This window comes from Bubalus bubalis, chromosome 3, assembly GCF_019923935.1.
Source record: "Bubalus bubalis isolate 160015118507 breed Murrah chromosome 3, NDDB_SH_1, whole genome shotgun sequence".
NCBI lineage: Eukaryota > Metazoa > Chordata > Mammalia > Artiodactyla > Bovidae > Bubalus > Bubalus bubalis.
The window spans coordinates 12,816,691-12,935,818 of record NC_059159.1 but is presented as its reverse complement, the minus strand read 5'-3'; the positions used below and the strand labels follow the sequence as shown (position 1 = coordinate 12,935,818).

General features: G+C 51.6%; 5 protein-coding genes and 1 long non-coding RNA gene across 17 annotated transcripts in view; 4 read left to right on the top strand and 2 right to left on the bottom strand.

Moving 5' to 3' along the window:
- Positions 1-8,754: 8,754 nt before the first annotated feature.
- Positions 8,755-21,996, top strand: LOC123332563. Of its 3 annotated transcripts, none has more exons than XR_006549382.2 (3): positions 8,755-9,543; positions 19,096-19,349; positions 21,340-21,996. It is a non-coding gene; the product is annotated as an uncharacterized LOC123332563 (long non-coding RNA). The 3 variants fall into 3 exon arrangements; XR_006549380.2 differs by lacking the exon at positions 8,755-9,543 and adding an exon at positions 15,914-16,328; XR_006549381.2 differs by lacking the exon at positions 8,755-9,543 and adding an exon at positions 16,417-16,477.
- On the bottom strand, positions 9,964-13,461 carry LOC102413670 (testis-expressed protein 19.2-like). Of its 2 annotated transcripts, none has more exons than XM_044938738.2 (2): positions 13,339-13,461; positions 9,964-11,602 (listed from the first exon to the last, which is right to left on the bottom strand). In XM_044938738.2, the coding sequence occupies exon 2, from the start codon at positions 11,327-11,329 to the stop codon at positions 10,274-10,276; it is 1,056 nt and encodes a 351-aa protein (XP_044794673.2). In that variant the 5' UTR covers positions 11,330-11,602; positions 13,339-13,461; the 3' UTR covers positions 9,964-10,273. The 2 variants fall into 2 exon arrangements, with proteins under 2 accessions (XP_044794673.2, XP_044794672.2); XM_044938737.2 differs by lacking the exon at positions 13,339-13,461 and adding an exon at positions 13,151-13,250.
- Positions 21,997-31,497: 9,501 nt separating the features above from the next.
- On the top strand, positions 31,498-34,018 carry LOC102413975 (testis-expressed protein 19.2). 3 transcript variants are annotated; one of them, XM_044938736.2, is made up of 3 exons: positions 31,517-31,854; positions 32,123-32,403; positions 32,498-34,018. In XM_044938736.2, the coding sequence occupies exon 3, from the start codon at positions 32,522-32,524 to the stop codon at positions 33,434-33,436; it is 915 nt and encodes a 304-aa protein (XP_044794671.2). In that variant the 5' UTR covers positions 31,517-31,854; positions 32,123-32,403; positions 32,498-32,521; the 3' UTR covers positions 33,437-34,018. The 3 variants fall into 3 exon arrangements, with proteins under 3 accessions (XP_044794670.2, XP_044794671.2, XP_006053448.3); XM_044938735.2 differs by having other exon boundaries at positions 31,498-31,629; positions 32,123-34,018; XM_006053386.4 differs by having other exon boundaries at positions 31,518-31,854; positions 32,123-34,018.
- Positions 34,019-37,500: 3,482 nt separating this feature from the next.
- Positions 37,501-95,025, top strand: LOC102411696 (secreted and transmembrane protein 1A-like). 3 transcript variants are annotated; one of them, XR_006640776.1, is made up of 7 exons: positions 37,501-37,614; positions 87,404-87,566; positions 92,299-92,451; positions 92,666-92,980; positions 93,547-93,579; positions 93,931-93,994; positions 94,714-95,025. XR_006640776.1 is itself a non-coding variant. In XM_045164773.1 (7 exons), the coding sequence occupies exons 3-6, from the start codon at positions 92,364-92,366 to the stop codon at positions 93,953-93,955; spliced, it is 558 nt and encodes a 185-aa protein (XP_045020708.1). In that variant the 5' UTR covers positions 37,502-37,614; positions 87,404-87,566; positions 92,299-92,363; the 3' UTR covers positions 93,956-93,994; positions 94,714-95,025. The 3 variants fall into 3 exon arrangements, 2 of the variants coding, with proteins under 2 accessions (XP_045020708.1, XP_025135547.3); XM_045164773.1 differs by having other exon boundaries at positions 37,502-37,614; positions 93,834-93,994; XM_025279762.3 differs by lacking the exons at positions 37,501-37,614; positions 87,404-87,566; positions 94,714-95,025 and having other exon boundaries at positions 91,452-92,451; positions 93,547-93,976.
- On the top strand, positions 50,525-62,679 carry LOC112583640 (secreted and transmembrane protein 1A-like). Its single transcript, XM_025279782.3, has 6 exons — positions 50,525-50,710; positions 59,317-59,469; positions 59,688-60,002; positions 60,588-60,620; positions 60,874-61,034; positions 61,756-62,679. Exons 2-5 carry the CDS (start codon positions 59,382-59,384, stop codon positions 60,999-61,001), a joined length of 564 nt encoding a protein of 187 aa, XP_025135567.3. The 5' UTR covers positions 50,525-50,710; positions 59,317-59,381; the 3' UTR covers positions 61,002-61,034; positions 61,756-62,679.
- Positions 95,026-116,823: 21,798 nt separating the features above from the next.
- LOC102412023 (secreted and transmembrane protein 1A-like) overlaps positions 116,824-119,128 on the bottom strand; it is an 8,715-nt gene continuing 6,410 nt past the window's right edge. For 3 of the 5 annotated variants that reach the window (XM_025279775.3, XM_045164772.1, XM_025279777.3), the window contains 4 exons: positions 118,881-119,128; positions 118,263-118,295; positions 117,845-118,099; positions 116,824-117,126 (listed from right to left, as the gene is read on the bottom strand). The exon at positions 118,881-119,128 is cut by the window's right edge and continues 67 nt beyond it. In XM_025279775.3, the coding sequence (XP_025135560.2) occupies positions 117,116-117,126; positions 117,845-118,099; positions 118,263-118,295; positions 118,881-119,128 (547 nt within the window). In that variant the 3' untranslated portion in view covers positions 116,824-117,115. The remainder of the gene's footprint in view (positions 117,127-117,844; positions 118,100-118,262; positions 118,296-118,880) is intronic. The other 2 variants (XM_044938727.2, XM_025279776.3) reach the window with 2 other exon arrangements.

Sequence of the window (119,128 nt, the reverse complement as noted above, 5' to 3'; positions counted from 1 at the left end):
TGAAAATTAAGAACTTCACTGAGAGAGTAAAAGATGTAAACCATGGACTGGGAAAAGATTATCAGAAGACACATATCAGACAACGAACTAGTAATCAAAATATATGAAAGAACTACAGATCAATAAAGAGCAATGACTCAACTGAAAGAAAAAAAAAAAAGACAAAATTTGAACAGGAAATTCGTAAAACTGCTGGGAGGACATGAAGGAAATGAACTCCTGAACTGCTAGTGGAGGACAAGAACCATGCAACTGCCTGTGGTGAACAATCTGGCACCCTTAGTAAAGTTGGACACACGTCTGTCCTCTCATCCAGCAATTCTACTCTTAGGTTTATGCCAAGAAAAATCAGTGCAAATGACTGCAAAAAGCAAGAGTGAGAACGTTCATAGCAGTCAGAAGCTGGAAACCACCCAAAGGTCCGTGAATAGTAGTGTGGATAAAGAAACTGACACCCCTCCCCAATAAAAATGCTCCAAGGCGATGAAGAAAATGAAATTATTGAACAGTCAGCAACTTGATGAAATTCAAATATGCTCTGTTGAGTGGGGGGGATGAAACAGAAACCACACACAAAGAGTACACACTGTGTAATTCCCTTTACCTGAATGAAGCTGGGGAAAAGGCAAAATCTCTACGAGTGGTTGAAGAGGGTGTCAACTGGTAGGGGGCACCAGAGAGCACTCAGGGGAATGGACTTGTGCTATGTCCTCATGTGGCACTGGTTACACAGGTGTTCTGGTGGCTCAGATGGTAAAGAATCCGCCTGCAATGCAGGAGACCTGGGTTTGATCCCTGGGTTGGGAAGATCCCCTGAAGGAGGGCATGGCAACTCACTCCAGTATTCTCCCCGTGGACAGAGGAGTCTGGCGGGCTATGCATTCCATGGGGTCCCAAAGAGTCAGACACGACTTAGCGACTACGGACATGTAAAAACTCCTGGAGTTGCACACTCATGACCCGTGCTTACTGTGTGAAAATTACCCTCATGAGAAAAAAAAGACCTAAAACCTGAATACTTGAATGAGAGGAGAGGCCCCTTTATGGCCCAGTCTCCCCACATCCAGGGATAATGTGGCCGGATAAAACTGGTTCCCGGTTTTTTCCCTCTACAGGTACAGCGTTCGCACTAACATGGATAAACTTGGGGCGTCCAACTGAGCCCTCGGTGCAGAAGGGCAAGCTGGGTGTAGAGACGCTGTCCTAGGCCCCCTGCCCATGGGACAAGTCTCATGGCTCAGCCTCGGGTCTGGCGAGGGGAGTTGGGGTCCTTCCTACCGGCCCGAGGCGCCCTCCGCGGCCGCAGCCCCCAGTGGGTTCTGGTTCCAGAGCCCTCCCGCAGGGGCTGCCGCGAATTTGGCGGAGGACCTCCCGGGAGGGACGCGAAACAGCCGCCGAGCCCACCGCGCACACCTCACCCTCTCCACCCTCCGAAGCGCCGCGCATCTCCCAGGGTCCGCTGGGAGGGCTTCGTGGCCGAGCGATCCTGCCGGGAATTGTGCGGGCCAGCGGGGAGGGCACCCCGCCCCCGGGAGGGTCCCGGCCCCTTCTTCCGCCCCGCACCCTCGCAGTGCCTGCGCCCACCTCCGTCACCAGGCCGTCAGGTGTGGGCTCCGAGCCCCCTGGGGTCGTGCTCTGGACGGGCGCTTGCTTAGTCGCTAAGCGTCTCCAAACACTCGGCGCGGCACGGGAACCTTTCCGAGGGCTCTGCCCGGTAGGGGCGCGCAGAGGACGTGGGGGCTCCCAGGGGCGCGTGGTGGAGGGGAGCCCACCCGCCGGTCTCGCCCGGAGAGCCGCGCTCCGCGCCCAGGCCCTTGTCGCCGGCGCCACCTGCCCGGCTGCCAGCTGGGAATGCGCGGCGGCCCTGCGCCCGGCCCGGATATTAATAACCCGGGGGAGGGGGGCGGCTGGAGAGGGGGCGAGGATGCGCTGCGGTGGGGGGAGCCATGGAGGCCCGGGGAGGGGAGGGCAGCAGGGGCGGGAGCAGGGGGGTGGCAAAGCGAGAGGGCAGATCACGGCGCAGCTGGGACTCCAGACGCATCCGTGGGGTGAAGCTCAGTCCAGCCTGGCTGGCCCCACCGCGGAGCGTCTCTGCTTCCCTTCGCCCTCTGCACTCCACCACCCCTCGGTTTCCCAGGCACTGAGCCTCGGACTCGGATTCAGATTGTCAGTCAAGCCCTGGACCCTCCTCTGCACCTGGGGCGGGGGGATGCAGTGGGTGGAGGGTGGTTCTGAGAGACCCATGCGAGGCCAGGACCCAGTGTCATTAAAGACATTCATAATGTGCACTGGTCACTATTTCCAAAGCCTTTTTATCAACACAAACCTTTTATTGTCCCCATTAGACAACTCCACATCCTATTCCCCCAGCCCCTGACAACCACTTTTCTCCTTTGGTCTCCATGGATTCCATTACTCTAAGGACCCCCTGTGAGTGGGACCATACATTCGTCCCTTAGTGTCTGGCTTCTTTCACTTATTATGATGTCTTCGAGCTTCCTTCATGTTGTAGCAAGGGTCAGAGTTTCCATCCTTTTCAAGACTGACGAGTCTTCTGTGAAGACTTAAGAGTGAAGTATTCAGAAGACTGAAGACTATCTTCTGATTGAAGGTAAACCACTTTGTTTTTCCCTTCATCCCTGACGGTTGATTTTGGTGATGGTGACTAGTGCTGCTATGAATATTTTGATTTATAATTTTCTGTTCCTTTCATGCATCATGGTCCTTCCTTTATTTCTTTGAAAAATCCTAACTGTCCTTAGTTGTCAGATTTTTTCCAGATGACTCCATTTTCAGGGGCCCTGGGGCCCTCCAAGCACTGCTCTCCACTCCTCATTGACCCTGAGCCTGGAGGCCCCTGGCATTGGGGGTGTGCGTGAGTCACCCCACTGCTTCTCTTGGACAGGTAGACTCATAGGCAGGTCTTCCTCTCATCCTCCTGTCCTGTGGGCAGGTGATTCAGGCTGGTCGGCCTCATGGTGTTCAGGCTCATCTGCTGCCTTTGGTCCAAACACCCTGTGACCAAGGGCATGCCCAGGTCACAGAGAGAAGCTTCCAGGAACACCGCCAGGGTTAGCTGCTGGGGTCACTGAGCAGCCTGGCTTGACATAGGCCCTCAGGGCTGCAGCCTGGGAAATATGGATGATCAAGGACAGCATCTGTTTAGGTGTTGGTCAGCTCCCTGCCCATCTCAGAGCAGCCTTGGTCCCATCTCCTGATCACGACGTCCTGCAGAGCCACAGGCCACACAGCCCATGGCCTCCTCTCTGGGAAGGACAGACACCCATCCAGCGTGCATGTTACACAGACCCCATGGAGGGTAGGGGAGGGGCTGGGCTGTCCTGAGTGTGAGTGACAGGAGCCAATGGAAGGAGAGGGAAATATTGTGAGACCTGAAGGTGCTGGTGGCTGATATGTCCTCTCAAGGGACATCATCAGGGAGATTATCTGAAACTTTTCCTCTATTGCACTGTCCTTAGCCTGGACCTGAGAGGACCCTAATGGCTCCAGTGGTCAGGGCTTGGGGCTTGAGGAAAGAGGGCCAGGATCCTTCAGGGAGCTGGTGCTGCTGTCCTCGGGTTAGTGGACCACATCCCTAAGATCTACTGTGTTCTTTGCAAACTAAACTCTGCCTGTCTCTGATTCACTTTATGGACCATTAAATCATAATCATAAAGCTCCCACTTTCCACAAATGTGACTTTAAACTTTGGTCTGCATGTAATGGGGCTTCCCTGGTGGCTCAGATGGTAAGAAATCTTCCTGCAATGCAGGAGACCCAGGTTTGATCCCTGGGTCGGGAAGATGTCCTGGAGAAGGGAATGGCTACCCACTCCAGTATTCTTGCCTGGCGAATTCCCTGGACAGAGGAACCTGGCAAGTTACAGTCTATGGGGTCACAAAGAGTCGCATGACTAAGCCTGTCTCTGATTCATTTTATGGACCATTAAATCATAAATCATAATCACAAAGCTCCCACTTTCCACAAATGTGACTTTAAAGCTTTGCTCTTCATATAATGGGTTCATTATATTTTGAAATGATCATTTTTCTGCAAGAACTCTTTTCCAGCTGGATTACTAAATTAGGTGGAAAATGAGATGCCATAGGCTGAATCTGGCTTCATGGGGTCTCTTCACAGGTGTCCACCCAGCCTGACCACAGACTTTTCAGAGGCACATCTTGTCACTTCCTGTCCCCCCAGTCCCTAAAAAAAATGCCTTGGAAAGAGAAAGGGAAGGGAGTAGGACTGGGGGTAGAGGGAAAACAGGCCTCAATGCACCTGTAAGAGTCTAGGCCAGCCCCTTGCAGGAGAGCAAAGAGTGGAAGGAGTCCAGAGTTGGGCTGAAATGGCCCACATAGCCTCACCTGTCACTGACAGAGACTGTCTGGGGCCCAGCCGGGGGGCCCCGGGGAGCCCCAGAAGGAGGTCCCAGAAGGAGGTCCCAGAAGGGACCCACCTGCTTGGCTGCCCCTCCCCCAGCCCAGGGCCCTTCTGCAGTCAGTAGCTAACTGTTTTCCAGGAGATTCTTCCCCTGATGCCGCTGCTATTGTTGTTACTTGATTTCAATTTCAGAAACAATTTCCCCAATCCTTGTCTCAAATACTCAAGATCTGAGACCCAGCTGGAGGGATGAGGATTGCAATCAAACCAATTAAAACCTGTCCAGGTCTCCAGCTGGAGGCGGGCCCCTATAGACTAGCAGACAGCCTCCAGCATCCTAGCAATCCAGGTGACTGAACTCATGAGAGTTCAGAGAGGTCCCAACTATAAATATTCGGGTTCGGGAAAGCTGGATGCGGGGAGAGGGAAGAGAAATGTCAAGTACACACAACACTGTCTCTCTCACTGTTGACACTGGGGCCCCTACGGGAGCCCTGTGGCCCTTTTGTCTAGAGGAGAGGTGCTGCAGGTCCAGCGCTGCTGCCTCCCAGGTCCCAGGGGGCCATTCAGGCCTGGTAGCATGTGGAAAAGGGCCCCAATTCAGAATCCATGAAACTGTGCATTCTGAGTGAAAAGCCTGGATGCAGAGGCCCTGAGAGCCCTTCTGGGGATGGCAAAATGGAAGTTGGTGCAGGAGATGGATAGAAACCCCAGGGCCTCCAGTTCTGTCGTGAAAGCAGGACAGCCAAGGCCATGTCCTCACATTCTCCGTGGGCTCTAACTCCTGATTCTGTCCAGGTAGCAGAATACAGAGGCACCGCTCCCCTCAGCATGGCCATCACGCTCCTTCCTACCTCCTTGGGAAACCAGAAGCTCAGGGCCCCACCTCTGTGAGGCCCTTCAGCCCCACCCCTGAAAACAGCAGTGGGGAGGAGGGCCTGGGCCTCCAAACTAATGGAGGCACCTCTGCTGCAGGCAGAATCCAAGATAGGGGGTCCCTGTTCCTACAGGTCTCTCCCGGAGTATTTAAGTGCACGCTCAGATAGACTTTAGGTTTAAAAATCTGCAGGACCATCATCACCATCAACTTTACCACCACCTCCATCACCACCATCAGCAGCAGCAGCAGCACTATCCGCAGTGGCAGTATTTCAACCTTCACTCAGTACATGACACGCACCTGGGTGCCTCCGTCTAGCTCAAGTGATGGTATTTTTCCATAGTTGCTTCCAATGGTTGTTTAAGGAAATAATGCATCCCCAACCCTCCAAGTTCCCATTCTCCTCTCTCCCTAGAGGCACTGCTGTCCTGACTTTGTCCTGGTGACTCCCAGTCTTTGTTTTTGATCATGTCTTTTCCATGTGCAATTCATAATGTGCTTTAACATTTTTGTAAATGGAACATACTGTACCTATCTTTTTGCACTTTTATTTTTTCTCTTAACCTGATCCATACGAGCTCACTCACCCTCTGAAAGGCTCTGTGGTGCTCCACGCCACACACCCCAACTAATCTAGCCTTTCCTAGGGCCAGATGTTGAGCAGAGTCAGGCAGAGAGCCTTGGACCAGATACGGAGATGGCCAAGGACGTTGGGACTCCAGCTGCCTTGGTGTGGATCTGGGCACCTTCCCTGGGCAGCTGCATGGCCTCAGGGGAACTACCATCTCTCTGTGCCTCAGTTTCCTCATCTGTAAAATGCGACTAAAAGTAGACCTTATCTCATCTGAGTATTGAGAGATTTAAAGGAGTTTATGCTTATAAGTGCTGGTGGCTGTCAGTAACCACTGGTGGTCAAGACAATGATGGTGATGAAGATGAAGGTGACACCACGGTCCCTGCCTTTAAGAAATGTTCGGTCTAGTGAGGAGAAGAGCCACGATCACCTTTCAAGTGGCTGCCCAAGACAGAAGGGCAGCTGCATCTGGGCTGTGTTTGGCTCCTGGCTGAGTGAGGGGAAGAGACAGACATCCCCTCTAACCACAGAGGGGGCTGGTCCAGGAGGGGGTCCTGGAGGAGGGGGCTCTGTGCTGTGGGACTGCTAGGACATGGCAGGAGGAAGTGATTCTCCTAAATCATAGGGGTCCATGTGGTATGACCTGCCAGGCACAAAGCTGAAGCCCCCAGAAGACAGAGATTAAAGCTGGAACAGGCCACCGTCTCAGCTCAAGCCAAGGAGTGGTCAACCGTCCCCTGGTGCAGTGAGGTCCTGGGTGCCTGGACATCTGCCCTGTGCTACCGTGGCCTGTGCAGGTCAGGGTGTGGCCCATCAGCAGCCACAGCACAAGGCCCAGAGGCCCCGAGGCCTGGGTCTTCAGAGGGTCAGACTGCAGGGGAGGGGGTGCGTGCCTCCTTCACAGCATGCTAGGGCCCCCACAGGAACATCTGGACCCCGTGCCACCTCCTCAGGTGCTAGAAGTAGCCCAGCTCTCAGCTGGTGGGGGTGCCTGAGGTTGGGGTAGGGAAGTCTCAGTCCCTAGTTGTCTTCCCTGCCTAACACAGAAACTTCTAAAGAAGCCCCAGAAACATTAGCAGATTTCTGCCTGTGGGTTGGGGCAGGGACCCCTTTCCTGAAAGCACACACTTCACCCATGTTGCCCCCAACACAGAAATCGTTGCCGTGGCAGGACAATTTGTGGAGACACTTCATCCTTCCTGCAGTGTTTCCACCAAGGGCCCAGGGTCTGGGCACTGGAGAGCATGGACCACCCCAGAAACAGAGGCTCCTGCAACACAAAGATGCCCCAGGCCCCAGGGGCAGGGGTTGGCTTGGACCGGAGCAGGTCCCTCAGAGGCGGGAGGAGCCCCAGGCCTGGTTGTGGTCAGCAACATGGACACACATCTTGATCGTGTCCATCAAGCTCCTTCCCTGTGCAGAATAGAAGGAGATCTGGCCAGTTCTGTCCTCCTGCTTCCCTCAGAAATACCAGAAGCTCTGGGGTCATAGGTCCCCACCCCCACCTCACCTGCTGGGCAGCTGCTATCAGGGTGGTTTGGAAAAACCATGGCGTACGTTGTCCAACCCTCTCTGCGGCCCTTCCCAGGGCCGGGAATGCTGCCAGCGCTGCAGTAGATGTTTCTGGAAGGGGCCTGCACCACAGACGGTGGGATGCCATGCACCCTGTGCCATCTCCCTTCCCTTTGGACCCAGCCTCTCTGTCCTGTGCTCTTTCCAGTGCTCTCGGCCTAGTTCCTCACAGAGACACACACCAGGTCTGACCTTCTGGGGCCGGCACACCATCGACTGATAAAATACAGAATCCAGTTAAATTTGAATTGCTGATCAATGACAAATTACTTTTAATGCTATTTGGGACACCTGACAGGAATATCCCTCCACAGGCACCCAGGCTGTGAATGTAATAAGCGTAATTATTTGTGCTGCTGCTCTGGATTTGAGAGAAAATCACCGTGTAATTGTATACAGTGAGAAGGCCAGAGTTTCCACTAAAGGACAAAGCTGACTGTAGCTGTTTTAATGGAAAGAGTGGATTAATTCACATTGGAGCAGCATGGCAGGGCTGGTGGGGGCGGGGGGCAGTGGGGGGGTGGGATTGTTGGCACTGTTCTTCACAGGTTCTCTGAAAATAGAACGGACAATTACCCCTACTCTGGGCCAATGTTCTACATGTTTACATTTGATTTTTTTTAATTGCAGTGAAATTCACATAACGTAGTTAACTATCCAGTGGCTTGTAGTACATTCACAATATTGTGCGACTATCACCTCCATCTAGTTCCAGAATATTTTCATCAACTCAGAAGGAGATCCTATATCCACTAAGCAATTATTTCCTCTTCCCCTTTTCCCTCAGTCTCTGGCAACCATTCATTGCTATTGTTTCTATGGATTTGCCTATTCTGAATATTTCACAGAAATGAAATTATAGAAGGCAAACTCTTTTGTGACAACTCCATTCGCTTATCACAGTTTCATGTTGCAGCATCAGAACTTCACTCCTTTTCGTTTTTGCTTTAGTCACTTCAGTCCTGTCCTACTCTTTTGCAACCCTGTGGACTGTAGCCCGCCAGGTTCTTCTGTCCATGGGACTTCCCAGGCAAGAATACTGGAGTGGGTAGCCATTTCCTTCTCTAGGGGATCTTCCCAACCCAGGGATCGAAACTGTGTCTCCTGCATTAGCAGGTGGATTCTTTCCCACTGAGCCAACAGGGAAGCCTCATTCTCTTTATGGCTTAATAGTAACACCCCACTGTATGGCTAGATCACAGTTTGTTTATCCATTTGTCAGTTGATGAACTTTGGGTTGTTTCCACCTTTTGTGAATAATGCTGCTAGAAGCATGTGGGTATATGTTTTTAAATTATTTGGGTACATACCTAGGAGCAGAATTGTTGGGTCATATGGAAATTATGTTTAATTTTTTTAGGATACACTTGATCTTATTTCATCTTCACCATTACCTTGTGAATTGATGTTTTTCCCATTTTCAGATGAGAAGAGCTGAGGAACTAGCTGTAGCCTCTTGGCAAAGAGCTGGGGCTCTTGCTTGGGCACTATTTCAGGGCTGCCTCCTCCTGACCTCAGCATCACCGCAGTACTGCAAAGCAGCTGGGTCATTTAAGAAAAATAGCCTGCCTCAAACAAGGGTTTGCTGGATCCATGAATAAATGGACTGTTTAACCTGGAGGGACAGAGAAAGGAGAGGATGAAGGCAAGACCACGCTCTTTACTTGGAAGAAGAGCCAGATGTACGTTCAAATACAGACTCCAAGTCGATAAATGCCTACAGAGTTATGAGATCGTGTTGAAATGAAGTGTTTTGAGTGGCTGCTGTATCAATGCCTTCCCTCCATCTAATTAGCATCAGATGTCTTCAAGACCTGCCTGGAGATTCACATCTGAAAGGTATGAGAGAAAAAGACTGTTCCCAGATGTCAATGAAAGAACCTTACTGCTATGTTAATACCTAACATAGCAGCAACTCCCCAACTCCCACCCCTAGAGTAGACCCTTAGACTGCATCTTTCACTGAAAGAGACACAGCTCATCTTTGAATCACTGGAGGCTCTGCCAACCAGACTCCAAGCAGGGGACTGTGGAACCCTCTAGATTGGTTGTTTATAAGGAAGAGAAGTTGCCAGTTAAGAGCTTCTTCCTGGCCCACAGCACTCTGCTGACAAGACCTCCAAAGCTTCCTTCTGTAAGTCTGTGCAAAGCATGGAGAGGCTGATGCACACGGTCCCCCATTTCCCTCTCCTGTGTCGTGAACATTATTAGCAATTTTTGTGCATGGTTCTACCTCTAGTTTTTGTTTGTTTGTTTGTTTTTAAATATCAGGGGCACAAATTTAGAGTGACTAAAATCTGCATTTGATGACACAGTCTCATTGTTCAAAGTATGGCTCTTTGTTATTTTAAGCATGTGTGTATGTATTAGTTGTTTATAAATAATGTGATAAACACCTGTAAGCACTATGAGCCAAAAAACTGACCAGAATCCCCATCTGGCCTGTGCTGCTCCCCTCTCTGTCCCCTGCTCCCAGGGGACTTAAATCTGTAAAGGTGACTTGACCGGAACACTGAGACAATAAAGACTAGCTGAGGATGAGTTAAGACAGGGCTTTGATGCACAACTCTTAATACTTTATTAAATTAAAAAAAAAAACAAGAACTAAACTGTCAAACTGCATTAAAAGGCCAACATTTAAAACCGGGCCTTCTCTCGCTACAGAGCAGAATGTCCAGTGCTGCTGACAGGGTCCTGTGGAGACCCAGAGACCATCTGGTGACCCTGTCACCCAAGACTGAGAGTATGTATCCCACCCATGGCATTTCTCTACCAGTCGAGGGCTTCTGTGGAGTGGTCAGTCCTTTTAGCCTCTGATGTTCTGGGGAAGCCAGGACAATGGTGACCATGTGGACCTCAGTCCCTCAGTTCTGGGACCCTGGGTCGAGGGGCTGGAAATGTGGCAGCTCTCCCAGGGCCACGGCTCCCACAGCAGCCAGGTTCTCTCCAGGCTCTCTGGGCCCACTGGTGCCGGCATCCCCTCCTTGGGTGGAGGACTGTGGCCTAGAGGCTGAGTCCCCCTCCTCAGGCTTCCTCTTGGCCCAGGGTGAATAAGAAAGGATGGTGAATCCCCTCTTAAGCAGGGCTGAATCTGCAGGCGCCAGCTCTTCAATCTGCTCTGGAGGGGAGGATTCCAGAATGCTTAGCTTCCAGTGGTGCAGTTCCTGCTTCTGGGGTGCATCTTGGAGTTTCACCACCCACATCTCATCAGGCTCCAACAGCAGTTTCCAACACTGGCCTGGGGTCATTCGGACCCCTCTTGGCTTCATCTTCTGGAGGTAGACAGCATCATAGCAGCCCACTAGGGAGAGGATCTGCAGGTCCAACAAATAGGCTTCAGCCTCAAGAGGGTCCATGTCCTGTGTGGTGCCCAGCTCCAATACCATGGGCTCTCCTGGAGGCAAGTCCACTTTGAAAATCCCCTCCCATGGAACGGGGGGGCTTGGCCAGTGGGAACAGGTAGGGATTTCCCCAAATCTCCAGGGAAGGCCTTGGGTCCAGTCAGCATCTTCAGCGTCCAGGCCCAGAGGTGCCGCATCCTGAGCCTGCAGCTCAGTGGGCACAAAGTGATCATCTAGGTCCATGTCTTCTGACTCCACAGGGCCTGACGCCAGGGTGTCCAATCCCCAGCCCACAGACTCGCCCTGTGCAGGCTCCCATAGGCCCTGCGCCCAGTTTGGCCCCATCACTGGGGATGACCCTTGCTCAGACCCTGTCTCTGAGTTATCCATAAGCTCAGGGTCCCAATCTCCATCTTCCAAGTCTTCTGACTCTAGCTGCTGCTTAAGGAACAGAAAGGCAGCCTTGTAACAAGCAAAGCAGATCCTTAGCTGTCTGCCATGTTGAAGCTGATACCTCCAGGATGCATGGAGATAGGACATGCCCTCTGCCCCATACCGCTTGCTGACTGGAGGGCACATGGCCAAGCTGCCTGACTCTTGAGACACAGGCAGCAGAAGAAGGACTAGCTGTGATTTTAGACTGTCTGGTCCACAGAAGGGGGCTCAGTGAAGAGCAAGGGTCAGGGAGGAGGGGCAAGAGAACAGAGAGGAGAAAGATGAGGATCACCAGGAGAAGAATTTCAGGTGGTGGTGGATGAACTGTGTCCCGATCCAACAGGGACCTGTAGAGGTTGGGAGGGAAGAAACTCTGGAATTAACTTCTGCTGATGCCAGGGCTTGGTCCTCTGGGATCTGCAAAGAAAAGCAGTGAGGTTAGGGCGCCCCCAGCAGGTAGGTGGGAGCAAGTCACACAGGGAGGAGAACCTGACCACATCTGACAAAACCTGAGGGAACCTCTCAGGACCTGACAGAACCAGAAAGAATCACTCAGAATCCGAGGTCCTGTCAGAATCTGACCAAATCTGACAGAACCCGAGAGAATCAGTCAGAACCTGACCAAATCTGACCGAATCTGACAAAACCTGAGAGAACATGTCAGAACCTCAGAGAATCTGTCAGAACCAAAGGAAACCTGTCAGGACATGACAGAAATAGAATTGATCAGACCCTGAGAGAATCTGTCAAAATCTGTCAGAAACTGAGGGAAACTGTAAGCCCCTGAACAAATCTGACAGAATGTGACAGAACCTGACCAAATCTGACAAACCTGTTGGAACCTGTGAGAATCTGTGAAAACCTGAGGGAAACTGTCAGATTCTGATCAACTCTGACAAAACCTGATTGAAACTGACAGAATCTGAGAGAATTGGTCAGAACCTGAGGGAATCTATTAGAACCTAAGGAAATCTGTCATAACCCAACAGAGAGAATTGGCCCGAACCTGAGGGATCCTGTCAGACCTGACCAAATCTGACTGAATCTGACAGAACCTGAGGGAACCTGACAGAACCAGAGAATCAGTCAGAACCTGAGGGTCCTGTCAGATCTTACCAAATCTGATAGAACCTGCCAGAGACTGACAAAACCTGAAAGTGTTGGAACCTGAGAGAAAGTCAGAACCTGAGGGAGCTGGTCAGAACATGACCAAATCTGATAATACCTGTTAGAACATGTGAGAATCTGTGAGCACCTGAGGGAATCTGTCAGAACCTGAACAAATCTGACAAAACCTGACTGAACCTGAGAGAATCAGTCAGAACCTGAGGGATCCTGTCAGACCTGACCAAATCTGTCCAATTTGACAGAACCTGACTAAATCTGACAGAACCTGATGGAACCTGTCAGAACCTGACAGAACCAGAGAATTGGTCAGAACCTGAGGGTCCTGTCAGATCTTACCAAATCTGATAGAACCTGCCAGAGACTGACAAAACCTGAAGGAAAGTGTTGGAACCTGAGAGAATGTCAGAACCTGAGGGAGCTGGTCATAACATGACCAAATCTGATAATACCTGTTAGAACATGTGAGAATCTATGAGCATCTGAGGGAATCTGTCAGGACCTGAACGAATCTGACAAAACCTGACTGAACCTGACAATCTGAGAGAATCAGTCAGAACCTGAGGGATCCTGTCAGACCTGACCAACTCTGTCCAATCTGACAGAACCTGACTAAATCTGACAGAACCTGATGGAACCTGTCAGAACCTGACAGAACCAGAGAATCGGTCAGAACCTGAGGGTCCTGTCAGATCTCACCAAATCCAATAGAACCTGCCAGAGAATTAGAAAACCTGAGGGAAACTAACAGGACCTGATAGAGCCCGAAAAAACCTGAAGGGACGACCTATTGGAACCTGAGAGAATATCAGAAGCCGAGGGAGCTGGTCAGAACCTGACCAAATCTAACAGAACCTGACAGAACTTGTTAGAACCTCTTGGAATCTGATAGAGCTGTCAGAACCTGAGGGAACCTGACAGAATGTGTCAGAACCTGATGGAAACTGACAGAACCTGAGGTATCTGTCAGAACCTGAACCTTATAAAACCTGAAGGAGCCTGACTGAACCACCCCCACCTGAGCTAACCTGTCTGGCCTGAGGCTACGCTGGATCACATTGGCACTGCAGGCTCCAAGCCCCACACTGTTAGTCTGTAGGCCCCACTCTTTCACTTCAAGGAGTTCTCACCCAGCTTGGTACCGCCCTCCTGTGGGTACACGTGGGGAAAGCAGGGAAGGGATCCTGCCTGAGCATATAAAGAGCCATTTCCCATGGTGCTCTGGGCTCAATATTTCCCATGAGCCTCAGCCCACCAGGAAATGAAACTGCTGAGTCATTCTCACTTCCCTCATCCCAGGAGAGCCTGTGTAGCCCCCAGAGAGGGCAGTCTTGTTCCTCTAACCCTGTCACCAGGGTGATTGTTCCTGTGATATTTGCTCCTCTGAGGGCTAAGACTGTTCCCATTGTTCTCTTCATTCTGCAGGTTTCTGAAATTGTGTGGGTGATCCTCTCTCTTATGGTTATTGTCCCTTTGTGGGTCCCTTGGGTGACCTACTTGATCACAGAGCCTGTCTTTCTGTGGTTAAAATGGATTCTTTCTTGTATCTCTTGATGAAAGTTTCTTTATGAATTCCAGAAACTGTAAATTGTTATTTACAATTTAGGCATATTTCTGGCCCTCTGACTTTTCACTTTTAAAATAAAGGCTCTTTACCTATAAATAATAAATAATTGCTGGAGAGGGTGTGGAGAAAAGAAAAACACCCTACTTTGTTGGTGGGAATGTAAACTGGTACTGCAAGTATAGAGAACGGTATGAAGTTTTCTCAAAAAAGCTAAAAATAGAGTTGTCACATGATCCAGCAATCCCACTCCTGGACATGTATCCAGAGAAGACTGTAATTTGAAAAGAAACATGCACCCCAATGTTCATAGAAGCACTATTCACAATAGCTAAGACATGGAAACGACATATATGCCCATTGATAGGCAAATGGATAAAGATGTATCCCAAGTGGCACTAATGGTAAAGAATCTGCCGGGCAATGCGGGAGGTACAAGACATCCAGTTTCAATCCCTGGGTAGGGAAGATCCTCTGGAGTAGGAAATGGCAACCCACTCCAGGATCTTTGCCTGGAGAATCCTATGGATGGATGAGCCTTGCAGGCTACAGTCCATGGGGCCGCAAAGAGTCAAACATGATTGAAGCAACTTAGCATATATGTATAATAATCCATATATATATATGATGGATTATTATTTGGTCATAGAAAAAGAATGAAACGTTGCCATTTACAGCAACATAGATGGACCTAAAGCTTATCATACTAAGGGAAGTCAGAAAGAGAAAGACAAATACCATATGATCTTATATGTGGACTCTAAAATACAACACAATCAGAAACACTCTCACAGACATAGGAAACAGACTTGTGGTTGCCAAGAGGGATGGGGGATGTAGGAGAGAAGGATTGGGTGTTTGGGATTAACAGATGCAAACTATTCTATAGAGAATGGGTAAACAAGGTCCTACGGTATAGCACAGAAAGTGAAAGTGAGCCTCTCAGTCCTGTCCGACTGTGCAACCCTGTGGACTGTAGTCTGCCAGGCTCCTCTGTCCATCGGATTTCCCAGGTAAGAATACTGGAATGGGTTGCCATTTCCTTCTCCAAGGGATCTTCCTGATGCAGAGATCAAATAGTGGTCTCCTGCATTGCAGGCGGATTCTTTACCATCTGAACCACCAGGGAAGCCCACTGTGTAGCACAGAGAACTATATTCAATATCCAGTGATAAGCCATAATGGAAAAGAATATGAAAAGGAGTGTATATATATGTGTGTGTGTGCTTAGTCACTCAGTTGTGTCTGACTGTTTGTGACCCCCACGGACTGTAGCCCATCAGTCCCCCTCTGTCCATGAGGATTCGCCAGGCAAGAATACTGGCATGGGTTGCCATGCCCTCCTCCAGGGGATCTTCCAACCCAGGGATTGAACCCAGGTCTCCCATATTGTGAGCAAATTCTTTGCCATCTGAGTCACCAGGGAAGCCCAAGAATACTGGAGTGGGTAGCCTATCCCTTCTCCAGGGGATCTTCCTGACCCAAGAATCAAACTGGGGTCTCCTGCATTGCAGACAGACTTTTTACCATCTGAGCCACCAGGGAAGCCTATATATATATAGGCTTATATATATATATATATATATATACAGGCTTATATGTATATATAAAGGTTATATATATATATATGCCTATATATATATATATATATATATATATAAAACTGAATCACTTTCCTGTACAGCAGAGATTAACACAACACTGTAAATCAACTAATACTTCAATCAAATTTTAAAATAAAATAAAGACTCTTTAAATGAACACTTTAAATATTAGGCACTGTTTTTAGACCAGTTTTGTCTTCATAGCAAAACTGAGGAGAAGTTACAGAGAATTCTTTTACTGCCCCTGCCCCACACAGCACAGCCTCACTGTCAGACTCTGCACCACTTGGTACATTTGTAATCATCAAGGAACCTATAGTGATATACACTGTTATCACTCAATGTAAACAGTTCGCATTAGGGTTTACTTTCAGGGCTGTTCCATCTATGGATTCAGACAAAAGTTTAATGACATACATATGTGGTAGTTTTACTGTCCCTGTTCTCCCCGTTTAACTCTACCTATCCCCACCCCTGGCAACCACTGATATTTTTTTGTCTCCATAGTTTTGCCTTTTCCTGAATGCCGGATAGTTGGAATCAAACAATATGTAGCCTTTTCAGATTGACTTCCTTCACTTTGTAATATGCCGTTAAGTTTCCTCCATGTCTTTTTATGGCTTGATAACACTTCTTTTCAGCGCTGCATATTCCATTGATTGGATGGACTGTAGTTTATCTATTCACTTACTGAAGGACTTCTTGCCTGCTTCCAAGTTTTGGCAATTATGAACGAAGCTGCTATAAACATCATGTGAAAAAAAAATCACATGCAAGTTTTTGTGCAACAAAAGTTTTGAACTCATTAGGCAAATACAAAGGAGTGGGATTTCTGGATCACTTGATAAAGGTATGTTTAATTTTGTAGGAAATCCCCAGTATTCCAAAGTGGCTGCACTATTCTGCATTCCCACCAGCAGTGATTGAGAGTTCCTGTTGCTCTACATCCTGGCCAGCATTTGGTGTTGTCTGTATTCTGGATTTTGGCCATTCTGATAGGTATATAATGGTATCTTATATTGTTTTAATTTGCAATTCCATAATGACATATAATGTGGAGCATCTTTTCATGTGCTATCTGCCATCTATATACCTTCTTCAGTGAGGTTTCTGTTTAGGTTGTTTGCCTAGTTTTAAATCGGGTTGTTTATTTTCTTATTGGTAAGTTTTAAGAGTTCTTTGTATATTTTGGATAACAGTTCTTTATCAGATGTGTCTTTTGCAAGGGCTTCCCATGTGACACTATGGTAAAGAATCTGCCTGCCAATGCAGGAGATGTAAGACATGTGGGTTCTATCCTTGGGTGGGGAAGATCCCCTGGAGGAGGGCATGGCAACCCACTCCAGTATTCATTCCTGGAAAATCCCATGGACAGAGGAGCCTGGCAGGCTATAATCCATAGGGTCAAAAAGAGTTGGACACAACTGAAGCAATTTAGCACACATGCACATCTTTTGCAAATATTTTTTCCCAGTCTGTGGTTTATCTTCTCATTCTCATGACTGTCTTTTGCAGAGCAGAAGTTTTTATTTTTAGTTAAATCCAGCTGATGAATGATCTCTTTGATAAATTGAGACTTTGGTGCTACATCTAAAAAGTCATTGCCATATTCAAAGTCATTTAAATTTTATCCTATTATCTACTAGGAGTTTCACAGTTTGCACTTTATATTTAGGTCTATGATCTACTTTGTGTTAGTTTTTTTGTGTGAGATCTGTGAATAGATTCATATTCTTGTCTGTGGATGTCCACTATTTCCAGCACCATTTGTAAAACAGACTGTCTTTTCTCTAATGTATTGCCTTTGCCTCTTTGTCAAAGATCAGTGGACTATATTTTTGTAGGTAACAGACACTTTAAAACACAGACTTGTTTAGAGTCTGATAATCAATGTTAAATGTTTCTTTTGAAATTTTTTTGGCTTTTAAAAGTATATCCCACAATTCCAAGGCCATGATGTTACTTTCCTTCATCTAATTCTTATTCTGGAATACTTTTGTTAGTTTGCAGCTAGGGTTGCCATAAGAAAATACCAGACTGAGTAGCTTAAACAGCAAAAACGTTTCTCACAGTTCTGGAGACTGTAAATCCTAGATCAGGGTGCAGGATGGTTGGGTTCTGGTGAGAGCCCTCTTCCTGACTATGCAGATTGCTACCTTCTTGCTGTGTCATCACACAACAGAAAGAGGGAGATCTAGCTGTCTTTCCTTATAAGGCCACTATCCTATCTGATTAGGGCCCCACTCTTACGACTTTATTTTTTTGGGCTCCAAAATCACTGCAGATGGTGATTGCAGCCGTGAAATTAAAAGACACTTACTCCTTGGAAGGAAAGTTATGACCAACCTAGATAGCATATCGGAGAAGGCAATGGCACCCCACTCCAGTACTCTTGACTGGAAAATTCCATGGATGGAGGAGCCTGGTAGGCTGCAGTCCATGGGGTCTCTAAGAGTCAGATACGACTGAGCGACTTCACTTTCACTTTTCACTTTCATGCATTGGAGAAGGAAATGGTGACCCACTCCAGTGTTCTTGCCTGGGGAATCCCAGGGACGGGGGAGCCTGGTGGGCTGCCGTCTATGGGGTCGCACAGAATCGGACACGACTGAAGTGACTTAGTAGTAGTAGTAGTAGATAGCATATTCAAAAGCAGAGACATTACTTTGCCAACGAAGTCCATCTAGTCAAGGCTATGGTTTTTCCAGTGGTCATGTATGGATGTGAGAGTTGGACTGTGAAGAAAGCTGAGCGCTGAAGAATTGATGCTTTTGAACTGTGGTGTTGGAGAAGACTCTTGAGAGTCCCTTGGACTGCAAAGAGATCCAACCAGTCCATTCTAAAGGAGATCAGTCCTGGGTGTACTTTGGAAGGACTGATGCTAAAGCTGAAACTCCAGTACTTTGACCACCTCATGTGAAGCGCTGACTCATTGGAAAAGACTCTGATGCTGAGAGGGATTGGGGGCAGGAGGAGAAGGGGACGACAGAGGATGAGATGGCTGGATGGCATCACCGACTTGATGGACATGAGTTTGAGTGAACTCTGGGAGTTGGTGATGGACAGGGAGACCTGGCGTGCTGCAATTCATGGGGTCGCAAAGAGTCAGACATGACTGAGCGACTGAACTGAACTGAACTTATGACTTTATTTAACCCTAATTATCTCCTGCTTCCCAGGTGGCTTAGTGGTAAAGAATCCACCTGCCAATGCAGGAGACCTGGGATCAATCCCTGGGTCAGGAAGATGCCCTGGAAAAGGAAATGACAACCCACTCCAGTGTTCTGGCCTGGAAAATCCCATGGATAGAGGAACCTGGCGGGCTACAGTCCATGGGGTTGCAAAGAGTCAGACACGATTTTGCAACTGAACCACTACCACCAATTATCTGCTAAAGATCTTATTCCAAATGCAGTCATAGTGAGGATTAGGGCTTCAACGTATGAATTTTGAAGGGACCAATTCAGTCTACAGTGCTTCTTTTTCTTTTGTATACAAAATGCAATTTAAATGGAAGTTGCTTTTCTTAACAATGTTAAGAATGTAGATAGACAACTTTTTACAATGATTTGCCAATTTAACTGTGTAAATCAACCCTTCTTTCCAAACTTCAACAGATATATTCAAGCACACCAGCAATGTCTCCCCCGAGATGTTTTGGAGCATCCCAGGATGAAGGAATCTGTAGTTGGCAGCTGGGCCTGGATTGGGCAGTGCCTGCAGGAAGGAGAAAAGATCACCTCTAGAATCAGGCAACTTAAAGGTTCTTCAACTCCCAGTGGCTCCCAGATTTTGCTCCAGGTTAAAATTTTCTTGGGAGCTTTGAAGAGTCCCAGTGGCCACATCATAGCATGTGGCAGACACACCTGAGGTATGTCACACTCTCAGTTACAGTCAGTTACACCCTCCCTGAGATAGTGGTGGAGCTTGTGATTTGCTTCCAACCAAGAGCAGTGGTAAAGGTGGTGGATGTCTCTGCCTCGATGAGGTTACATTATGGGGCAAAATGTCCCTCCTGCAATGATGAGGTTATATTATGGGACAAAGTGTCCCTCCTGCAATGATATTACTCTAAGATTAAGTAAGACTCTTACCCAGCTCTTGCTGTCTCCTGGAGGCCTTGAAGAGGGAGAAGAGCCGTGCTGTCTGTGAACTGTGGGTTGCCTCTGGGACCAGCTGACAGCCAGGAAAGCCGAAGCCATCAGCCCTAAAACCACAAGGAAGTGAATCCTGCCAGCAGAGAACACAGCACAGCCAACACCTTGGTTGAGACTTTGGGCAGGGGGCCAGCCAGAGCATGTCCCAACTCCTAACCCATGGAAACTTAGAAAATAAATGTCTGCTATTTGGTAAACCACTAAGTTTATTTTCTATAAAGCAAAAGAAAATTTGCATTCACCCTTTACCAGTGACATCAGAATTCTTACATGGGACATAGGCATTGATGTCTTTTCAATCTCTGCAGGTGCTTCCAAAATACTGTGCTGTTAAAGAACCAGTACCCAGACCACTGGATAATGTTAGAACTTTCCCCATACATTGGGTCCTTTGATCCCTCCTCTCTTGCTAGTAAACCAGGTCTGAGTTCAATCGATACCCAACCCAGTCTCCACAGGACCCACAGTAGCCGTGGCCCATAGATGACCAATGGCCCCCTCATGACTCAGATAACCCACTGTGACCTGCCACAAACTAAGTAATTGGGCGTCTCTTGAGTTCCTGACTCACATGGCCTTCATGCAGCCAGAGTCATGGTCGAGAAGCCAGCAGGGCCCAAAACCTGGCACCCAGACCCCGCCCACAGCTCAAAGGAGTTCTCGTAATGGAGAAGGGTGAGAGAGAAGATGAGGGTAAGCAGGGCTGACAGGGCAGAAGGGCACCAAGATGACTACCCTGGTCCAGCTCAGAGCCCCACGGTGCGGGGATCTGAGCGCAAACACTGGCGGAGACCCTCGGAAGGAAGAAGACCAAAGCCCCACCATGTGCTGCTGGATCACTCGCACCTTCGTGCTGCAGCAGAAGTTACTGGTTTCGCCCATTCAGCCTTCCACAGTTCCTGAGGCTCAGAACATTCCAGAGATGTCTGTGGGGTGGACACATTCCTACTCCTTCTCTGGCTTGGTGACCTCCATCCTCAGGATACCCAGTTGTCACACTGTTCCTGACCCGCTGTATTCCCGGGCATGGCCCCTGTCTCCCCAGACCGGTTCAGAGCCAGTGTGGGCCAGTGCCTTTCCCAGACAAAGCCTCCGCCAGCGTGTCCGGGAATCTGATCTCAAGATGGCCAGTCACACCCAGAGAAACCACCCAACCCGCGAAGCCGTCAAATGCCTATGGGCTTGGATCTGTGGGCAAGTGACCCAGCTGGAATTAAGCCCTGACAAGAAAGAAAAGTGTGTTTAGACAATCAAATGACTCACCAAATAGAACCTTCTTGAAAAGTATTGTAATAATCAAGCCGAGGAAGGGATCACTGCCTATTCCAGTGAAGTCCAAGTACTTGAATCTTAAACATTTACATCGTTGCTCTTGTATTATAAAGCAGAGTCCAGCCCTCACCTCCCGTCTCCATATTTGCAGCATATTTGTTAGTCTCTCAGTTATGTCTGACTCTTTGCAACCCCATGAACTGTAGCCTGTCAGACTCCTCTGCCCATGGAATTCTCCAGGCAAGAATACTGGAGTGGGTTGCCATTTGCTTCTCTAGGGAATCTTCCCAACCCAGGGATGAAACCTTGGCCTCCTGCATTCCAGGCAGATTCTTTACCATCTGAGCCACCAGGGAAGCCCAACCAGGGATCATTTGCTCCAAGCATTTCACTAGATTTTTATTGGCTTTCCCCTCTCATTCCTCCTCCCAGGTAATAAAGAAGATGAACGGTTTAATACTTTCTTGCATGAGTTCACTACAGAGAGTTCTTTAGAGGGATGCTGCCTGTTGATGAAAAGGAAGATCTCTGCTTCCACAGGGAGCAGGCACCCAGCGAGGCGCAGAGGATGTGAGACACCGTCATTGGTGTGGAGAATATATGTGCTTTGTAAAGTTTGCCTGACAGTTGATTTTCTTTCTTTCTTTCTTTTTTTTAACTGATTTTACTGATAAAATTAGAGTTGTATTTCTAAAAGGAACAGGAAGCCACAAAGACAAGGACACATAACAAATCTCTGACCAACTTATGCCAGTAAGGCTCAAAGTCAGCCATAAAAATGAATAAGGTTCATGAGCTTACTGAAAAGTAATGTACAGAGCCACTGGTTTCTGTCTCTGCACCCCTTGGAGTAAAATGGGGGTCACACACTAGTGGGGGCCTCCATGATCATGCTCCAATTTCCCTTAGAGGCACATGTTTCTATAGGAACATTAAATTGTGAATGCCGTGATAAATCTGAAGAAATATTAAGAGTCTTGGATTTTCATTTTCATATTTTATGCACCTAGGCATAAGAGTCATTTTCACTTGTTTCCCTCTTACCATTAGAAGTTAATGTTATTAAAGAGTTCAGTTGCGTCTGTTCCCCTTCTGCCCTGACTGGTCTTTGTTGGCCGGTTTCACCTGCAGTCATGGCCCCATTATCCTTTCTGCCTCTAGCTGCTTCCAGTTAGAGGTTTGACCTCAAAGGACACCTTCCCCTCAAGCAGGCCTTGTGCCTTTTCCAGTCTCCGGGCAGCACAAGCTTCAGGGACTTCCTGGGGGATAATATGATGCAGATTGTGCCTCTTTATGCATTTCCCCTCTTCCCGTGCTACACACTGCAGGGACACGCCCCGTGCGTGGTCACACTCTCAACATCGATCTGGACTTTTACCATCTGAAATTAAGGTGTTTCTCTGCTGAGGAGACAATTGTCAGCCTCTCCCCACCAAAGAGCTTCACAGGTCCGCAAGATCCCCTGCAGGAGGGAATGGCAACCCACTCCAGTATTCTTGCCTGGGGAATCCCATGGACAGCGGAGCCTGGTGGGCTGCAGTCCACGGGGTCGCAAAGAGTCGGGCATGACTGAAGAAACTTAGCACACACGCATACCTCATTAAAATGGAGCATGCAGAGCAAGAAATAGCCCTTTTGTTTTCATTAAAAAAATTTTTTTAATTGGAATATAGTTACTTTATAATGTTGTGTTAGTTTCTGCAGTACAATGAAGTGAATCAGTTATATGCATACATACTTCCCCTCCCTTCTGGACTCCCCTCCCCCTCTCCCTAGCCCTCCCATCTAGGTCACCACAGAGCACTGAGCTGAGCTTCTGTGCTTTAATAGGAGGTTCCCCTAGCAGTCTATTCTATACATGGTAGTGTATAGATGTCAACCCTAATCTCCCAGTTCATCCCACCCCTCCCTCCCCTCCCTGTGTCCACATGTCCACTCTCTATGTGTGTGTCTGTATTCCTCCCTTGGAAATAGGTTCATCAGTAGCAAATCAAAACTGCAATGAGGTATCATCTCACACTGGTCAGAATGGCCATCATCAAAAAATCTACAAATAATAAATGCTGGAGGGGGTGTGGAGAAAAGGGAACCCTCTTGCACTGTTGGTGGAAATGTAAACTGATAAGTCACTGTGGAGAATCGTATGGATGTTCCTTTAAAAACTAAACTTGGAACTACCCATATGACCTGTCCTTTTTTTTTAACCCTTGAGTTCCCCAGCCCAGGACAGGCCCTCAGCATGTACTGTCCCAAGGGTGGGCAGGTGGGCTGTCAGTCCCAGCAGGAGGGGTCCCAATGGGCTCTAGAATCCAGTCGCACTATGTCACTGCAGCTGGACCTTCATGTGTGGTGAGACATGCCCAGCCCTCCATACACACCTGCCAGACTCAGATATGGGGCTGGAAAAAAGTGCAAGTGTTGGTCCTTTAGTCGTGTCCAACTCTTTGTGACCCCGTGGACTGTAGCCCACCAGGTTCTGTCCATGAAATTTTCCAGGCAAGAATTCTGGAGTGGGTAGCTGTTCCCTTCTCCAGGGTATCTTCCCCACCGAGGGATCAAACCTGAGTCTCCTACACTGCAGGGAGATTCTTTACCATCTGAGCCACCAGGGTTTACCAGAATGAGGTAAATGATTTTGTTGTGTGATGCTAATAGGTCATGTCTTATAGCAGGAACTTGGGCTGCAGAGTTTCCAGGAAAGGGGTGCCTTAGACACAGTGGGGCCACCACGGGAGTTGATGTTACGATCCCAAGATCCCAACTAGGAAGAGGATGTGTGCAGGAGGGGAATGAGCGTTGGAGACTTGAGGCTCAACTTGCGCCTCTGGCCAGGCAGAGGCAGGGAATCTGTTTAATTCCCACAGCAAATGCACCTTTTGGGTCTTGTGGCCCCAGCTGACTATAATTGAATGAATTACTTCTCTTCTCAAGGGTTGTTGGGATGCCCTCTAGAAACATGGATGGTTTGTGCAGAGATGTCATTTTGGGAACTTCTGGGCAGTAGAACCCTCTTCATATCTGATACTGAAGGGAGATTTTTATGATCGTTTCAGATTTTTCTATCTTCAGGGCAAACTCCGAGAGATAGTGAAAGACAGGGAAGCCTGGCGTGATACAGTCCATGGGGTCTCAAAGAGTAAGACATGACTTAGTGACTGAACAACAAGATTGTTCTGTTGAGTGTGGGGCATGAGAAGGGCCAAAGCAAAAGGGAAAGGAGGTGTGTGCTCTGAGAGCCTAGGTTTCTCAGCCCCTTGGGAAGACGCTTGCGACAAGTGTCCCAGAACTTGGAGCAGAGGGTGGCCTTGAGCCCCCACTTCTGACACATGTGAGTGTCCAGTTTGGTCCTGTGGAATAAGTCAGCTCCTGAAAGTCAGGGCACTTCCCATGCGTCCTGAGAGATAAGATCTTTCCAGAGTTTCAGAGCTGGACAGGAATCAGTGAGAGCATAGGATGGGTCAGCAGGTGGCTGGACAATGTCCCCGAAGATGTCCACTAATCCCGGGACCTATGACTATGTCACTACACACAGTGGAGGCTTTGCAGGTTTGATTAAGTTAGGAGCCTTGAGATGGTATGGGGGGATAACCTGGGACCAATGGCATCACCAGCATCCTTACAAGATGGGGGACAGAAGGCAGAGTGAGAGAGTGAAGGTGAGAGGACAGAAGCAGAGATCACAGGAGACAATGCTATACTGCTGAGCTGGAGACAGAGGAAGGGGCTGCAAGCCAAGGGATGTGGCTCCTCTGGAAGCTGGAACAGGGAGGGAGGAGTTCTCCCTAGGAGCCTCCAGAAAGAGCCAGCCCTGGGTCCATTGCAGATGCCAGACCTACAGACTCAAGAGAAGAAATTGTGTGGCTTCCAGCTGCTGAGTGGTGATGATTTGGTAGCCGCTGCAAACTCACGGGATGAACGTGTTTCTCCCTTGATGGTTCTGAGGGGCTCTGGAGTAGGGGACCTTGAGACGCCCCATTTTCAAATCTCTCCTGGAAGTGGAGACAGCTGTTTCAAGGACAGTGTCAAGGAGATACGTGCCTCCCAGCAGTGCGTGACCAGGGCTGGGCTGGGCTGATGATCACTGCTTGTGGGAACATGGGGAGGACGTGATGATCACTTGCTGGGGGGATGTTCACCCTGAATCTGGCTCTTCTTATGGTGACCACAACTACTGGAGCCTCCGATGCCTGGAGGCTGCCGTGTCAGCAGCATAGCTGATGGATGTGTGGACGGCCGCACAGAGTCTGCATGGATATGGTGGCTGTGGCTACTGTGGAACTTCAGACACAAGAGTTGACATGAAAGAACCTAAGGATGGTTCCAGAGGCTCTAGAGTCATCCCTCCAAGGGCTCTGGGCACTGGAAGGCCCCAGGGAAGGGGAACCCACCCGTGTCATGGCCCTTTGGGGACAGTGCTCACCCTACTGTCTTGCCCATTCACCGAGTGCCAATCCCTCAATGGAGTCTGGAAGTGTGAGGGTTCACAGTCCACGGCAGCCTGACAGTCAGGCACTGGAGGGTGCCTGGGAGAGGCAGGCAGTGAAAAGAGCCATGCTCAGGACTCCAACCAGAAGGGGCTGGTCTAGACCTTACCACCGCCCTTGAAGCACTTCCAAGGGCTTTCAGTGGCTTCCAGAGCTACAGTCATAGCACATACTTATTCTAGAAAATTAGGTGAATATGGAAATCAATGAAGAAAATTCAATAACTAACTCACAATACCACACCCAGAGGTAATCACGCTGATATTGGTGTTTCCATTCTTTACGTGCTCAAGGGATTAGATCTGATAGACAGAGTGCCTGAAGAACTATGGCTGGAGGTCTGTGACATTGTACAGGAGGCAGGGATCAAGACCACCCCCAAAGAAAAGAAATGCAAAAAGGCAAAATGGTTGTCTGAGGAGGCCTTACAAATAGCTGTGAACAGAAGAGAAGTGAAAGGCAAAGGAGAAAAGGAAAGATATACCCATTTGAATGCGTATATCTTCATGACCCAGATAATCACGATGGTGTGATCACTCACCTAGAGCCAGACATCCTGGAATGTGAAGTCAAGTGGGCCTTAGGAAGCATCACTATGAACAAAGCTAGTGGAGGTGACAGAATTCCAGTTGAGCTATTTCAAATCCTAAAAGATGATGCTGTGAAAGTGCTGCAATCAATATGCCAGAAAATTTGGAAAACTCAGCAGTGGCCACAGGACTGGAAAAGGTCAGTTTTCATTCCAATCCCAAAGAAAGGCAATGCCAAAGAATGCTCAAACTACCACACAATTGCACTCATCTCACATGCTAGTAAAGTAATGCTCAAAATCCTCCAAGCCAGGCCTCAACAGTATGTAAACGTGAACTTCCAGATGTTCAAGTAGGATTTAGAAAAGGCAGAGGAACCAGAGATCAAATTGCAACATCTGTTGGATCATCAAAAAAACAAGAGAGTTCCAGAAAAACATCTGTTCTGCTTTATTGACTATGCCAAAGCCTTTGACTGTGTGGACCACAATAAACTGTGGAAAATTCTGAAAAAGATGGGAATATCAGACCATCTGACCTGCCTCTTGAGAAATCTGTATGCAGATCAGGAAGCAGTTAGAACTGGACATGGAACAACAGACTGGTTCCAAATCAGGAAAGGAGTACATCAAGGCTGTATATTGTTACCTTGCTTATTTAACTTGTATGCAGAGTACTTCATGAGAAACACTGGGCTGGAGGAAGCACAACTGGAATCAAGATTGCCAGGAGAAATATCAGTAACCTCAGATATGCAGATGACACCACCCTTATGGCAGAAAGGGAAGAACTAAAGAGCCTCTTGATGAAAGTGAAAAAGGAGAGTGAAAAAGTTGGCTTAAAGCTCAACATTCAGAAAGCTAAGATCATGGCATCTGGTCCCAGCACTTCATGGCAAATAGATGAGGAAAAAGAGGAAACAGTGAGAGACTTTATTTCTTGGAGCTCCAAAATCACTGCAGATGGTGAATGCAGCCATGAAATTAAAAGACGTTTACTCCTTGGAAGAAAAGTTATGACCAACCTAGACGGCATATTAAAAAGCAGAGACATTACTTTGTGTAGTCAAGGCTATGGTTTTTCCAGTAGTCATGTATGGATATGAGAGTTGGACTATAAAGAAAGCTGAGTGCTGAAGAATTGATGCTTTTGAACTGTGGTGTTGGAGAAGACTCTTGAGAGTCCCTTGGACTGCAAGGAGATCCAACCAGTCCATCCTAAAGGAAATCAGTCCTGAATATTCATTGGAAGGACTGATGCTGAAGCTGAACTCCAATACTTTGGCCACCTGATGCAAAGAACTGACTCATTTGAAAAGACCCTGATGCTAAGAAAGATTGAAGGCAGGAGGAGAAGGGAACGACAGAGGATGAGATGGTTAGATGGCATCACCGACTCAATGGACATGAGTCTGAGTAAACTCTGGGAGTTGGAGATGGACAGGGAGGCCTGGTGTGCTGCAATCCATGGGTTCTCAGAGAGTCGGACACGACTGAGTGACTGAACTGAACATGCTTAAAGACATGTGATACCCAACACGGGTGTACACGGCACAGACTCTCCCAGACTTGTGACACTTACCTGTGTAAATAGGCAAGAATCTACTTGCACACATCACATCTGACACTTGCACAGGTAGCCACAGATTTTTTTCTTTTAAAAAATCAAAGCAATACTATGTACATAACTTATAACCTATCTTTTCTTTTCACTGAACAGATGCTGATCACTTCACAGCATATCTTCTTTGAAACTTGTTGTCTGTGGCTGTTCATGTTCCATGGTGTGGCCATATCACAAGCATTCCTACTGATGGATACTGATCTTGTTTCCCGGTTATCACTCCTCACATCGTTCCAAAATGGACATCCAGTTTTGCAGTCTTAAACTTATTCCTGTAAACATCAGTATCTTTGCTGACATCTTGTGGAGAGTTGTAGTCTTTCTGTAGTGCCGGATCATTTCCTTCTGTCTCTCTGATGTTCATAATTGTCTTCACCCTCAGCCACTGCCTTTGGTTTCTGAAGAGACCTGAGAGGAGAATCCCTGGGTTTGAGGCTCCCCAGGGTGTCCTAAATTCTAGATCATTCCTCCCGTGGACTCTCTCGAGCATTCTGAAGGGTGTGCAGATGTTGGGAAGCTTGTGCCCATGTCTCCATGACACTGAGAATGAGTTGCCCTCCCTCCCAGCTTGGGAACTGCTTTGGAAGCCATGCCAGCCCCCAGTGTGTGAAGCTGCTGCAGAGCCTTGTTCCTGTTGTCCTGGCACCGTGCTGACCCTTTGTTGGGCATCCTGCGGGGGTGAGCACCCAGCACGGGCCAGGGCTTGTTAGTGCCTGTTGAATAGATGTGCAAATAGATCAGTGAAAAACCAATGACCGGATTCACAGGAAGAGAGATGACTGTCCTCTAATCCTCTATTCTGATCTTGAGTTGCTGGGAGGGGAAGGGGAATGGGAAGATGGAGGGGGCTGCCCCCACTGGGTGTCTAAGTGCCTTTGCTCTCCCCTATGTGACATACACACACAGCCAGGAAGCCAGGTGGGTAGCCATCCCCGCTCAGACCCAGGGTCCAGGAGCCAAGGCTGCCACCTTGAATGCTGGAGTCCATGAGAACTCGTGGTTGAGGGTAGAGCCCTCCATTGTGAGCCCCAGCATCAGATGGCAGAAGGGGCCTGGGTGCTCGAGAGGAAGTTCCAACAGGCCAGGGTTCAGATGCCCGCCCTTGGCCTCCTTGCTGTGGGGGCATAGCCCCCCAGGCTTCAGCACTGTCCATCTGCTGGAAAGGGCAGCTGGGATCAGGTAAGGGGTTGGGGGCACAGACTCTGCCATAAAGATGTCCCAGGTGGAGTTGAAGCCTGACAACCACGGGCATTGAGAAGAGGACAGGAGAATGATTCCCCTGGTGATTGAGTTTTGTGTTCTGAGTTTCTTCTCTATGTCAGAGACCTGAGTCAAAGTTAGTCATCTACTCTGGGTGGCTGCTGCTGCTGCTGCATCGCTTCAGTCGTGTCCGACTCTGTGCGACCCCATAGACGGCAGCCCACCAGGCTCCCCTGTCCCTGGGATTCTCCAAGCAAGAACACTGGAGTGGGTTGCCATTGCCTTCTCCGCTGGGTTGCTGACAAGGAGGAAAAGATAAAGGTGTGTAGAGAGCACAGACTAGTGCTGGGGAGGTGATGGCTCAGTGGGCTCAGCAGACAAGTGAAAACTCACACTGAGGGTCGTTGCTATTCATTAGTGTCCCAGGCTTAGAGGGGGTGTCCTTATAGGTCACAGAATGTTCCTAGCTTCCAAGTCCGCAGCTCTTCCAAACCACCTGAAGCAGCCACCTATCCCTCATGGTCCCTGCCCAGCCGATAAGAGTCAGGGGCCCCAGACCTCCAGCCTCCAGCCACAGTTCACAGCATGGAGCTTTCCTTCCTTAAGTACATGGGAGGCAAAGCGAGAGTCTGCACATGTACACATGTGTATGTGTACATGTAGGTGATGTGTATATGTATAAAGATATAAATATCTGATAGTATACATATGTATAGAAAATAATGTGTCATATATAATATATGCAGTATGTATGTATTTATAAAATAATGTAATCAAGTGGATGACATCCATTACCTTGCCACTTCCTTGGTTAGAAGTAACTCACATTTTCCCCTCCAATCAGGAGGAACTCATGACTGCCCTAGGGGGTCACCTCAGGGTGTCTGCCACATGCTATGATGTGGGATTTTTCAAGGTCCCAAGACAATTTTAACATGCAGCAAAATTGGGAAACAACTGATCCAAGGAATTTGATTGTCATCTAATTCCAGAGGTGGGTGGGTCTTCTGGCAGACCCAGATGTTTTGACCAGGAGCCTAGATGAAAACTTGTTCACTTGGGGACACCCATCAGTGTCCCTGGGGAGATGATGCAGATGCAGCTGGATGTACCAGTTGGAAGTTTGGAAGGAAGGGCTAGATGGTGTGATTAATTTAGCAAATTATTTTAAAAGCCATTCTCAGATTTCCCCCATTATTCAAGCAAAGCCTACCTATGAAACCTTTCATAAGCTGAAACATACTGGGACTTCAGAAATGGATATCAACCCGTAGGACTTTGTGGCTCAGCTGGTAAAGAATCTGGCTGCAATGTGGGAGACCTGGGTTTGATCCCTGGGTTGGGAAGATCCCCTGGAGAAAGGAAAGGCTACCCACTCCAGTATTCTAGCCTGGAGAATTTCATGGACTGTATAGTCCATGGGGTTGCAAAGAGTTGGACACATGACTGAGCGATTTTCACTTTCACTTTTCATAAAAAAGAAGTCGAATCAAGAGAACTTTTGCAAATCGGGGGATACCTGTATGTATTCTCTTGTATTATAATTTTTTTTTTTTTTTTACAAAAACAACTTACTTACATTTAAATTAAGTTAAAAATTAAGAAACAAATGAAATTTAAAAATGTGAAAGCCTTAATATGAAGATACAAGAAACCAACATTGTGGTCTTGGAGAACTGAAGATGTTCTTTGCAAAGACCAAGAAAATATTTTCTTGAAAACAGATGAACACATTTCACCATAACTAAAGACTGAACAAAATGAAACAGTGAACCACAAAAGTGTAAAATGTATTTTCAAAAGAAGTGTTTGTTTAAAGAACACTTTATTTTAAAAGTGTTTAAGCTCTGAGAAGAGCTAAAGAGACAGAAATGTGCTGTCGATTGAATGCAACCTAAAGGTTGAAAGTTATGTTTTATTCAGCAGAAATTTTTAGGACTTAAGCCCAGGTGGTAGCATCTGAAACAAGCGTGAGAGAACTGTTTGTTCCAAGGAGGCAGAGGTGGGGGAGCAGGTTTTGTAGAAGTTTTGCAACAAAGGACAGGTAGCCTGGATATCAAAAGTTTTTTTTGTAAATTAAAGAAAACCAGATAACCCAAATTAAGGAATTTAGCCTGTTTCTGTATATGGGAAGATGCAAACGTCCCTGAAATCACTCCTTTGATATGCACCTCAGCTCTGTGGGGCCAGTTTTCTCTGTTTTCACACCCTGAGCTTTCTTTCCTCACAGCTCCCTGGCAGGGAGCTGGCTACAGTCTAAATGGTAGCTATTCTTCTCCTTCCTGAGTCCCCTCAGGCTTCACTGGCTCATATCGGAGGGCTGCAACCCACTGAAGACTCTGACATCCTTGCTTATTGATATGCCAGAAAGTATTCCATTTCTCAGTGCTCAAAGCGTAAATAATTGGCAATCAGTTTCTGATATTCATTAAAAAAAAAAAAATTTAACCAAGAGATAAACAAAGGAGGAATCCATTTTGACCACCGAAGGACAGGGCCCTTGACCAAGCAGGTCACCCAGGATCCAGGATGGGGCAATGACCATAAGGGAGACGCTCACCCGCACAATTTCAGAAACCTGTGGATTGCAAGAGTGATGGGGAGAGTCTTCTCACCCCTCTAGGAGAGAGTATCACAGACACAATCACCTTGGGGACAGAGTTAGGGGAATAAGACTGCCCTCCCTGGAGGCTGCGCAGACTCTTCTGGGATGGGGGTGGGGAGGGAGGATGACTCAGCAGTTTCATTTCCTGGTGGGCTGAGGCTCATGGGAAATAGGCAAATGAGCCCAGAGCACCATGGGGAATGGCCGTTTAAATGCTCAGGCTGGCTCTGATCCCTCCTTTCCCCTCAGGGTTACCCTCAGGAGGGAGGCACCAGGGAGGGTGAGAGCCCTTTGGAGTAAGAAGTGTGTCTGGGGCCTATAGGCTGGCAGAGTGTGGGGCTTGGAGGCTGAAAAGCCCCAGGTTCCAGTGTGGCCTCAGGCCAGACGGGCCAGCTCAGGTGCAGGTGGTTCTGTTATGCTCCATCTGGTTCAGTCAGGTTAACCATTTGGTTAGATTCTGATAAGTTCCCTCAGGTTCTGACAGATTCTCTCAGGTTGTCTCAGGGTAAGTCAGGTTCTGTCAGGGTTCCTTAGTTTCCCCCAGGTGAGGCTGATGGGGTGTCAGGATCCCTCAGATGGGGTGGGGATGGGGAGTTTGAGGGGTGAGAGGAGGCTGTGTGGTCCACAGGCCCCAGGTCAGCTAAACTGAGCAGAGACAGGGTAAAAGGGCTGGGTCTGAGCCCAAGGCCCCCCTGTGCCCTGCTCCTCCTGCAGGGCACCTGCTCCCACCTGCCTGCCCTAACCTCCCCTGACCTCACTTCTTTTCTTTGCAGCTCCCAGAGAACAGAACGCTTGCATCAGCTGAAGTTAATTCCAGAGTTTCTTCCCTTCCAACCTCTATTTTGACTCAGTTCATCCACCGCCACCCCAAATTCTTCTCCTGGTGATCCTCATCTTTCTCCTCCCTGTTCTCTTGCCCCTCCTCCCAGCCCCTTGCACCTTACTGGGCCCCCACCTGTGGGCCAGACCCCCTAAGATCACAGCCAACCCGGCTCCTGCTGTCTCTCTCTCAGGAGGCAGGCAGCTTGGCCATGTGCCCTCCAGTCAGCAAGCGGTATGTGGCGGAGGGCCTGTCCTACCTCTACGTGTCCTGGGTGTATCAGCTTCAACATGGCAGCCAGCTAAGGCTCTGCTTCGCTTGCTTCAAGGTTGCCTTTCTGGACTTTAAACGGATGCTGGAGTCAGAAGACTGGGAAGATGAAGATTGGGACTCTGAGCTGATGGACGATTCCGAGGCGTGGTCTGAGCAGGGGTCATCCCCGGGGATGGGGCCAAGCTGGGGGCAGGGCCAAGGGCAGCCTGCACAGGGCGGGGCTGTGGGCTGGGGGTCAGGCACCCTGGCATCAGGCCCTGTGGAGTCAGAAGATGTGGGCTTGCACAATCATACTGTGCCCACTGAGCTGCAGCCTCAGGATGCGGCACCTCTGGGCCTGGGTGCTGAAGATGCTGACTGGACCCAGGGCCTTCCCTGGAGACTTGAGGGACTCCCTACCTGCTCCCACTGGCCAAGCCCCCTTCCTCCATGGCGGGGGTTTTTCAAAGTGGACCTGCCCCTGGGGGAGCCCATGGTACTGGAGCTGGGCACCACCCAGAACATGGACCCTGCTGAGACTAAGGCCTGGTTACTGGACCTGCAGGTCCTCTCCCTGGTGGGCTGCTGTGATGTCATCTACCTCCAGAAGATGAAGCCAAGAAGGGCCTGGAGGACCCCAGGCCAGTGTTGGAAACTGCTGCTGGAACCTGATGAGTGGTGGGTGGTGAGACTCCAAGATGCACCCCAGATGCAAGACCTGTACCACTGGAAGCTAAGCATTCTGGAATCCTCTTCTCTGGAGCAGAATGTAGATCTGGTGCCTGCGGACTTGGTCCTGCTTAAGAGGGGACTCACCATCCTCTCTTTTTCACCCTGGGCCAAGAGGGAGGTAGCGGAGGGGGACTCAGCCTCTGGGCCACAGTCCTCCACCCAAGGAGGGGATGCTGGCACCAGTGGGCCCAGAGAGCCTGGGGAGAACCTGGCTGCTGTGGGAGCCTCGGCCCTGGGAGAGCTGCCACATTTCCAGCCCCTCAACCCAGGGTCCCAGAACTGAGGGACTGAGGTCCATGTGGTCACCATTGTTCTGGCTTCCCTAGGACACCAGAGGCTGGGAAGGAACTGACCTCTCCACAACAGCCAGGGTAGCCATTAACAATGAATGAGGTCTTGGGCCTGGAGAGGAACAATGGTGAGTGGCCCAGAGACTGAGAAATGGGGCCCACTGCAGCATCAGGAGAAAGGGACACAAATACCTATAACTGGGAGGGAAGTTCTCTGTCAGATGTCATGGAGTTAGGAATCTGAGCTATTCGGGATGTGCTGGGTGAATGGATGCTGTGCGATGTGTGAAGAAGGGAACAGGGAATCGATTTGGGTAACAGCCCTACCCTGGGGAGGGATGTCTGAAGTGTAACTCACTCCCGGGAACACGGTGGTGGAGTCGGAACCACAGGGATATGTGCTTGTCTTTACTCAATGGGCTCTGGGCTCCACAGGACCCGGTTATCAGCATTGAGGACTCTGCAGTGTGAGAGACCTTGTTACAAAGATTGTCTATTTTATGTGGTTTGGCTACTTAGTTTCTGTCTCTTTGTGTGTCATTTTAAACTAAATAAAGTCATAGAGTTTGCAACAAGGTGCTGTTCAGAGCTCTTCCGCAGAAAATCTTTGTTGGTTCTCCTTGTCCTGTCCCTCTCAGGGACAAATCAATCCTAGTAACCCCTACTTCATGAGTCACAGTTGTCCAGGATGGCTAAGAATCTTTAGCTTCTAGATTAGTGATGGTTACGAAACCTAGGATGACCCTGTGTGGGAAAGATGGAAGCAAAGGTGCATGTGTGTGCTCAGTCCTATCCAACTCTGCGACCTTATGGACTGTAACCTGCCAGGCTCTTCTGTCCATGGGATTCTCCAGACAAGAATACTGAAGGGGGTAGCCATTCCCTTTTCCAATTTCCAGGGGAACTTCCCGACCCAGGGATCGAATCCAGGTCTCCTGCATTGAGGGTGGATTCTTTACCATCTGACACACCAGGAAAGCCACAGAGTGTCCCTTGAAAATGCCTTTGCATCTGGCTGATCCTCCTCCAGTGTTTGGGGTTCCCAGCCACATCCCATGGCCTCACAGACCAACTGGGCTTACTGTATTTAATTCCATGGAATGTAGCAATATTGTTTACTTTCTTTCATAAAGTTTATGTGGGCAGCTAGCAGCTGAAACCAGATATATCAAAATGTCCATCTCCCCATCATGGCTGGAAGCCACCTATTCTTGAAAAGGGTTCAGGTTTCAGACCACCTGCCCTCCCAGTTCATGCTGAGTGTGCCCATCTCCCCATGTAGGAAGAGAGAGGCTGTGGGGTCACACCCCTTGTCTCATGGGTGCCTCAGGCAGGCAGGGTCACTGCAGGCTGGGTGGGGGGTGGCAAGTGAGGGGGCGGAAGGGACTGGGCGCCTGTGAGCACTGTCACTGAGAGTTGTTTGCCATCGATGGCTCCCTGCTCCCACCACTGGCAGAAAGCTCAGTCTTGTCACTTCCAGCAAGAGTCAGGCCGTGACCTCTGCCAGCAGCCCAGTGTGCCCCTGGGCGTGGCCCTGTAGGTGCTCCCCGCCCTGCTGCCTAGAGACATGTGGAAGTCGGGGTGCCTGTGGAGTTGGGGCCACAGGCTCCCCTGCTGGAAGGTTCCCAGGGAGGGAAGGCAGCAGCATGCCTCTGCTCAGATTCCCACTGACTCGCACCCGCTGCCTCCCCAGTGCCCAGGCGGGGCAGGCACACCTTCCCCCCTGGCTTTCAGGTCTCCGTGTGTCCCCCTGCCACCACCTGCAGGAAGGGATGCTGCCCTGTGAGCCAGGCTGGGGTTCCCCTGGTTCCCGTGAGGCACAGAGAGGGCCTGAGCCCTGTGACCTGGGCCCAGCTCCCTGCCCCTGCCTACCAGGCCACCGAGGGGACTTAGGATTCATGCTTCTGGGGTGCATGGGTTAAGGAAAGTCTCTGATCCTAAAGGCCTGAGTGATGCTGATCTGGCAAAACCTCCCACTCTGGCCCCACCTGAGAAACAGAGAGGTGGCCCTGTGGATATGGAATCCATCAGCCATAGACCTTCGCTTAAATACACCAAACACCAAAGACGTAAACCTGGGGTGCTTCTGGTAGACTTTCTTTTTTTCTCTCACCACCCTGTAAAAAGAGCATCTCCTTCAAAACACGCATTCCAGGAAGGTAATAGAAAATGCTGAGGATTAAACATTCTGGGCAAACCATAGCAATGAGGCCTCAGTGACTGGCGGCCTGCCCTTGTCACTCGCTGTCATCTGAGTGAATGTCTGAGGCGCTTGATGAATAACACGTGTTTTCAGTTAAAAACCATTTCTAAGGTTTATTTCAGTTTATTTGTTTTGAAGTCAGAGAAAACCCAAACTTGTACGGAGAATAAGCTGGGAGGTTCAGACATTCGACACAGGCACAGGTCACGCTCACTCAGCTTCCGCTCCGTGAGGGTCCTGCCCGTAGGCTGTAGACGGGCCTGCACTGGAGAAACCGCAGGACGTATGTGGGCAGCTCTCGTCACCGCCACGGACCCCGCTGCTGGACAGGGTGCGGGATGCCATGAGGGGACATCCTGAAGGGAATCATGAGGGGACCCAAAGAGGAGACACTACGAAGGGATAATCATGAGAGGATGCCACAAGGAGACACCATGAGGGAAACATCATGAGGGGATGTCATGAGAGGACACCATGAGGGCAGCCGTGAAGGGAACATCATGAGGAGCTGCCATGGGGAAACCGTTGGGTACACTATGAGGGGAACAGGATCAGGGACACCACGAGGGGATAGTAAGGAGGAGACCCCGCGAGGAAAGAAACATCATCCAGGGAAGCCAGGAGGGAACAACCTGAGAAGCCATGAGAATATCAAGGGGAACAGCCATGTGGGGAACTTGAGGGGAACCATGAGAGGATTCTCTGAGGGGATATCAGGAGAGTGTGCCATGAGGGGACATTGACAGGTACACAAACTGTCCCACAGAGGCAGGACAGCCACGCCTCCTACTTTACCTAATGGCTCAGCTCCCAGCTCCATGTGGGAAGAACATGCCCACCACTGGCTGAATGAGGACCTTGCCTGGAAGCAGCAGCATAGATATGACAAGGACCCTTCACAGGTGCCCCGTTCCTGCTGTGCATTGCACTTTTGTTTAAGGACAAAACCAGCATGTAAACACAAGACTGAATCACACCCATAAATATTTGGGTGGTGAAAGGATTACGGAAACTGAGGGCTTCCAGGAACCCTTGGCCTGCCCCACTGGCCTGTGGCAGGCCCCTCAAGTTCCTGGGGATCCCAACGACACGGAGGAGCAGCCCTGGGGCGGCAGCATCCGCTCCCAGGCCTGGGACTCTGCTGCTGACTTAGTGTTTGCCAATGGCATCCCCTGCTGGTGACTTCAGGCTGCATGAATGGGTGTGTCCCCACCCCAAACCACAGCCTCCAGAAAGTAGCCCCAGCCCAATGCCGGCCTTGCTCTCATCAGAACCAAAATTAAGAGCCTGTCCTTGAAAACGTCTGAGAACTCCCGACTCTGATCTGTCTGGCCTCTGTTTTCTGATCTGTGGAATCAGGATGCTGCATCCTCAGGGTCCTTTGTTCTCTCCCAGCAGAGCCCTGTCTGGTGGGTTGGGAACATGTGGAAGCCATCCCCAGGCCAGCTCTGCTGCATCACCAGCCCACAGAGCTGCTGTGAGTGTGCAGGTGTGTCATGTCTGTGAGTGCGGGTGTGCAGTGTCTAAGTGTGCATGCATGTGCCCCTAGTGTTAGGTGTGTTCCCAGGGCCCTTGGAGCAGGTACCATGGTTCTAGATCCCTCGTGCCTCGGCCAGGTCTAGTGACTGCAAGTCAATAGAAGATCTGATTAATAACCGCAGGACCTTGAGATGCAGAGGGCTGGACCCCAAATGCAGGAACCACACACTTAGAGAACTGAGAACCAGATGTTGGCCAAGGCCACTTTTGGGAAGGATTTTCTGCCTATCTGCATTTTCCAAGGCTTCTAAAATGAACATGAACTTCTGTGGAAATAAGAAAACACACAAATGTAACATTCTCACCCAGTCTGTAGCCTATGTCCACAGTCTGGGTGAAGCAGAGACACGAAAAAGCATCAAGAAGGGCAAAGGGGCGACCCATCCAGCCTTCCCCTGCAGATGGAAACCCCAGGCCATGCAGAAGCCTGTGAGTGGGGTGTGGGTGTGTCGGTGCTACGTCACTGTGCTGGGTTTGACAGCAAACGGGCGGGGGGCAGTGTTAGGGAAATGACAACGGAGGAAGGCTTGTTCAGGTTTCAGAGGCTGGAGAGAAGGCCTCTGACTGACTTCTGATCTTTCCTGGACTATGTGCCTGCTGGCAAACACACAAATTGTTACCAGCAAGTAAAGGGGCACTTTGGATAAGAAAGGGAATGGGGCTTGGATTTTCTTGAGCCCCTGGAATTCTGCCCAACTCCCTGGGGTCTGGAAAATCTCCTGACTCACAAGGTGAAACAAACAACAACATAAAAGGTGAAGGAAAACCAGAGCTGCATTGTTGCACACCCACGGATGATGGTATCAGCTGCACCCTGGGATTCCAAGCGGGAGCCTCCAAAACTGCAATTTGAAGTCTCACCTGCGTGATGCGGACCTTTTCACATATGGGACTCCATATGCTGTTACCAAGGGACCTTCCAGCTCTGTTTAAGTCTGGATGTGGGTCAGCCCCATGTGGTGATGTATGTGCTGTTTCTTTTCTCTATTGTTTCTATTTCTCTTCTTTTAATGCCTGTATATTGAAATTAAGCCAAATAATCTTCTATTAAATATTGAAATTGTTTATTGTGTGAGAAGTGGTTTCTTTTGTTAATGAATCCTTCGAACCAAAAACAAAAGTAAAACTTTCAGCAAAATGTTGAGGAGGGGGGGTGGCTCCGAGGTCACCCAGCCAGATGTGATGCGGCACCATCCTTGAGGACTGTTTTACCTCTTTCTTTGACAACTGAGATTCTCTGCAATCTCAACAGACTGTCCTGGCAGCATTGGTGCCCATGAACACTTCCTGCGATGCCGGGAAAAGTGATACTGCGGCTGGGGATGGTTTCCAAATTGGGTCCTGGAGCTCATCTTTGTACTAAGACTCCAGGAACAGTCATGCTTGTCTGGGGTTCATCCCTTGCCAGGCCTCATAGGACATGTGTGTGCTTACCACAGGGCATCCAACCCCGAGACACTGCGAGGCCAGTGCCGAGAAACTTTAGAACAGCCGAGTTCATGCCAGACTAGTGGGCTCAGGGCCCCCACAGCTGGGTGTGGCCCCTCAGCTGGACTCCAGCCTGGGTCAGGCCCCCTGAGAACTGGAGAAACAGAAGGTTCCGTGTCAGAGTCCAAGGCCCTGAATCCTCAGCCAAAGGTCACTCTCATGTGGAGAAACCTCTGCAGCCTGTTCAGGGTCTGGTGTTGACTGGTTCACACCCTGGGCATCTTGCCCTGAAAATGACACTCTCTGCCCTAACTTTTCGGTCACCACCAGATACCTCCACGACTGAGCATCGTTTCTGCTTTGGCCCAGTCTCTTCATTCTTTCTGGAGCTGTTAGTAATTGCCCTCCGCTCGTCCTGCTCTTGCCCAGTATCATATTGGACACCTTCTGATCTTGGGCTGGGGTTGGGTGGGGCGCTCTTCTGGTATCATATCTTTTTGCCTTTGCATACTGTTCATGGGGTTCTCATGGCAAGAATACTGGGAGGCGTTTCCACTTCTTCCTCCAGTGGACCAATTTTGTGAGAACCCTTCACTATGTCCTGTCTCTCTTGGGTGGCCCCATGTGACATGACTCACAGCTTCACTGAGTTACACAAGCCCCTTCACCACGACAGGGCTGGGATCCATGAAGGGGCTAAGAAGGTGTATGTGCCATAATCATGATGCTGGAGATTCTTAAAGGTGCTTTCTCAGACACCTCAGTAGAGGCAGTGGCTGGTGTGTGCTCTTTTGGTGGACTTTGCTTCTTGGGATTTGGTGGCAATTCCTTTTCATTCTTTCCTGATTATGCAGAAAGAGAAATTGTAGGAGCAAGTCCTCGGAACACTCCAGCTTCTAGAAGCACAGTCTTCAGTACCCCGGCTCGTCTTTGCCACAGTAGAAGGAGGTCACCATAGCAGTGACTTGGGAGTGGGCTGGGTAATTGGCCTGGTGGGTGGAGGTAACACCCTAAAACACAATCTCTTTACACCAAAGCCTTTGGAACAGGCTGAGTAATGGGGCAGAGTGACACGCTTCCCTGTGGAAGGATAGGGCCTGCCTGGGTGGGAGGAAACGTGCCTTGTGCCAGCCACCCCATGCACGGCCCTTGGTTAAAGCTGCACATTCTGCTCCTTTTTGGAAAGCAAGACTGTGGATGTTGGACTCTCAGGACATTTGGGCTAAAATGTACTCACATACTCAGACCCAGACGACACAGGAATTCTCTGTCAATTTAAATGCCATTCTCTCAAGAATCGAAGTTTAAAAGTCATATATATCAATGGCTTGGGGAAAACAGGATATGTGAGTCTTAGAAGATGTTTCCCCTTTAGCAAAAGTCTTATAATTAGGAAAAGCGCTAAGAAAGAAGCTATTAAACCATGTACGTGGTCTCCGATCTAAGCTGCAGGCAAATGAGACAAGGAGGCACATTGCCCAGGTGTTAGGAAACCCAAACCGAGAGGGCCAGGAATGCGGTGCAGGAGGTAATAGAATCACTCACTAATTAAAACCATTGCTGCCCCCCGCCCCCCAGGCTTGGCTTCCAAGCCACTGCAGGAGGAAACGGGAGAGACAGGGTGGAAATGGCAAAAAGGGGCCCGGCAAGCTGCTGCTACCCTGATTCTGGTCACTTGTGTTTGAAGGAGGAGGAGGAACTTGCTGCTTTTGCAATAGATTGCCAAGCTCCACATTTTTTCCGTGTGATCTTGACACTCCAGTGTATCGTGATCCCAGTGTATCATGGTGGATCACGATGGTTTTTTTTAGACCCTCATTCTAAGGCCTCCCTATTTCTGGAAACCCTTCCACACCTGTGCCGTTGGTGCCCTCTGCAGGGTGGCTCAGCGTCTTACAGGTTCATCATGCCCTCGCCCCGGGGGACAGATGTGCTTTCCAGGTTCCCCTAAAGAAACTGGTCAAAGGAATGTCTCAAAATAAAACCTGGCAGGGAAAGTGCATCAGATGTTGGGTGGGTGAGTTGGAGGAGGAGAGAGAGATGAAGAAAGGTTGTGGGGTGATGGCCAGGGCAGGACGGTGGCAGCAGCCAACCCGACTAATCGCAGGAGACCTCACGGAGAGACCTCAGCCCTGACGACCCCTTTTCCCTGGCCAGCAGGTGGGGGCCCGTTCCTCCAGCTCTGGTTTCCTTTTCTGTGTCCTGAGGCTCCAGTATCTTCCATCCCTCCAACCACTGGGACTCAGAACTGAAATAGAAACCCAAATCCCACTTTTCCACCATGAGGACAGGTTAACCTGAAGCCCCTCAAAGGAAACACGAATCAGAAAGTCAGAAGACTTTAGCTGTAATGAAAGAGAAACGTGAGTCCTCTGGGCGTCTCTGGCCTTGATTCCCCAGTGCTGTGCTGTGATCTGCCCTGACTGTGTGTCCTGCAGGGTGATAGAGAGAGCTCTGGCCACTGATCAGCCCTTGAAGCTGGGGCCCCTCTCCTCTTGGCTCCAGCCACAGAGGAAGGTTTTGCCCCTGGGAGCGCTGGTCATAGACCTACCTGTGGAGTGGGGTTGGACCCACCTGAAACAAATCTGTGGCCACCAGGTTTGTGAGGAGTGGGCCAGCATGGGGCATGGCTCCTGTATACCTCCCCCCGTGTGGTCCAGGAGCAGCAGCAGCTGGTGGGCAGCACACAGCATCGCTGCTGTCCAGACCTGAAGAACAAAGCCACGTGTGACCAGGTGCTCCAGGGATGCACAGACAGGAGACAGGGTGATCACAGCAGGCACGGTCCTGAGATCTGATGTGGTCTCCTGTGTGCTTATGAGCGGTGGGCTGCCCTCTCCTCTTCAGCAGTGCTTAATTCTAAAATTATATTCTAAAATTCTCCTGACAGTTTTAACTCCAAACCTGTCTTGGAGGTTTATTCATTGTCTGACTCCAGGACAGCAGGAATCGCTCCCAGCCCTGTGGCTCCATGGCAGGCACCATGTGAGCATACAGGAGCCCGTGTGTGTGAGAGAGCCCGGCTGTGGGTCAAGTCGAGCCCGAGGGCAGTGGCCACCGTCATGGGGCAGGTGGGCTAACGGAAGTGCACGGTGAGCCCAGCAGGACAGCACCGGGTGCTTTGGGGCAACCTCCAGCCACACTGAGCTCCAAGGTCAAGTCGCTCTGCAGAGTCTCAATGCTGTCTAAGTAAAGATTGAACATAAGACAAAAAAGAAAAAGATACATGCAAGTTGTGTCAAAGTCTGTTTTGAGAAAAAGGTGTAGATCTGGGTTGGAAGAGACACGGGGCAAAAGTGACCCGGGAGCTCCCTATCCTCCGTGAACTGCCCTGCAACATGACAGCGACACGTGCAGCCAGGGCAGGCCCACGTGCGCTGCTGACGACGACCGTGTCACCAGCCGGGGGGCCTCTGGCTGCCTGGACCCCTGAATGACCGTGTGGTACCGGCTCCCTGCACAGGCTCCCAGGGTATAGGTGGAGGCCCCTGTATCCACAGATCCCCCACTGCAGACCATCACCAGGAGGCCACTCTTCCAACAGAGGGCATGGGCAGCTGAGGGGAGACCAGGTCAGGTGCATATGTGCACAGGGGATCACCCACACACAAGTCTCCCTCACTGTGAGCAGACCCTCAGACCAGGCCCCCCAGGCATGCTGACTCAGACCTGCCAACAAGGCGCCAAGTTCAGAATCGTATTCCACTTCACCTCCGCCCAACAGCAGCTACCTAGAAGGCCTGTCCATTTAGAGCCAGACATGAAACAACGGACTGGTTCCTTATTGGGAAAGGAGTACTTCAAGGCTGTATATTGTCACCCTGCTTATTTAACTAATATGCAGAGTACATTGTGCAAAATGCTGGGCTGGTTGAAGCACAAACCAGAATCAAGATTGCTAGGATTAACATCAGAGAAGGCAATGGCACCCCACTCTAGTACTCTTGCCTGGAAAATCCCATGGACGGAAGAGCCTGGTAGGCTGCAGTCCATGGGGTTGCTAAGAGTCGAATACGACTGAGCGACTTCACTTTCACTTTTCACTTTCATGCATTGGAGAAGGAAATGGCAACCCACTCCAGTGTTCTTGCCTGGAGAATCCCAGGGGCGGGGGAGCCTGGTGGGCTGCTGTCTATGGGGTCACACAGAGTCAGACATGACTGAAGTGACTTAGCAGCAGCAGCAGGATTAACATCAATAATCTCAGCTATGCAGATGACACCACCCTTATGGCAGAAAGCGAATGGGAACTAAAGAGCCTCTTGATGAAAATGAAAGAAGAGAGTGAAAAAGCTGGCTTAAACACGATATTCAAAAGACTAAGGTCATGGCATCTGGTCCCATCAGTCCAGTTCAGTTCAGTTGCTCAGTCATGTCTAGCTCTTTGCGACCCCACGGACAGCAGCATTCCAGGACTTCCTGTCATTCACCAACTCCCAGAGTTAACTCAAACTCATGTCATTTGAGTCGGTGATGCCATCCAACCATCTCATTCTCTGTCATCCCCTTCTCCTCCCATCTTCAATTTTTCCCAGGTTCAGGGTCTTTCAAATGAGTCAGCTCTTCACATCAGGTGGCCAAAGTATTGGACTTTCAGCTTCAACATTAGTCCTTCCAATGAATATTCAGGACTGATTTCCTTTAGGATGGTCTGGTTGGATCTCCTTGCAGTCCAAGGGACTCTCAAGAGTCTTCTTCAACACCAGAGTTCAAAAGCATTAATTCCTTGGTGCTCCGCTTTCTTTATGATCCAACTCTCCCATCTATACATGACTACTGGAAAAACCATAACCTTCACTACATGGACCTTTGTTGGCAAAGTAGTGTCTCTGCTTTTTCATATGCTGTCTAGCTTAGTCATAACTTTTCTTCCAAGGAGTAAACATCTTTTAATTTCCAGGCTGCAGTCACTGGTCCCATCACTCATGGCAAATCGATGGGGAAACAATGGAAACAGTGACAAACTTTATTTCTTGGATTCTACAATCACTGTAGATGGTGACTGCAGCCGTGAAATTAAAAGACATTTGCTCCTTGAAAGAAAACCTATGACCAACCTAGACAGCATATGAAAAAGCAGAGACATTACTTTGCCAACAAAGGTCCATCTAGTCAAAGCTATGGTTTTTCTAGCAGTCATGTATGGATGTGAGAGTTGGATCATAAAGAAAGCTGAGCACCAAAGAATTGATGCTTTTGAACTGTGATGTTGGAGAAGACTCTTGAGAGTCCCTTGAACTGCAAGGACATCCAACCAGTCCATCCTAAAGGAAATCAGTCCTGAATATGCATTGGAAGGACTGATGCTGAAACTGAAGCTCCAACACTTTGGCCCCTTGATGCTAAGAGTCAGTTCTTTTCTGGGAAAGATTGAAGTCAGGAGGAGAAAGGGACAACAGAGGATAAGATGGTTGGATGGCATCACCGACTCCATGGAAATGAGTTTGAGCAAGCTCTGGGGTTTGGTGATGGACAGGGAAGCCTGGTGCACTGCAGTCCATGGGGTCGCAAAGAGTTAGTCACGACTGAGTGACTGATCTGATTCTGAGAAGGCCTGCCTGGCTGGTAGGGGCCTCCCCCAGTGAGCCTGGTCCCCACCTGGGCTCACAGCCTGAACACCCAGCACCTGCATCCTTGAGCAGGTGCCCACATTTCCAGCTTCTTCTGATTTTAGGCGTGAGGACACGGACAGCCTGTCACCAGAACTGTTTCCCAGAACAGTGGGCACAGTTCAGGGCAGCATGGTGAGCCTGGGGGAGGCAAGGAGAGGCTGTCTGGCTGACTCAGCTCTTCTGTGCAGATGCTGCTGAGGCTCGGCTCTACAAGGAAACATGGACCAGTTGTAAACAGTGAGGGAGGAACTCACCAGCACCCCACCCTGACAGGTCTCCTCACCTGCCTCCCAGTCCTCTCAGCTTTCTGGCAGGATAGCCCTCACAGGCACACAGAGGCAGGAGGCTGGACTGCTCCGTGGGCTGGCCGTTCTGTCAAGGCCCCTGTCTAGTCCCTAGTCTGGCTTCTGAGACAGGATGACCTCCCGCTCCCGACAAGTGCCTTCCCCACCCACCTCCCCTCCCCCCAGCAGAGTGCAAGCCAGAGACGTGCAGGAGGGATGAGTATTCCAGGCCCTAGGCCACGTCATTGGTTCCAGGTCCACGTGTTCCTCTGTGTGTGTGAGTCGCTCAGTCCTGTCCAACTCTTAGTGACCCCATGGACTGTCGCCCGCCAGGCTTCTCTGCCCATGAAGTCCTCCAGGCAAGAATACTGGAGTGGGTTGCCATTCCCTCTTCCAGGGGTTCTTCCCGACCCAGGGAGGGAAACTGAGTCTCCTACATTGCAGGCAGATTCTTTACCATCTGAGCCACCAGGGAATCCCATCTGCTCCTTTAGTAGCAAACAATCTCCACATTCTTTTAGCTTCTGAATGCTTTTTTGAACCCTTTATCAGCTGAGCCAGTGAAAATCCAACGAGAAAATGGCAACTGGGTGGCCGATACTCCATGCGCGAAAACGATGGAGTGAAGGAGTGTGGGGCCTCCATTCTCATGCCACCAGTCAAGTCCCGAGATTTTGTGCCAAATGGCAACAAACTGGGTTTTGTGACTAGTGTGCATATTTTATGAAGCAGGTGGGACTCAGTGCTCTCCAAAAACCTCACTCCCCTCCTTTATTTAGCAGTCTGCCTCCAAAAGCTTCCCAGGTGACTCAGAGATAAAGAATCTGTCTACCCAGCAAGAGAGGCAAGTTTGGTCCCTGGGTGGGGAAGATCCCCTGGAGAAGGGAATGGCAACAGACTCCAGCATTCTTGCCTGGGAAATCTCAGGGACGGAGGGGCCTGATGGTCTACAGTCCATGACGTCGTAAAACAGTTGGACTCAACTCAGCAAATAAAACAGAAGCAGCCACCTACAAAATGGGGAGGGGCTGGGGGGCCAGCTCTGTAAACATGTGTTCCTCCACCCCAGGAACACCCCATGGCTGTTGAGCAGCCTTCATGGAGACCCCACTGTGTTTGGAATGGCTGACCTTCGCCCCGCTGGAAGAGCAGGGACCTCGTCAGAACAAACACTCTTGTTTACTGACCCCTCGAAGAAGGGAACTGCACGCTCTCTCCCTCCCTCCTCCCACCCCAGGGGGCCCAGCCTCAGTGTGGACAGTCCCCTGGGGTTCCCATGAAGCCTGAGCAGCCGGCTGGGCTCTGCTCTCAGCCTGTGGACCTCCCCCTCAGGCTGACTCTGGCACATTCCGGAAGGGGGGGACCTGAACCCTCAGGTGTGTGCTGACCAGCTGAGGCCCAGGCTTCTGGACCTGTCCCCAGGGCACCTGCCCTCAGCCTCCTGCTCACAGCCCTCCTCGGGGCCCCTTGTGGGAAAACACCCAATTTTAAACTTTGACCCTCAGTCACTCTCAGACCTGGTGGCCTCTGGCCTGGTATATTCTAGCCCTGGGCATGGAAGCCTCTACCAGGAGCGGAGGTCAGAGTTCAGATGAGGATGCAGAGGAAGAAAGCACTGCCCCAGGGTTGGGGTGAGGAGTGGGAGGACAGGAGGGGCATCTGTGCTCCTGGAGTGTCCTGGCGCTGAGGGCCAATCTTCTCAGGCCAGGAGGGCGGGACCTTTGAACCTTCTGACACCTACTCAAGGCTGAGTGAGCCTCTGAACAGGGTGGCGTTGGGGGAGTGTTTTGGGGGGATGCAGTTGACTAAAAGAAAACCACAGAGTGAGAGAGCTATGATGGAGTGAGAGAATCCGTCCCAAGAGATGGGGGAGGCCAGTTCGTGGGGCTTCTGGCCAGGAGTACAGGAGGACTTTCCTGGGGCACTAGTGGAAAAGAACCCGCCTACCAATGCAGGAACCGTAAGAGACCTGGGTTCGATCTCTGGGTTAGCAAGATCCCCTGAGGAGGGCATGGCAACCCACCCCAGTATTCTTGCCTGGAGAATCCCATGACTACAGGCCGTAGGGTCGCAGAGTCGGACACGACTGAAAGGACTTGGCACGATGCACAGATGATGAAGGATACGTCTGGGCGAAGGTGACTCTACTGCTCGCCACAGAGAACAGATACATCACACGTTAAGGGTGACCGTGCTTTTCTTTGTGTGGGAAAATGCAAACAGCTGGGGTCATTGAAATTCTTCCTGAATCACGAATCTAACTATCTAAGGGGCTGCTTGTCCAGATACAGAGAGTCCGTTAACGTCTCTAATTCCTGTCTGAGTGCAGAAGTGCACTGTGAGTCCTCGGCTGCAGCGGATCAACCTTTGCAGAACAGGACAGTGAGCAAGACACCCTGTGCTCCTCTTTTGTGTGCAGGGTCAAGCCCAGCAGGCTGCAGCCCTCAGCTGAGTCACTCAGGGATGGCCCCTCGGCCTTGGTGACCATCCAGGAGCCCCTGGGAGCTCCCTCTCTTCTCCAGATGGTCTTGGGGTGACCTTCCACCCAGGAAAGGTAGCATGGTGGTACCAGGGTCCCAGAGCCCTCCTCTGGGAAAGGCCAGGGATGGGTCAGAAGTGGAGACGATGGCCTTCAAAGGACCCAGGGTTTCGCAGTTAGAGCCCGTGGGCATTTCAGCCTGGCCCCAGCCCTTCCACCCGCTGCCCTGGGGTCTTGGTGAAGCCCGATATAGCCAAGGAGGGGTCATTCTACTGTCCCTTCTCCTCCCATCAATCGAGCTCTCTCTAACCTAATAAAAATTGTTGTTTATTCTTAAAGAACACAGTATTCCCTGATTACCTGAGCACAGGATTGTTGTAGAAATTCTGGAGGGAAAAAAGTTGAAGATTAAAAACTGTAGTTCTGAGACTCAGTCTTACTTCCTGATGACATTTTATGTTCGTCTAGCTTTTCTGGAAGTATATGTTTCTATGGATTCAAAAGGAAGGGGCTTCCCACATGGCACTAGAACCTGCCAGCCAATTCAGGAGCTATAAGCACATGCAGTCTTGATCCCCGGATCGGGAAGATCTCCTGGAGGATCGCATGGCAACCCACTTCAGAATTCTTGCCTGGGAAATCCCTTTACAGAGGAGCCTGGCAGGCTGCACGCCAATGGGTCCCAAAGAGTCAGACGCCATTGAAACGACTTAGCATGCAGGCAGGTGTGCATTCAAAGGGAAATTGGGACGATGCTGTCTGCACAGCTGGGGGTTTAGGCTGCCTGGTTCTGCTGATGCCCCAACGGTACTGTCAGACGTGCCCAGGCCTCACGACAGCCCCTCAGTCCACACCAGACACGTCCACACACAGGAACTGTGTATGGAACCTGTAACTGATGCAGCTGTGGTCACAGGAGCGCCCCAACCAGATCCTCTGCTTCCCCGCAGACCCTCAGGTGGTCCCAGGAGCACTGGCTCCTCCAGGCTCAGCGGCACTTCCAGGAGCAGGGCCCCTCTCTGCCACACGACAGACCCCAGGGGCCCTCCCCCTCAATGACCATTTCCAGCAGCCCCTGAAGATGGTCTTTCCCAGCTCCTGCCTCCCCCAGGAACAGCTGAGGAGTCTCCCTCTGTCTGCAGCGCTCTTTCTGAGATGCCTCTCGGAAACTCCCGCGGAGAGAGGGCATCTCCCTGAATCAGAAGGAGCCCCATCCCGGGCCCTGGCCTGCCCTCTCTTTGGTCTGGGGTTAGAGTCTTCCCAGAGAAGCATCCTGATTCTCGGGTAATTCTGGGAATGGAGGCAGAAAGTTGAAAGGAGAGAGCAGACTCTGTGGGTGAGGGTTCCTCCACCACCTTCTCTGGGGGTCATGTGGGGTGACTGGGGCAAGAGAGAGCCGGAAGTCGGGACGTGTGGGCCACTCTCAGGCTCAGTGGGATGAAGGGAAGCCTCTTTGAAGGGCTCTAACTTTTATGTATGTTTTTGTAACTGCATGTCCCCCCTGGGCCTGCTGGTCCAGGGATTTCCCAGGATTGGGGCCAAAGGAGAGAGCAGATTCTGTGTGTGAGTTACTCCAGCACCTTCTCTGGAGGTCACGCGGGGTGACTGGGGCAAGAGAGAGCTGGAAGCCGGGACGTGTGGGCCACTCTCAGGCTCAGTGGGATGAAGGGAAGCCTCTTTGAAGGGCTCTAACTTTTATGTATGTTTTTGTAACTGCATGTCCCTCCTGGGCCTGCTGGTCCAGGGACTTCCCGGGATTGGGGCATAAGACTCACACTTCCTGGCACTGGTTCCCACTCAGCCCTCCACAAATTTTTGTTGATGGACACAAATCTGAGCAAACTCTTGGAGACAGTGAATGACAGGGGAGCCTGGCATGCTGCTGCCCATGGGGTCACAGTCAGGCACAACTTAGCAACCCAACAACAACAGGTTTTGTAAATGCTGGGCAATGAACAGGTTGTCATGATAAGGGGGAAACAGTGCTCTAATGTTTAAATCACCTAGTGAGCCCTTCCCCTTCCAGGCAGAGCTGCCTCCCCCTGGCTACTCTGGCCACTGAATCTCCATTCCTGTTGCCCCATCAGCAAGGTGACCTAAGGTACACTGACAGGGCTCGTCCCCAGAGGGGAGAGGAGAGCGTCCAGTCGGCAGTGGCCTGTGCGCCAGGGTCTGGGCAGCCCAGAAGCATCAGGGACCCTGGAGGGAGCTGTGGGGACCACGTGGCTCAGCCAGACTGGCGGAGCCCGCCTCCTCCCTGACTCTGAGGGGCCACTGCAGGAGTTAGACCCACAGGACCCAGTTACTCAATGCACGGCGGGCTCGGGGCCAGAGCCAGACCTACCTCCCATTCCCTGAAGCAGCAACAAGCACCCCAGTTATAAGCACTTCCATAAGTAAAATGTTATACTATTTTGAAGAAAATAAAAGAACGTTCAGATAAAGGGAAAGGCATATCTGGGTGTTGGTTGAGGAAGGATTAATACTGAAAGTGTGATTCTTTCAAAAAATGAAGTGTAAAGACAAATAATTCCCAAGAGCACTGAAGGCTGGGGCAGCTGGGGACAAAATAACCTGATGTTGGAGGAATGCAGCCATTTCAGAAAGCAAACATCATGTTTCCGGGTGACTCCATCAGAAAGAGAAATACTAATGGGTCAAGAATTTTAGTCTTACATTTTAAAACTTAAAATTTCTAAAGCACGGACATTCCCTGGTACTCTAATGATATGGATTTTGCACTTTCACTGCCGTGGTCTGGGTCCAATCGTTAGTTGAGGAATTGAGATCCCACAATTCAATCCAATTGTTCAATCCTGAACAATCTGATCTGTTCACATGGAGCTTGAAAGTGGAGAACTCCAGAAAGTGGCTTTCCTGAAAAACTGCTACCTATTGTTTTCTTTACAATGATCATCTAATGCCCTGTGCCTAATAAAAATATAATAAGGAATTCACTATCAAGAAAATCATATTTTGCCCTGAATTCAGGGCAGTTCCTGAAACTCGAGTTCATTTCAGTTCAATTCAGTCTCTCAGTCGTGTCCAACTCTTTGCGATCCCATGAACCGCAGTACGCCAGGCCTCCCTGTCCATCACCAAGTCCCGGAGTCCACCCAAACCCATGTCCACTGTGTTGGTGATGCCATCCAAGCATCTCATCCTCTGTCGTCCCCTTCTCCTCCTGCCCTCAATCTTTCCCAGCATCAGGGTCTTTCCAAATGAGTCAGCTCTCCACATCAGATGGCCAAAGTATTGGAGTTTCAGCTTCAATATCAGTCCCTCCAATGAACACCCAGGACTGATCTCCTTTAGGATGGACTGGTTGGATCTTCTTGCAGTCTAAGGGACTCTCAAGAGTCTTCTCCAACACCACAGTTCAAAAGCATCAGTTCTTCTGTGCTCAGCTTTCTTTATAGTCCAACTCTCACATCCATACATGACTACTGGAAAAACCATAGCTTTGACTAGTCGGACCTTTCTTGGCAAAGTAATGTCTCTGCTTTTATGGGAAACTCGAGTGGCTTCCCATAACTTGAGGTTTCCTTCCTGAATACAGGACCTGGGTATCAGACCTGAGGTGCATGGATTCTGAATCCTTCCCGCTTCCTCCTTTCCTGGCTCCGCCCTGGAATCATCATTCGGGTTGAATGCAGCCGCTCAGACCTGCACACAGACAGGCTACAGCTGCAGGCGTGGAGGAGCCGGTTACCCGGTCGCAGGTGAGAGATGGAGGGGTGGTGGCCGGGGCTCCTGGTGTAGGGTCACACTCAAATAGAGGCTGGGTTGATGGAGATGGAGCTCTGAGCTCCCAGGCTCTGCGCTCTGCCTCTCCGCTGAAGGAGGGAAAAAGACAAAGGCTTCCTGACCTGGTGGGGAACTGCGTTTCTGCTTGGGCAGCTCCAGGCTTGACTCTGCCCTTGTCTGGAGGGGCAGAGAGCTGGCATCTCGAGCTCCCGACATCCACCCATATGCACAAACCCCCTGCTGCCCCGGACCACACCTGGGAACACCGGGACACCTGCTGTCCCGGACCATATCTGGGGTTAAACACTTTTACGTTCAGGCCCACACTGTGGCTCTTATACTTGTGCACACACACTCACTTTCATGCACATACGCACTTGTGTGCACTCACAAGGGGCACACATGCACACTCAGCCCATTCACTCACAAACACTCATTAAAACAGAGTGAAACCTGGAGAGGGACACTCTACGGCCTCTTTCTATGCTCTCCATTCATTTTTGGTTAAGCTGTAGTAGCAAGCTCTAAATTCAATTCACCGCCCACTACTGGTGAATGATCTGCAATTTGAAAGCCAATTTCCACTCCCAGTGCCTGGGGAGCCAGAGCCCCTGGGAGGCCCTCATCCCCTGGGACTAAATAGTGAAGGTGGTGGGGAGGTACAGGCCCCCACCGGCCCCCAGAGGGCGCAACCAGCAGGTGCAAGGAGGGGAGGATTCTCAGAGGAAGTGCCTTGTGGAAGAGAGTGAGAAGTAGCCCAGCTGATGGGCTGGCAGGTACTGATGGCCCGTGAGAGCAGCAATAGTTTACAGACTCAGCCCCCAGGCCTGCAGGAACTTATTACTACCAGTAGGGATCCCTCCAGAGTAGGCAATGACAACTAAGTCCAGTAATCTTGCCTGGATAATCCCATGGACGGAGGAGGCTGGTGGGCTGCAGTCCACGGGGTCGCACAGAGTCTGAGATGACTGAGCGACTCGCTTTCACTTTTCACTGTCATGCATTGGAGAAGGAAATGGCAACCCACTCCAGTGTTCTTGCCTGGAGAATCCCAGGGACGGGGGAGCCTGGTGGGCTGCCATCTATGGGGTCGCACAGAGTCGGACATGACTGAAGCGACTTAGCAGCAGCAGCAGCAGCACCAGGGACCCTCCCTTCTGGCCATAGCAGCAGGGACAGGACACAGCAAAGGCTCCCTAAACTGAGGCATCCCTTCTGTCTGAGCCAGGGTTGGGGCTCCGTTTCAGTGTCTCCTGAAGGTGATTGGTCGCCTCCCTCCACACTGTGGTGAAAGGCCTGTCTGGACAGCAGGGTGCTCACCCTCCCATGTAAATATCCAGGTACATACACGTTACCACTGAGCCTTTGCGTGGGAAACCTGGTCCAGCTTCTCCTGGTGCTGCAGGAATGGAGATCCCTGCTGACTGAGAACCCCTGTGCCCCTGGTCAGCTGATAAGCCTCGAGCCACATACCTGCTGCCTCAGTTTCCCCAAGGTCCTGTGGAAGGACAAAGTGCTGGCACGGCATGCACCTTCCAAGGTGTTCCACTGACTCCCAAATGTGATCAGGTCCCCAGTGACAGCCCAAACCCCAGCTGTGTGCCCCGGCTTAATACACGGAGATACCAGCAGCTGTGACAGTGATCTGAGAGAATGGTGAATTGTTGCCTCACTTTTCCCAACTCCAGAAACCTCAGGGCCCTCCAGGTCTTGCCCCATGCATGCAGTCTTCCTGTAGCACCCCCGACACTCTGCCTTCTCACCCCTCTCTTCCCCTGTTCTGCCCTGGCCTCTCTCTCTCCCATTTTTCTGTCCTTTGCAGCATCAGAGACAAGAGGAGGGACTCAGGAAGAGGAGTGGAAATGCCAAACTTAAAAACCCATCTGAATTTCAGATAACGAATCACTTTTAAGTGTAAATATGTGGCAAATATTGCACAAAATATACCTATATTTAAAAATAAGACAACAGTGGAACCCCAGACTGCTAAGGGCGGCCAAGGTGCATGAGGACACGGGGAGCTCCCCGCATCCCCAGTCCAGTTCCTCCATCCTCAGTCCAACTTCTCCATCCAAGACCAGCTGCTCCACCCTCAGTCCAGCTTCTCCTTCCCAGTCCAGCTCCTCCATCCCAGACCAGCTCCTCCATCCCCAGTCTAGCTTCTCCAACCCAATCCAGCTCCTCCATCCCAGACCAGCTCCTCCACCCTCAGTCTAGCTTCTCCAACCCAATCCAGCCCCTCCATCCCAGTCCAGCTCCTCCATCCCCAGTCTAGCTCTTTGCAGACACCCCTTCTGCACTCTATAAGGTGGAGAAGTCTGTGTCTCCATTGTACAGATTTGGTTTAGTTGAGACTGGTCTATGGTTTCGAGGATCTGCCCCAACCTGGAGTTCTTCCCAGTGCCTAGGCTGTATTGTGTGATGATGAGGAGCCAGGCCCACGGTGGTTGGAGTTTGGGGGCAGAGCCTGGTGGGAAGGGACCCTGGCATTTCCTTGTCCAGATTCTGGAACCCTCCAAGGGCTTTCCCGGTGAGGACAACCTCAGGGAGCTCATGAAGTTGGACTAAGAGGCTTGTGTGTGTGAGGGCAGAGCCCTGCCATGGCCTGGGGAAGGCTCAGGGAAGACTGGAGGTTTGGGGGCAGCGGGAAGAGTGGCAGGGAGTCCCAGCCAGTGCCCGTCTGGGAGCCCACACCTTCAGCAACCTTGGACAACATGACAGAAGATGGCCAGGGCTCACCTGTGCACAGGCCATACTCCCTCAGGAGGACTCCAAGTGGTGGTAGAAAGTCTGTGACACTTCCTGCTTTCATAGTCTTCTGGTCCTTTCATTATCTGTGAGAACATGCCTATAAATAGTGCATCTAGTGACTACAAATGGGTATTTAAGGTGAAGCTAAAACAGATACTAATGTTTAAAAAATGAGTCTACGTAAAATAATTTTTAGGACATAAGGGTATGTGAAAAGTGAAAGTGTTAGTCGCTCCATTGTGTCTGACTCTTTGTGACCCCATGGACTGTAGACCACCAGGCTCTTGCATCCATGGGATTCTCTAGGCAAGAATGCTGAAGTGGGTTGGCATGCCCTCCTCCAAGGGATCATCCCGACCCAGGGGTCAAACCCACGTCTCCCGCATTGCAGGCAGATTCTTTACCATCTGAGCCACCAGAGGAGTCCACGAATACTGGAATGGGTAGCCTATCCCTTCTCCAGGGGATCTTCCCATCCCAGGAATTGAACTGGGGTCTCCTGCATTAAAGGCAAATTCTTTACCAGCTGAGCTACCAGGGAAGAACTAATTTTTAGGACATAGGGATATGTAGTGTTGTGAAAAACACAGAGGTTAGGGTGGGGAGGCTGGTGAGACAGGCTCTCTGGGGTGTTTTCCTGGCAGGTAGACAAAATATGAGATATTGAGAGCAGAGGGTGGTTTGGTGGGCCTGATGTAGGCTCACCTTTCCCAGGGCCCAGGGGGCCATGCACTCGCTGCTGGAAGACACCATCCGCCCTCCCACCCGACCTCTGGACTTCAGCCTGCTTCATCCCTTTTGCTTTCCTTTTACTTGTCACACACACGCTCCCTCCCAGAGTCCAGTTGGGTAGGTCAGCGTGTGTTGCAAAAACACCATTTTGCTGATGTTACCTCCTCTCCATGTCACCTGGTCCAGGTGCAGACCAAGGTTGACCTTTGACTCATTCAGCTCTGCCGGGCCCCTGCCCAGAGCTCACTGGAGGGGACTGACCACACCCTTCATGTGGCATCGGCCCTGCAGGGAATTCTGAGCAGGTCTGCAGGGATTGAGCACCTATTGTAGGCAGAGCATGTGGGGGCCCTAGGGGCCCTCCCCGCAGCACTGTGTGTGTGTGTGTGTGTGTGTCTGTATGTGTGTGTGTCTGTGTGTTTCTGAGTATGTGTGTGTCTGTGTCTGTGTGTGTGTCTGTCTGTGTGTGTGTGTCTATGTGTGTCTGTGTGTGTGTGTGAGTATGTGTGTCTGTGTGTATCTGTGTGTGTGTGTGTCTGTGTGTGCGTCTGTGTGTGTGTATGTGTGTGTGTTTGTGTGTGTGTGTGCTGTGTGCAGTGACAGGGTGTTCTCCCCGGGAGTGGGAGTAGGATCCTGGAAGCTTCTGAAGAGGGGGTGGCTTCGCCAGGCTAGCTTCTCCTGGCTCTCCATGGAGTGAGACCCTGCTTGGTTCAGGACTGTGAATGAACCCACTCATTCATTTACTTTCAGTCAACATCCTGGTGGCTCAGAGGATCTGCCTCCAAGGCGGGAGACTCAGGTTCTATCTCTGGGTTGGGAAAATCCCCTGGAGAAGGGAATGACAACCTAATCCAGTATTCTTGCCTGAAAAATCCCATGGACAGAGGACCCTGGCAGACTACAGTCCATGGGGTCACAAACAGTCAAACAGGACTGAGTGATTTTCACTTTCACTTTCACTCAGCATCCCAGAAAATGCACTAGGAACTTGAAACACGACTCCTAAACTTATGGGAAGGATGAAAGCTGGACAGTGGTCGGAAAACGTGATGAGGAAAGGTTTTGAGGGGGCGAGTTTCCTTCTGGATACTACAGATTGTCTCCCTCCCAGAGAGAACACACCTGCCCTTCCCACTAAGTCTCCTGGTCTCACTGGGCATTCGGTGATGATGCCAGGTCACCAGCAGGAGGCTCCCCCTCTCACACATGAGGGATCACTGCTCTCAGAGCACAGGCTTAGGTGGCATTCTTCCTTTGGATCCCTGGGGGGTGAACCCTCCGTGTGACCCTGAGGACACCTGCCTGCTCCAGCCTTGGGGCCAGTGGGCAGGCCTCCCTGGGAACGTATTTTCAGGCTGGGGAGACTTGGCCTGCCTCCCTGTCGATAGGACACACAGGCCCACCTTCGATGGGGAACAGGGGGGCAAAGGCTGTTCTGAGGTCGGTGGAAGCAGCAGAGTGGCTGGGATCCGAGGGGAGACCTTGAGGAGACTGGAAACGCTGGGGGTCCTGCCCAAGACTTCCTCCAGGATGGGTCAGTGGCCAGAGATGAGCACACAAGATCAATCTCCTGCCTGCTCAGGCAGCCTCAGAGGAGGACATCCCTGGGAGAGGGTCTCCCTTCAGGCAGTCCCGAGGGCTCTGGCTAGGAGGCCAGGAGTCACTGTCAACCACCAGCAAGGGTGCCTTTGGGCCCTATGGGTCGCTGGGCACCATTCTGTGTATGAGAACCTTCCAATTTAAGAGAAGTTATTTTGTAAAAAAATACTCAGGAAAAGAATTGAGCAGATCTTATCTAAGGTGCCAGGAAAAGCCCCAGCACAGGAAGTTGCAGCAAATCTTTCTAGAACCTTCTATCACATGAGGTGCTCAGCAGCAAGTAATAGTGATGAGCTCTCTATGCCCCATCCTGGCAATTGCTGAAAGGCAGCTACTGGGTTGTGTCCACCTGTGAAATCTCAGCCTCGCTTGCATTATGCTGAGCAGGATCAGGGCAGATGCCTCTCTTCACTTAATCACCAAATTCTTGGTTCTAAAAAAAATTATTAAAACCGTGTTAATGTTCTTGTAAAAAACGAATGCCCAAGGAAAGATAAACAGCCATAGAGAGAACCTGCCTTCCCGGGGTGAAAACGCATGATGGACAGCATCGTGGCCTGTATCCTGCGGCTGGCAGGGCCTGAATGGCCCCACGTGGTGGGGGCGCCTTGGCCAGGGCGACAGGGTGCTTCACTCTTCAGTGCCCCAGGCACCACTTGTCCTCCTGGAAAGGAAGCAAACTTAAAATTAGAATTGTTATATGCCACTTGCAAACAGACCTTGAGGAATATTCACGATTTGAGCATAAAAATAGACAAAATTTGACCGTGATGGATATTCCACCATCTTGGAAGCCTTTTAAAAAGGATACTCTACAGAAACAAACAAAAACTACTTTAAAACAAAACCCTGAAGCTTTGAAGGAAAAGACAGACAGGAGGACATAAACACGTGGAGTCCTTATTCCAAAGACGATCTGGGGAGAAATGATAATGGAAACATACTTACCCTGGAAGGCAGTTTGTTTCTTTAAGGGGTGAAAGTCTTATAAAGCTGTAAGGAGAAGACAGACACTCCCAGGAAGAGGAGCAAAGGGTTTGTAAAGGCAGTGACAATGTGGAAATCCGAAGGGCCAGAAACAGGATGAGCTGGTCAGCCCTCCACAGCACCAGGTGTCACCAGGAAGAGGCGGAGCTAGAAGCCCAGGGGACAGGGCAGCTCACAAGCTAAGACAAAGGGAACCCTTGCAGCCACTGAAGTCAAGCTTTCAGGATCTGGGGGGCAGACCTCACCAGCAACACACTACAAAGTGAGAACCAGACAGAGAAATGGACAGAACATGACCCCAGAATACTCCCTCCCGTGTCTGTGGTTTGTGCCTGATTACTCCAGTGAGGGGAAAGCTGAGGTCTGGGGAAAGAGGGAGGGGCCAGTATGAGTGTCCTGGGGCAGCTGTGACCAAGGACCACAAAGAAGGGATCAAAAGAAGCAAAGTTTGCCCTCCTCCAGTTTGGAGCCAGAAGTCCAAAATCAAGGTGTCAGCACAGCTGCAGGGAAATATCCTTCGTTGTCTCTTCCAGGTTCTGGTGGCTCTGGTGTCACTTGGCTTATGGCCACATCCCTCCAGCCTGTGCCTCTGTCAGCTCTGGGCCTCTCCCTTGTCTGTTTCTGACAAATTTCTCTCTTCTTACAAGAAAGCCAGACACATTACCTTGGGGCCCATGCTGCCCTAATACGACCTCCTCTTTATTTATGGCTGCAAAGGCTCTATTTCCAAGTAAGGTCACCTTCACAGATTCTGGGTGGACATGTGTTTTGGGGCCACCTTTCACCCTTTCCTTGATGGATCAGTGGTAAAGAAACTGCCTGCCAATGCAGGGGAGGTGAGTTTGATCCCTGAGTCAGGAAGGTCCCCTAGAGAAGGAAATCGCAACCCACTCCAATATTCTTGCAAGGGAAATCCCATGGACAGCAGAGCCTGGTGGGCTACAGTACATGGGGTTGCAAAGAGTCAGAAATGGCTCAGCGACTAAAGAGCAACAACATTCACCCTAGTACATACAGTACAGAGGGCGAGAAGAGAGAGACAGTAGTGGGCTGTCTAACCTGATTCCACGTATGTAAAATCACATACATCTGTGTGCACAGAACACACATGTCTCAGGTAACTTCTTTCTTCCTCAACTACAAATGTTGTACTTATGTGAGAAAAGAAGGCTGTCCATCTGACGGTAAATTAGGAATAGAAGCAAGTTTAGAAAATCAAGGGAAGCCAGAGACAGCAGCACCGGTCACAGGGGTCTGGGGGCTGAGACTGTCCCTCATCATGTCATTCTCCTTGTTTGACCCAGAGTCTCCTGGAGTCAGGACTGGGGCTGGTCACCAATGGCCCTCAGCTCCTGGAAGCGATTACATCCACACTTTCCTTTGCTCCTGGCCCTTCTGCCCAGTACCCCGCAAAGTGGAAAAGGAAAATCAGACACTGAATTCAAAACCAAAAGGTACCAAGTCCATGGCATTCTGGAAAACGCAAAACTCTGGACACAGTCAAAAGATCGATGGTTGTCAGGAGTTGGGGGGAAGGATGGATGAATGGATGGAACACAGAGGATTTTTTGGGCAGTGAAGCAACTTTTTGTTGTTGTTCAGTCACTAAGTCACATCCCATTCTTTGTAACTCCATGGATTGTAACCCGCCAGGCTCCTCTGTCCTGCACTATCTCCTGAGTTTGCTCAAATTCATGTCCATTGAGTTGATGATACTATCTAACCATCTCATCCTCTGTGTAGTACCTAATGGTAGCTACATGTCATTGTGAAAAGTGAAAGTGTTAGTCGCTCAGTCATGTCTGAGTCTGTCCATGGAATTCCCCAGGAAAGGCTACTGGAGTTGGTGCCATTTCCTACTCCAGAGGATCGCCCTGACCCAGGATTGAACCCTCATCTCTTGTGTCTCCTGCATCGGCAGGCAGATTCTTTACCACTGTGCCATCTGGGAAGCCCAAATGTCAGTTTTACTGGATGCCAAAGCCCAAGATGAGCATTTGTTTCAGAGGAAGTGAAAGTTCAGCTTTCCGGACGGTAGCTCACGAGTTCCACAGGAAGACTCTTTTTGTTGATAAAAGCACATCTGGAGAGTGGACCAAATGTCCCCGAATGCCAATCCTCAGAATGCAAGAGTGGAAGAGGGGCTGGGAGCATCCAAGGTGGTCTTAGGCTGGTGTCAGGGTCAAGTGGCCACACGAGATTCTGTGTGTCACGACCGTCTCCACAGGACACATGGCTCAGGGAGTTTGCATGTTTTATATAAAATTCAAGATAACCCCAGCAATATATATGCACTTGTGTCCCAGGGACTTGTTTCCTGTCTCATCTGTTTCTCATCTGTCTGACAGTGGTCCCACTGCAGACATTATAAAGGTGTCGAGAAGGGTCATGACACAGTTGGGTCAGGGAGGAGCTTGGGGACCCTCGCCCACCCTGGCCAGGGTGCAGCCCCTCTCACTGGCTTCCCAAGGAGCCTAAGGGAACTCTGACTCATCAGCTTTCCTTCCTCCAGGAGTGTCCCCAAAACCAGTAAGGAGGACGAGCGACGCCTTAAAACTCATCCACGTCCTGCTGGCCATGCTGACCTTGGCATCCACTCTCCTCGCTCCCAGGATGTTCTGGGTCCTCTTGTTCTTGGCTACCTTCAGGAGTGCTCAGAGTGGAAGTAAGTTGCCTGGTCCCAACTCTGCCTGCAGGGTCAGGGTAGGGGAGGGGAGAGGGGGTGGGGAATGCAGCAGGGGCAAGATGGGTGTGGGAAGAGAGACCTAGATCAGGCCAGGAGGGGCCCAGGCTCCAGGTCGTGCCAGTGACCGCAGGAAGGGCAGTCAGTGGATGGCCTGAGGTCCAGCCATGACCCACACGTGTGACTTTCCCCCCACACAGCCTGGGACAACCCCAACTGCACCAAGGGTGTGGTTTCTGTGTTAAGGGGCAAGCCAGCCACGATGAGCTGCAGCATCTCCAATGCCTTCTCCCACATCAACATCTCCCTGAAAGTGAACCCCACGGCACCCTGGAAGCTTATCTGCAGTGTAAAGCCCCCAGGAGACTTCTGCCACGATGGATGGGAGCTCTGGATTTGGAAGGGCCAGGCGTACCTAGTAACTGATAAAGCCCAGGACACCCAGGCAGGGCTGTACAAGTGGAGTCTGAAGGGACGCCAGATAAATACCGAAATCACCACACTGACCGTCGTAGGTGAGCAGGGCGGGGTGGGGTGTATTGACCCCAAGAGCTTTTCTTTTTGGTGGGCAGGAGTGTGGAGCAACTAGTGAGGAGTGATTCTTGCCCACCTGAGGTGCCCAGAACCACAGAGATAAGGCCTGAAGAGGACTTCCACCCTGCCCCACCCATGCCATGGCTGTACCCTCTCTGAGCTTCTCAGGGCAGCCCCGGCATGTGTACTGCTCACTGTTCCCGTGTGCTCAGGGAGCTGGCACCTCCCGCCCTAAACACTGCCTATCCCCCCACCCCCACCCCTTGCTTTGCTGCAAACTTCCCAAGTCACCGTCGCTCCCTTCCCCGCCCTCGCCTGTTCATACCCAGTCAGAGTCACCCTGAGCACTGGGGACAGGAAGCAGGGGTCCAGCTTTGCCCCGGACAAGGAACAGTGGGAGGAGCTGAGTAGGCACCCCTCAGCCTAGCCGGGGGCTGGGCGGGGAACCCAGTGAGGCCTTCATGATCTCCTGTATCCAGGGCTCATCTGATACCTGGGGTGGTATGTATGTGTCAGGGCAGGCCCTGGGCAGGCCCCCGCCAACCTACCCTGTGTCTCTTTGGCAGACCCGCATTACCTGCCTGTCATACCTCCCACAGGTAGGTGTTCCTATCTTCATCCTGGGCTACAGGAGGGGAGCCCCCAGAAAGCCCCCTCGGGTCTTCCCTCCACAGAAACCCTCACCCTCTGTGCCTGGAGCCCTGCCCATCCCATGCACTCATCCGGCTGCCATTCTCCCACCCATGGGCTTCCCAACCACAGGCGATGTCCCCTCGAGGGTGCCCCTAAGGTGGTGGGGGCTTCTGCACAGGTGAACAAAGGAGGGAGGGCCTGCCCGCCCATTTATCGCAGGTCGGCAGATGAGCACACACCAGTCTGATCATAATTCTAAACACGCTGAGCGAGATGCTGGTAATCTTCCCCATCCTTGCCTCGTCATCCTCCTCAGCCTGCTGATCTGCACACTGGCGTGGTGCTGAAGGAGTGGCTCCCTGAACTTCAAGCTCCAGAAGGTATTGGCCGCTGAGCCTGGTCTGTGGGCTGGGAGGGGTAGGGTCATCCCACACCCTGCGTAGACACTCTGCCCCATGGTCTCATACCCACCGAGACTAGTGAGAGGATGGGGAGCGTTTGAGGTCCCAGAGAGCCAGAACCCCTGCCCCAGAGGACCCCAGGCAGCAAATGAAGTCTTAGTCCCAGAACGCAGATGCCCCACCGCAGACAGGCCACAGAGTCCACACCACCCCTAGGACCCCCTAGGGGATGGCATGGGGGCTTCCTGCTTCTTCCAGGAGACCTAAGATGTGTGGGTAGGGGATGTTCCTACAGGACACGCTTGTAGGCAAAGTTTTGTGTGCGTGGCTCTCATCCCTCCCATCTTCCCCACTTCCCCAAGTAAGGAGGCTCTGAGCCCGGGGTGGGGAGCTGTGAGCACCTTGCGCACTGGACTCTGCAGAGGGGAACGTGCGCAGAAGAGCAGGCTGAGGACTAGGAAGCTTGGCAACTTCCTGGCATCTTCCTGGTGGACATGCCAGGGAGGGCTCCTTAGCAGGTTCTGGGGCCCAAAGTGCAAAACTCTCACGTTCCATAGCACTTGACCTAAGAGGACCCTCCCCTCCTCCACCCGACCCAGGCCTGGGCTCCTCCCCAGGGCAGGAGTGCCATGCTTCGGTCACCTGGGAGTTGCCCCAGTCTGGGGTCCTCAGCTGATCATGGACACTCTCTTGTCTTTAGAACATGAATAAGAACCAGTTTGAGGGACCTTCCAAGAAGCACCTGTGGAACCAAAATGAGGATATCAGTGGCCTGAGATGATGCACCCCCAAAGGGTAGAGCAGCCCCTCTGGATGGGAGGCCAGACAGGTGGCTGCTGGTGGAATCTGTGTCCAACCTCCCTGCCCTGGGGGAGGGCAACCCTGGGGCTCCCCTCTCTGCCACCTGCCCCACGTGCTGCCCCTTCCTGTTCCCAAACCGCATCCCAAACCATATATGCCAGATGTCTTTACAAGCAAAACTGTGCAACCCCACTGAGTGTATTCTTTGTCGGTTTTTTGGAGGTGGGCTGGGACGTCTTTTTTTCTTCCTTTCCTCTTTTGTTCTCATGATTTGATGACTTTCGTGATGCACTTGAATTCCTTTTTCTTTTGTGTGTGTATATCTATGATAATGACTTCTGGTTTGTGGTGACCATGAGCTTTCGATACAGCAGTCTACATATACGTGCAGGAGGGTTTTCAGTTGCTCATCTCTTCCTTTCCAGTGCATTTCGAATGTCCTGCGTGCGTCCTCTCCTCCTCTCGTGATTACTGGTTTTGACCTCTTGTTTGTGTGCGTGGATGGTGTCCTACTTCTACTGTATGCTTGCCTTTACTGGTGAGCCCTCTTATTTCATCCTTTTCCTGTTTCTCGTTGTGGCCTTTTCCTTTCAGCGCAGAGAAGCTCCTTTAAAGATAGAGCTGGTTGGTGGTTCATTGAATATGTTCCTAAAAGGTAGATATAATGTGATAAAAAGAAGGTTTTTCTAGAAGTGCTACCTTCCGTGCTTTGCAAAACGTCCACATTGCTAATCCTCAAGATGACTACACTAAACCTAGGAGCGAGTCATCGAATGAGCTGAGAAATATATCCTTAAGTGGAGACAATAAAAATCTGAAAGAAGCGCTGTGAGTCTCACAAGCTAAAAAGTCCCAGCGAGGGCTTCCCCGGTGGTCCAGTGGTTAAGAATTCGCCTTGCAATGCAGGGGACGCGGGTTCCATCCCTGGTGAGGGAACTAAGATCCCAACTGCTGTGTGGCAGCTAAGTCTACATGCCACAACTAGAGAGCCCATGAAACCCAACACAGCCAAATAAACATATATTTAAAAAAAAAAAAAAAAAAGGAGTCCAAATACATGCAGAAGGCCAGGTATCTGGGAGTCCTCACTCACCATGAAGAATCTCAGAATGGATCAATGCATGGTACCTGGCGACTGTGTTCTCACAGGAGCATAACGATCCCAGAACAGCTTCGCTGGCACCCAGAGTCCAGGTCTAGAACTGACTGTATTTGGATCTCCCAGGTTAAAGAAAGGTTCATGCCAGAAATGCTGGGTTTGTTCCACCCCCTGGGCCAGGCCGCTCAGACACAGTGGGCACGGCACGTGGGACAGCCATGCTTTGGGGGCCGTGGAAATCGGTTCCATTTGGCCTAAAACAGACCAAAGGTGTTGAAGCTTTAAAAGTCATTCAAAGGTCATTTAAATATTGCTCTTACGGTGGGACGGGCTCACATTAAGTTATTCAGCCCCTGCACACCCAAGGCAGAAAACCTAGAAAGAAATACTGTGTCTGGGTCTTTGACTAATTTTAATTTTCGACTTGTTGCTTATCTGTACGTTCAAGGATTTCTCTAAAGGAAGTTTAGCTCTGAGTCCTTGCAGTGCCCTAGAGACCCTTCCCCCCGGGCCCCCCTTGCTCGTCCTCAGCCACACTGGCCCTCTTGCAGGCCCTCAGAAACCCCAGGCATTCTCTGGCCTTGGGGACCATGCATGTGCTGATGCCTCTGCTTGGAACCCTGTTCCCAGATGTGCCACCTGACCCTCTCTCACCTCCTCAGTCCTTTACTCCTGTGGCCCCTGAGGTTCAGGGATCGTTACGCTCCTGTGAGAACACAGTCACCAGGTACCGTGCATTGATCCAAACTGAGATTCTTCATGGTGAGTGAGGACTCCCAGATATTGCTTTCTGCATGTATTTGGACTCCTCTCCCAACAGGTGCTGTGTGTCTTGCCGCAGGTCTGCTCGTCCTTTCCTGGAGTCGTCTCCAGGCCACCCTCCTCTCGTTCATCTCACCCTCTGCCCTTGGCACTGGCGCTGGCACACGCGGGCGCCCAGGGAGTGCTGGTGATGAACAAAGGCAGGACAGGTTCGAATGGGGTGTGTTTGACAAGCCTGATGCTTTTATTGGTTCCTGCCAACAATTTTGCTAGGATCCTCTGGGCCTTTGGCAAGATTCTGCCCCTGAAATAGATACCCCCTCATGCAAGAAGTGCCTGTAGGTAGGTGGACAGCCCCTGCCAGGGGCGGTCACCTAGCAAACCTAATCCACCCCCACTCCAAACCCCACCCAGGACCCCGAACCACCAGCACAGGAGCGTCCAGTCAGAGGAGGGGGTCTCCAGGGAGGAAATCTCTTAGGGCTGTCTGGCCACACTTGGTCCACGCGTGAACCATACGCACACACTAGGTGCACGCACATGTGGCTTTGGGCCAACACTGGAAGCTTGGCCCTCTAACCAAGGCTGCCAGGACAGAGAAACGTCTTCCTCTTCCTGGTTGCCCAGAGTCTGTCTCCTCTTCAAGCCCCTCTGAGCCCTCGGGGTCAGCGTCCATGCATGGGTCTCCCTCTGCCCTGAGGGCTGCTCACCAGGACCCTGGTGCCCCAACATACTGGATGTAGCCCGGCTGGGCGGTCTCCAGCCCTTGCACCCACAGGAAAGACAATCGTGAGCCACTCAGGCAGCCACAACCTGAGAACATGCCCCGGGCCTTTCCCTACGACCACACCCAGCCCCCAGGCTGCAGTGGTGACTGACTTGATACTCCAAGTTTCTGGACATAAATCAAGTCCCAGGAGAAAGTGAACCAGAAGACCGGGGCATCTGGAAGCTGACCGCCATCCCCACCTGGGGACCCCCTTGTCCTTCTCCTGGTCCTGCCCCTGCCCATTCTTGCCCTCCTTTCTCCTCTCCCTGGTGTGCTAGTGGGGCAGAGGGGCAGGATCACGGGGCTACCAGTGTTATCCTAACCAGACACTCCTGTGAGAAAGTCAGCCCTGAGCTTCTGAGGGGGGCAGGGACAATTTGTGTGTTACCCTGGATGATCTGGAGGGGTCTCTGACAGGAATTCAACCTGAAGGCCATGTGGCCGGCCCCCAGCTCCTCCCCAGGCTCACCCTAGAGTGTGGCAGGAAGGCTCGCTCCAACCTGGAGCTCATGCACACCAAGAGGGGCTCTCTAAGGAAATTAACACAAAATCACCAGTACAAGTCCTGGGACAGAAGCAAATGCTTATTTGGAACGAGACAAGAAATCACACATTTTATAAAGCATCCAAAATATCCAGGAAGTAACAATATTTTAAAATTAACTGACACCGCAGACCATTCCTTTTTTTTTTTTTTTTGGCTGCATAATTTCACTGTCTCCTCTTTGGTGGCCTCTTCAGATGACCACAAAAGAGCACAGAGAAATGTCATTCTTATGAAAGCACAAGCCTGGCTGGAACAAGACGTTTATGATGGACCAGGATGGGCTTGGCCTGCTGGGATGTGAAACAAGTGCCTTGGCTCCTACAAACACAGGATTTTCAGAAAATTCTATTTTTCAAAAGTCTCACACAGAAAGAAAGATGTGCACCAGGGGGTGGGGATGGGGGTGGAGTTGGTGCAGTTATAATTGTGTCTGACTGCATCGTGGAGAGCAGTCCTGGAAGTGAAATGTGTGTTGACCAGCATGGACGAGTACCACAGCCTCTGCCAACAATCTCACATCTTATACACCTCAGCTGATGCTGCCAGGCACCGAAGGACACGGGTCCCTTTCGTCCACCCCTTGAACCACACATCTCACACCTTCCTGTCATGAAGCCAGAGAGCCTGCCCAGAGCAGGGGACATGTAGGGAAGAATCTGTACCTGGAGACCAGAATGAATTGCAAATGTAGTGGTTTAAGACAGCAGCAATTAATTTTTTCACAAATCTGGAGGCCAGAAGTTCAAAATCAACGTAGGGTTGGTGCTTCCTGGAGGTTCCGAGGGAGAACCTGCCCCAGGCTTCTTCCAGCTCCTGGTAGTGCCGGCGATGCATGCGTCCTGGGCTTGTGGCCACATCTCTACACTCTCTGCCCATCACCACATGGCCTTCTCTCAGTATCCAAAATCGTCTCTCCTTATAAGGACATCAGTCGTATCGGGATTAAGGCCAGACAGGATGGTTTCATCTTGACTACGTCTGCAAAGACCCTGACTCCAAATAAGGTTCCATTCACAGATCAGGGTGGACATGAATTTGGGGGAGTACCATTCACCCTTGGGCTTCGCCGGCAGTAAAGAACCCTCCTGAAACGCAGGAGCCTTAGGAGACGTGAGTTCGATCCCTGGGTCAGGAAAATCCCCTGGAGGAGAGCATGGCAACCCACTCCAGTATTCTTGCCTGGAGAATTCCATGGACAGAGGAACCTGGTGGGCTACGGTCCACGGGGTCACAAAGAGTCAGACACGACTGAAGTGACTAAGCACATACGTTTTCAACCTCAGCTCACCATTCCTCTCCCAGATAGATAGCAAAACCTTCATCGATCTTAGAGACACTGGCACACCCATCAGTAGACCTATCAAATCAACTAAATGTATCGTCAGGTCAATTTCCTGTGAGCCAGGCCTCAGAGATGCTCTGGGCCAGACTCAGGCTGCCTGACACGCAAGCAGACTGGAGAGAGACAGGGGTCCGGATCACTGCGGTTACACATCTTCACCAAGTTTTGCATCATACGCAATGCTCCAGGCCTTGGGAGCGTCTGAGGCCTGATTGTCAGAACCACATAGTAAAACTGCCTTGGCCCACTGGATAGGATGTTTCCAGGAGATGGTGTCCACCCTGTGTTCCAGCTCAAACCCCCTACATGTAACTTCTAGACACCGAGAGTGGATGCTTATTCCTATACAGCAGGTGTGATGGGCCCAGATCCTTGCAGGGCAGCACAGATCCCAGGTCAAAGACCCACCTCTGCCCCACACCCTGAAGCTTCCCCGAGAGTCTGGCTGGGGGTCTCTCGACCATCAGAGCTGAGACCACCCCAGGCCTCTACCCCACAGTGGAACTTTCCAGCCCTGCCTCATACCACATTGCTGTGGGGTCAGCTCTGGGATCTACAAGCTCCTTGTAGATCTGGGCCCATCGCACCTGCTGTATAGGAATAATCATCCACTCTTGGTGTCTAGAAGTTGTGTGTAGGGGGTTTGAGCTGGAACACAGGGTGGACACCATCTCCTGGAAACATCCTATCCAGTGGGCCCTCCATCTGGTTGACCCTCCTCCAGTGTTTAGGGTTCCCAGCCACATCCCACACCCAATTCAGGGTCAGTGGGTGCTCAGCCTGAAGAACACACCAGGCTGTGTCCTACAGATGCCTGATTGATGTAACCATGTTAAGATCCAAAGACCCATGGACACCGCAGACTCAGTCCTCCTTAAGAGGAGATTTACCATCCTCTTTTATTCGCCCTTGGCCAAGAGGAAGGCAGAGGAGGCGACTCAGCCTCCAGGCCACAGTCCTCCAAACAAGGAGGGGATGCCAGCGCCATGGGCCCAGAACACCTGGGGAGAACCTGGCTGCTGTGGGAGCCTCGGCCCTGGGAGAGCTGCCACGCTTCCAGCCCCTCAACCCAGGGTCCCAAAACTATGGATTGAGGCCCACGTGGTCACCATTGATCTAGCCTCCCTACAACACCCCAGGCTGGGAAGGACTGACCTCTCCACAACAGCCCCGGTAGCCATTAACAATGAATGAGGCCTTGGGCCTGGAGAGGAACAATGGTGAGTCGCCCAGAGACTGAGACTTGGGGCCCAAAGCAGCATCAGGAGAAAGGGACACAAATACCTATAACTGGGAGTGAAGTTCTCTGTCAGATGGATTTTTTCCCGTCTGAGCGTCCAGGGAAGCCACAGAGTGACCCTCGAACATGCCTTTGCATCTGGCTGACCCTGCTCCAGTGTTTGGGGTTCCCAGCCACATCCCATGGCCACACAGACCAACTGGGTTTAACGCATTCATTTCCCTGGAATGTAACAACTTTTTTTTTTCTTTCATAAAGTCTATGTGGGCAGCTATCAGCTGAAACCAGATATAGCAAAATGTCCATCTCCCCATCATGGCTGAAAGCCACATATTCTTGCAAAGGGTTCAGGTTTCGACCACCTGCCCTCCCAGTTCATGCTGAGTGTGCCCATCCCCCCATGTAGGAAGAGAGTGGCTGTGGGGTCACACCCCTTGTCTCATGGGTGCCTCAGGCAGGCAGGGTCACTGCAGGCTGGGTGGGGGGTGGCAAGTGAGGGGGCGAAAGGGACTGGGCGCCTGTGGGCACTGTCACTGAGAGTTGTTTGCCATCGATGGCTCCCTGCTCCCACCACTGGCAGAAAGCTCAGTCTTGTCACTTCCAGCAAGAGTCAGGCCGTGACCTCTGCCAGCAGCCCAGTGTGCCCCTGGGCGTGGCCCTGTTGGTGCTCCCCAGCCTGCTGCCTAGAGACATGTGGAAGTCGGGGTGTCTGTGGAGTTGGGGCCACAGGCTCCCCTGCTGGAAGGTTCCCAAGGAGGGAAGGCAGCAGCATGCCTCTGCTCAGATTCCCGCTGACTCTCGCCCGCTGCCTCCCCAGTGCCCAGGCGGGGGCAGGCACACCTTCCCCCCTGGCTTTCAGGTCTCCGCGTGTCCCCCTGCCACCACCTGCAGGAACGGATGGCTCACAGGGTGAGCCAGGCTGGGGTTCCCCTGGTTCCTGTGAGGCACAGAGAGGGCCTGAGCCCTGTGACCTGGGCCCAGCTACCCCGCCCCTGCCTACCAGGCCACTGAGGGGACTTAGCATTCATGCTTCTGGGGTGCATGGATTAAGGAAAGTCTCTGATCCTAAAGGCGTGAGTGATGCTGATCTGGAGAAACCTCCCACTCTGGCCCCACCTGAGAAACAGAGAGGGGGCCCCGCGTATATGGAATCCATTAGCCATAGACCTTCGCTTAAATACACCAAACACCAAAGACATAAACCTGGGGTGCTTCTGGTAGATTTTCTTTTTTTCTCTCACCACCCTGTAAAAACAGCATCTCCTTCAAAACACACATTCCAGAAAGCTAATAGAAAATGCTGAGGATTAAACATTCTGGGCAAACCATAGCAATGTGGCCTCAGTGACTGGCGGCCTGCCCTCATGGAGACCGGGCTCGTCACTGTCTGTCATCTGAGTGAATGGCTGAGGCGCTTGATGAATAACACATGTTTTCAGTTAAAAACCATTTCTAAGGTTTATTTCAGTTTATTTGTTTTGAAGTCAGAGAAAACCCAAACTTGTACGGAGAATGAGGTGGGAGGTTCAGACATTCAACACAGGCACAGGTCACGCTCACTCAGCTTCCGCTCTGTCACAGTCCTGCCCGTAGGCTGTAGACGGGCCTGCACTGGAGAAACCACAGGACGTATGTGGGCAGCTCTAGTCACCGCCACGGACCCCGCTGCTGGACACGGTGCAGGATGCCATGAGGGGACATCCTGAAGGGAATCACGAGGGAACCCAAAGAGGAGACACTACGAAGGGATAATCATGAGAGGATGCCACAAGGAGACACCATGAGGGAAACATCATGAGGGGATGTCATGGGAGGACATCATGAGGGCAGACGAGAAGGGAACATCATGAGGAGCTGCCATGGGGGAACCGTTGGGTACACTATGAGGGGAACAGGATCAGGGACACCACGAGGGGATAGTAAGGAGGAGACCCCGAGAGGAAAGAAACATCATCCGGGGAAGCCAGGAGGGAACATCCTGAGGAGAAGCCATGAGCAGAATACCAAGGGGAACAGCCATGTGGGGAACTTGAGGGGAACCGTGAGAGGATTCTCTGAGGGGATATCAGTGGGGTGTGCCATGAGGGGACATTGACAGATGCACAAACGGCCCCACGAAGGCATAGCCACGCCTCCTACTTTATGCCCCTGTTCCTGCTGTGCGTTGCACTTTTGTTTACAGACCCACGACTAGACAAAACCAGCACGTCAACACAAGACTGAATCACACCCATAAATCTTTGGGTGGTGGAAGGATTATGGAGCCTGAGGGCTTCCAGGAACCCTTGGCCTGCCCCACTGGCCTGTTGCAGGCCCCTCAAGATCCTGGGGATCCCAACGACATGGAGGAGCAGCCCTGGGGCGGCAGCATCGGCTCCCAGGCCTGGGACTCTGCTGCTGACTTAGTGTTTGCCAATGGCATCCCCTGCTGGTGACTTCAGGCTGCATGGACTCATGTTTCCCCACCCCAAACTGCAGCCTCCAGAAAGGAGCCCCAACCCAATGCCGGCCTGGCTCTCATCATAACCGAAACTAAGAGCCTGTCCTTGGAAACGCTGAGAACTCCCGACTCTGATCTGTCTGGCCTCTGTTTTCTGATCTGTGGAATCAGGATGCTGCCTCCTCAGCGTCCTTTGTTCTCTATCGGCAGAGCCCTGTCTGGTGGGTTGGGAACATGTAGAAGCCATTTCCAGGCCAGCTCTGCTGCATCAGCAGCCCCACAGACCTGCTGTGTGTGTGCAGGTGTGTCATGTCTGTGAGTGCGGGTGTGCAGTGTCTAAGTGTGCATGCATGTGCCCCTGGTGTTAGGCGTGTTCCCAGGGCCCTTGGAGCAGGTACCATGGTTCTAGATCCCTCGTGCCTCGGCCAGGTCTAGTGACTGGAAGTCAATAGAAGACCTGATTAATAACCGCAGGACCTTGAGATGCAGAGGGCTGGACCCCAAAGGCAGGAACCACAAACTTAGAGGATTGAGAACCAGATGTTGGCCAAGGCCACATTTGGGAAGGATTTTCTGCTTATCTGCGTTTTCCAAGGCTTCTAAAATGAACATGAACTTCTGTGGAAATAAGAAAACACACAACTGTAACATTCTCAGCCAGTCTGTAGCCTATGTCCACAGTCTGGGTGAAGCAGAGACACGGAGAAGCATCAAGAAGGGCAAAGGGGCGACCCATCCAGCCTTCCCTTGCAGACGGAAAACTCAGGCCATGCAGAAGCCTGTGAGTGGGGTGCGGGTGTGTGGGTGCTATGTCTCTGTGCTGGTTCGACAGCAAAGGGGCGGGGGGCGGTGTTAGGGAAATGACAACGGAGGAAGGCTTGTTCAGGTTTCAGAGGCTGGAGAGAAGGCCTCTGACTGACTTCTGATCTTGCCTGGACTATGTGCCTGCTTGCAAACACACAAATTGTTACCAGCATGTCAAGGGGCACTTTGGATAAGAAAGGGAAAGGGGCTTGGATTTTCTTGAGCCCCTGGAGTTCTGGCCAACTCCTTGGGGTCTGGAAAATCTCCTGATTCACAAGGTGAAATAAACAACAATGTAAAAGGTAAAGGAAAACCAGAGCTGCATTGTTGCACACCCACGGATGATGGTATAAGCTGCACCCTGAGATACCAAGCGGGAGCCTCCAAAACTGCAATTTGAAGTCTCACCTGCATGATGCTGACTTTTTCACAACTGGGACTCCATGTGCTGTTACCAAGGAACCTTCCAGCTCTGTTTAAGTCTGGATGTTGGTCGGCCCCATGTGGTGATGTATGTGCTGTTTCTTTTCTCTATTGTTTCTATTTCTCTTCTTTTAATGCCTGTATATTGAAATTAAGCCAAATATTCTTCTAGTAAATATTGAAATTGTTTATTGTGTGAGAAGTGGTTTCTTTTGTTAATGAATCCTTCGAACCAAAAACAAAAGTAAAACTTTCAGCAAAATGCTGAGAAGGGGGTTTGGCTCCGAAGTCACCCAGCCAGATGTGATGCGGCACCATCCTTGAGGACTGTTTTACTTCTTTCTGTGACAACTGAGATTCTCTGCAATCTCAACAGACCGAGCTGGCAGCATAGGTGTCCACGAACATTCCCTGCGATGCTGGGAAAAGTGATACTGCGGCTGGGGGTGATTTCCAAACTGGGTCCTGGAGCTCATCTTTGTACTAAGACTCCAGGAACAGTCATGCTTGTGTGGGGTTCATCCTGTGCCAGGCCGCATAGGACATGTGTGTGCTTACCACAGGGCATCCAACCCCGAGACACTGCGAGGCCAGTGCCGAGATAATTCAAAACAGCCGAGGTCATGCCAGACTGGTGGGGCTCAGGGCCCCCACAGCTGGGTTGGCCCCTCAGCTGGACTCCAGCCTGGGTCAGGCCCCCTGAGTACTGGAGAAACAGAAGGTGCCGTTTCAGAGTCCAAAGCCCTGAATCCTCAGCCAAAGGTCACTCTCATGTGGAGAAACCTCTGCAGCCTGTTCAGGGTCTGGTGTTGACTGGTTCACACCCTGGGCATCTTGCCCTGAAAATGACACTCTCTGCCCTAGCTTTTCGGTCGCCACCAGATACATCCACGACTGAACATCATTTCCACTTTGGCCCAGTCTCTTCATTCTTTCTGAAGCTTTTAGTAATTGCCCTCTGCTCATCCTGCTCTTGCCCAGTATCATATTGAACACCTTCTAATCGGGAGGCGGGGTGGGGTGCGGTGCTCATCTGGTATCATATCTTTTGCCTTTGCATACTGTTCATGGGGTTCTCTTGGCGAAAATACAGGAAGGAGTTTCCATTTCCTCCTCCAGGGGATCAATTTTGTCAGAACCCTTCATTGTGTCCTGTCTGTCTTGGGTGGCCCCATGTGGCATGACTCACAGCTTCACTGAGTTACACAAGCCCCTTCACCACGACAGGGCTGGGATCTATGAAGGGGCTAAGAAGGTGTATGTGCCATAATCATGATGCTGGAGATTCTTACAGGTGCTTTCTCAAACCCCTCAGCAGAGGCAGTGGCTGGTGTGCGCTCTTTTGGTGGACTTTGCTTCTTTGGATTTGGTGGCAATTCCTTTTCATTCTTTCCTGCTTCTGCAGAAAGAGAAATTGTAGGAGCAAGTCCTCGGAACACTCCAGCTTCTAGAAGCACAGTCTTCAGTACCCCAGCTCGTCTTTGCCGCAGTAGAAAGGAGGTCACCACAGTGGTGACTCAGGAGTGGGCTGGGTAATCGGCCTGGTGGGTGGAGGTCACACCCTAAAACACAATCTCTTCCCATCCAAACCTTTGGAACAGGCCGAGTAATGGGGCAGAGTGACACGCTTCCCTGTGGAGGGATGGGGCCTGCCTGGGGAGGAGGAAACTTGCCTTGTGCCAGCCAACCCACGCACCAACCTTGGTTAAAGCTGCAAATTCTGCTCCTTTTTGGAAAGCAAGACTGTGGATGTTGGACTCTCAGGACATTTGGGCTAAAATGTACTCAAATACTCAGACCCAGACGACGCAGGAATTCTCTGTCAATTTAAATGCCATTCTCTCAGGAATCAAAGTTTAAAAGTCATTTATATCAATGGCTTGGGGAAACAGGATTTGTGGGTCGTCGAAGATGTTCCCCTTTAGCAACAGTCTTATAATTAGGAAAAGCGCTAAGAAAGAAGCTATTAAACCATGTACGTGGTCTCCAATCTAAGCTGCAGGCAAATGAGACAGGGAAGCACACTGCCCAGGTGTTAGGAAACCCAAACCGAGAGGGCCAGGAATGCGGTGCGGGAGGTAATAGAATCACTCACTAATTAAAGCCATTGCTGCCCCCCGCCCCCCAGGCTTGGCTTCCAAGCCACTGCTGGAGGAAACCGGAGAGACAGGGTGGAAATGGCAAAAAGGGGCCCGGCAAGCTGCTGCTACCCTGATTCTGGTCACTTGGGTTTGAAGGAGGAGGAGGAACTTGCTGCTTTCGCAATAGGTTGCCAAGCTCCACATTTCTTCCCTGTGATCTTGATACTCCAATGTATCATGATCCCAATGTATCCTGGTGGATCACGGTGGATTTTTTTAGAGCCTCATCCTAACGCCTCCCTGTCTCTGGAAACTCTTCCACACCCGTGCCGTTGGCGCCCTCTGCAGGCTGGCTCAGCGACTTACAGGTTCATCATGCCCTCGCCCCGGGGGACAGGTGTGCTCTCTAGGCTCCCCTAAGGAAACTGGTCAAAGAAATGTCTCCAAATAAAACCTGGCAGAAAAAGTGCATCAGATGTCGGGTGGGTGAGTAGGAGGAGGAGAGAGAGATGAAGAAAGGTTGTGGGGTGATGGCCAGGGCAGTACGGTGGCAGCAGCCAGCCCGAGGAATCGCAGGAGACCTCACGGAGAGACCTCAGCCCTGACGACCCCTTTTCCCTGGCCAGCAGGTGGGGGCCCGTTCCTCCAGCTCTGGTTTCCTTTTCTGTGTCCTGAGGCTCCAGTATCTTCCATCCCTCCAACCACTGGGACTCAGAACTGAAATAGAAACCCAAATCCCACTTTTCCACCATGAGGACAGGTTAACCTGAAGCCCCTCAAAGGAAACACAAATCAGAAAGTCAGAAGACTTTAGCTGTAATGAAAGAGAAATGTGAGTCCTCTGGGCGTCTCTGGCCTTGATTCCCGAGAGCTATGCTGTGATCTGCCCTGACTGTGTGTCTTGCAGGGTGATAGAGAGAGCTCTGGCCACTGATCAGCCCTTGAAGCTGGGGCCCTTCTCCCTTTGGGCTCCAGCCACAGGGGAAGGTTTTGCCCCTGGGAGGGCTGGCCATAGACCTACCTGTGGGGTGGGGTTGGACCCACCTGAAACAAATCTGTGGCCACCAGGTTTGTGAGGAGTGGACCAGCATGTGGCATGGCTCCTGGACACCTCCCCCTGTGTGGTCCATGAGCAGCAGCAGCTGGTGGGCAGCACACAGCATCGCTGCTGTCCAGACCTGAAGAACAAAGCCACACGTGACTGGGTGCTCCAGGGATGCACAGGCAGGAGACAGGGTGATCACAGCAGGCACGGTCCTGAGATCTGATGTGGTCTCCTGTGTGTTTATGAGCGGTGGGCTGCCCTCTCCTCTTCAGCAGTGCTTAATTCTAAAATTAAATTCTAAAGTCCTCTGACAATTTTAACTCTAAACCTGTCTTGGAGCTTTATTCATTGTCTGACTCCAGGATAGCAGGGATCGCTCCCAGCCCCATGGCTCCATGGCATGCACCATGTGAGCATACGTGAGCCCGTGTGTGTGAGAGAGCCCGGCTGTGGGTCAAGTCGAGCCCGAGGGCAGTGGCCACCGTCATGGGGCAGGTGGGCTAACGGAAGTGCACGGTGAGCCCAGCAGGACAGCACCGGGTGCTTTGGGGCAACCTCCAGCCACACTGAGCTCCAAGGTCTAGTCACTCTGCAGAGCCTCAAAGCTATCTAAGTAAAGACTAAACAAAAGACAAAAAAGAAAAAGATACATGCAAGTTGTGTTAAAGTCTGTTTTGAGAAAAAGGCATAGATCTGGGTTGGAAGGAGACACGGGGCAAAAGTGACCCAGGGCACTCCCTATCTTCCGTGAACTGCCCTGCAACATGACAGCCACACGTGCAGCCAGGGCAGGCCCTGTAAGGCATAGTTCAGGCCAAGGCAGAAAAAGGAAAGATGACCTCAACAGACGTTCAGTTCAGGTCAGTTCAGTCGCTCAGTCGTGTCCGACTCTTTGCGACCCCATGAATCGCAGCACGCCAGGCCTCCCTGTCCATCATCAACTCCCGGAGTTCACTCAGACTCATGTCCATCGAGTCAGTGATGCCATCCAGCCATCTCATCCTCTGTTGTCCCCTTCTCCTCCTGCCCCCAATCCCTCCCAGCATCAGAGTCTTTTCCAATGAGTCAACTCTTCGCATGAAGTGGCCAAAGTACTGTAGTTTCAGCTTTAGCATCATGCCTTCCAAAGAAATCCCAGGGCTGATCTCCTTCAGAATGGACTGGGTGGATCTCCTTGCAGTCCAAGGGACTCTCAAGAGTCTTCCCCAACATCACAGTTCAAAAGCATCAATTCTTTGGCCCTCAGCCTTCTTCACAGTCCAACTCTCACATCCATACATGACCACAGGAAAAACCATAGCCTTGACTAGATGGACTTTATTGGCAAAGTAATGTCTCTGCTTTTGAATATGCTATCTAGGTTGGTCATAACTTTCCTTCCAAGGAGTAATTGTCTTTTAATTTCATGGCTGCAGTCACCATATGCAGTGATTTTTGAGCCCCCAAAATAAAGTCTGACACTGTTTCCACATCTATTTCCCATGAAGTGATGGGACCAGATGCCATGATCTTCATTTTCTGAATGTTGAGCTTTAAGCCAACTTTTTCACTCTCCACTTTCACTTTCATCAAGAGGCTTTTTAGTTCCTCTTCACTTTCTGTCATGAGGGTGGTGCCTCTGCATATCTGAGGTTATTGAGATTTCTCCAGGCTATCTTGATTCCAGCTTGTGCTTCTTCCAGTCCAGCGTTTCTCATGATGTACTCTGCATATCAGTTAAATAAGCAGGGTGACAATATACAGCCTTGACGAACTCCTTTTCCTATTTGGAACCAGTCTGTTGTTCCACGTCCAGTTCTAACTGCTGCTTCCTGACCTGCATACAGATTTCTCAGAGGCAGGTCAGGTGGTCTGGTATTCCCATCTCTTTCAGAATTTTCCAGTCTATTGTAATCCACACAGTCAAAGGCTTTGGTATAGTCAATAAAGCAGAAATAGATGTTTTTCTGGAACTCTCTTGCTTTTTCCATGATCCAGCAGATGTTGGCAATTTGATCTCTGGTTCCTCTGCCTTTTCTAAAACCAGCTTGAACATCAGGAAGTTCGTGGTTCACATATTGCTGAAGCCTGGCTTGGAGAATTTTGAGCAACACTTTACTAGCATGTGAGATGAGCGCAATTGTGTGGCAGTTTGAACATTCTTTGGCATTGCCTTTCTTTGGGATTAGAATGAAAACTGACCTTTTCCAGTCCTGTGGCCACTGCTGAGTTTTCCAAATTTGCTGGCATATTGAGTGCAGCACTTTCACAGCATCAGGTTACCTTTATTCAGGCAAGTAGGGGCGACAGTCGGCCTAACGACCAGGCTGAGCTTGGAGAGGGATCAGGGAGGCTCCATATTTATAGGGAGGTTTGTGCAGGTGATAAGGGAAACGTTAATCAGGCGGGATGTTTTGGGTAGTTTTTCGTTGAGATGGCATTGTAGTTGGGCAGGGGGTGGTAAGTCTTCTGGGCAGGTGTAGTGGGTGGAAGGTTTCTGGACAGGGGATGATAAGTCCCAGATAGATATAACCGGCCTGGAGCATCAGGGCGGGACCTAAAGTTCTGTTTTGTTTTCTCCGAAGTTAGATGATTCAGCAAGGGCCTTTGAGACTCTTGTTTTCTTTTCTAGGCCCAAAAGACTCCTTCATTCCAGACCTGAAGTCATTTTAAAAAATGGGAAAAAGGGTGCCATATCTCTCTGGCTACTTCTTGCTGGATAGGGGCAACGAGTTTGGGTCTGGAATGGAGGATCGTCCTAGGGCCCAGGGTCTCCTTTTTCTGAGCTTGGGGTGAGGCTCTCGAGAAGAAAAATGGTGTTGACCTGATCTTGAGAGATGGCCCAAATCTGTTCTTGGAGAAACCTTTGAAAGAGATTGAAGAAACAGGGTCCAAATAAGAGGAATAGAATGATAAGTACCAGTGGTCCCAGGAGGGAGCAACCAAGGGAACTGCTTTCGGGGACTGTAAAGGTTTTGTAACTCTTTTCTGTGGCGTTCATTTCTGTCTCTAAGTTCTTTGACTCTGCCCTGGACTACGCCCATTTCATTAACAGAATAGCACCACTCTTCTCCTAGGAAAAGGCAGGTCCTCCCTTTTCTGCGGTGAGAAGGTCCAGGGCTCACCTATTTTGAAGGGCCGCAGAAGCTAATGAGTTAATTTGTCTTTGGATTGAAATGAAGGACTCCACTCCCTGCTCCATGTCTTCATTAAGTTCTTGGAACAGCTTGTAGTAGAATTGGGCTACAGTCCACCGGGTTGCAAAGAGTCGGACACGACTGAGCGACTTCACACATACACTCAAAGCTCTGGTGAGAGCTATCAGTTCTGCCTGTTGGGAGGTGGTGTGAGGTGCAGAGGTGAAGCCTCAGTTGTCTGGGTTCCGTGACTGTGACGAGGCCCCTGGGAGATGCGTATTCTGCTGCAAAGGGTGGGATTTTTGAGAGCTGCCATCAACGAACCAGTGTGGGGTGTCTGGGTCTAGGATGGGCTGATCTGTTAAATGTTGGAAGGGGTTTTGGGTAAGATCTACTGTTAGGCTGCAGCTATGTAGGAGGGAGTCTGTTGTAGAGGACGTGGGTAATAAGCTGGCGGGGTTAAGGGGAGAGCAGGGGGAGAATGAGAGCTGAGGGTCGAGGAGAAAAGTATGTAGGACCTGTGCCCTGGAAGGGGGAAGGGAGAGGAAAGCCCGATGTGATAGTAAGTCTCCGAAGGTGTGTGGAGAACAGACTGTTCCAGGGGCATGCCTAGAGGGTTTATTTGCTTCAAGTACGAGGGCTGCAATAGCAGCCATGGCCTGTATACAGGGAGGCCAGCCCTTGGTCACCAGGTCAAGCTGTTTTGATAGATAGGCTATGGGAGCCCAGGTGTCTCCGGCCCGCTGACACAGAAGTCCCAGGGCCTGTCCTTGGTTGGAGTGTGCAAAGAGAAAGAATGGCCTGGTGTGATCTGGCAGGTGGAGAGTTGGCACTTGGAGGAGGCTCTGGGTGAGCTGGCGAAGAGGATTGGCCAGTGAGGAGCGGTTAAAGAGGGGCTCATCCGGACATCCTTTAGTTGCCTCACAGAGCGGCTTTGCAATGAGGGGGAAGTTAGGGATCCAGATACAGAAAAAGTTGAGGAGGCCGAGTGTAGACAGGAGTTTCCTTTTTGTTTTTGGAAGTGGACAGTTAATCAAGGCCTGGATTCTATCTGGGGGAATCGTTCTTTGTTGATGGGATACGGAGAGCCCCAGGTAGGTGACGTTTGTCTGGGCTATTTGGGCCTTAGATATGGAAACCGGATAACCCCAGGATCCCAGGGCCCCAAGGAGTTTGTCAGTATGTTGGAGGCAGAGTTTTCGGGTTGGGCTACAAACGAGGAGGTCATCTACGTATTGGAGGAGATGACTCGGGGCTAGGTCGAGTGTCTGTAGGTCCTTTTGTAAAGCCTGTTCAAAAAAGTGGGGAGTGTCTCTGAACCCCTGGGGGAGAACTGTCCATGTTATTTGTTGGGAAACGTGAGTCTCGGGGTCTTGCCAGGTGAAGGTGAAAAGGGGTTGGGAGAGGGGGTGGAGCAGGATGGTGAAAAAGACGTCTTTGAGATCTAATACCGTGAAGTGGGTGCACTCGGGGGTACGGTAGACAAAGGGTGTAAGGGTTAGGGACTACTGGGAACGTCGATGTGATGGCCTCAGTGACTTTCACAGATCCTGGTCCAGGATCCTGGACCAGATCCTGGTCCCTTCCGTACTGCCAGAATAGGGGTGTTGTGTGATGAATGGATAGGAATTAGGATAGAGGCTTGAAGAAGATGGTCTATGATAGGCTTACATTCCTTGTGGGCCTCCGGGATGAGAGAGTACTGTTGTTGGGTGATTATAGTCAAGGGGTCTTTTAGGGTAATGTGGACTGGGGGATGATGTTTGGCTATGGATGGGTGATCAGTGTCCCAGACTTGGGGGTCTGAGGTGGGTTGATGCAAGGGAAGGTCAGGGTGAGGGACAGGGACCATCCAGGTGCCATCTGCATGCAGAATATAGAGACTGTATCGAGAGGGGTATGGTCATAAGGACCCCCAATTTGGATAACAAACCTCTCCCTAGGAGTGCCATCGGGTACTGAGGCATTATGAGGAATGAGTGTATAAGGGTCGATTTTCCAAACTGACAGAGTAATGGAGGGCTGGTTTTTGGCCTTAGGGGAACTCCAGAGACCCCCGTGACTGTGAATTCTGAGTCTTGAGTTGGGCCAGAGTAGGAAGTTAAGAGAGAGAAAGCAGCTCCAGTGTCTACTATAAAAGAGGTCTTATTTCCAGCCACTACCCCATCTACCCTAAATTCCGAGCTCATGTTTGGGACACGGGCCAGGGGGCTGGAACCTGGGCCCCATCATTGGAACAACTCTCGTAGGGTGGGGCTGGGGCTCTGAGGAGAAGTGGGGATTTCCCCAGAGGCACCAGGCCGTCCCTGTGGACAGTCCATCTTCCAGTGTCCCCACTGGCCGCAGGTTGGGCATGCTTTTCGGGGGGCCGCGGGTGTGGGCATGCCTTTGCCCAGTGTCCTGAACTGGTTGCATCTGAAGCAGGGTCCGGGTATGGGGGGTCTTAAATCCCTTTCTGGGATGACTTGGGCCAGGCTGATCTCTTCCCTTAATTGCTGCCGCCAAAGAGGCATATTTAGCTTTTCTCTCACGTTCTTTTTCTCTCTTAGCCTCCTCCTCTCTATTATTGAACACCTTGAAGGTGTTCTAGAAGGTCTCTTTGGGGGGGTCTCAGGGCCCTTTTCTAGTTGTCGAAGCTTGCGTCTGATGTCAGGGGCGGCCTGGCCGATGAATTGAATGTGAAGATAGAGTAAGCCAGCAGGGGTGGTGATATCTAGGTTGGTATACTTCTGGACTGCCTCTGTGAGGCGGGCCGAGAATAAGGCTGGATTTTCATCTGCCCCTTGGGTGATTTCCCTGACTTTATCAGAATTGACATGGATATGAGTATTTTTCTGCATCTCTTCTAGAATGCAGGAAATCATATGATTCTCCTGATTTCTGGGTCACCGGGCTGGTAAGTCCAGTGGGGATCTAACGGAGGCACCGCCTCATCAGCAACTGGGCTCTCCTGATCTTGGTTATGTAAATGATCAGCATGGTCTTTTGCCACTTGCCAGATATGGTCTTTTTCATCAAGGGTGAGAGTGGCATTTAGGATATAATAGACGTCACTCCATGTGAGGTTATAGGCCTGGGAGAGTCTCAGGAATTCTTTCCTGGATCTGGTAGGATTTTCAGAAAACGATCCTAACGTTTCTTCTATCTGGCTCATATCTGACAATGAAAATGGCACGTGGACTCGGGTGGGGCCCTCTGGTCTTGCCACCTCTCTCAGGGGATCGTGTTGGGTACATGACCCTATGGCAGGGGGGGAAGGAAGAGGGGAGGGGGAATCGGGGAGATGGAGTAGTGGGGTTTAGGGGGAGTCAGGAGAGGTTTCTGGGCCAGTTGGAGAGTTGGATGAAGGGGAAGGAGAGGGTTGGCGGGTGGCGGGTAGAGAGGGGGCTGTCCGTGGGTCAAACTCCTGGGCCGGGTGCGGAAGGTCTCGGTCTGCGGTTAATTGAGGAAGAGCCCATTTGCTTGGGAGGCAAGCTGCATAGAAGGACCTCGTGGGTGGAACGGGCCTTGCATAGGGAGGGCCTGCTCCAAAGGGCTCAAAAGGCTTGGGCATATGGGACCTCCGACCACTTGTCATTCTGTTTAAGGAAGTTGGTGAGATTTTGAAGAATGTTCAAGTCAAATGTGCCGACTTCAGGCCAGCGGTCTTGATTGTCTAATTGGTATTGAGGCCAAATCTGTGTACAGAGTTGTTTTAAACTGTTAGCTTTGAGTTCAGTGAGTGACAGTGGTTTGAGATTTTTGAGAACACAGGTCAGAGGGGAATTTTTGGGGACAGATTGGCCAGACCCCATAATTGAAAGGCAAGCAGAGGCTCCTATTGAGAGCTCGAGTCCTTACCCGTAGTCGCAATAGGAGTTATGAGAAGAGAGCTCTGTGTCGAGGTGGAGCATCCCCCACCGTCACCTACAGAGTGCCCCTGGGCTGGGGCTACCCGGGACCCGGAGAGGACTGAGTTCTAGGGCACCTCCTGAACACTGTCCGGATCTTACCTTAATCTAGGGGCCAGCTTGAGTGGAGTGTTGCATGTAGAGCAGTTGAATGGCAGGAGTTCCTATTCCGGAGGTCGTCGGAGAGAGAGAGAACGGGAAAGGGGGTAGAGCCGGAGCCTGGGGGTACGCAAAGCACCAATAAAGCCTTAGCCCAAGGCTTGCACCGCTCACGCCCGCACTAGTGTCCCGGAGGGAAACCTGAGCCCTGGCAGAAAAGTGAGCTCAGAGGATGTTTGCACTCCCAGATTCCTGGAAAAGGGAAAACAATGAGAGTGAGGGAGAGTGAGAGAGAGTGAGACGAGTGCCTCGCCCCTTCCAGGTTTTGGCACCAAGAATGTAAGGTATAGTTCAGGCCGAGGCAGAAAGAGGAAAGACGACCTCAACAGAAGTAGGTTGCCTTTATTCAGGCAAGGAGGGGCGACAGTCGGCCTAAGGACCAGGCTGAGAGCCGAGAGGGATCAGGGAGGCTCCATATTTATAGGGAGGTTTGTGGAAGCGCTAAGGGAAACGTTAATCAGGCGGGATGTTTTGGGTATTCTTTAGTTGAAATGACATTTGTAGTTGGGCAGGGGGTGATAAGTCTTCTGGGCAGGTGTAGGGGGTAAAAGGTCTCTGGACAGGGGGTGATAAGTCCCAGATAGATGCAACCGGCCTGGAGCATCAGGGTGGGACCTAAACTTCTGCCTGTTTTCTCTGAAGTTAGATGATTCAGCTCGGGCCTTTGAGACTGTTGTTTCCTTTTCTAGGCCCAAAAGACTCCTTGAGGCCCAAGTGTGATTCTGACGATGACAGTGTCCCCAGCTGGAGGGGCCTCTGGCTGCCTGGACCCCTGAATGACCGTGTGGCACAGGCCCCCTGCACAGGCTCCCAGGGTAGGGCGGCTGCTGCTGCTGCTGCTAAGTCGCTTCAGTTGTGTCCAACTCTGTGAGACCCCATAGACGGCAGCCCTCCAGGCTCCCCCGTCCCTGGGATTCTCCAGGCAGGAAGACAGGGTAGGGCTGGAGGCCCCTGTTTCCATGGATCCCTCACCGCAGACCATCACCAGGAAGCCCCTCTTCCAACAGAGGGCACAGGCAGCTGAGAGGAGACCTGGTCAGGTGTATATGTGCACAGGGGATCACCCGCATATGAGTCTCCCTCACCGTGAGCAGACCCTCAGACCAGGACCCCCAGGCATGCTGACTCAGACCTGCCAACTTGGGGCCCAGTTCAGAATGGTATTCCGCCTCCCCCCGACCACCCCCGAGAGCAGCTGCCTAGAAGGCCTGTCCAGTTAGAGCCAGACATGAAACAACGGACTGGTTCCAAATTGGGAAAGGAGTACGTCAAGGCTGTATATTGTCACCCTGCTTATTTAACTTATACGCAGAGTACATAGAGCAAAATGCTGGGCTGGTTGAAGCACATGCCAAAATCAAGATTGCCGGGAGAAATATCAATAATCTCAGATATGCAGATGACACCACCCTTATGGCAGAAAGCGAACGGGAACTAAAGAGCCTTTTGATGAAAGTGAAAAAGAGAATGAAAAAGCTGGCTTAAAACATGACATACAAAAAACTAAGATCTCGCCTGCCTCCCAGAGGTCTCAGCTTTTTGGCAGGATAGCACTCACGGGGACAAGGAGGCAGGAGGCTGGGCTGCTCCGCGGGCTGGCCATTCTGTCAAGGCCTGTGTCAGTCCCTAGTCTGGCTCCTGAGACAGGATGACCTCCCGCTCCCGACAAGTGCCTTCCCCACCCACCTCCCCTCCCCCCAGCAGAGTGCAAGCCAGAGATGTGCAGGAGGGATGAATATTCCAGGCCCAAGGCCATGTCATTGGTTCCAGGTCCACGTGTTCCTTGTGTATGTGTGAGTCACTCAGTCATGTCCAACTCTTAGTGACTCCATGAAATGTCGCCCGCCGGGCTTCTTGGCCCACGGAGTCCTCCAGGCAGGAATACTGGAGTGCGTTGCCATTCCCTCTTCCAGGGGTTCTTCCCGACCCAGGGATGGAAACTGAGTCTCCTACAGTGCAGGCAGATTCTTCACCATCTGAGCCACCAGGAAATCCCATCTGCTCCTTTAGTAGCAAACAATCCCCACATTCTTTTAGCCTCTGAATGCTTTTTTGAACCCTTTATCAGCTGAGCCAGTGAAAATCCAACAGCAAAATGGAAACTGGGTGGCTGATGCTCCATGTGCGAAAACAATGGAGTGAAGGAGTGTGGGGCCTCCATTCACATGCCACCAGTCAAGTCCCGAGATTTTGTGCCAAATGGCAACAAACTGGGTTTTGTGACTAGTGTGCATATTTTATGAAGCAGGTGGGACTCAGAGTTCTCTGAAAACCTTACTCCCCTCCTTAATTTAGCAGTCCGCCTCCAAAAGCTTCCCAGGTGACTCAGAGATAAAGAATCTGTCTACCCAGCAAGAGAGGCAAGTTTGGTCCCTGGGTGGGGAAGACCCCTGGAGAAGGGAATGGCAACAGACTCCAGTATTCTTGCCTGGGAAATCTCAGGGACGGAGGAGCCTGATGGTCTACAGTCCATGACATCGTAAAACAGTTGGACTCAACTCAGCAAATAAAACAGAAGCAGCCACCTCCAAAGTGGGGAGGGGCTGGAGAGCCGGCTCTGTAAACACGTGTTCCTCCGCCCCAGGGACACCCATGGCTGTTGACCAACATTCACGGAGAACCCACTTGCTCAGAATGGCTGGCCTTCACACAATGGAAGAGCAGGGACCTCGTCAGAACAAAATACCCTTGTTTACTGACCCCTCGAAGAAGGGAACTGCATGCTCTCTCCCTCCCTCCTCCCACCCCAGGGGGCCCAGCCTCAGTGTGGACAGTCCCCTGGGGTTCCCATGAAGCCTGAGCAGCCGGCTGGGCTCTGCTCTCAGCCTGTGGACCTCCCCCTCAGGCTGGCTCTGGCACATTCTGCAAGGTGGGGACCTGAACCCTCAGGTGTGTGCTGACCAGCTGAGGCCTAGGCTTCTGGACCTGTCCCCAGGGCACCTGCCCTCAGCCTCCTGCTCACAGCCCTCCTCGGGGCCCCTTGTGGAAAACACCCAGTTTTAAACTTTGACCCTCAGTCACTCTCAGACCTGGTGGCCTCTGGCCTGTATATTCTAGCCCTGGGTCAGGAAGCCTCTACCAGGAGAGAAGGTCAGAATTCAAATGAGGATGCAGAGGAAGTAAGCACTGCCCCAGGGTTGGGGTGAGGAATGGGAGGACAGGAGGGGCATCTGTGCTCCTGGAGTGTCCTGGCGCTGAGGGCCAATCTTCTCAGGCCAGGAGGGCGGGAAGACCCTTGAACCTTCTGACACCTACTCAAGGCTGAGTGAGCCTCTGAACAGGGTGGCGTTGGGGGAGTGTTATGGGGCAGATGCAGTTGACTAAAAGAAAACCACAGAGTGAGAGAGCTATGATGGAGTGAGAGAATCCGTCCCAAGAGATGGGAGAGGCCAGTTCGTGGGGCTTCTGGCCAGGAGTACAGGAGGACTTTCCTGGAGCACTAGTGGAAAAGAACCCGCCTACCAATGCAGGATCCGTAAGAGACCTGGGTTCGATCTCTGGGTTAGGAAGATCCCCTGAGAAGGGCATGGCAACCGACCCCAGAACTCTTGCCTGGAGAATCCAATAGCTACAGGCCATAGGGTCGCAGAGTCGGACACGACTGAGATGACTTGGCATGATGCACAGACGGTGAAGGATACGTCTGGGCGAAAGTGACTCTATTTGCCACAGAGAACAAATATATCACAAGTTAAGAGTGACGGTGCTTTTGTTTTTCTGGAAAACGCAAGCAGCTGGGGTCAGTGAAATTCTTCCTGAAACACGCATCTAACCATCTGAGGGGCTGCTTGTCCAGATACACAGAGTCCGTTAACGTCTCTAATTCCTGTCTGAGCACAGACATGCACTGTGAGTCCTCGGCTGCACCGGATCAACCTTTGCAGAACTGGACAGTGAGCAAGACACTCTGTGCTCCTCTTTTGTGTGCAGGGTCAAGCCTAGCAGGCTGCAGCCCTCAGCTGATCACTCAGGGATGGCCCCTTGGCCTTGGTGACCATCTAGGAGCCCCTGGGAACTCCCCGTCTCCTCCAGATGGTCTTGGAGTGACCTTACACCCAGGAAAGGCAGCATGGTGGTACCAGGGTCCCACAGCCCTCCCCTGGGAACGGCCAGGGATGGGTCAGAAGTGGGAGGTGATCGCCTTCAAAGGACCCAGGGTTTTGCACTTAGAGCCTGTGGGCATTTCAGCCTGGCCCCAGCCCTTCCACCCACCTCCCCGGAGCCTTGGGGAAGCCCGAGATAGCCAGGGAGGGGTCATTCTACTGTCCCTTCTGCTCCCCTCAACTCTGCTCTCTCTAACCTAATAAAAATTGCTGTTTATTCTTAAAGAAAACAGTATTCTCTGATTACTTGAGCACAGGACTGTTGTAGAAATTCTGGAGGAAAAAAAGTTGAAGAAACTGTAAAAACCTATAGTTCCCAAACTCAGACGTACTTCCTGATGACATTTTATGTTCGTCTAGCTTTTCTGGAAGTATATGTTTCTATGGATTCAAAAGGAAGGGGCTTCCCGGGTGGCACTAGAACCTGCCTGCCAATTCAGGAGCTATAAGCACATGCAGTCTTGATCCCGGGATCGGGAAGATCTCCTGGAGGATCGCATGGCAACCCACTGCAGAATTCTTGCCCGGGAAATCCCATGGACAGAGGAGCCTGAAGGGCTGCACGCCAGTGGGTCCCAAAGAGTCAGACACCATTGAAACGACTTAGCATGCAGGCAGGTGAGCATTCAAAGGGAAACTGGGACGGTGCTGTCTGCACAGTTGGGGGTTTGGGCTGCCTGGTTCTGCTGATGCCCCGACAGTACTTTCAGACGTGCCCAGCCTCACCACAGCCCTCAGTCCACACCAGACACATCCACACACAGGAGCTGTGTATGGAACCTGTAACTGAGGCAGCTACGGTCACAGGAGCGCGGCCAACCAGATCCTCTGCTTCCCCGCAGACCCTCAGGTGGTCCCAGGAGCACTGGCTCCTCCGTGCTCAGCGGCACTTCCAGGAGCAGGGCCCCTCTCTGCCACACGACAGACCCCAGGGGCCCTCCCCCTTGATGACCATTTCAAGCAGCCCCTGAAGAAGGTCTTTCCCAGCTCCTGCCTCCCCCAGGAACAGCTGAGGAGTCTCCCTCTGTTCGCAGTGCTCTTTCTGAGATGCCTCTCGGAAACTCCTGTTGAGGGAGGGTGTCTCCGGGGATCAGAAGGAGCCTCATCCCAGGCCCTGGGCTGCCTTCTCGTTGGTCTGGGTTTAGAGTCTTCCCAGAGAAGCATCCTGATTCTCGGGTAATTCTGGGAATGGAGGCAGAAAGTTGAAAGGAGAGAGCAGATTCTGTGTGTGAAGTTTTCTCCACCACCTTCTCTGGGGGTCATGCGGGGTGACTGGGGCAAGACAGAGCCAGAAGCCGGGGCATGAGGGCCACTCTGAGGCTCAGTGGGATGAAGGGAAGCCTCTTTGAAGGGCTCTAACTTTTATGTATGTTTTTGTAACTGCATGTCCCTCCCGGGCCTGCTGGTCCAGGGACTTCCGGGCCAAAGTATTGGAGTTTCAGCTTCAACATCAGTCCCTCCAACGAACACCCAGGAATGATCTTTAGGATGGACTCGTTGGATCTCCTTGCATTCAAGGGACTTTCAAGAGTCTTCTCCAACACCACAGTTCAAAAGTATCAATTCTGAACTCAGCTTTCTTTATAGTCCAACTCTCACATCCATACATGACTACTGGAAAAACCATAGCTTTGACTAGTCAGACCTTTCTTGGCAAAGTAATGTCTCTGCTTTTATGCGAAACTTGAGTGACCTCCCATAACTTGAGGTTTCCTTCCTGAATACAGGACCTGGGTATCAGACCTGAGGTGCATGGATTCTGAATCCTTCCCGCCTCCTCCTTTCCTGGCTCCGCCCTGGAATCATCATTCGGGTTGAATGCAGCAGCTCAGACCTACGCACAGACAGGCTGCAGCTACACGCATGGAGGAGCCGGTTACCAGGTCGCAGGTGAGAGATGGAGGGGTGGTGGCTGGGGCTCCTGGTGTAGGAGCGCACTCAAATAGGGGCTGGGTTGATGGAGATGGGGCGCTGAGCTCCCAGGCCCTGCGCTCTGCATCTCTGCTGAAGGAGGGAAAAAGACAAAGGCTTCCTGACCTGGTGGGGAACTGCGTCTCTGAGGGGCAGCTCCAGGCTTGACTGTGCCCTTGTCGGGAGGGGCAGAGAGTTGGCATCTCGAGCTTCCGGACGTCCACCCATACGGACAAAACCTTTGTCCTGGACCACACCTGGGAAAACCGGGACACCTACTGTCCCGGACCACATGTGGCATGAAACACTTTCACATCCAGGCCAACACTGCGACTCTCATACTTGTGCACACACACTCACTTTCATGCACATACACACTTGTGTGCACTCACAAGGGGCACACACGCACACTCAGCCCATTCACTCACAAACACTCATTAAAACAGGAAACCTGGAGAGGGGCACTCCACTGACTCGTTCTATGTTCTCCTTTCATATTTGCTTAAGCTGCAGCAGCAATCTCTAAATTCAAGTCACCGCCCACTACGGTGAATGATCTGCAATTTGAAAGTCAATTTCCACTCCCAGTGCCTGGGGAGCCAGAGCCCCTGGGAGGCCCTCATCCCCTGGGACTAAATAGTGAAGGTGGTGGGGAGGCACAGGCCCCCACCGGCCCCTGGAGGGCGCAACCAGCAGGTGCAAGGAGGGGGAGGATTCTCAGAGGAAGTGCCTTGTGGAAGAGAGTGAGAAGCAGCCCAGCTGATGGGCTGGCAGGTACTGATGGCCCGTGAGAGCAGCAATGATTTCCAGACTCAGCCCCCAGGCCTGCAGGAACTTATTACTGCCCAGTAGGGATCGGTCCAGAGAAGGTAATGACAACCCACTTCAGTAATCTTGCCTGGAAAATCCCATGGACAGAGGAGGCTGGTGGGCTGCAGTCCATGGGGCCGCACAGAGTCGGAGATGACTGAGCGACTTCACTTTCACTTTTCACTGTCATGCATTGGAGAAGAAAATGGCAACCCACTCCAGTGTTCTTGCCTGGAAAATACCAGGGACGGGGGAGCCTGGTGGGCTGCTGTTTATGGGGTTGCACAGAGTCAGACACAACTAAAGCGACATAGCAGCAGCAGGAGCAGCACCAAGGACCCTCCCTTCTGGCCATAGCAGCAGGGACAGGACACAGCAAAGGCTCCCTGGACTGGGGCATCCCTTCCCTCTGAGCCAGGGTTGGGGCTCCATTTCAGTGTCTCCTGAAGGTGGTTGGTTGCCTCCCTACACACTGTGGTGAAAGGCCTGCCTGGACAGCAGGGTGCTCACCCTCCCATGTAAACATCCAGGTACATACACGTTACCACTGAGCCTTTGCGTGGGTAACCTGGTCCAGCTTCTCCTGGTGCTGCAGGAATGGAGATCCCTGCTGACCGAGAACCCCTGGCCCCTGGTCAGCTGATAAGCCTCGAGCCACATACCTGCTGCCTCAGTTTCCCCAAGGTCCTGTGGAAGGACAAAGTGCTGGCACGGCATGCACCTTCCAAGGTGTTCCGCTGACTCCCAAATGTGATCAGGTCCCCAGTGACAGCACAAACCCCAGCTGTGTGCCCCGGCTTAATACACGGAGATACCAGCAGCTGTGGCAGTGATCTGAGAGAATGGTGAATTGTTGCCTCACTTTTCCCAACTCCAGAAACCTCAGGGCCCTCCAGGTCTTGCCCCATGCATGCAGTCTTCCTGTAGCACCCCCGACACTCTGCCTTCTCACCCCTCTCTTCCCCTGTTCTGCCCTGGCCTCTCTCTCTCCCATTTTCCTGTCCTTTGCAGCATCAAAGACAAGAGGAGGGACTCAGGTAGAGGAGTGGAAATGCCAAACTTAAAAACCCATATGAATTTCAGATAACGAATCACTTTTAAGTGTAAATATGTGGCAAATATTGCACAAAATATACCTATATTTAAAAATAAGACAGCAGTGGAACCCCAGACTGATAAGGCTGGCCAAGGTGCCTGAGGACAAGGGGAGCTCCTCCCATCCCCAGTCCAGTCCTCCAGCCCAGACCAGCTGCCCCCATCCCCATTCCAGCTAGTCCATCCTCAGACCAGCCCCTCCATCCCAGTCCAACTCCTCGATTCTCAGACCAGATGCCCCTCCCATTCCAGCTCATCCATTCCCAGTCCAGCTCTTTGCAGACACCCCTTCTGCACTCTATAAAGTGGAAAAGTCTGTGTCTCCATTGTACAGATTTGGTTTAGTTGAGACTGGTCTATGTTTTCAAGGATCTACCCCAACCTGGAGTTCTTCTTAGCTCCTAGGCTGTATCATCTGACAATGAGGAGCCAGGCCCAAGGTGGTTGGAGTTTGGGTGCAGAGACTGGTGGGAAGGGACCCTGGCATCCCTGTCCAGATTCTGGAACCCTCCAGAGCCCTTCCCAGTGAGAATCTCAGGGAGCTCATGACGTTGGACTGAGAGGTTCGTGTGTGTGAGGGCAGAGCCCTGCCATGGCCTGGGTAAGGCCCAAGGAAGACTGGAGGTTTGGGGGCAGTGGAAAGAGCGGCAGGGAGTCCCCACCAGTGCCCGTCTGGGAGCCCGCACTTCAGCAGCCTTGGATAACACGACAGAAGATGGCCAGGGCTCACCTGTGCACAGGCCATACTCCCTCAGGAGGACTCCAAGTGGTGGTAGAAAGTCTGTGAGTGTCAGCACGGCTGCAGGGAAATATCCTTCCTTGTCTCTTCCAGCTTCTGGCGGCTCTGGTGTCCCTGGGCTTGTGGCCACATCCCTCCAGTCTGTGCCTCTGTCAGCTCCGGGCCTCTCCCTTGTCTGTTTCTGACAAATTTCTCTCTTCTTACAAGAAAGCCAGACACGTTGCATTGGGGCCCACACTGCTCTAATACAACTTCCTCTTTATTTATGGCTGCAAAGACTCTATTTCCAAGTAAGGTCACCTTCACAGATTCTGGGTGGACATGTGTTTTGGGGCCACGTTTCACCTTTTCCTGATGGATCAGTGGTAAAGAAAGTGCCTGCCAATGCAGGAGAGGTGAGTTTGATCCCTGAGTCAGGAAGATCCCCTAGAGAAGGAAATGGCAACCCACTCCAATATTCTTGCAAGGGAAATCCCATGGACAGCAGAGCCTGGTGGGCTCCAGTACATGGGGTTGCAAAGAGTCAGACACGGCTTAGCGACTAAAGAGCAACATTCACCCTAGTACATACAGTACAGAGGGTGAGAAGAGAGAGACAGTAGTGGGCTGTCTAACCTGATTCCACGTATGTAAAATCACATACATCTGTGTGCACAGAACACACATGTCTCAGGTAACTTCTTTCTTCCTCAACTACAAATGTTGTTCTTATGTGAGAAAAGAAGGCTGTCCTTCTGACAGTTAATTAGGAATAGAAGCAAGTTTAGAAAATCAAGGGAAGCCAGAGACAGCAGCACCGGTCACAGGGGTCTGGGGGCTGAGACTGTCCCTCGCCATGTCATTCTCCTTGTTTGACCCAGAGTCTCCTGGAGTCAGGACTAGGGCTGGTCACCAATGGCCCTCAGCTCCTGGAAGCGATTAGGTCCACACTTTCCTTTGCTCCTAGCCCTTCTGCCCAGTACCCCGCAAAGTGGAAAAGGAAAATCAGACACTGAATTCAAAACCAAAGGCTACCAAGTCCATGGCATTCTGGAAAAGGCAAAACTCGACACAGTCAAAAGATCGATGGTTGTCAGGAGTTGGGGGGAAGGATGGATGAATGGATGGAACACAGAGGATTTTTCGGGCAGTGAAGCTACTGTTTGTTGTTGTTCAGTCACTAAGTCACATCCCATTCTTTGTAACTCCATGGATTGTAACCCGCCAGGCTCCTCTGTCCTGCACTATCTCCTGAGTTTGCTCAAATTCATGTCCATTGAGTTGGTGATACTATCTAACCATCTCATCCTCTGTGTAGTACCTAATGGTAGCTACATGTCATTATGAAAAGTGAAAGTGTTAGTCGCTCAGTCATGTCTGAGTCTGTCCATGGAATTCCCCAGGAAAGGCTACTGGAGTTGGTGCTATTTCCTACTCCAGAGGATCTCCCTGACCCAGGGATTGAACCCTCATCTCTTGTGTCTCCTGCATCGGCAGGCAGATTCTTTACCACTGTGCCATCTGGGAAGCCCAAATGTCTGTTTTACTGGATGCCAAAGCCTGAGATGAGCATTTGTTTCAGAGGAAGTGGAAGTACAGCTTTCTGGACTGTAACCCACGAGTTCCACAGGAAGACTCTTTTTGTTGATAAAAGCACATCTGGAGAGTGGACCAAATGTCTGCAAATGCCAATCCTCAGAATGCAAGAGTGGAAGAGGGGCAGGGAGCATCCAAGGTGGTCTTAGGCTGGTGTCAGGTTCAAGTGGCCACACGAGATTCTGTGTGTCATGACCGTCTCTACAGGGCACATGGCTCAGGGAGTTTGCATGTTTTATATAAAATTCAAGATAACCCCAGCAATATAAATGCACTTGTGTCCCAGGGACTTGTTTCCTGTCTCATCTGTTTCTCATCTGTCTGACAGTGGTCCTACTGCAGACATTATAAAGGTGTCGAGAAGGGTCATGACACAGTTGGGTCAGGGAGGAGCTTGAGGACTCTCACCCACCCTGGCCAGGGTGCAGCCCCTCTCACTGGCTTCCCAAGGAGCCTAAGGGAACTCTGACTCATCAGCTTTCCTTCCTCCAGGGAGTGTCCCCAAAACCAGTAAGGAGGACGAGGGACCCCTTAAAACTCATCCACATCCTGTGGCCATGCTGACGTCAGCATCCACTCTCCTCGCTCCCAGGATGTTCTGGGTCCTCTTGTTCTTGGCTGCCGTCAGGAGTGCTCAGAGTGGAAGTAAGTTGCCTGGTCCCAACTCTGCCTGCAGGGGAAGGAGGGGAGGGGAGAGGGGGTGGGGAATGCAGCAGGGGCAAAATGGGTGTGGGAAGAAAGACCTAGATCAGGCCAGGAGGGGCCCAGGCTCCAGGTAGTTCCAGTGATCCCAGGAAGGGCAGTCAGTGGATGGCCTGAGGTCCAGCCATGACCCACACGTGTGACTTTCCCCACACAGCCTGGGACAAACCCAACTGCACCAAGGGTGTGGTTTCTGTGTCGAGGGGCAAGCCAGCCACGATGACATGTCGCATCTCCAATGCCTTCTCCCACATCAACGTCTCCGTGAAAGTGAACCCCACGGTACCCTGGAAGCTCATCTGCAGTGTAAAGCCTCCAGGAGACTTCTGCCAGGATGGATGGGGTCTCTGGATTTGGAAGGGCCAGGCGTACCTAATAACTGATAAAGCCCAGGACACCCAGGCAGGGCTGTACAAGTGGACTCTGCAGGGACGCCAGATAAATACCGAAATCACCACACTGACCGTCGTAGGTGAGCAGGGCAGGGTGCGGGGTATTGACCCCAAGAGCTTCTGTTTTTGGCTGGCAGGAGTGCGGAGCAACTAGGGAGGAGTGATTCCTGCCCACCTGAGGTGGCTAGAGCCACGGAGATGAGGCCTGAAGAGGACTTCCACCCTGCCCCACCCATGCCATGGCTGTGCCCTCTCTAGCCCAGCACGTGTGCCTGCTCACTGTCCCCATGTGCTCAGGGAGCTGGCACCTCCCTCCCTAAACACCGCCTATCCCCCCACCCCCACCCCTTGCTTTGCTGCAAACTCCCCAAGTCACTGTCGCTCCCTCTCCCGCTTCGCCTGTTCATATGCAGAGTCACCCTGAGAGCTGGGGACTTGAAGCAGGGGTCCAGCTTTGCCCCGGACAAGGAACAGTGGGAGGAGCTGAGTAGGCACCCCTCAGCCTAGCCGGGTGCTGGGCGGGGAACCCAGTGAGGCCTTCATGAACTCCTGTATCCAGGGCTTATTTGATACCTGGGGCAGACGGGCTGTGTCAGGGCAGGCCCTGGGAAGGCCCCCAGCAACCTGCCCTGTGTCTCTTTGGCAGACCCGCATTACCTGCCTCTCACACCTCCCACAGGTAGGTGTTTCTATCTTCATCCTGGGCAACAGGAGGGGAGCCCCCAGAAAGCCCCCCTTGGGTCTTCCCTCCACAGACACCCTCACCCTCTGTGCCCGGAGCCCTGCTCATCCCATGCACCATGCCCCTGCCATTCTCCCACCCATGGGCTTCCCAACCACAGGCGATGTCCCCCTCAAGGGTGCCCCCAAGGTGGTGGGGGCTTCTGCACAGGTGAACAAAGGAGGGAGGGCCTGCCCGCCCATTTATCGCAGGTCAGCAGGTGAGCACACCCCATTCCGATCATAATCCTGAACACACTGAGCGAGATGCTGGTAATCTTCCCCATCCTTGCCTCGTCATCCTCCTCAGCCTGCTGATCTGCACGCTGGCCTAGTGCCGAAGGTGTGGCTCCCTGAACTTCAAGCTCCAGAAGGTATTGGCCGCTGAGCCCGGTCTGTGGGCTGGGGAGAGGGAGGGTCATCTCAGACCCGACATAGACACTCTGCCCCATGGTCTCATACCCACCGAGACTAGTGAGAGAATGGGGAGCGTTTGAGGTCCCAGAGAGCCAGAACCCCTGCCCCAGAGGACCCCAGCCAGCAAATGCAGTCCCAGTCCCAGAACGCAGATGTCCCACCGCAGACAGGCCACAGAGTCCACACCACCCCTAGGACCCCCTAGGGGATGGCATGGGGGCTTCCTGCTTCTTCCAGGAGACCTAGATATGGGGGTGGGGGATGTTCCTACAGGACTCACTTGTAGGCAAAGGTGTCTTGCGTGGCTCTCACCCCTCCCATCCTCCCCACTTCCGCAAGTAAGGAGGCTCTGAGCCTGGGGTGGTGAGCTGTGAGCACCTTGTGCACTGGACTCTGCAGAGGGGATGTGCGCGGAAGAGCAGGCTGAGGACTAGGAAGCTTGGCAACTTCCTGGCGTCTTCCTGGTGGACATGCCAGGGAGGGCTCCTTAGCAGGTTCTGGGGCCCAAAGTGCAAAACTCTCACGTTCCATAGCACTTGACCTAACAGGACCCTCCCTTCCTCCACTCCACTCAGGCCTGGGCTCCTCCCCAGGGCAGGAGTGCCACGCTTCGGTCACCTGGGAGATGCCCCAGTCTGGGGTCCTCAGCTGATCATGGACACTCTCTTGTCTTTAGAACATGAAGAAGAACCAGTTTGAGGGACATTCCAGGAAGCACCTGTGGAACTAAAATGAGGATATCAGTGGCCTGAGATGATGCATCTGAGGTGATACCCACCACCCCCAAAGGGTAGAGCAGCCCCTCTGGATGGGAGGCCGGACAGGTGGCTGCTGGTGGAATCTGTGTCCAACCTCCCTGCCCTGGGGGAGGGCAGCCCTGGGGCTCCCCTCTCTGCCACCTGCCCCACGTGCTGCCCCTTCCTGTTCCCAAACCGCATCCCAAACCATATATGCCAGATGTCTTTACAAGCAAAACTGTGCAACCCCACTGAGTGTATTCTTTGTCGTTTTTTTGGAGGTGGGCTGGGACGTCTTTTTTTCTTCCTTTCCTCTTTTGTTCCTTTATGATTTGATGACTTTCGTGATGCACTTGAATTCCTTTTTCTTTTGTGTGTGTATATCTATGATAATGACTTCTGGTCTGTGGTGACCATGAGCTTTCGATACAGCAGTCTACATATACGTGCAGGAGGGTTTTCAGTTGCTCATCTCTTCCTTTCCAGTGCATTTCGAATGTCCTGCGTGCGTCCTCTCCTCCTCTCCTCCTCTCGTGATTACTGGTTTTGACCTCTTGTTTGTGTGCGTGGATGGTGTCCTACTTCTACTGTATGTTTGCCTTTACTGGTGAGCCCTCTTATTTCATCCTTTTCCTGTTTCTCGTGGCCTTTTCTTTTCAGCCTAGAGAAGTTCCTTTAAAGATAGAGCTGGTTGGTGGTTCATTGAATATGTTCCTCAGATCAGATCACATCAGATCAGTCGCTCAGTTGTGTCCGACTCTTTGCGACCCCGTGAATCACAGCATGCCAGGCCTCCCTGTCCATCACCAACTCCCGGAGTTCACTCAGACTCATGTCCATCGAGTCAATGATGCCATCCAGCCATCTCATCCTCTGTTGTCCCCTTCTTTTCTTGCCCTGAATCCCTCCCATCATCAGAATCTTTTCCAATGAGTCAACTCTTCGCATGATGTGGCCAAAGTACTGGAGTTTCAGCTTTAGCATCATTCCTTCCAAAGAACACCCAGGGATGATCTCCTTTAGATTGGACTGGTTGGATCTCCTTGCAGTCCAAGGGACTCTCAAGAGTCTTCTCCAACACCACAGCTCAAAAGCATCAATTCTTTGGTGTTCAGCCTTCTTCACAGTCCAACTCTCACATCCATACATGACCACAGGAAAAACCATAGCCTTGACTAGACGAACCTTTGTTGGCAAAGTAATGTCTCTGCTTTTGAATATGCTATCTGGGTGGGTCATAACTTTCCTAAAAGGTACATATAATGGGAAAAAAAGAAGGTTTTTGTAGAAGTGCTACCTTCCATGCTTTGCAAAACGTCCACATTGTTAATCCTCAAGATGACTACACCAAACCTAGGAGCGAGTCATCGAATGAGCTGAGAAATATATCCTTAAGTGGAGAAAATAAAAAACTGAAAGAACCTGCTGTGAGTCTCACAAGCTAAAAAGTGCCAACGAGGGCTTCCCTGGTGGTCCAGTGGTTAAGAATTCGCCTTGCAATGCGGGGGATGCGGGTTCTATCCCTGGTGAGGGAATTAAGATCCCAAGTGCTGTGTGGCAGCTAAATCTACATGCCACAACTAGAGAGCCCATGAGACCCGACACAGCCAAATATATATATATATTAAAAAAAAAAAAAGGAGTCCAAATCCATGCAGAAAGCCAGATATCTGGGAGTCCTCACTCACCATGAAGAATCTCAGATTGGATCAATGCACGGTGCCTGGCGACTGTGTTCTCACAGGAGCGTAACAATCCCAGAACAGCTTCGCTAGCACCCAGACTCCAGGTCTAGAACTGACTGCATTTGCATCTCACAGGTTAAAGAAAGGTTCATGCCAGAAATGCTGGGTTTGTTCCATCCCCTGGGCCAGGCCCCTCAGACACAGTGGGCACGGCACGTGGGACCACCATGCTTTGGGGGCCGTGGAAATCGGTTCCATTTGGCCTAAAACAGACCAAAGGTGTTGATGCTTTGAAAGTCATTCAAAGGTCATTTTAATATTGCTATTACGGTGGGACGGGCTCACATTAAGTCATTCAGCCCCTGCACACCCAAGGCAGGAAACCTAGAAAGAAATACTGTGTCTGGGTCTTTGACTAATTTTAATTTTCAACTTGTTGCTTATCTGTACGTTCAAGGATTTCTCTAAAGGAAGTTTAGCTCTGAGTCCTTGCAGTGCCCTAGAGACCCTTCCCCCCAAGCCCCCCTTGCTCGTCCTCAGCCACACTGGCCCTCTGGCAGGCCCTCAGAAACCCCAGGCATTCTCTGGCCTTGGGGACCATGCGTGTGCTGATGCCTCTGCTTGGAACCCTGTTCCTAGATGTGCCACCTGACCCTCTCTCACCTCCTCAGTCCTTTACTTCTGTGGCCCCTGAGGTTCGGCACCCCTCTCCCAACAGGTTCTGTGTGTCCTGCTGCAGGTCTGCTCGTCCTTCCCTGGAGTCATCTCCAGGCCATGGGCCTCTCGTTTATCTCACCCTCTGCCCTTGGCACTGGCTCTGGAGCACGCGGGCGCCCAGGGAGTGCTGGTGATGAGCAAAGGCAGGACGAGGTCGGAATGGGGTGTGCTTGACAAGCCTGATGCTTTTATTGGTTCCTGCAAACAATTTTGCTAGGATCCTCTGAGCCTTTGGCAAGATTCTGCCCCTGAAATAGATACCCCCTCATGCAACAAGTGTCTGTAGGTAGGTGGACAGCCCAGGGGTGGTCACCCAGCAAACCTAATCCACCCCAACCCGAAACCCCACCCAGGACCCCGAACCATCAGCACAGGAGTGTCCAGTCAGAGGAGGGGGTCTCCAGGGAGGAAATCTCTTAGGGCTGTCTGGCCACGCGTGGGCCATGTGTGAACCACACGCACACACCCAGCACACGCACATGTGGCTTTGGGCCAACACTGGAAGCTTGGCCCTCTAACCAAGGCTGCCAGGACAGAGAAACGTCTTCCTCTTCCTGGTTGCCCAGAATCTGTCTCCTCTTCAAGCATCTCTGAACCCTCAGGGTCAGGGTCCAGGCTTAAAAGGAGATTTACCATCCTCTTTTATTCGCCCTGGGCCAAGAGGAAGGCAGAGGAGGGGACTCAGCCTCCAGGCCACAGTCCTCCAAACAAGGAGGGGATGCCAGTGCCATGGGCCCAGAACACCTGGGGAGAACCTGGCTTCTGTGGGAGCCTCGGCCCTGGGAGAGCTGCCACGCTTCCAGCCCCTCAACCCAGGGTCCCAAAACTACAGACTGAGGCCCACATGGTCACCATTGTCCTGGCCTCCCTACAACACCCCAGGCTGGGAAGGACTGACCTCTCCACAACAGCCCCGGTAGCCATTAACAATGAATGAGGCCTTGGGCCTGGAGAGGAACAATGGTGAGTGGCCCAGAGACTGAGACATGGGGCCACTGCAGCATCAGGAGAAAGGGACACAAATACCTATAACTGGGAGGGAAGTGCTCTGTCAGATGGATTTTTTCCCATCTGAGCCTCCAGCGAAGCCAGAGAGTGGCCCTCGAACATGCCTTTGCATCTGGCTGACCCTGCTCCAGTGTTTGGGGTTCCCAGCCACATCCCATGGCCACACAGACCAACTGGGTTTAACCCATTCATTTCCCTGGAATGTAGCAATTTTTTTTCTTTCATAAAGTCTATGTGGGCAGCTATCAGCTGAAACCAGATATAGCAAAATGTCCATCTCCCCATCACGGCTGAAATCACCTATTCTTGCAAAGGGTTCTGGTTTCAGACCACCTGCCCTCTCAGGCTGCCCTGCTGGAAGGTTCCCAGGGAGGGAAGGCAGCAGCATGCCTCTGCTCAGATTCCCGCTGACTCGCGCCCACTGCCTCCCCAGTGCCCAGGCGGGGGAGGCACACCTTCCCCCTTGGCTTTCAGGTCTCTGCGTGTCCCCCTGCCACCACCTGCAGAACGGATGCTGCCCTGTGAGCCAGGCTGGGGTTCCCTGGGTTCCCGTGAGGCACAGAGAGGGCCTGAGCCCTGTGACCTGGGCCCAGCTCCCTGCCCCTGCCTACCAGGCCACCGAGGGGACTTAGGGTTCATGCTTCTGGGGTGCATGGATTAAGGAATGTCTCTGATCCTAAAGGCCTGAGTGATGCTGATCTGGATGAAACCTCCCACTCTGGCCCCATCTGAGAAACGGAGAGGGGGCCCCGCAGATATGGAATCCATTAGCCGTAGACCTTCGCTTATATACACCAAACATCAAAGACGTAAACCTGGAGTGCTTCTGGTAGACTTTCTTTTTTTCTCTCACCACCACAGAAATCCTCTCTTATCTACACTCACTTTTTCATCCCTCATCCAAGACACTCCGACAGTTCCTCCGTAATCACTTCCCCATATCCAATGCTGACCAACAATATTTAGATAACCTTACCCGCTCCTGTCAAACATGTCAGCGTACTAACCCCAATTCCAACCTTATACCCACATCCTTTCCAGCCCATCACATGCGAGGCAGCCTCCCAGCACAGGATTGGCAGATAGACTTTACTCACACACCCCTGGTCCGGAGAGTCAGATACCTCCTGGGCCTTGTGGACACCTTTTCAGGATGGGTAGAAGCATTCCCCACCACAAACACAAGAGCCCACACCGGGGCCCAAATCCTCCTCACAAAAATTATCCCCAGGTGTGGCCTGCCTTCATCCCTACAGTCTGATAATGGCCCGGAATTCACGTTCAAGGTCACCCAACAACTTGTCCAATTCTTACAGATAACCTGGAAATTTCACATTCCGTGCGGTCCCCAGTCCTCAGGAAAGGTAGAAAGGATGAATAGAAAAATCAAAGAAACCCTTACCAAACTAACCCTCGAAGTACATCTGGATTGGACTAAACTTGTGCCAATTGTTCTCCTCAGAATATGGGCTTTGTCCAGAAAGCCCCTGGGGCTGAGCCCCTTTGAGGTGATGTGTGGAAGGCCCACGCTCCCTACTGGCCGCCGCCCTGAACCTCCTCCCATACCAAGCTTCTTACACGCCCCTTGCTGGCGGAACTCCACAATGGCCTCTGGAAATATTTCAACCGCAACTTGCCTGCCCCGACCCTCAAGCCTCCCTGCCCCCTCTACAAATTGGGGACACGGTCTATCTGTCTGATAATCCCCAGAGTGACCTAACCCCAAAGTGGCAGGAACCATTCAAAATCATCCTCCTCACCCCAACTGCAGATAAACTCGAGGTCACCTCCTGGGTACACCCGTCTTGCCTAAAACGGGTCACCTCCAATCCTGTGCTGCCCTCCTTAAATGACACCTATCGGGTCTCCCTCACAGAACCCACCTCCTTAAAATTCACCCGGCGACAACCTCTGTCAACCATCCAAGAAGGCACTGAATGACCTGGACTCTCCTCAACCTACAACTGTTCCTGACCCAACTACTACAAGACCTCTGGACCAGCGCCCCGACAGGAACCTCCTCCAAGACCTGACTACATTGGTGTCTCAACTGTGGCTCCAGGGAGCCTCCTGCCACCTGACTCCAGACGAAACTGAGCTCTTTACTCTCATTCTCTACACCATTCTACATCCTAATAAGCAGTGTTCCTCCTCAGACTCAAACCACCACCAACCTGGGGCCTTTCCCCTCGCCCTGACTGGCCTCTCCCTGTCTCTCTAACTATAACAGCGCTCTTAAGCTTAATCCTTGCTGTAGGCCTAGTAACTGTCTCCTCTCAGGACCGGCCACCTAGCCTTCGTCTTTCCGTGGGTATCGCCTACGTTGCTAGCTGTGTTCTACTCCTAGGGTGCTGTTTCCTCCGCACTGCCTAACTAACAGCCCATGACTCCTCTGCTCCTCATCCTTGCTGCACTCCCCAGCCTTCTGGCTACTCCCTGCCCCTGCTCTGACATTTATTCCTATGTACATTCCTCATGTTATAATACACCTCCAAAACCATGCACCATGAACCTCGGGGGCGGGAAGTCCAAATCCCTAGTCACTGTTCAAGTACAACAGAGAGGGAGTTTCGTGAATACCTGCCATAAGCCAAATGGAAGAAACATATGTTTCTATCCCATTACCCACTGGGGATACTCAGACGGGGGCGGGGTACTAGATGAAAATCGGGAAAAGAAACAAGAACAAGTCATCAAGAACATAATTTCCCAGTTATAGGCGACCCCTGAGCCTTATAAACGCCTCGACCTCCTTTCCCAGTTACGGCCTGTCCTAAAACCTCCCTCTGGCAACCAGCACCTTACCCGCCTTCTCAACTCTTCCTTCCAATTCTTCCAGTACACACAATACACATCCCAGTCTTAGATATGCATGTCACTGTCTCCCTCACCGTCTTAACAATTCCTTTATCTTCAAGCTGGCTGTTACAGGGCAACTATGCCTCCCCTTCCCAGCAAAAAACTGCACAACTCATTGGGACATTCTCTGACAATGTCCTACTCTCAGCCTCTTCAAACCTAACCTGTATCAACTAGTCTAGTCCCAACTACACTGGTCTTACAAACTCCGCTCCCTCCTTCTGTTCCACTTGGGTTCTCTGGAACAGCACAAATAATTGCACCAATCCAGGAATCTTCATTCTCTGCGGGACCTGTACATATTCGTGTCTCCCGTTGGACCCCCCTGGACCTTGCATCTTGGTCTTCCTGACCCCGGGCCTAACATTCCTCAAAGAAGAAGAGGTAGAACAAGAGTCTCCCCCCAAGGGGAACTTTCCCACAAGAAAAGACGAGCTGTCATACCCCCCTCCTGATTGGGCCTGGCAGAGCAGCAGCCCCAGGCACCGGGATTGGAGGCAGCTCGACCTCTGCCCAGTTCTACTACAAGCTGTCCCAAGAACTTAATGAAGACATGGAGCAGGGAGTGGGGTCCTTCGTTTCAATCTGAAGACAAATTAACTCATTAGCTTCTGTGGCCCTTCAAAATAGGCTAGACCTGGACCTTCTCACCACAGAAAACGGAGGGACCTGCCTTTTCCTAGGAGAAGAGTAGTGCTATTTTGTTAATGAAACGGGCGTAGTCCAGGGCAGAGTCAAAGAACTTAGAGACAGAAATGAACGCCACAGAAAAGAGTTACAAAACCTTTACAGTCCCCGAAAGCAGTTCCCTTGGTTGCTCCCTCCTGGGACCACTGGTACTTATCATTCTTTTCCTCTTATTAGGACCCTGTTTCTTCAACCTCTTTCAAAGGTTTCTCCAAGATTGGAATCGGGCCATCTCTCGAGATCAGGTCAAGACCATTCTTCTTCTCAAGAGCCTCACCCCAAGCTCAGAAAAAGGAGACCCTGGACCCTAGGACGATCCTCCATTCCAGACCCAAACTCGTTGCCCCTATCCAGCAAGAAGTAGCCAGAGAGATATGGCACCCTTTTTCCCATTTTTTAAAATGATTTCAGGACTGGAATGAAGGAGTCTTTTGGGCCTAGAAAAGAAAACAAGAGTCTCAAAGGCCCTTGCTGAATCATCTAACTTCGGAGAAAACAAAACAGAACTTTAGGTCCCGCCCTGATGCTCCAGGCCGGTTATATCTATCTGGGACTTATCATCCCCTGTCCAGAAACCTTCCACCCACTACACCTGCCCAGAAGACTCATCACCCCCTGCCCAACTACAATGCCATCTCAACTAAAAAATACTCAAAACATCCCGGCTGATTAACGTTTCCCTTATCACCTGCACAAACCTCCCTATAAATATGGAGCCTCCCTGATCCCTCTCCAAGCTCAGCCTGGTCGTCAGGCCGACTGTCGCCCCTACTTGCCTGAATAAAGGTAACCTGATGCTGTGAAAGTGCTGCACTCAATATGCCAGCAAATTTGGAAAACTCAGCAGTGGCCACAGGACTGGAAAAGGTCAGTTTTCATTCTAATCCCAAAGAAAGGCAATGCCAAAGAATGCTCAAACTACTGCACAACTGCACTCATCAGGAATGCTCAAAATTCTCCAAGCCTGGCTTTAGCAATATGTGAACCACGAACTTCCTGATGTTCAAGCTGGTTTTAGAAAAGGCAGAGGAACCAGAGATCAAATTGCCAACATCCGCTGGATCATGGAAAAAGCAAGAGAGTTCCAGAAAAACATATATTTCTGCTTTATTGACTATGCCAAAGCCTTTGACTGTGTGGATTACAATAGACTGGAAAATTCTGAAAGAGATGGGAATACCAGACCACCTGACCTGCCTCTTGAGAAATCTGTATGCAGGTCAGGAAGCAGCAGTTAGAACTGGACATGGAACAACAGACTGGTTCCAAATAGGACAAGGAGTACGTCAAGGCTGTATATTGTTACCCTGCTTATTTACCTTATATGCAGAGTACATCATGAGAAACGCTGGACTGGAAGAAGCACAAGCTGGAATCAAGATTGCCGGGAGAAATATCAATAACCTCAGATATGCAGATGACACCACTCTCATGGCAGAAAATAAGGAACTAAAAAGCCTCTTGATGAAAGTGAAAGTGGAGAGTGAAAAAGTTGGCTTAAAGCTCAACATTCAGAAAACGAAGATCATGGCATCCGGTCCCATCACTTCATGGGAAATAGATGTGGAAACAGTGGAAACAGTGTCAGACTTTATTTTTATGGGCTCCAAAATCACTGCATATGGTGACTGCAGCCATGAAATTAAAAGACGCTTATGCCTTGGAAGGAAAGTTATGACCAATATAGATAGCATATTCAAAAGCAGAGACATTATTTTGCCAACGAAGTCCATCTAGTCAAGGCTATGGTTTTTCCTGTGGTCATGTATGGATGTGAGAGTTGGACTGTGAAGAAGGCTGAGGGCCGAAGAATTGATGCTTTTGAACTGTGGTGTTGGAGAAGACTCTTGAGAGTCCCTTGGACTGCAAGGAGATCCACCCAGTCCATTCTGAAGGAGATCAGCCCTGAGATTTCTTTGGAAGGAGTGATGCTAAAGCTGAAACTCCAGTACTTCGGCCACCTCACGCGAAGAGTTGACTCATTGGAAAAGACTCTAATGCTGAGAGTGACTGGGGGCAGGAGGAGAAGAGGACGACAGAGGATGAGATGGCTGGATGGCATCACTGACTCGATGGACATGAGTCTGAGTGAACTCCGGGAGTTGATGATGGACAGGGAGGCCTGGCGTGCTGCGATTCATGGGGTCGCAAAGAGTCGGACACGACTGAGCGACTGAACTGACCTGAACTGAATGTCTGTTGAGGTCGTCTTTCCTTTTTCTGCCTTGGCCTGAACTATGCCTTACAGGGCCTGCCCTGGCTGCACGTGTGGCTGTCATGTTGCAGGGCAGTTCACGGAAGATAGAGAGTGCCCTGGGTCACTTTTGCCCCGTGTCTCCTTCCAACCCAGATCTATGCCTTTTACTCGAAACAGACTTTAACACAACTTGCATGTATCTTTTTCTTTTTTGTCTTTTGTTTAGTCTTTACTTAGATAGCTTTGAGGCTCTGCAGAGTGACTAGACCTTGGAGCTCAGTGTGGCTGGAGGTTGCCCCAAAGCACCCGGTGCTGTCCTGCTGGGCTCACCGTGCACTTCCGTTAGCCCACCTGCCCCATGACGGTGGCCACTGCCCTCGGGCTCGACTTGACCCACAGCCGGGCGCTCTCACACACACGGGCTCACGTATGCTCACATGGTGCATGCCATGGAGCCACGGGGCTGGGAGCGATCCCTGCTATCCTGGAGTCAGACAATGAATAAAGCTCCAGGACAGGTTTAGAGTTAAAATTGTCAGAGGACTTTAGAATTTAATTTTAGAATTAAGCACTGCTGAAGAGGAGAGGGCAGCCCACCGCTCATAAACACACAGGAGACCACATCAGATCTCAGGACCGTGCCTGCTGTGATCACCCTGTCTCCAGCCTGTGCATCCCTGGAGCACCCGGTCACGTGTGGCTTTGTTCTTCAGGTCTGGACAGCAGCGATGCTGTGTGCTGCCCACCAGCTGCTGCTGCTCATGGACCACACAGGGGGAGGTGTCCAGGAGCCATGCCCCATGCTGGCCCACTCCTCACAAACCTGGTGGCCACAGATTTGTTTCAGGTGGGTCCAACCCCACTCCACAGGCAGGCACTGTGGCCGGACCTCCGAGAGGCAAAACCTTCACCTGTGCCTGGAGCCCAGAGGGAGAGGGCCCCCAGCTCAAGGGCTGATCAGTGGCCAGAGCTCTCTCTTTCACCCTGCAGGACACACAGTCAGGGCAGATCACAGCACAGCACTGGGGAATCAAGGCCAGAGATGCCCAGAGGACTCACATTTCTCTTTCATTAGAGCTAAAGCCTTCTGCCTTTCTGATTCGTGTTTCCTTTGAGGGGCTTCAGGTTAACCTGTCCTCATGGTGGAAAAGTGGGATTTGGGTTTCTATTTCAGTTCTGAGTCCCAGTGGTTGGAGGGACGGAAGACACTAGAGCCTCAGGACACACAAAAGGAAACCAGAGCTGGAGGAACGGGTCCCCACCTGCTGGCCAGGGAAAAGGGGTCGTCAGGGCTGGGGCCCCTCCATAAGTTCTCTTGCGATTCCTCGGGCTGGCTGCTGCAACCGTCCTGCCTTGGCCATCACCCCACAACCTTTCTTCATCTCTCTCTCCTCCTCCAACTCACCCACCCGACATCTGATGCACTTTCCCTGCCAGGATTTGTATTGAGACATTCCTTTGACCAGTTTCCATAGGGGAGCCTGGAAAGCACATCTGTGCCCCGGGGCGAGGGCATGATGAACCTGTAAGTCGCTGAGCCACCCTGCAGAGGGCGCCAACGGCATAGGTGTGGAAGGCTTTCCAGAGACAGGGAGGCCTTAGGATGAGGGTCTAAAAAAATCCATCGTGATCCACCATGATACATTGGGATCAGGATACATTGGAAAGTCAAGATCACAGGGAAGAAATGTGGAGCTTGGCCATCTATTGCAAAAGCAGCAAGTTCCTCCTCCTCCTTCAAACACAAGTGACCACAATCAGGGCAGCAGCTAGCCTGGCCCCTTTTTGCCATTTCCACCCTGTCTCTCCCGTTTCCTCCTGCAGTGGCTTGGAAGCCAAGCCTGGGGGGCGGGGGCAGCAATGGCTTTAATTAATGAGTGAGTCTATTACCTCCTGCACCGCATTCCTGGCCCTCGCCCTTTGGGTTTCCTAACACCTGAGCAATGAGCTTCCTTGTCTCGTTTGCCTGCAGCTTAGATTGGAGACCACGTGCATGGTTTAATAGCTTCTTTCTTAGCACTTTTCCTAATTATAAGACTTGCAAAAGGGGAGACATCTTTGAGGACCCACAAATCCTATTTCCCTAAGCTATTGATATAAAAGACTTTTAAACTTCGATTCCTGAGAGAATGACATTTAAATTGACAGAGAATTCCTGCGTTGTCTGGGTCTGAGTATGTGAGTACATTTTAGCCCAAATGTCCTGAGAGTCCAACATCCACAGTCTTGCTTTCCAAAAAGGAGCAGAATGTGCAGCTTTAAGCAAGGGCTGTGCGTGCAGTGGCTGGCACAAGGCACGTTTCCTCCTCCCCAGACAGGCCCCATCCCTCCACAGGGAAGCGTGTCACTCTGCCCCATTACTCGGTCTGTTCGAAAGGCTTGGATGTGAAGAGACTGTGTTTTAGGGTGTGACCTCCATCCACCAGGCCGATTACCCAGCCCACTCCCAAGTCACTGCTATGGTGACCTCCTTTCTACCGTGGCAAAGACGAGCCGGGGTACTGAAGACTGTGCTTCTAGAAGCTGGAGTGTTCCGAGGACTTGCTCATACAATTTCTCTTTCTGCAGAATCAGGAAAGAATGAAAAGGAATTGCCACCAAATCCCAAGAAGCAAAGTCCACCAAAAGAATGCACACCAGCCACTGCTCTACTGAGGTGTCTGAGAAAGCACCTTTAAGAATCTCCAGCATCATGATTATGGCACATACACCTTCTTAGCCCCTTCATGGATCCCAGCCCTGTCATGGTGAAGGGGCTTGTGTAACTCAGTGAAGCTGTGAGTCATGTCACATGGGGCCACCCAAGAGAGACAGGACATAGTGAAATGTTCTGACAAGATTGGTCCACTGGTGGAGGAAATGGAAACTCCTCCCAGTATTCTTGCCATGAGAACCCCATGAACAGTATGCAAAGGTAAAAAGATATTATACCAGATGCGCGCCCCACCCCACCCCACCCCCAGATCAGAAGGTATCCAATATGATACTGGGCAAGAGCAGGACGAGCAGAGGGCAATTACTAACAGCTCCAGAAAGAATGAAGAGACTGGGCCAAAGTGGAAACGACGCTCAGTCGTGGATGTATCTGGTGGCGACCGAAAAGCTAGGGCAGAGAGTGTCATTTTCAGGGCAAGATGCCCAGGGTGTGAACCAGTCAACGCCAGACCCTGAACAGGCTGCAGAGGTTTCTCCACATGAGAGTGACCTTTGGCTGAGGATTTATGGCCTTGACTCTGGCATGGCACCTTCTGTTTCTCCATTCTCATGCGGCCTGACCCAGGCTGGAGTCCACTGAGAGGCCACCCCCAGCTGTGGGGGCCCTGAGCCCCACCAGTCTGGTATGAACTCGGCTGTTTTGCAGTTTCTCGGCACTGGCCTCGCAGTGTCTCGGGGTTGGATGCCCTGTGGTAAGCACACACATGTCCTTTGCGGCCTGGCACAGGATGAATCCCAGACAAACATGACTGTTCCTGGAGTCTTAGTATAAAGATGAGCTCCAGGACCCAATTTGGAAATCACCCCCAACCCAGTATCATTTTTCCCGGCATCGCAGGGAGTGTTCGTGGGCACCTATGCTGCCAGCTCGGTCTGTTGAGATTGCAGAGAATCTTAATTGTCACAGAAAGAGGTAAAACAGTGCTCAAGGATGGTGCCGCATCACATCTGGCTGGGTGACCTCGGAGCCACCCACTCCTCACCATTTTGCTGAAAGTTTTGTTTTCGGTTCGAAGGATTCATTAACAAAAGAAACCACTTGTCACACAATAAACAAATTCAATATTTACTAGAAGAGTATTTGCCTTAATTTCAGTATATAGTCCTTAAAAAAAGAGAAATAGAAACAATAGAGAAAAGAAACAGCACATACATCACCACATGGGGCGGACAAACATCCAGACGTAAACAGAGCTGGAAGGTCCCTCGGTAAAAGCCATATGGGGTCTCAATTGGGAAAAGGTCCGCATCACGCAGGTGAGACTTCAAATTGCAGTTTTGGAGGCTCCCGCTTGGAATCCCAGGGTGCAGCTGATACCATCATCCGTGGATGTGCAACAATGCAGCTCTGGTTTTCCTTCACCTTTTACATTGCTGTTTGTTTCACCTTGTGAGCCAAGCAATTTTCCAGACCCCAGGGAGTTGTCCAGAACTCCAGGGGCTCAAGAAAATCCAAGCCCCATTCCCTTTCTAATCCAAAGTGCCCCTTGACTTGCTGGGGAAAATTTGTGTGTTTGTCAGCAGGCACATAGTCCAGGCAAGATCAGAAGTCAGTCAGAGGCCTTCTCTCCAGCCTCTGAAACCTGAACAAGCCTTCCTCCGTTGTCATTTCCCTAACACCGCCCCCCGCCCCTTTGCTGTCGAACCAGCACAGTACACAGCACCCACACACCCGCACCCCACTCACAGGCTTCTGCATGGCCTGGGGTTTCCGTCTGCAGGGGAAGGCTGGATGGGTGGCCCCTTTGCCCTTCTTGATGCTTCTCCGTGTCTCTGCTTCACCCACACTGTGCACATAGGCTACAGACTGGCTGAGAATGTTACAGTTGTGTGTTTTCTTATTTCCACAGAAGTTCATGTTCATTTTAGAAGCCTTGGAAAACGCAGATAAGCAGAAAATCCTTCCCAAAAGTGGCCTTGGCCAACATCTGGTTCTCGGTCCTCTAAGTTTGTGGTTCCTGCCTCTGGGGTCCAGCCCTCTGCATCTCAAGGTCCTGTGGTTATTAATCAGGTCTTCTATTGACTTGCAGTCACTAGACCTGGCCGAGGCACGAGGGATCTAGAACCATGGTACCTGCTCCAAGGGCCCTGGGAACACACCTAACACCAGGGGCACATGCATGCACACTTAGACACTGCACACCCGCACTCACAGACATGACACACCTGCACACACACAGCAGGTCTGTGGGGCTGCTGATGCAGCAGAGCTGGCTTGGGGATGGCTTCCACATGTTCCCAACCCACCAGACAGGGCTCTGCCGGGAGAGAACAATGGATACTGAGGTAGCAGCATCCTGATTCCACAGATCAGAAAACAGAGGCCAGACAGATCAGAGTCGGGAGTTCTCAGCGTTTCTAAGGACAGGCTCTTAGTTTCGGTTCTGATGAGAGCCAGGCCGGCATTGGGCTGAGGCTCCTTTCTGGAGGCTGTGGTTTGGGGTGGGGACACATGAGTCCATGCAGCCTGAAGTCACCAGTAGGGGATGCCATTGGCAAACACTAAGTCAGCAGCAGAGTCCCAGGCCTGGGAGCCGATGCTGCCGCCCCAGGGCTGCTCCTCCGTGTCGTTGGGATCCCCAGGATCTTGAGGGGCCTGCCACAGGCCAGTGGGGCAGGCCAAGGGTTCCTGGAAGCCCTCAGTTTCCATAATCCTCCCACCACCCAAAGATTTATGGGTGTGATTCAGTCTTGTGTTGACGTGCTGGTTTTGTCTAGTCGTGGGTCTGTAAACAAAAGTGCAACGCACAGCAGGAACAGGGGCATAAAGTAGGAGGCGTGGCTATGCCTTCGTGGGGCCGTTTGTGCATCTGTCAATGTCCCCTCATGGCACACTCCCCTGATATCCCCTCAGAGAATCCTCTCACGGTTCCCCTCAAGTTCCCCACATGGCTGTTCCCCTTGATATTCTCCTCATGGCTTCTCCTCAGGATGTTCCCTCCTGGCTTCCCCGGATGGTGTTTCTTTCCTTGCGGGGTCTCCTCCTTACTATCCCCTCGTGGCGTCCCTGATCCTGTTCCCCTCATAGTGTACCCAACGGTTCCCCCATGGCGGCTCCTCATGATGTTCCCTTCTCGTCTGCCCTCATGATGTCCTCCCATGACATCCCCTCATGATGTTTCCCTCATGGTGTCTCCTTGTGGCATCCTCTCATGATTATCCCTTCATAGTGTCTCCTCTTTGGGTCCCCTCATGATTCCCTTCAGGATGTCCCCTCATGGCATCCCGAAGCGTGTCCAGCAGCGGGGTCCGTGGCAGCGACGAGAGCTGCCCACATACGTCCTGCGGTTTCTCCAGTGCAGGCCCGTCTACAGCCTGTGGGCAGGACCGTCACGGAGCGGAAGCTGAGTGAGTGTGACCTGTGCCTGCATCGAACATCTGAACCTCCCAGCTCATTCTCTGTACAAGTTTGTGTTTTCTCTGACTTCAAAACAAATAAACTGAAATAAACCTTAGAAATGGTTTTTAACTGAAAACACGTGTTATTCATCAAGTGCCTCAGACATTCACTCAGATGACAGACAGTGATGAGCCGGGTCTCCATGAGGGCAGGCCGCCAGTCACTGAGGCCGCATTGCTATGGTTTGCCCAGAATGTTTAATCCTCAGCATTTTCTATTAGCTTCCTGGAATGCGTGTTTTGAAGGAGATGCTATTTTTTACAGGGTGGTGAGAGAAAAAAAGAAAGTCTACCAGAAGCACCCCAGGTTTACGTCTTTGGTGTTTGGTATATTTAAGCGAAGGTCTGTGGCCAATAGATTCCATATCCACAGGGCCACCTCTTGGTTTCTTAGGTGGGGCCAGACTGGGAGGTTTCACCAGATCAGCATCACTCAGGCCTTTAGGATCAGAGACTTTCCTTAACCCATGCACCCAAGAAGCATGAACCCTAAGTCCCCTCGGTGGCCTGGTAGGCAGGGGCAGGGAGCTGGGCCCAGGTCACAGGGCTCAGGCCCTCTCTGTGCCTCACGGGAACCCAGGGGAACCCCAGCCTGGCTCACAGGGCAGCATCCCTTCCTGCAGGTGGTGGCAGGGAAACACACGGAGACCTGAAAGCCAGGGTGGAAGGTGTGCCTGCCCCGCCTGGGCACTGGGGAGGCAGCGGGTGCGAGTCAGCGGGAATCTGAGCAGAGGCATGCTGCTGCCTTCCCTCCCTGGGAACCTTCCAGCAGGGGAGCCTGTGGCCCCAACTCCACAGACACCCCGACTTCCACATGTCTCTAGGCAGCAGGGCGGGGAGCACCGACAGGGCCACGCCCAGGGGCACACTGGGCTGCTGGCAGAGGTCACGGCCTGACTCTTGCTGGAAGTGACAAGACTGAGCTTTCTGCCAGTGGTGGGAGCAGGGAGCCATCGATGGCAAACAACTCTCAGTGACAGTGCTCACAGGCGCCCAGTCCCTTCCGCCCCCTCACTTGTCACCCCCCACCCAGCCTGCAGTGACCCTGCCTGCCTGAGGCACCCATGAGACAAGGAGCGTGACCCCATAGCCTCTCTCTTCCTACATGGGGAGATGGGCACACTCAGCATGAACTGGGAGGGCAGGTGGTCTGAAACCAGAACCCTTTGCAAGAATACGTGATTTCAGCCATGATGGGAAGATGGACCTTTTGCTATATCTGGTTTCAGCTGATAGCTGCCCACATAGACTTTATGAAAGAAAAAAAATTGCTACATTCCAGGGAAATGAATGGGTTAAACCCAGTTGGTCTGTGTGGCCATGGGATGTGGCTGGGAACCCCAAACACTGGAGGAGGGTCAGCCAGATGCAAAGGCATGTTCGAGGGTCACTCTGTGGCTTCCCTGGACGCTCAGATGGGAAAAAATCCATCTAACAGAGAACTTCCCTCCCAGTTATAGGTATTTGTGTCCCTTTCTCCTGATGCTGCTTTGGGCCCCAAGTCTCAGTCTCTGGGCCACTCACCATTGTTCCTCTCCAGGCCCGAGGCCTCATTCATTATTAATGGCTACCGGGGCTGTTGTGGAGAAGTCAGTCCTTCCCAGCCTAGGGTGTTGTAGGGAGGCCAGGACAATGGTGACCACGTGGGCCTCAGTCTGTAGGTGTGGGACCCTGGGTTGAGGGGCTGGAAGCGTGGCAGCTCTCCCAGGGCCGAGGCTCCCACAGCAGCCAGGTTCTCCCCAGGCATTCTGGGCCCATGGAGCTGGCATCCCCTCCTTGTTTGGAGGACTGTGGCCTGGAAGCTGAGTTGCCTCCTCTGCCTTCCTCTTGGCCCAGGGTGAATAAAAGAGGATGGTGAATCTCCTCTTAAGCAGGACTGAGTCTGGGGTGTCCATGGGTCTTTGGATCTTAACATGGTTACATCAATCAGGCATCTGTAGGGCACAGCCCGGTGTGTTCTTCAGACTGAGCACCTTCTGACCCTAAATTGGGTGTGCCCTCCTTGTAGAGTCCAGAGCTGACCCCACAGCAATGTGGTATGGGGCAGGGCTGGAAAGTTCCACTGTGGGGTAGAAGCCTGGGGTGGTCTCAGTTCTGATGGTCGAGAGACCCTCAGCAGACTCTCGGGGAAGCTTCAGGATGTGGGGTAGAGGTGGGCCTTTGACCTGGGATCTGTGCTGCCCTTCAAGGATCTGGGCCCATCACACCTGCTGTATAGGAATAACCATCCACTCTCAGTGTCTAGAAGTTGTGTGTAGGGGGTTTGAGCTGGAACACAGTGTGGACACCATCTCCTGGAAACATCCTATCCAGTGGGCCGAGGCAGTTTTACTATGTGGTTCTGACATCAGGCCTCAGACGCTCCCAAGGCCTGGGGCATCGCGTATGAGGTAAAACTTGGTGAAGATGTGTAACCGCAGTGATCCGGACCCCTGTCTCTCTCCAGTCTGCTTGCGTGTCAGGCGGCCTCAGTCTGGCCCAGAGCATCTCTGAGACGTGGCTCACAGGAAATTGACCTGAGGATACATTTAGTTGATTTGATAGGTCTACTGATGGGTCTGCCAGTGTCTCTAAGATTGATGAAGGTTTTGCTATCTACCTGGGAGAGGAATGGTTAGCTGCTTAGTCACTTCAGGCATGTCTGACTCTTTGTGACCCCATGGACCATAGCCCACCAGGTTTCTCTGTCCTGGGGATTCTCCAGGCAAGAATACTGGAGTGGGTTGCCATGCTCTCCTCCAGGGGATTTTCCTGACCCAGGGATCGAACTCATGTCTCTTACGGCTCTTGCATTGCAGGAGGGTTCTTTACTGCTGAGGCACCAGGGAAGCCCAAGGGTGAATGGTACTCCCCCAAATTCATATCCACCCGGACCTGTGAATGGAACCTTATTTGGAGTCAGGGTCTTTGCAGATGTAGTCAAGACAAAACCATCCTGTCTGGCCTTAATCCCGATACGACTGATGTCCCTATAAGGAGAGACGATTTTGGATGCTGGGAGAAGGCCATGTGGTGATGGGCAGAGAGTGTAGAGACGTGGCCACAAGCCCAGGAAGCATGCATCGCCACCACCACCAGGAGCTGGAAGAAGCCTGGGGCAGGTTCTCCCTCGGAGCCTCCAGGAAGCACCAACCCTATGCTGGTTTTGATTTTCTGGCCTCCAGAATTGTGAAAAAATAAATTGCTGTTGTCTTAAACCACTAAATTTGCAATTCATTCTGGCCTCCAGGTACAGATTTCTTCCTACACGCCCCCTGCTCTGGGCAGGCTCTCTGGCTTCATGACAGGAAGCTGTGAGATGTGTGGTTCAAGGGGTGGACGAAAGGGACCCGTGTCCTTCGGTGCCTGGCAGCGTCAGCTGAGGTGTATAAGATGTGAGATTGTTGGCAGAGGCCGTGGTACTTGTCCATGCTGGTCAACACACATTTCACTTCCAGGACTGCTCTCCACGATGCAGTCAGACACAATTATAACTGCACCAACTCCACCCCCACCCCCACCCCCATCCCCTGCTGCCCATCTTTCTTTCTGTGTGAGACTTTTCAAAACTAGAATTTTCTGAAATTCCTGTGTTTGTAGGGAGCCAAGGCACTTGTTTCACACCCCCAGCAGGCCAAGCCCATCCTGGTCCATCATCAACATCTTCTTCTAGGCCAGACTTGTGCTTTCATAAGAATGACATTTCTCTGTGCTCTTTTGTGGTCATCTGAAGAGGCCACCAAAGAGGAGACAGTGAAATTATGCAGCCAAAAAAAAAAAAAAAAAAAAAAAAAGAATGGTCTGTAGTGTCAGTTAATTTTAAACTATTGTTACTTCCTGGATATTTTGGATGCTTTATAAAATGTGTGATTTCTTTTCTCGTTCCAAATAAGCATTTGCTTCTGTCCCAGGACTTGTACTGGTGATTTTGTGTTAATTTCCTTGGAGAGCCCCTCTTGGTGTGCATGAGCTCCAGGTTGGAGCGAGCCTTCCGGCCACATTCTAGGGCAAGCCTAGGGAGGAGCTGGGGGCCGGCCATATGGCCTTCAGGTCGAGTCCCTGTCAGAGACCCCTCCAGATCATCCAGGATAACTCACAAGCTGTCCCTGCCCCCCTCAGAAGCTCAGGGCTGACTTTCTCACAGGAGTGTCTAGTTAGGATAACACTGGTAGCCTGGTGATCCTGCCCCTCTGCCCCGCTTGCACACCAGGGAGAGGAGAAAGGAGGGCAAGAATGGGCAGGGGCAGGACCAGTAGAAAGACAAGGGGGTCCCCAGGTGGGGATGGGGGTCAGCTTCCAGATGTCCTGGTCTTCTGGTTCACTTTCTGCTGGGACTTGATTTATGTCCAGAAACTTGGAGTATCAAGTCAGTCACCACTGCAGCCTGGGGGCTGGGTGTGGTCGTAGGGAAAGGCCCGGGGCATGTGCCCAGGTTGTGGCTGCCGTGTGACTCACGATTGTCTTTCCTGTGGGTGCAAGGGCTGGAGACCGCCCAGCCAGGCTACATCCAGTATGTTGGGGCACCAGGGTCCTGGTGAGCAGCCCTCAGGGCAGAGGGAGACCTATGCCTGGACCCTGAGCCCGAGGGCTCAGAGGTGCTTGAAGAGGAGACAGACTCTGAGCAACCAGGAAGAGGAAGACGTTTCTCTGTCCTGGCAGCCTTGGGCTAGAGGGCCAAGCTTCCAGTGTTGGCCCAAAGCCACATGTGTGTGTGCTGGGTGTGTGGGTGTGGTTCACGCGTGGCCCACGCATGGCCAGACAGCCCTAAGAGATTTCCTCCCTGGAGACCCCCTCCTCTGACTGGACGCTTCTGTGCTGATGCTTCGGGGTCCTGGGTGGGTTTTGGGGTGGGGGCAGTTTAGGTTTGCTAGGTGAGCGCCCCTGGCAGGGGCTGTCCACCTACCTACAGACACTTCTTGCATGAGGGGGTATCTATTTCAGGGGCAGAATCTTGCCAAAGGCCCAGAGGATCCTAGCAAACCTTTGGCAGCAACCAAAAAAACATCAGGCTTGTCAAACACACCCCATTCCAACCTCGTCCTGCCTTTGTTCATCACCAGCACTCCCTGGGCGCCCGCGTGTGCCAGCGCCAGTGCCACGGGCAGAGGGTGAGACGAACGAGAGCCCCGGGGACTGGAGACGACTCCAGGAAAGGACCAGCAGACCTGCCGCAGGACACACAGCACCTGTTGGGAGAGGGGTGCCGAACCTCAGGGGCCACAGGAGTAAAGGGCTGAGGAGGTGAGAGAGGGTCAGGTGGCACATCTGGGAACAGGGTTCCAAGCAGAGGCATCAGCACATGCATGGTCCCCAGGGCCAGAGAGTGCCTGGGGTTTCTGAGGGCCTGCCAGAGGGCCAGTGTGGCTGAGGACGAGCAAGGGGGGCTTGGGGGGAAGGGTCTCTAGGGCACTGCAAGGACTCAGAGCTAAACTTCCTTTAGAGAAATCCTTGAACGTACAGATAAGCAACAAGTCGAAAATTAAAATTAGTCAAAGACCCAGACACAGTATTTCTTTCTAGGTTTCCTGCCTTGGGTGTGCAGGGGCTGAATGACTTAAAGTGAGCCCATCCCACCGTAATAGCAATATTAAAATGACCTTTGAATGACTTTCAAAGCATCAACACCTTTGGTTTCTTTTAGGCCAAACGGAACAGATTTCCATGACCCCCAAAGCATGGCGGTCCTACAGCCGTGCCCACTGTGTCTGAGGGGCCTGGCCCAGGGTGTGGAACAAACCCAGCATTTCTGGCACGAACCTTTCTTTAACCTGGGAGATGCAAATACAGTCAGTTCTAGATCTGGACTCTAGGTGCCACCAAAGCTGTTCTGGGATCGTTACCTTCCTGTGAGAACACAGTTGCCAGGCACCGTGAATTGATCCAATCTGAGATTCTTCATGGTGAGTGAGGACTCCCAGATATCTGGCCTTTTGCATGTACTTGGGCTCCTTTTTTTTTTTTTTTTTTAAATATATATTTATTTGGCTGTGTCGGGTCTCATGGGCTCTCTAGTTGTGGCATGTAGGCTTAGCTGCCACACAGCACTTGGGATCTTAATTCCCTCACCAGGGATCGAACCCGCATCCCCTGCATTGCAAGGCAAATTCTTAACCACTGGACCACCAGGGAAGCCCTCATTGGGACTTTTTAACTTGTGAGACTCACAGCGCTTCTTTCAGATATTTATTGTCTCCACTTAAGGATATATTTCTCAGCTCATTCGATGATTCGCTCCTAGGTTTAGTGTAGTCATCTTGAGGATTAGCAATGTGGACGTTTTGCAAAGCACGGAAGGTAGCACTTCTAGAAAACCTTCTTTTTATCACATTATATGTACCTTTTAAGAAATATTCAATGAACCACCAACCAGCTCTATCTTTAAAGGAACTTCTCTGCGCTGAAAGGAAAAGGCCACAACGAGAAACAGGAAAAGGATGAAATAAGAGGGCTCACCAGTAAAGGCAAACATGCAGTAGAAGTAGGACACCATCCACGCACAGAAACAAGAGGTCAAAACCAGTAATCACGAGAGGAGGAGAGGACGCACGTAGGACATTCGAAATGCACTGGAAAGGAAGAGATGAGCAACTGAAAACCCTCCTGCACGTATATGTAGACTGCTGTATCGAAATCTCATGGTCACCACAGACCAGAAGTCATTATCATAGATATACACACTCAAAAGAAAAAGGAATTCAAGTGCATAACGAAAGTCATCAAATCAAAAGGGAACAAAAGAGGAAAGGAAGAAAAAAAGACGTCCCAGCCCACCTCCAAAAAACCGACAAAGAATACACTCAGTGGGGTTGCATAGTTTTGCTTGTAAGGACATCTGGCATATATGGTTTGGGATGTGGTTTGGGAACAGGAAGGGGCAGCACGTGGGGCAGGTGGCAGAGAGGGGAGCCCCAGGGCTGGGGAAGACCAGGGAGATTGGACACAGATTCCACCAGCAGCCAGCTGTCCGGCCTCCCATCCAGAGGGGCTGCTCTACACTTTGGGCGTGGTGGAGGAGGCTTCATGCATCATCTCAGGTCACTGATATCCTCATTTTGGTTCCTCAAGTGCTTCCTAGAAAGTCCCTCAAACTGGTTCTTATTCATGTTCTAAAGACAAGAGGGTGTCCATGATCAGCTGAGGACCCCAGACTGGGGCATCTCCCAGGTGGCCGAAGCGTGGCACTCCTGCCCTGGGGAGGAGCCCAGGCCTGGGTGGGGTGGAGGAGGGGAGGGTCCTGTTAGGTCAAGCGCTATGGAACGTGAGATTTTTGCACTTTGGGCCGCAGAACCTGCTAAGGAGCCCTCCCTGGCATGTCCACCAGGAAGACGCCAGGAAGTTGCCAAGCTTCCTAGTCCTCAGCCTGCTCTTCCCTGCACGTCCCCTCTGCAGAGTCCAGTGCCCACGGTGCTCACAGCTCCCCACCCCAGGCTCAGAGCCTCCTTACTTGGGGAAGAGGGGAGGATGGGAGGGATGAGAGCCACGCAAGACACCTTTGCCTACAAGTGCGTCCTGTAGGAACATCCCCCACCCACACATCTAGGTCTCCTGGAAGAAGCAGGAAGCCCCCATGCCATCCCCTAGGGGGTCCTGGGGTGGTGTGGACTCCGTGGCCTGTCTGTGGTGGGGCATCTGCGTTCTGGGACTGGGACTGCATTTGCTGGCTGGGGTCCTCTGGGGCAGCGGTTCTGGCTCTCTAGGACCTCAAACGCTCCCCATTCTCTCACTAGTCTCGGTGGGTATGAGACCATGGGGCAGAGTGTCTACGCCGGATGTGGGATGACCCTACCCCTCCCCAGCCCACAGACTAGGCTCAGCGGCCAATACCTTCTGGAGCTTGAAGTTCAGGGAGCCACACCTTCGGCACTAGGCCAGTGTGCAAATCAGCAGGCTGAGGAGGACACCCAGGGCAAGGATCGGGAAGATTAACCGGATCTGGCTCAGTGTATTCAAGATTAAGATCCGAATGGGGTATGTTCACATGCCAACCTGCGAAAAATGGGAGGGACCGGGCCCTCCCTCCTTTGTTCACCTGTGCAGGAGCCTCCATCACCTTGGGGGCACCCTCGAGGGGGACATCGCCTGTGGTTGGGAAGCCCATGGGTGGGAGAATGGCAGGGGCATGGGTGCATGGGATGGGCAGGGCTCCAGGTACAGAGGGTGAGGGTGTCTGTGGAGGGAAGACCCAAGGGGGCTTTCTGGGGGCTCCCCTCCTGTAGCCCAGGATGAAGATAGGAACACCTACCTGCGGAAGGTGTGAGAGGCAGGCAATGCGAGTCTGCCAAAGAGACACAGGGCAGGTTGGCGGGGGCCTGCCCAGAGCCTGCCCTGACACAGCCCGTCCGCCCCAGGTATCAGATGAGCCCTCGATACAGGAGTTCATGAAGGCCCCACTGGGTTCCCCGCCCAGGGCCCGGCTAGGCTGAGGGGTGCCTTCTCAGCTCCTCCCACTGTTCCTTGTCCGGGGCAAAGCTGGACCCCTGCTTCCTGTCCCCAGCGCTCAGGGTGTCTGAGTGTGCATGAACAAGAGAGGGCGGGGAGGGAGCGACGGTGACTTGGGGAGTTTGCAGCAAAGCAAGGGGTTGGGGTGGGGGGATAAGTGGTGTTTAGGGCGGGAAGGTGCCAGCTTCCTGAGCACAAGGGGACAGTGAGCAGGCACACGTGCCGGGGCTGCCCTGAGAAGCTCTGAGAGGGCACAGCCGTGGCGTGGGTGGGGCAGGGTGGAAGTCCTCTTCAGGCCTCATCTCCGTGGCTCTGGGCACCCCAGGTGGGCAGGAATCACTCCTCCCTAGTTGCTCCGCACTCCTGCCCGCCAAAAACAGAAGCTCTTGGGGGTCAATACCCCGCACCCCGCCCTGCTCACCTACGACGGTCAGTGTGGTGATTTCGGTATTTATCTGGCGTCCCTGCAGAGTCCACTTGTACTGCCCTGCCTGGGTGACCTGGGCTTTATCAGTTACTAGGTATGCCTGGCCCTCCCAAATCCAGAGATCCCATCCATCCTGGCAGAAGTCTCCTGGAGGCTTTACACTGCAGATGAGCTTCCAGGGTGCCGTGGAGTTCACTTTCACGGAGACGTTGATGTGGGAGAAGGCATTGGAGATGCCGCAG

What these genes read in the sequence shown, in the direction of transcription:
- LOC102413670 (XM_044938738.2), bottom strand. Translation starts at nt 11,329, where the DNA reads ATGTGCCCTCCAGTCAGCAAGCGGTATGGGGCAGAGGGCATGTCCTAT.
- LOC102413975 (XM_044938735.2), top strand. Translation starts at nt 32,381, where the DNA reads ATGTGCCCTCCAGTCAGCAAGCGGTATGTGGCGGAGGGCCTGTCCTAC.
- LOC112583640 (XM_025279782.3), top strand. Translation starts at nt 59,382, where the DNA reads ATGCTGACCTTGGCATCCACTCTCCTCGCTCCCAGGATGTTCTGGGTC. An exon ending in CAGGAGTGCTCAGAGTGGAA is followed by an intron (nt 59,470 to 59,687) that starts GTAAGTTGCCTG and finishes CCCCCCACACAG; the next exon opens with CCTGGGACAACCCCAACTGC. An exon ending in GCCTGTCATACCTCCCACAG is followed by an intron (nt 60,621 to 60,873) that starts GTAGGTGTTCCT and finishes CATTTATCGCAG; the next exon opens with GTCGGCAGATGAGCACACAC.
- LOC102411696 (XM_025279762.3), top strand. Translation starts at nt 92,364, where the DNA reads ATGCTGACGTCAGCATCCACTCTCCTCGCTCCCAGGATGTTCTGGGTC. An exon ending in CAGGAGTGCTCAGAGTGGAA is followed by an intron (nt 92,452 to 92,665) that starts GTAAGTTGCCTG and finishes TTCCCCACACAG; the next exon opens with CCTGGGACAAACCCAACTGC. An exon ending in CACCACACTGACCGTCGTAG is followed by an intron (nt 92,981 to 93,546) that starts GTGAGCAGGGCA and finishes TCTCTTTGGCAG; the next exon opens with ACCCGCATTACCTGCCTCTC.